Source organism: Typopeltis vanoorti, chromosome 15, assembly GCF_054136105.1.
Source record: "Typopeltis vanoorti isolate ZY-2024b chromosome 15, IOZ_Tvanoo_1.0, whole genome shotgun sequence".
NCBI classification, from domain to species: Eukaryota; Metazoa; Arthropoda; class Arachnida; order Uropygi; family Thelyphonidae; genus Typopeltis; species Typopeltis vanoorti.
In genome coordinates, this window is record NC_143563.1 from 9,524,111 (window position 1) to 9,668,289 (window position 144,179).

At 36.2% G+C, this 144,179-nt stretch overlaps 5 protein-coding genes across 7 annotated transcripts in view; 3 read left to right on the top strand and 2 right to left on the bottom strand.

The window, feature by feature from the left end:
- Positions 1-4,085: 4,085 nt before the first annotated feature.
- Positions 4,086-48,792, bottom strand: LOC150098355 (clotting factor G beta subunit-like). The gene is made up of 9 exons (XM_090405017.1): positions 48,671-48,792; positions 17,475-17,539; positions 17,109-17,360; positions 15,267-15,368; positions 13,750-13,838; positions 12,843-12,955; positions 8,349-8,614; positions 7,871-8,034; positions 4,086-4,411 (listed from the first exon to the last, which is right to left on the bottom strand). Exons 2-9 carry the CDS (start codon positions 17,521-17,523, stop codon positions 4,235-4,237), a joined length of 1,212 nt encoding a protein of 403 aa, XP_090261143.1. The 5' UTR covers positions 17,524-17,539; positions 48,671-48,792; the 3' UTR covers positions 4,086-4,234.
- On the top strand, positions 25,511-62,508 carry LOC150098356 (trypsin-1-like). Of its 2 annotated transcripts, none has more exons than XM_090405019.1 (9): positions 25,511-25,624; positions 50,200-50,287; positions 52,666-52,920; positions 54,700-54,777; positions 58,750-58,826; positions 60,806-60,918; positions 61,026-61,282; positions 61,815-61,978; positions 62,211-62,508. In XM_090405019.1, the coding sequence occupies exons 2-9, from the start codon at positions 50,224-50,226 to the stop codon at positions 62,364-62,366; spliced, it is 1,164 nt and encodes a 387-aa protein (XP_090261145.1). In that variant the 5' UTR covers positions 25,511-25,624; positions 50,200-50,223; the 3' UTR covers positions 62,367-62,508. The 2 variants fall into 2 exon arrangements, with proteins under 2 accessions (XP_090261145.1, XP_090261144.1); XM_090405018.1 differs by lacking the exon at positions 25,511-25,624 and adding an exon at positions 49,074-49,267.
- An 8,711-nt stretch (positions 62,509-71,219) lies between these two features.
- LOC150098357 (clotting factor B-like) lies at positions 71,220-85,357 on the top strand. Of its 2 annotated transcripts, none has more exons than XM_090405655.1 (8): positions 71,220-71,317; positions 72,167-72,254; positions 76,600-76,677; positions 81,074-81,150; positions 83,654-83,766; positions 83,874-84,130; positions 84,677-84,840; positions 85,037-85,357. In XM_090405655.1, exons 2-8 carry the CDS (start codon positions 72,191-72,193, stop codon positions 85,190-85,192), a joined length of 909 nt encoding a protein of 302 aa, XP_090261781.1. In that variant the 5' UTR covers positions 71,220-71,317; positions 72,167-72,190; the 3' UTR covers positions 85,193-85,357. The 2 variants fall into 2 exon arrangements, with proteins under 2 accessions (XP_090261781.1, XP_090261782.1); XM_090405656.1 differs by lacking the exon at positions 71,220-71,317 and adding an exon at positions 71,407-71,541.
- Positions 85,358-95,965: 10,608 nt separating this feature from the next.
- Positions 95,966-121,631, top strand: LOC150098358 (clotting factor G beta subunit-like). Its single transcript, XM_090405661.1, has 9 exons — positions 95,966-96,050; positions 107,083-107,170; positions 109,975-110,229; positions 111,990-112,067; positions 117,488-117,564; positions 120,048-120,160; positions 120,270-120,526; positions 121,080-121,243; positions 121,470-121,631. The coding sequence occupies exons 2-9, from the start codon at positions 107,107-107,109 to the stop codon at positions 121,623-121,625; spliced, it is 1,164 nt and encodes a 387-aa protein (XP_090261787.1). The 5' UTR covers positions 95,966-96,050; positions 107,083-107,106; the 3' UTR covers positions 121,626-121,631.
- A 5,046-nt stretch (positions 121,632-126,677) lies between these two features.
- LOC150098359 (venom protease-like) overlaps positions 126,678-144,179 on the bottom strand; it is a 20,229-nt gene continuing 2,727 nt past the window's right edge. The window contains exons 2-7 of the mRNA XM_090405560.1: positions 133,565-133,798; positions 133,361-133,437; positions 131,465-131,574; positions 127,311-127,573; positions 127,057-127,220; positions 126,678-126,965 (exon numbers count right to left, since the gene is read on the bottom strand). Coding sequence (XP_090261686.1) covers positions 126,789-126,965; positions 127,057-127,220; positions 127,311-127,573; positions 131,465-131,574; positions 133,361-133,437; positions 133,565-133,798 — 1,025 coding nt within the window. The 3' untranslated portion in view covers positions 126,678-126,788. The remainder of the gene's footprint in view (positions 126,966-127,056; positions 127,221-127,310; positions 127,574-131,464; positions 131,575-133,360; positions 133,438-133,564; positions 133,799-144,179) is intronic.

Here is a 144,179-nt window from a genome sequence, read left to right on the forward strand (position 1 = left end):
CGTCCATTGTTGAACGAAATATCTAAGTTTTTGTGGCTGTCAACGAGAGCATTTTATAAGCCACGAACACATGTAAATCATGAAAATTATCGGAGTTGGCTGTTTGGAATTGGTGTCAAGGCTACAAGGACGTTAGTTATGTCTTTCTTTCTTACACCCATTTTACTGTCTTTGTTTTTTCTTCTCCCGTACTCCGTCCAATTTTCTTTTCTCTTCTTTGATTCTCCGAAATCTTTCTTCCCGCGTTCTTTTGCTAATACTTTCATCATCAGGCAATATTAGTAATGACTTCGTGATTCACTTCTACTCTTACTTAGAAGAAGCCTCATTCAAGGTAATGTGGCTTCTTCTAAGAAGCTTAAGTTTTAGGAGCATTTAAAGAATTTTAATTAGAATTGATCCCAACAAATTACAACGACGCTCTGCTAGTTTTTGCAGGCCCAGTAGGTCGAGTGATTAGCGTACCCACTCTCCAACCTGCAGGTTCGAATCCCGGCGTGGGCATGGATGTTTGTGATTGAGGTAGGAGATGAATATCTAAAGTGACCTCCAGTCGGCTTAACGAAGGCCCGAAGTAGCTTGAAAGGTCCATGTTTAGTATCTAAAGCAGTTTCCAGATCAGGTATAAAATTAATAAAAAATACAATGAATTATAAAATTTAATTTTAAAAAATGGGAAAAAAGTTTTGGCCCACCCACTGTACTAGAAGTTTACAAACTTTCCTGGGTGAGAGTTCATTAAAAACGAAATTAATTTTTTTTACGCTGGGATCGATGAATCCACGTCTACTTCTACGATGAATCCACATGGGCATCCACTATCTATTTTTTTCGCTCCCCAAAGCAAACCAGATTAAATGTCAACTCTGAAGAGTATTATGTTGTCACGTGCTCTTAGAAATAAAAAAAAAAAACATTTCCTCTTCCTGTATTAATTCCTGTCAGCACTCTACCGCAGTTATCTTGACACAGTTCCACGTCTTATTAGGAAGAACCACAGTGACCTTCAGTTGAAAACATCTGCTTCAGAATGTTCTCCTTCCTAGAAACGAGGAACTTGCATAAAGACTAATTTAGCTAACAATACATACAGAAATCCTGAACACAAAGCAGAGCGAATATACTCGCTTCATAATCTTAGTTGCCTTCTTTGCTAATAATTATAATTTTCCAGTTGATGATGATAACAACAAAACATTATCGTATAGAAAATGTGAACAAAATAAAAAAAAAAGAAAGAAATTTGAAAAAAAAAAACATCGGAATAAATTTTAGATATCAACACGGCTCCTTCTAGTTTCTTCTTCTTCTTGAGTATTCTGCAATTGAGCAGGTTCTTTTCTTAGTAGCAAAAACTTTCCTTCCAATCTCTTCTGTTCTGAGCCTTCTCTTTCAAGGTCGTGTACGTGTCTCCATTCAGCATGTCACCTAGCATTTTTCATTACTCATCCTCTGGGTCTTTTTCCGTCTATTTTTCCTTCGATGGCAACTCTGATGATTCCATTTCTTCACAGAATATGTCCGATCCAGTTTCCCTTTCTTCTTTTTATCCTCCTTAACAGACTTCTTTCTTCTTCTACTCTTTTTAAGACTTCTTCGTTAGTTATTTTATCTGCCCATTTGATTTTTTCCATCCTTCTCAGAGCTTTCCAAAATCTTATTTGGTATTTCTCCTTTGTTATAAATTAAATTTATTATTTTGGTTATTTCTTCAGTTCCTTTCTTCTGAAGTTGTTTCAGGAATTCTGGAGGTATTTCATCTATCCCTACTGCCTTTCCGCATTTTAGTTCTTTAATGGCCATTTCTACTTCTGTCTTCAAAATCTCTGGGTCTAGATCATCTTCATTTACCTTCTTTATATCTTCTAATGTCAACTCATTTAGTCGATTTTCCTTGTCATATAGATCTTCAATGTATTCCTTCCATCGCATTAGGATTTTATCTTCTTCAGTTATGATTCCTTATAGTTTAATAATCGAAATATTCAGCTTGAAATAGAGAAATTTTCATTCTGAAATATTTGTATTCCTGTAAAAACCCAACGATTTCAGATATCAAGTTTTCTTGTTACGTCTGCTGGTTCTTCAGGGTAGGCAGTAAAAGTCTACTTCTAAAACTATACAAAGCAACACGAAAATATCCAGAAATAAACATACGCTACTGGAATTCAGAATTAGAAGTTTGTATTTTGTACGTAAAGTGAATTATACTCGATTAATTTTAAGTAAATAAGCTGATTATACTTGAAAAATCTTTGTATCCTAAATATAGTAACTCAATTTATTCCTAAAATTACATGATGGAAACATTTTTATTTCGAATACACCCTTTATATTTTTTAATATCGTTTAGTATCTAATAGCTACTAGAAATTGGTTATTTGTTCTTTGTTCACCCTATGTGGTGACCGGGATAAGAATAGCTCCACTGCAGCCCATGCATGTCGTACGAGGTGACTAAAATGGATACCCAGGGAGGGTAATGGATGGCAATACTGTAGCCAATGAAGTTTTAATCGAGACTCGGCTGTTGCTGTTACCCTCCTGCCATGATCAGAGCTCATAGCTCAATAACACCCTATCCACACAGATTTTTTTCAATCAGATGAAGGGATAGAGTCAAGGACTCAGTCCATCTCCCAAAAAATATTTATTTTTTTTAGTTATTTGTTCGTTAAGTAAAATGTAAGCGAAATTTAAAAATTACAAGCACTTGTTATTAAAGATTTTTTTTTTGTATTTTCTATTTGAAATTTGAAATGAGAATTTCTTATTCACAAAAAACTAAAATAATGAAATAAAAAAATATTTATTCTAATTGCAATCATTTCACGATCATGAATCGCAAAAGAGTATACGGACTGAACACCGTAAAAATTCTATTGCTTATTTTGAATTCAATAACAGATGCGATGTCTGTTCCTCCTTAATAAATTACATCTAATTGCAATGAAATGTTGTAACTTATAACAAATTAGCCAACATTATTATTTATTGTTGTTTTGATAAAGATTAAAATAACCTTCCATGCGATAATATTATTAAAGTGATGTGGCAACTGTAAACCAATGCGCTGAAACATTAACAGGAAGTAAAATGTTGTTTGGGGTGCATTTGAAGACACGGTTGCTTCACCTCTTTATACATGCACTTCCCGCATGTCAGGTGGACCTTGAAAATCTCCGTACATCGGAACAGAACTTTACAGAACGAGTTTTCTGTTGGCCAATACATTATACGGTGTTAATGCCAAAGGAATGAGGGGAAGAGGTTGCATGCACGGTTAGAACAGAATGGGGTATGGTGTTTATATAAGAAGCTCAAAAACATGTTCTGGCATCTGTTGCCACTTCCTATTTCACGCTTTCTGATGTGGTTATTATGCATACGCATAAATACACTACGTGAGCAATATATTAGGCAAATGAAGAGCTCATTCTTAATATGAATTCATAAATCAAAATACAATGCTATCTGAGAGCTAAGTTAGAAATTAAAACACTTGACTAAAGACCAGAGACTACAGATATGAGAGTCCTGAGAAAGATTAGGGGCGTGAACAGATGGCATCAATGGAAATATCATATTAAAAGTGAGGATATTAGGAAAGAACTGGACATTGTTAGCATTCAAGCAGAGTTAATCTCAAGTGGTCACTTAAACAGAATGGGCGATGAAAGATTAGCAAAATAATTGTTCTTTGTCAGATTGGCAGGAAAAAGACCCAGAGGAAGACCAAGATATAGGTGGATTGATACGGTAAAAAGTGCCTTAGAAGACAGAAATATAAGATCTGTTACTTGACAAGTAACAGACTGATTTGGAGGAAAATTGTAGATAGGAAGTTAGTAATGATGTAAGTATTTCATGTAGTATTATCATAATATCCTGTACACCCCTTGAAGGTACATGTCAGGAATTTGACGATGATCATGATGATGAAATACAATACTTTATGTACACATTGATGTGATATTTTGTACAAGTGAAGATAATGTTTCATTGAATCAACGTCTACCAGTCCATATAGGTGTGATGCTTTACTTCAGGCAAAGGGTATACTTCCACAGTACCACCGTATTAAATTTTATTTATTTTTTCTAGCCAAATTCACTTCCCTTTACAAAACAGGAACACACTTTGACCAGAGCATATATCCTTCTTGGCTGTAGGTGATGGATTCTGAATGTGTTCGACAATATCGACTATTTACGAACGCAGAAGATTTCTTTCTCTAGGTGAGGCTGTCATTAGGATCAAGGTTGTCGTCTATCCAGGGAAGAAATCGAGCCACATTAGTGTAGACGCCTGGGAATCCTGGTTCTCCACAATTGTAGCCAAAAGACACCATTCCAATGAGAATCCAAGAAAAGTCTTCTCCCTGAATCATCAGAGGTCCTCCTGAATCAAACTGGAAAGAAAAAAAATCTTTAGCTATAGTCAGTAAATTTGTGCTTACAACTACGACTTCGGCTGGTCGTCCCCCCCCCCTCCTTTAAAAAAAAAAAAAAAACTATTCTGATCCAGCCGATAGACAAACTATTAACGACAGAGTATGTTTCATCATTCACTTTATACAAATAACTATTCAAAAACTATAGTGCCTCTTTATGTAAATATAATGCTCGTTAACTTGGACGATGTCCAAGCCGTGACATATCCGGGGTGGGGGAGCTAGTTCAAAGATTTTTTTTTTTTTTCTATATGAGTATGCATTGGGAAATCATGAACGTCCTCCGTGCAGTCTGGGAGGATCAGATTGTATTATAATATTCTGGCACCTGAAGGGGGGGGGGAAATCATGCCATTTTTATTTATTTACTCTATAAACACGCGTCTTATCTTTACTGAGAAAAGGGAATGGCTTCCTGGAAATGTTCCAAGAAACATTCACTTGATGAATCATATCCCATAAGGCAGCTGTAAATGCTGGATAGTTAACGAGAAAAAAAAATGTACAAGACAAGAATAAAAATTGAAGCAAATATGTGAAAAATACAGAATTTAAAAAAAAAACAATCAGGAAGATTTCTGAGAATATAGTGATATTATGGAATTATAAGTTTTATTATATTTATTATATAACTGTATAATTATTGTATGAAAATCGCCTGTAATGTATATTAAGTTGCTGAAATAATACAATAAATATTTAAATAACTTAATTTAGAAATTTATTGTATTACTTACTCTTACACACCTTTTATAAATTTACATAGTACAATTTCTTTTGAAGTTAGTGACCAAAGCGAGTGGGTTGATTCATTCAATCCAATACTCTTGGAGGGTAATGGCTGGCAATGCTGTAGCCAATGAAGTTCTAACTGAGGCTCGGCTACTGATGTTACCCTCCTGCCATGATCAGAGCTTTAATAGCTCAATAACACCTTATCCCTACACTGTCCGATACAGATAACGGGGAAGATGAAAAGCATTTTTGCTTCGCCCCTTTAAGCCAGTCCTTATAAGGACTAAGGCGAGTGTGCGGATGAATCAATCGACCGTGAGATGCGGTGACGGTGATTGATTCATTCAATTGAATACCCTTGGAGGGTAATGGATGGCAATGCTTTAGCTAATGAAGTTCTAACTGAGGTTCGGCTATTGCTGTTACCCTCCTGCCATGATCAGAGTTTTAATAGCTCAATAACACCTTATCCCCACACTGTCCTCTACAGATAACGGGGAAGATGAAAAGCATTTTTGCTTCGCCCCTTTAAGCCAGTCTTTATTATTATTTTTTTTTCCCCAAAGCGATGGAAGCTTGCGGATGTCTTCCTAATAACCAAAAGCCGGAAAAAATACACAATTTTCTCAGAAATATAGACCGATCAGCCTTCTATCATGTGTGGTCAAGGTAGCCGAACGCACTATACCCACACGGATTCAAGAGGCAACAGATATCAACCACGTCATACAAGATGAGCAATTCGGCTTTAGGAAATATCATTCCACAAAGCTTCAAATTTATAGTCGTTGAATACGTCACACAAGGCTTCGAATGGCACCAACAGTTTGGCGCAGTCTTCCTGGACATAACACGAGCATTTGATAGAATATGGCATTGTCTAATTTTTGAAATACACCATGTAGGAATTCCATTACCACTAGTTCTACTTATCAAATCATATCTGAATAACAGAAAATGTAAAATAAAACTCAATGGAATCTGATCCACAGAAAGGAGAGTCACGGCTGGAGTCCGTCAAGGCTCTCTTCTGTCTCCCCTACTCTTCTCCATATACATATCAGATCTTCCCAAGTTGTTCCCATCCATCACCGCTCTCTATGCCGATGACACAATTATCATAGCCACATCCCTCTGTCCACATCTAGCCTCAAACAAGCTGCAGAGAGCAGTCCACGAGTTAGAGAATTGGAACAAAAAATGACGTATCGCAATCAACCCACGAAAAAGCTCTGCAGTACTTTTTCCCAGACGTCAAGCAGAACCGAACACAAGCCTACAAATTTTTAGAAAAGTCATCCCTTGGCACAACTCTACCAAGTATTTAGGAGTTCATCTGGATAAACGCCTACATTTCAAGACACACATAAATAGTGTCTCCACTAAAGCAAATCAGATTATTGCACAGCTATATCCACTTTTGAATAGGAACAGCTTCCTAAATATAAACAACAAAATTCTTTTCTACAAATCAGTGATAAGATCTTAGATAACTTACACCTCAGCAACTTGGGGGTTACACGTCTACAGAACATCCAGAAGTACAAACGGTCATCCACAACAAATGTCTAAGAATGGCATTTAATGCCCCTTGGCTCATCAGAAACCTCCAGTTACACCAAGAAGCCTGTCATGTAGATGTTGATATCCTTGCAGATATCAACACCTACATGACAGGCATTGCAGACAAATTCTTCACAATCACAGAAAATCACCCAAATCAACTAATTCGATAGGCAGTGGACTACAAACCCTCAGATCGTTTCTAATATAAAAAATAGAAATAGAAACCGTCGCAAAAGAAAGCTAATACAGCTTACAATGCTCACAATGAGCGAGTAAATTATCCACAATAATCCCCTCATACACAAGCTAAAATCAGATGAAGGGATGAAGAGTCAAGGACTCGGTCCATCTCCCAAAGTTCCAAGTTAGTGACTTTAGCATAGCTTCACTTTTTGGTATTTTGTATATACTACATAACTTTATGTAGTAAATACTGTACATATATATTTTATATATATAATTATAGTATGAAAATCACCTATAATATATATTTAGTTGTTAAAAAAGAATACATTAAATATTAAATAACTTAATTTAGAAATTAATTATATTACTTACTCCTACACCTTTTATAAATTTACATAGTAAATAAACATACTACAATTTCTTTTAAAGTTCAAGAAAATATATGCACAGTATATTTACTACATAAATTTATTTACAGTATTTACTACATAAATTTACAGTATTTACTACATAAATTACAGTATTTACTACATAAATTTATGTAGTAAATACTGTACACACACACACAATATATATATATATATATATATATATATATATATATATATATATATATATATATATATATATATATATATATATATATATATATATATATATATATATATATATATATATATTCGCATGTAGAAGTATCACACTTCTTAACTTAAATGTTTAGATATTATTTTAATGTATAAATTCTGTAAACTTAATTTCTCTATTCAGAAATATGCCATTCGCTTCCACAGCAAGTTTTCAACTGAATACATAGAAAAAAAGCAGTAGAATGCAACATGATTCTCGCAGTCATTTCTCAATCTTTTAAACGTCAACTGTGATTTCCTGCGATGGTATTTCCGTTCGATTATCAGTGACACATCTTCTTACCTGACACGCGTCTTTCCGTCCGTCTTCCTCTCCTGCGCACAGCATCATGTCACTGAGACCCCTTGAGATCGCCCTGTCTCCTAATCGAAAGTACGATTGGTTGCATTCTTGTAAAGACACAATTGGAAAAGACACTTCCTCTAAGATATTGCTTTTAACGCCACCTATTGGTGAATAAATGTACAATAATTTAATGCTGGAGACTTTCGAATAAAATAATAAATGGAAGGTATAAAAAGAAAGAAGAGTTCACCGAGTTAAAGAAACATGCAAAGAAGTTAAAGTCCTCCCTGTATTTTAGATTTACATTATTTTGTTAAACTACATTAATAAAATGAATAATACTAAACTAAATGCTTTATTTAAGGTTGACTTTTCAATTGTTTATAACTAAAAGCCGATTAGGACACTTAACGTTTTTTTAACAAAGCATGAATGGTCGTATATTTAAAAAATATATCACAACAGTGCCACCTACCGAAGGATGTTGTTCCCCATCCAAGAACTCTAGCGGTCTGACCTGTCATTTCATCAAAGTACATATCTGGGGAAGGCAGGCAGATGAAGTCCACAGTTGGGGTGATTGTTATCTCCTCTGCCAGACGTACAAGGGCGATGTCATAATAATACGTGTTATGGTTATACCTGTTATGCACCAAGATGCTCTCTACAGAATGCAGAGTTCCATTCTCATCTCCGGTAATGGTGTTAGCTCCTAACAACACGGAGTACTCCACAGCGTTCCTATAGATGAAGGGAAAAAATTATATATACGTGGGTGGTCTGAAAAGCTCTCTGCCTAACAGTGAATAAAAAACAAATTTATAATTTCAAAATTATTTTTATTTTTTAACATAATCTCCCTTAAGACTAATACATTTATTCCAGCGAAGCTCCACCCTCATTAACCCGTCCCTGTAGTGGTTTGCAGTAAGATCTGCAAACCCCTCTACAGCTGCAATCACCACTTGATTAGAAGAAAAACCCTGACTAGCGAGGAAGATTTTTAGTTTTGGGAAGAGGTAGAAGTAAGAGGGAGCCAAATCTAAGGGAATAGGGTGTGGATGTTCCAACAATTCATAGTGCAGATTCCTTATGTGACAGGTGCATTGTCCTGATGAAGGAGGATTTTTTCTTTTGCAAAGTGGATTTTTCCTCACGAATTTTTTCGTCTAGTCTGGTTAAAAGATCGGAATAATATTCCCCAGTTATTGTTTTACCCTTTTTCAAGATAATTAATTAATGCCTTTAGCATCCCAAAACACCGATGCCATGACCTTGTCTTCTTTGGCGCTGAACAACCTGCTTCTGTCCACTGTTTTGACTGCTGTTTGAATTCTGGTGTGTAATGGCAAATCCAAGTCGCATCCACAGTAATAAATCAACGCACAAAATCAGTTTTATTCTTGTTAAAACACTCCGATAACTATTCAGAGATTTTCATGCTAGTGCGTTTTGGATCTGAGCGGCACCCATCATAAGCCAAGCTTTTTGATTTGCAATTCTTCATGCAAAATATATCCAACACATTCTTTTGAAATGCCTACAGTCTCAGCAATTCCACGCACTTTGACTCTCCGGTCATCCGTTTCGATATCGTGCACTTGATCAATGATTTCTGGTGTTGTTACACTTTTTGGACGTCCTTCACGTGGATCATCTTCAAGGCTGGTAAGACCACGTTTAAATTCGGCAGCCCATTAATTATTTGTCGAAAACGAAGAGCGCCCATAAACTTTTATGAACTTCGAATGGCTTTCTTTTGGCGTTAAACCTTCTTTTACAAAGAATTTTATTATTGCACGATACTCAATTTTATCCATTTCAAGGGATACGGACAACACTTTTGCTTCAGACATCTGTATAAAACAAACTACTTGATAGATGACTTGGAATTTCACACGGATGCTTAGGAATGATGTAGCAACTTAAAAAAAAAAATTCCTGCCGATAGTGTTGCGATCTATGGTCGAGGCCGAGAGCCTTTCAGACCACCACGTATACAGTGAAGACAGTAATGATGCGAAAGGCTTTATATCTATACCGTATATCCAGTGGCGCACCCAGAGGGGAGGGGGGCAAGGGGCCCTGGCACACCCCAAAGAAAAGGAAAAAAAAACACTAGAAAAATTTCCAAAAATCTTTTCCTAATTAAAATTCATTTTTTTTTATTTATGTTGTGTGCTACTTATGAATTAGCGATCACTGCAGATGCTCAGTTATAGGTCGTATGCGATGTGTAGTGTGTATTCGCAAAACGTCTACTCAACTCGGCTCCCCCCCTCAAAGGTTAAATCCTGAGCACTCGACCTCCCTCCAAGATTAAATCCTAAGTGCGCCACTGCGTATATCAGCTCCGTTTCACCAAAGTTAGCTAAAATTCTAAAGAAATTTAAAATTAACACTTTTTTTTTATTCCACTTTTTAAACTGTGCCTTATTCGATACACCGAAACCGAAACATGACAGCCTGGAGTATCCAGGAGTTTTATCGTCTTTGGTGTAACTGCGGTGTGCCCTGGTTGGGTGACACGGAAAAATCCATTGAGTCGTGTATGGAAGAACCTGTGAGAGACATCACGTATGGTCGAACTACAGCGAGCTATCTAATCACGTTCTTAATTCTTCTCGCCCAAACGATGAAGATTGTGTCATTCATCCAGTGATCTGGAACAAATCAGAAAACATAATTAGATGCTAATGAAGTGGGGAGATGAATTGTGGAATCACCAGAAATTGTCCTCAGTCCTGTTCATCTTAATACTAACCTTAGCTGTATCCTCTCTAATTGTTACCCTTCAGCTATTCAAGTTTGGCGTTCACGAGCTCATGCACGTGTTAACAATAACTATGCCCAACAATACTGTGGAATTCAGAACGCCTTCCAATGTCAGCAATACGTTTGCAAGTTAATTTATAGCTGCCTCTTGTAATGTATATTTTTGTATTCCTCTTTTCATGTTAGGCACCCTGATGACGTTTTCTATGAAGACGAAACTAGATGTGCGTTCAAATAATAAATAGTATTTTTTCTATTTTGGTATCTCTCAGGTTCTAGTCATTAAAGTTTTAATCATATCACATGGTGAATATATCGCATGAAGTGTGTGTGTGTGTGTGAGAGAGAGAGAGAGAGAGTGTCACCGATTATATTAGATTAAATTGAGTACATTATCCCAAGTGTGTGTGTGTGTGTGTGTGTGTACACACATGGGGATTTTTCTGGTGTCTTGCTGACGAAAAACAGAAGGCTTATATAGAGAAAAATAACTGGTGACAGCATCTAGTTCTTCATATTTTCTTGTCTTCCACAGTGGCACTCTCGTCATATTAAACAAAGACATGATAGATATGCTGGCATCATTATTCTCCTACAATTGCTGGATAGATGACCAAGGCTTTTGCAAGAAACATAAGGAATGATTGTCATTTGAGCAGGAAGCAGGTTATTGTACTTCGTCATTCCAAGGTCTGATTACATGTAGTCTTTGTTGCAGCTGTTGCATCCCTCACTGTAGGCTGACTGGGAAGAAGACAGAAATTTCGTTTCCAGACACTAATGATGTACCAGTTTTCTTTCTTCGACAACCTTGGCAAATAGTTGGAACTCCAGCGTTTGGAAAATGGTCGGGAATTTGCAGTGGAATTGAGTATGAAGATTTTTTATTTCAGTAAGAAATTCATCAAAGCACATGTTTGGAACAACAAGTGGAAACTTTAATCCAACGATGAAAAGGAGGCTGAAAAATCACGGAGGTTATGAAACATGGCAACACCGATGAAAAAATACAGGAGGCTGATTACTTCTGTGTTTCATTTGCTCTTCTACGTTACATAGAAAAGGGAAATGTGCATACAAATAAATGGGAGAACGAAATTTTAAGGCAGAACCGAGAATTAGAAATGGAAATTCAACATTTGGCATGAATGACTCAGAATATTAGGTCTAACAAATGTACAGGTTTTGTTAGAAATAAGAGTTTGAATTTGGAAGAATGTAACTGGGGATATATATCGTTTATGGTGAAGGTAAGACCAAAGTCTGTCTTAACTATCTACCTGCGAGTTTTATTTGCATTTAACTCGATAGTACCATACAATAGTACGCATGCCAGCCACCGAATCAAAAACTTTATGCTGATGTACTTAAACGTCACTTATCAGCGTATATGGAAAATACTTGGTCACGTGCGTCACCACGTTTTCTAGGCAACTATTTAAGAATGCTGTTGTTAGTAATCGTAAAATAGTATCGGTCGCAATGAGAAAAACAAACGTTGTTCCAGAGTTGGATAAAGGGCTTATTGTGAGTGCCTGCATAGCTAGAGCCACGATTTTGAAAACAGTAGAGCTGACTCGGTTCTCAAAAGGTGGGATATCCCGGATGTTTAATCAGTCGAAACATAAACCATATTGTTTCTCTAAGAGGCATTATTGTGGTCCTAAAGCTGTCTGTGAGGAACGAGATGTCAGTGGTCTGAGAGGGCTTGTACGGACAAACAAAATTTTCGCGTGTATCAACTGACCGAGCATTTAATCAATGCTGTAACCGGCCCATATCTCATCGAACTTTGTGCAGGGAATTGAAGAGGATTGGTATTGGCACTTGTAATGCTATACAGCCACACAAAGCCCGGATCTGAACCCTATTGAAATATATTGGACACGTTATAAAAACAAATTCTGAGCCAGTTAAGGGACTGTCTGGTGAACGCCTGGTTTGTTGTAGACGCAGATGTAAACCAATACGGTTTACATTCGGGCTAAAGGAGTTCCAACTCAGTGTATTAAATAAGTTTCTAATTCACTGGCCGGTATTGTAATATGAGAAGACCAACTGGTATTTTTTCAACCTTTTCTGATGATGAATTTTAGTGAATTTGAAATCTCTTTTAGCAATGATCTGAGTTTTCATAATAAAGTCTTATGATTTAAAGATATAGCTGCAAAGCAATCTCACAGGAATCACTTACGGCAATGCAACACCTCGAAAACAGTGAGCCACCGTTAAGATGTATTTCTTTCCAATAAGGGATCCTCCACACACATGTTTGGGTCCTTTCCTTGTATTCCTCATGATGCCAACCTGTAAGAAAGAAAGAAAAAATCTCTAAGTTTGACTTCTAAAAGTCCGATGATATCAAGACTGCTATATAAAATGAAGCGTGAAGTATATTCTTGTTTTTTCATGTACTCACAGTCCCAATTCAAGAACGTAAGCCAAATATAACATTTTCCATTGTGTATATTTTTCAAGGTCATACACACAAAAAATTCTATAATCGCGTGTGATATTTACAACCGCAATCAAACTGGTTTGAACAATGATCGGTGAATCGAGGTTATATTTAACCTGATAGTGACTGATTTCGTTTATTCCATCCGTAAGATGTCAATCATTTCATATTCTTTCTTTTGGCAGTTGTATTAAACTCCTTCGCTGGAACGTGTAAGAGAAACATGCTCGCAGAGACATGGGAACTTGAGTTTTTTTTCCTTTATGAAACTGACAAGCAAGCCAGAGAACACACTCAGTATACAAATTGAATATACTTATCTAATGACTTTTAACGGCCCAAAAGAAAAGCAGCATGCGCCTAGTAAAAATGTTCCTCTCATATTGAGACACAAATGAAAAAAATTCCTACTTAGGCATCAAAAAATATTTTGTAGAAGCATAAAATACTTCTTAAATTAAGAAGTATTAAGAATTAATTTAAGATTTCATTAAATTAGACACGCATAATAAGATTGAAGTGATTGATTGCTCTTTTATCGATCTGTTTCAGAGGTCAAAATGGCGGAGCTTGCATGTGCCTTATTTTAGTAGATGAGAATGTTCTGATGAAAAGAAATTAACAACAAATGTTGTTTACTTACCATCCAAGGCCAGGAATAAGGAATGGATCTCACAGCACCCTTTAGACCGTACCATGGAAAGGACGTAATAAAATCAAAACTGGAATTGTCTGTAAAGAAACAAGAATTTCAACTAAGCACACTCTCTCACAGAAAGATTTACACGATGAGAAAACAAACAAAGCACTTACAACCGAAATAATAAGGATGGGAAAGAGTACTTATATACATGACGACTGTTCTATACATACCAATATGGAGAATTCCATATTTCTGGGATATTATACAATTTCAGATTTATTAAGATGATTTTGTTGCCTCTTGGATGCCACAAGTGATCAGTTGTATCACTTAGTAGAAACAGTAATTCTACCAAGTTATTTAAATCATTGTGAAGCACTTAATTTTTTGTAGTGATATGTGTATGTGTTCTTTTACACTGAAAGTGATTCAGCCTCTCTCTACTACAGATTTGGCACGATTTCTTAACCCTAAAATTAAATGAATTGGACCGAAAAGATGAACTTAATAGACGTATACTAACCTCGTATCTTTAGTTACTTAGGCCTTCATTCAACTATCCCTTATGAGATAATTCTTGGATATAGCTGCTTAGCGATGTATCATACTGCCAATCAAAACGTAAATAAAAACAAGTGCACTGCGGTTGAAAAACTTGATCCCTAAATACAACGCACCCGATACAACCCTGTACCGTGCGCATTGTATTTAGTTGTGGATTGAGTGATATCTTTTCTGAAAACAGTATATCCCACCATAATACATAGATATTGGATCAGGGGAAAATAAATTATCAGAGGATTAATTATTCCTTGCAAATAGGACAAGTTAGAAATATCAGATTTACTAATTAAAAACATCGTACGATAATAATCAACCTACTAAATAAACTAATCATTTGCCCATTCTGAAAGATAAGATCCGTATCTTCTCCTACTCAAGAAGTTACGGAATTCTTTCTGCTTCACGACAAAGCGGAAAATAAGTAAAAAATTATTTCGCAAGTTTGAAGTAGAACAAAAAACGCATACCTTGTAAGAACTCTTAATAAAATTTTTAAAACAATGATAAAACTATGAGGGCAGCGCCATTGTGCCAGGTAGCTATGTGTGTCCTCTTTTGAGGGACGAAAAAGAGGACACACATAGAATTTATAGAAGAGGGAAACCTTACCATCTCCGTATGGGACCTGGTAACCTTTAGTTGAAAAGCTCCCATAAAATTTCTCGTTTCTTGAAGGGGGATTCGAACCCGAAAATTTCGGATCGAAGGTTTATTATATTGCTTAATTACCCTAAACAGCGACGATGGAATGTATTTGCAGAAGGTTTGGAGAAATTACTGAAGGAGCACGATAAGATGTTATCTAAAAATGCTAATTGATTGACTTCATTTTGTACGGGATATTTTTTTTTAAATTTCTGTTTGAAAGTGCCCCCTAATATTTTTAAACTTAGATAACATCCCATATAAAAAGCACACACACATTATAAATGTTAACAGAATCTTTGACTTACCGGGGTTCCCATTGTCACTAGGAAGGTAGAATGGCGTTGAAGATCTCTTTGCACGTTGGTTAGAATTTGTATCCCCAATAGTGATACCACGATTTCCACATCCTAATTAAAAACAGTGAAACAGTTTTAACAAAACAAGGGGCGAAAACGGAATTCTAATGAATAATATTAATTTGCAAGTATCTGTTCAAAAAAATTAGAAATACTATTTGAATCATCTTGGGATTACTTTATTATTCGGTTATGTTATAAGAAATTATTACAAGAAATTATAATAGAAGTTCGTTTTAAATAAGGTATTACTATCTCTAGTTCACGTTGAAATTTTTTAAGATTCATTCTATAACCCAATATGATTAGCCTACGCAGATTTTCATATTTTAAGTTTAATAAAGAATATTCACATTTGAGATTAATTTAGGTGTACTTTGCAAAGTGTGCAAGCTCCTACACAAAGATGGATATAACACCTTTGCTCCAGGATACTCGTATTTCAATGACATTTTGTTTGAAGATTCTAAACTAAACACTGCTAAATGCTCTCAACTTTCATCCAAATCGAAATATTGGATTTTATCATTACGATTAGCCGAGAAAAGGATATGACTTGATAATGCACTGGCTCGCTGTCTCTCGTAAGTAATGTCCCTCATGTGTTCTTCCATACGCAATTCAACAGATTTGTCTGTCTGCCCAAAATAATGATGAAAGCCAAAGTCACAAAGTCTGCTGGGAAAAATCTACTAACATCTTCCGTTGCAATGATGAACTAGAGAGAAAAATCGTGGAATCTAGGGAAATCATCTTCAATCCTGTTCGTCTAAATAATAACTTGAGCTACAACCACCCAGATAGTCATTCAGCTGTAATCATGCACTGGCGTTCACGTGATGCTGCAAGCACGCACGCTCCCAACAATGCAACAAACGAAAGAACAGCGTTAAATACAACTACAACGTTTTATGCTAATTATGTATAGAGACTCTCTATGTTGTTCATAGTCTTTTAACCTTCAGTGTTTAGTGTTTTTTATTTTTTCTTTCTTTTATAATGTCACCTGATGAAGGCTGTGTTTTGGGGATTTCTAGCCTGGCTCCCACTGATGAGACCTCAATAAAGGTCGAAACCGGTCTTGGTAGTGGCCCCTTGCCTTTAATACAAAACATCATACATCTCCTCCAGGAGATGTGCTTTGCATTAAGGGTAAATATTAAGATTAGTGATCAGAGCTTATTCTACTTTTACCATGAGTTGCCTTGGTCTTGCACTACATGCAGGGTCAGCTAGACTTGCAACACTTGCAGGCGCAAACTTGACTTGTTTGTCTGTTTGATTACTTGGGAAAATGGAGTAGAACCAGGTTTAAAATAGCTTGGTATTTTTAACATTTATTATACCCAAGGTAAAATACCTTCTACACACACACACACACACACACACACACACACACACACACACACACACACACACACACACACACACACACACACACACACATATATATATATATATATATTTTTTTTTTTTTGAGTCAGCTTCTTACGACTGTCATGATTCGATTTTTTTTAGGTACTTGATGAACGAGAATCTAGGATATCGTAATTTAATGTCTTGATTATTAATGAGAATTTCCACTTTTCAATGGGACAGCTGATATCTTTTTTTTTTTTTTTTTTTATATTTCTTAGTTTTCGTTCTCTCCTCCTTTCAACTTGTAAATATGTTTATATCCAAAATAAGATAGAAGATATGAAATACGGGATATCTCTAGTTTAGGATTAAATATGGTACTTGATAATCACAGATTTGTGTTATGGGAAGGCTATGTGAATGGTAACTTACTATCGGCCCTCAAATCTGGGACTGCAGTCAGCGCCTTTGGTCGTTCTCGTACTTTACTCGGGCAACACAAGTAAGGGACCAATCCATCCCAGTCACAGGGTTTGTCGTTTGCGTATTGAATCCAGTTGGGACAGTTAAAAACATTCACGCACACTCCATCTTCTTCGGTCGAAGCCGTTCTACACCGTCCTGACCTTTGAACCACATCATCGACGAACTGGATGCCTCGTCTAGTTACAGTGTGCGATGTACCTGCGTGCAAGAATACATGGAGGTTAATAGTTGCAATATTTGAGGGGTGTTCTGTTCTTTTCTGTTCAGAATGGGGAGTGTTATTTTCTAAAGGTTAGAAACTTCACATCTTACCATAACAGAACGAAGAAAATAGAATAATCCACAGTCTAAGCGTTGACATAATACTTCCCTGTTACCTGTAAAATAAATTACAGTAAATAAGTGGGATAACCGAGAATCCATTTTGTTTATCTCTCTTTAAAACAATTTGTTTCATTGGTGGGGAAAAGAATCAGAAATTTCAGTTGCCCATTTGTTTAATCTGAGGAGTCACAATCAGTTTGTTCTAATAATGCCAAGAGTTTTCCGAAAGTAGTTAGTAAGTTTGTTTTATCTGCTACACCTTTATTCAAGGGTTTTATTTACCCTTGAATAAAGTCGGTTGCATACACAAGAACTTTTGAAAGGCAACTACCGCTGGAGGCTTCTTTATGAGGTGTCCAGTTCCGATGTAACGTATTCACAAGAAGGTCAAAAAGAACCGGATATTATAATGACGTAGATTGACGTCATAGTTGTTTCTTTTGTAAAGGAAATAGACTTGTTTACAAACGTTGTGCGTGTTCATTATTTTGGAATGCAATTAGTCTAATGTTTTGGATTCTCAATAATACAATCGCTCTTGTTTTATGTGAAAAGGATATTTCTAATTGCTTGCAATTTGTGTTGTAACTATGACGACCGACGTTTGCGCCATTTGCGGTCAAGTTACTCATTACTGTTCATTAACAGTTGCGTTTGATTATTAACTCGTCATATACATGATATATATATATATATATATATATATATATATATATATTTATTTATTTATTTATTTATTTATTTTATTTTATTTTTTTTTTTCCCCGGATGTTTCAGACAGAGAGAGGGCACTTTTTACCATGTCATTGTAATTTTGTCGATGCATACGCGTACGTCTGCTGTTGGCTCAAAGAATGCATTTAAAATTCTTGTTATGAAATATATATATATCCAGATTTCGGTCTTAAATTAATAATACAAAAAGAATATAATACAGTGTACAAACACTTCAACTTCTTCGGTGATTTGAACAAGCCAATAGAACCCTATTTATTTTTTTTTTTGCACTTAATGATAATGGATAGGATATTACAAATATCGGACCAATATTTACAAAATGGAAACACTCGACACACAGAAGACAACGGTGATAGTATAGAAATATTTGTGTAATGCAGAAATATATTGAAAAATGAACAGAAATAGAAATTAAAGCTAGCAATTACTTGCATTGAAATATGAAGCACAGTAGAGAAGATATTAATAGTTGATTTATTAGAGCCTCAAAGAACTAAAAGACTATGAAGTAAATCTATTAAAATAATTCATTACAGTTCTTACATGAATGAATGCATCCAATAAATTCATTGGTGTAGATAAGGAGAACAAGGGCGAAGCTTTAAGAAAGCAAACTTTGGTTCATTGCACAAGGTGAACACAGTTTTCGCAGCAATTACGCAAGCTAACGACATGATTTATGTTCGTGTGTGTGTGCGCGCGCTCCAACAGTTTGCATTTCCCATACTAGCAGAGTGGCTTCTGGTGAAACAAGATTAACTGAGTTTGAGGTTCAAGTTGTCCGCATAGTTATCACACAACACAGGGTAATGATAAGTTGTGTGTGGTGGGTGTAAAAGGAGCAGTTTACAAGATTAAAATTAAACCACAAATCACCGGTTCGTCCGTCTTCCAATAGTTGGTGAAAACCAAGACCAGATCCTTGTTACATTATTGCTAACTGACAAGTGGTCTTTGATTGTTTTTGCAATTTCATTTTTCATCTTTTAACACTCCAAAGTTCGCCGATTTTCAAAAAAAAAATTTTCTATTACACTTATATATATATATATATATATATATATATATATATATATATATATATATATATATATATATATATATATATATATATATATATAAAGTGTAATAGAAAGTTGTTAGCCTCTTTGATCTAGTGATAGCATAGTTTTTGTGAAACTATTTAAATGGTAGGTGATTTTTTTGCATTTGATCAATCTTCATATTGTAAAAGTTTCACTGTTTGGTTTAAATGGAAGAGTTTTCTAATTGTATGTGAATAGCCTAGTCATAGTACCAACATACTGTTTACAAGAGAAATTCTATTTATGTGGCCAAAATAACTGCATTTTCTGCACTAACTTCATGTAGAGGCACTTTTTAAATAATTTGGATTCAGTGGCGGCTCGTGGCTTGAAATCGTGGGGGTGTTGCAACTTTCGAAATATACATACACACTGTAAGTACAGCGTATACGTGTTTGGATAAAATATCAAAATTATGGTAAAAATTTTAAAAAATAAAATAAACATGAAAAAATATTGTTCGTTATCGATAAAATTATACAGGTTGGTATAATTCAATTTTACTTAAAAATAAAATATATTCTTGTATTGTTTTAAGAAAAAATATTGTTTATTATCGATAAAATTATGCAGTTTAGTATAATTCAAAATTACTTAAAAATAAAATCCATTATCATAACTCCAGGAATGTTCTAAAATAAAAACTATAAAAAATATTTAAATATATTTTTAAATATTTATGTTATGTCCAAATATTTAAAGAGACGGAGTAAACACGATAAGCTCTACTACTCGCGCAAACTGCATATAAACAACAGTGGAATTGCGTGACAGACAGTGCCGTATTACGCTAATAGCTCGCATCTCGCTATGACGTGCATATGCTTGCACGCGTAGCAATATGACACTGTGGTAAACGCAGTGCTGCTAGCATCATTCGCCCTCCAAAATGTTTGGAGTTATCGCCGAAGCTACTGAAGATCATTTAGTCGTATGTCCTGCTGATCAGTTTAGGCTTGTATTTTGAGGGATGAAAAACTCGAGTTTACAATAAGATTACTGGCCACCCAAACAGTATTTGAACTCAGATGTTTCTAACCAGAGGGCAGGGTTTATCGAACACTAGGTGATCCCTAGTGCTTCTTGAGTCAACTATTATAATGAGTCACTGAATAATCTTGTAAGAGTAATCATTAAGGCCAAATTGCAACCTGCTGTAATTTAAATTGTACATTGAAAATGGTCCAGCTGCCACTATTTCTGTTTCATTTCACTATGGGACACGATCTGCTAGACCTAAAGCATTAATTCTGATAAAAAATGCGCAAAATGTTATTTTTTTATTTTATTATTTCTCAAAAACTGCAACCACAATATATAGCATACTCGACTGATTTCGACCATATTCCCGAGATGGTTGAAAGTTTCTCTCCAAAACACCACTACATAAATCTTTCATCCTATTCCAACAGTTTATTTTTTGGTTCTTTTAAGATAAACTTTTTTTTTGTTTGTTTTTGCAAATAATTACAGATATTGTTATTGATTGCGCTTATGTTATCATTCGAATTTCCGAGAAGAAAATAAATTTGCAGTAATAGAAACAGTGACAGTTTGAAATTGCAGCCAGTCCTCATTATCTTCTCAATTACGACTCACATTTTTATTTTTATTTTTTACATAAGATTTATAAATTCAAAACATGTCGCCTACAAAGAAGGCAACTGGTTAGTTATACATATAAGAAGCTTATAATTCGCATCCGCAAATAAATAATAATAATAATAATAATAATAATAATAATAAAAATCGGGAAGTTAGTAAGTGGGATCGCACCCCATCAGTAATTCCATCCTGTTGAGTAACAGTTTGTATGAAGCAGATGGTACCGTACGCCTCAAAACAAAAAAAGTGTTCACTTATCATTTTCTCGTTCTTATATGCATGTGTCCACATTCCCAGGTAAGAAAGAGAGCGAGAGAAACTACCTATCGGAAAACATTGAACACACACACACACACACACACACACACACACACACACACACACACACACACACCAGAGCAGAAATACCATACATATACATTTTACCGAATGTTGTCTTCAAAAAATGAATAAAAATAAACCACTGATTACTTAATTAATTCATATAAAATAAGTAAATAAATAGAATGAAATATATATACAATGTAACGTATTTTAATTTCTCTGATATATCGGAAAATTTTCTAAATTTTCCCCAATTTTTCCGATAAACAAAAGTTATATTAATGAGGTTCTTTGTTTACAAACATGCAGATTATTAAGAAAAATTTAATTTCTTTATGATGGCATGGACTTTTTCAAACTGTTTTCCGTGTATATCTTTGAAAAATCAAATAAAATGTATCCGAAAAAAAGGAACACCTGCTTCATTTTGAAAAAAAAAAAAAAGTAGGAAAAATGGTCGGATTTCAACTCTAGTTACATAAACAGTATTTGTTAGTCATATAATGAGAATCGTCGCAGAGTAAAAATAAAAAATAAAAATTAAATTAAAAAAAAATAATTCAACTTTACAGCACGCTTCTTGTCTGTATTACTAAATTAAGGTTAAAATATACTCCATTGTAATCTTGTCAAAAGTCGATAAATCGAAGCATTATGTATAATAAAATATTTCAAATTATCGTCTGAGGTAGTTTCAACAATGAGATAGCAATTTTAACATACCAACAAAATTATAAAATAATATAAAATAAAAAGACGGAAATTAAAAATCTTTTCTCCATGCCAAACAAATTCAGTTAACTGTCAAAGGAAATATACAAATACGTAAAACCAGAGAACTGCTTATCTCAATCAGACTATTTTACAGTTAAATGCCACTCCAGAGGATTGCACTGAAATCATCTAAATTGGCATTTTACAGAAAAAAAAAAAAATTAATATTAGACCAGCCGTGTGCATTCCGAAGATTTCAATACTCTAATTTTTATTTTTAAATATTCATTTTTATTTCATTTAAAATATTACATTTTTAATATATTAATGTTAATATTATTTAAATATTTTGCTTCCATTTTTTCAGTTTTCGCAAAAAATATTTGCAGCGCTAACGTTCTTGTTAAAAAACGTCGGGTTGCAAATATTTTTTAAACCAATGTTACAGTTAAGTTACATGTGTTAATAATGCCGTTTCCATCGCAACCATATTGCCTTACCAGTATGCTGTTATGGTTGCTATGGAAATATTATTATTGAATCACTTCCTCTTGTTATTATTATTGTATTGTTATTATATAGAGATTACGTTTATATGCTGTGTTCCCCAAGTACCGTTTTTTTTTTTCCTGATCTAAAATCCTACGTAATTTACGGACATAATAACGCTATTCCCAAAGCATTGGGAATAGCGCAACATTTCCATACTTCTAACCAAAAGACAATAGTTTCGTATTTTTCTGAAAATTTCCAGTTTCTACCAATAACAGAGTTAAGAAATATGCATGAATAAAAGATAATACAGTTTTTAAATATCTTACCTATGTTCAGCAATTTAATGGTGAACAGCATTAGATTTGGAACCCTGAATAGTTATTCAGAGATGGTCCAGATGGCAGCACTGGTTTGGCACCTCATCATCATCGCTCAAAATTCCTCAGGTAGTTAAAGTAGTTTGTTGATAATAAAATCTTAGTATCTTTTAAGTTACCAGTAAACAGCGGATAAGAATATGCGATTTCAACTAATAGATGTACACCAAAAGGTTAGTCAAAGTTGGATTATTGACTTATTATCTTGGGACATGCGCAGTTACGAGACAGGTCTTCAGTTACCAAAAAAAAAAAATAAAAAATCCTGTGATCTACTCCATTAAATGGTCACAGGGGTCACCAAGAACAGTTAATAATAGCGATTGACGTCATTCGATTCTTACCAAAGAGAAGAAAACTGGTTTAACCTTGAAGATTGCAGGTTTTGTGATTATGGCTTGACACGAAGTGGTCACATTATCATACAACAGGACGAGTCTTCACCGAATTCTAACAGGTTTATGTATTTTGTCCAATAGATGGAAACCGAACTACAGTGTAATCCCTCTAATGTGAGTACATTAATTTTTGGATCTTGTAATAAACGCGCTTGTAATAATGATGTCTGCTAAAAATGTCTAAACTTGACCATTCTTTGTTCCTTACAAATCCAACTTTAACTTATCTAATTTCTGCCTTGTTTTAACCAGAATACTCTTTTATTTAGATTTTATTTCATTTTAACACAGAAACCCCTAAGAAAAGAAATCACATCAGTGAAATTAAAACAAATATTTATTGTAGTAATATATAATAATAATAATAATAATAATAATCCGATAAAAAAATTGGAAATAACAATTTATTTCCTCATCACACTAGAGGTCGCCACTTTCGTACTCTACGATGAAATAAATTGCTTTTATGAATAAAAGACACTGACGTTTTCTTTGTTGTTTACTGATACCTCTGATAGATAATTTAGCGAATATAAATTGCTATTTACAATGTCTCATAAAATTCGGAACCGAATTAAACATTGAATAGAAAGTGTCACAGATGATTTGGGAATTTATTTCATTAATTAAATTACGATTAAATAGTTTATTCTTGTCACATAATAATTTCCAAATAGGCCGCTAACAACTAAAATGTTGTCATAATCGTAGATTGTTGCAAAAGAAAATTCACAGCGCGTTTATTGATTCAGTGTATTTCACATGCTGCGGACAAATCTTAAAATACTTAAAATGAGAGTGTAATAGGACACGATCTACAAAGTTATAAATTATTAATTACAATTACCAAATAGAAATTAAAATTAAGAAGCTAAATAAAATACTTAATAGAAGGAACAAAATTGACTCTTTTCGTATATTTTTCTTGCTTTTATTCAAACGTTTGTGATAAGGGAAAAATAAACAAATAAATAAGGTTTTGAACATGACGTTGTTATAGCAACTGGAATCACACGTGAATTAAACATTGTGCATTGAACTGCGCATGCTCTTATTTCTGAATCTATATGGTAAATAGTTTTTAATGCCTTTCTTGAAAATAAGTGAAATAATAAAAATTAAAAAAAAAAAAAAATATATATATATATATATATATATATATATATATATATAAAACTCGAACTGATATGTCATGACTATCTTAGAATCAAATGTTGCTGAAGAGTAGCATATAAAAGAAATCTCTGCAAATTAATGAAGATAAAGCCGAAGTGATAGCAGAACCAAAACCTGTTCAGACCTATAAAAGTAGCTCCAAGGTCAAATGAAGTGCACGTGTCAAAAATTGCATTTACAGGACACTGCGTCCACATGAACACACATTTATGAAAGATTTAATAATATCAATACCTAATTCACACCTTTCTGAGTCTATTAAGAGAGATTTGAAGATTATTTAATTTTTAGCGTTAGCATATCAGACTTGCAGATTTTCATGCCAGTATTATTTTCTTTTTTTCGCCTGTGCTCTAAAGATAAACTAGAATTTTTTATTAAAACATCTTGAATCTATTTTATGCGAAAAAAAAATAATTTCATATACTTATGATTTCTTGAACTACAATAAAAAGTAAAGAGTAATATAAAAACACCATTTTAAAATTTCAAGTTATTAGATATATCTCTTACATGCAAGAGTTAAAAAAGTAGTGGGGGATCAATCGACCGTGAGATGCGGTGATTGATTCATTCATTCAATCCAATATCCTTGGAGGGTAATGGATGGCAATGCTGTAGCCAATGAAGTTCTAACTGAGGCTCGGCTATTGCTGTTATTCTCCTGCCATGATCAGAGCTTTAATTGCTCAATAACACCTTATCCATACACTGTCCTCTACAGATAACGGGGAAGATGAAAAGCATTCTTGCTTCGCCCCTTTAAGCCAGTCCTTATAAGGACTATAAGGACTAAAAAAGTAGTATTTTATTAGTATTTCGAGTGCATTTTATTTCATCCTGTTGAATTAAATAAATTTAATTAATGATTTTCTGTAGCATTATTTGGCTGGCTGGCTTCCATTGTACGTTATTGGGCTGTGCTGACGGAGAAGTGATACATTGTATAGAGTGGTGTTAATTTTCTAAGTGAATTCTTGGATAGATTTGGGGAATACCTTATTAGTAATTCAAAATGTTTGAATAGTGTTGGGGAATACCAAATAGATTTGTTAGTAATTTGGGGAATGCCTTGTTAGTAATTGAGAATTTTATGTCTTTTCTATTTATAGATGAAAGAATTCGAAGGGTATCTAACTCATACGTTGAAGTTGTGTCGTCTTTAATTTAGACATACCGACCAGAATGGAGGCAGCAAATCAGGAACAAGAGTCAGCATATCAGAAGTGTGTTTCATCCATCTTAATTTTATTCAGCTATTTTTCTTTTAAGTTATATATTTACTCTTATTTCTTCTCTTTCTGAAGTTTTTTCCCCCTCATGATCCCAAATTACCTACAAAAATATAAAAGCATGCACGTCAATCTCACGTGTTTGATACAACCTTGAACTGGGGACCTCACCTTGAGGGACTTGTTACTAATGGAATAGTAGTTGAACGTGAGTTAGACATTAAGAGGGGCACGCGCCATAACGAATTGCTTTTTACAGATTGAGAGGACCGATTTAGGCATTGGTGGAATGCGTCAAGCACTTTTCTTTATCCCTCGGGGAAAAATCCACCAACTGAGTCAGAACAAGGAAAATGTTTAACATATTTCCAAGAAACAAACACTAGATGGCAGGATAATCGATGCGGTGTCAGAATGGTAGTGGCATACGATGTTTTTATTTTATAGCACTCTAGATTTAAATCAGAAATATCAACGGCAGTTTTCGAAATTATTGAATTAATTTTATAACTGAAAATGGGCCATGCGACCTTAAAATTCTAATTAGCAGCTATTGGTAAGTACTTTCACCCTACTTTTGCCTGCCTTTGAAATTTACAGTTATTCATGTATTTTGTGAAGGTATCGTAGACAAGTTTTGTTATATTAATATTTTGTTTGATTAATTACTTATATAGATATAAGATCCAACAACGAAGTGACTAGATATTATCATATATGAAGCACGCAAACAGGAAGATTTTTTGAACTCTTAAAAATGACAAATTATTAATCAGGATAATGGGTTGTTGCAGCAAATAAAAAAAAAAACTAGATGGAATTTTTAAGAAATTCCTTATATGCTTACATTATATTGATAAAATAAAAAAAAAACGCTATATTGTGGTGAGATCTGTGAACCTGCACACTTAAATAAAAGGTTCTTTATCTTAAGGATGAAATATCATAAATTCTAAGATATCAGCAAAATTAATTCTCCCATCCCAATGAACCCAATAAAAGTTCAAAAGAGATTACGGATGTGCACAACATTGACTTTTCTGATAATTTTTGGATTTGTATTTTATGATTTCTACTGCAGCACTAATAGACGAATTCCATCGGACATTTATAGAATAATGCGGAGTAGAGCATTCACCGTTCGACGCCAGTGTCCTCGCTCTGTCGCTGACCTCTAGGATGTTCGTCTGCAATTTTGTTTTTAAACCATCCGTGGTGCTGCAGTGTCAATGCTAACATGGTCTAATGCAGTGATTCTTAACTGGATGGTCGCGGTCTTGTAGGGCAGTGCTTCCCAAACTGTGGGCCGCGGCCCCCTTGGGGGCCGTAGGTTTTGTTGAGGGGACCGTGAAATAATGAAAACAAATTGAAAATGTTTTAAGACTAAGTAGATTTTTTTATCTTAAAAGAAACGTATTTAACTTTTATTATTTATTATTTCTTTTTTGTTATTTTTTATATTTTAATGGAAAAATTCACGCATTGGTTTTGGTTCACAAACTTTGCTTCCTTCGTATTTCGGCGCTTAATGAATATTAGTAAATATTGCTTATTGATATGTTTCATTTCAAAGCAGTGGTTAATTGTATTTACTTCGAATGCTCTCCAGGGAAGCTCCAAATCTTCCTGTCCCTTTCATCACAAGTTCGTAATCAGGGACTGTTGATATTGACTTTATATACATATCAAAACTCGTTTTATATTATCACTGTCATCCGAGCTAGTTTTCTGTCACCAATAAAAGTTTCGCATATACTTCACACATCAAAAGAAGCTTAAACAAATTCATGTGGGAAGATAGTAACTCCCTTGAAGTGGTAAACAAAACCCCTCTCTAACAGCCACTATACTGCAGAGGCAATAAAAATAAGTACTTTTATTATGCCAGTGAATAAGGTATGAGGAGTCTGTGTAATATATTTCTCAACAAATAGTGCAATTAGACACAAGGATAAAAACACACTAATTAATGAATCACATGTCCCCTCATACAGAAACTATGCTGTGTATATAGACTGAAACAAAACCATATGTTGCATGGGCAAACACAGTATCTAACTAAAAACTATTGTTATTAATTAGATGTGTGTGAGTTCGATTTCCCAAGGCAGCAATAAAATTCAACCGAACGTGTTAAAATTCCTAAAAGTGTTAAAACTAAGTAATATATATATATATATATATATATATATATATATATATATATATAATGAATGTTATGACAGTTTCACATATGGAATTCGGTTGAAGAGAGTTAGCATTTCAACTCAATTGTCAGCTATGCTTTTATCTTTCGGTTGCGCGATCTTTTGCTAAAACCGCACCAATCATATGCACGTTTTAATAACCTGCCTTTGCTGTCTGTTTCGCGTTAGGCTTAATTACCGTAAAGGGAGAAAAGTCACAGAAAAAAAAAGAGAAAAATGTTCCTGGTCCGGGGATTCCCTTATTCAGGTAATATTCACTAATTTCATGTTATCAGTCTGCGGTGTGCCAATATCGGTAAGTGGTGATATTATTTGATCTATTCTACTTTAAAAAATTTAACCCTGAGATGGATAAGTGGCTGATAAAAAATAAAAAAAAAATCCCGCGAACAATCAGAAGAACCAGAAACAGACTCAAAAAAAGGACAGTATTTCATATTTTACCAGAACAGCCTGCATCGTCTTCAGAACCAAACGGTAAGAGGTAAAAAATGTAATATATGCATTTGATTTTTGCAATATTCGCTGTGTATGTTTTGTATTGAATATAAATACAATAAATATTATAATATCTCTCTATTACGATTTTTTTTCGAGGGGGAGGGCGTGAAATATTTTAATTTTGCAAAGGGGGCCCTGACATCCAGAAGTTTGGGAAGTACTGCTGTAGGGGTTAAAATTTTGAAATCTCTTCAATTAATTATTTTTTGCTGTTTATTTTATTTTGTTTCATTGCATCGTTTTGTATCAGTAATCTCGATTTTGCACTTTAAGGCAGTAGTTTCTTTTGTTGTAGTCAAAAGTATTTTCCACTACAATCAACACTGCCACTCGCGACATCTGCCTACTAGGCGTGTGATGGAAGTGATTCTCTGCAGTTTGAACAATACTAGCAGGAATGCATAGAACTTAAAGCTGTGAAGTGTTACTTAACTGCAATTCCTTTTCGAAACTTTCAGTGCTATAATTTCTTAAATTTTTTATTTCTTAAATTTTACCTCTTTATAAAATGAGCAAACAAAGAACATTATTTGATATAATTAACGGCTATTGTAGCCCGTTTTTGTTTAGGAGTGTCCCTTATATTTAATACATTGGCTAACATAACTCAAAAAGGGGGTATATATATATTTTAGGGCATTATGGGCGAGTATAGAAAGCAATTATGGCAGAATAAAAAATGTGGAAAAATTTGTACATACCTTGTTTTTGGTTTAAAGATGCCTTCTAAATCCAAGCTCTTGCTGAAAGGTTGTATGTAAACGGGGGGGGGGAAAGAACATGGGGATGTGCTTGAGACACGGGAAATAAGTTTGGAAACCCGGGTTACTATTAATAATATATATATAAATAAATATATATATATTATTTTGTTGTGGGGAGAGGGAGGGAGAGGGGGGAAAACGAAGGGGAAGGGTATCCTTATGTGAAAACTGGGGCAAGGGTTTATAATAGGACATAAGGATACCTTTCCCCTTCGTTTTTCCCCCCTCTCCCTCCCTCTCCCCACAACAAAATAATATATATATATTTATTTATATATATATTATTAATAGTAACCCGGGTTTCCAAACTTATTTCCCGTGTCTCAAGCACATCCCCATGTTCTTTCCCTCCCCCCCCCCCCCGTTTACATACAACCTTTCAGCAAGAGCTTGGATTTAGAAGGCATCTTTAAACCAAAAACAAGGTATGTACAAAGTTTTCCACATTTTTTATTCTGCCATAATTGCTTTCTATACTCGCCCATAATGCCGTAAAATATATATATATACCCCCTTTTTGAGTTATGTTAGCCAATGTATTAAATATAAGGGACACTCCTAAACAAAAACAGGCTACAATAGCCGTTAATTATATCAATAATGTTTAAGAGGAGTAGCATGGGAATTTCCCAGAAATTATACTTAACATTATTTGATTTCCTAAATATAAATACACCTGGTAGTTCAAAAAGAACACGTGAAAGAAAAGTTTTTTTTTTTTTTTTTTTTTGCTTTTTTTTAAGCAGTAAGTAAAACCACTATATTTTCTTAAAAAAAGTTTAATTATTATTATATTACTACAAACCATGGGGCCACAAAATATTTTAGGATACTTATGGGGCCGTCACTACTAAAAGGTTAAGACCCACTGGTATAATGTTTTGGCTCAAGAACATGTTTCTGTCAAGGCCATCACCAGATTAGATCGCGTCCTGAGGCAAACAATTAAATATTCCCCACCCCCGATGAATTATAAGACAAAAATATAAGAAAATATCTCCAATTGCTATTTTGTTTTTATTACAAGAGAAACATGAATGCAAGACGATTACATAATAATATTAATTACGATGGAATAAGGAGGAGAATAAATCAGAATGGGACAGTTAGTGTAAGGCATCAAGATAGGGATGGGGCTAGGGGGGTCTGCAATTCATGTATACTAATGCTAGGAGTATTAGGAACAAGAAGGAAAAATATTTGGCTTTGGTTGGCACTTGCAGACCACAGATTACTGGCATTAGTGAAACATGGCTGACTGAAGATGATATAGCTAGTGGGATTGAATGTGAGGGGTATGGTGTGTTCAGGAATGACAAGGAGAATGAAATGGGGGAGGAGTATTATTGATGATAGCTGATGAGCTGCAGCCAAGGAGAATAGAAGTTGAATTGCAGGATAGAGAAAAGAGCACATTTCAGGCCATTTGGCGTGAGATTGAGTCTAGCAGAACAAAATATTCAATTGGGTGCTGCTATAGACCAGGTGATGGAAAAGATGGTGGTGACAGTATGCACAAGCAAATAGAAGAAATGAGTGGAAGGAGGGTGATTATTATGGGAGATTTCAATTATGGTAGCATTGATTGGAGGGAGGAGAGGATACATGTGAGGAAGGAATTGGATTTTATGCGGTTATTAAGGGACAGCATGTAATGGAAAATACTAGGGGTCAGAGAGTGCTTGACCTAGTAATTGCATCTGAGGATTTGACTGTAACGAATATGACCACATTGCCACTAATTGGAGAGAGTGATCATAGGGTCTTGACTTGGGAGATGGCTAAAGGTGTGGAATTTACAACTAAGACAGGGTACATGTGGAATTATCGGGCTGGTAAGTATGACAAGCTTAGGAGTTTGATTGGTTCAGTGCCATGGCATGTACAACTGCAAAGGCTGGATGTCGATAGAGCATGGGAAGTGGTCAAGGAGCATTTACAAGAGGTTATGGCTGATTGTATACCTAGGGTTCGGATAGTAAAACAAGTAGGGTTTAAATGGATGAAAAACACCATTAAGCTTGAGCTGCAAAAAAAGAAACAACTGTGGAGGGAATTTAAGGAGAAAAGTGACCCGCAGGCACATGAACGTTATAAGGCGCAGGCAAGAAGGGTGACGAGTGTGGTAAGAAAAGCAAAAGCGGATTATGAAAGAAAATTAGCCAGGCAGGCTAAAGAGAATCCCAAACAGTTTTTTCGATATGTTGCAAGTAAAAGAAAAAATGTATATGGCAGATTGATTTTAAAGAATGCCGATGGTAGGGAGGTAACCGAATCAGTTGATATAGTAGAATTACTGAGTGCGCACTTTGCAAGAGTATATCATCCAGGTAATGACATTGCAGAAATGGAAGAACCACCAGCTTATACTGGAATTGTGGTGAATGAAGTGGAGGTGAATAGTCTATTACAAAACCTCAATGTCAATTCATCTGCGGTACTGGATGGTATACCAGCTCGTGTCGTACGAGAAGGGGCTAAAGAATTGTCAGCGCCTTTGACCATTTTGTTTAATTTCAGTCTCGGGTCTGGGTTAGTCGCAAGTGGGGTGGAAAGAGGGGAAAATAGTTCCACTGCATAAAGGAGGTTCTAAGACTGCTGTTGAAAATTACAGGCCGATCAGCATATCAGAAATTGTTGTGAAGGTCTTGGAGAAAATAGTGAAGAGGAAAATACAAGATTGGATAGATGAAAATGGGATACTGTATGGGGGACAGCATGGTTTTGAAGGGTAGATCATGCCTCAGTAACTTGCTCACGTTCTATAACACAGTGACGGCTGAACTGGATAAGGGTAACGAGTTTACAGTGCTTCTACTGGACCTTGTAAAGCCTTTGATAGGATACCACATGGAATTCTAATCAATAAACTGTAGCATATGAGAATGGATATGGGGTTGGTGAGATGGATAGGAGGGTGGTTGATGGAGAGATATCAGAGAGTGGTTTATTCAGGAGTAGAGTCCAAAAGACAGCATGTGAGTGGTGTGTTCTTGGACCACTACTGTTTAATTTGTTCATTAACGATATAGGAAAGGATCTGAGAGGAACTGTGCATCTGTTTGTGAATGATACAAAGTTAGGTAGAGCAATAGTGAATGCTCAGGATGTCAAAATTTTGGAGGATGGTTTGGATAGTATGGAGGACTGGGCTATGGAGAATGGATGTCAATTTAATGTGGAAAAATGTAAGGTTTTGTAATTTGGGGTGAAGAGATAAGCAACAGTATATCACATTGGTGGAACTGTACTCCAGGAGATTGACGATGCCAGGGATTTGGGAGTATTGGTGGATTTGGGAGTATTGGTTGCTGAAAAACACTTTAACAAGCAGAGACAAACAGTTATTCTTCCTCTGTATCGAGCCTTGATAAGACCACATCTAGACTACTGTGCCCAGATATGGGCGCCAGGGTTTCTTCTCGATGAGGAGGTGGTGGAGAGGATCCAGAGACGAGTGACCAAGATAATAGCAGGACTATGGAATGAACCTTATGAGAACAGGTTGAAGATTTGTGGGCTGCAGAAATTGGTTGATAGGCGGAAAAGGGGTGATATGATTGAGACATTCAAATTACTGAAAGGTTTCTATAAGATTAATTTGGAAGATATTTTTGAGAATAGGACTGATAGTGGGAGGACTAGGGGCAATCCATGGAAGCTTGGTAAGAGTATGGTTAGCAAGCGTGTTAGAGGTAGGTTTTTTACTTGGAGAGTGGTAAATGAGTGGAATAAGCTGTCAGAGTCTGTTGTGGGTGCCATGACTGCAAATGAGTTCAAGGTGAAGTATGATAGATACTGTTAGTGTTGAATAGTTGTTCTTGACATGATGTTGGACCTCCCTCGATGAGTCTAAGGACTCCTTGGAGCTGCCCATAATAATAATAATCATGATAATGATAATTAAAAGTTTGTTCTACGTGGATATCGCACAATAAACCTGTTTATAAGCTCTTCTAAATTTAAACAGTAAGTTTGGTCCGTCTCTATCGATATAGTTGATAGACGAACCAATCTTTCTTGGATCATTGCTGTTCGTAAATAGTTTTTAATCAGTTTAAGCTTGGAAAAACGTCTTTCCGCACTTGCTACGCTAACAATTCTTGTTAGCATAGCGACGGCGCCTTCCGCAGTATGGCTGAACGAGCGCCCTTATTAAGTGTCCCCACTGCAATCTCCAGCTAATAAAAATATTAACAGCAGAAATGAGTAGTTGAAAAAAAAAAAGAAAAGAAAAGAACAGAAGATGATCTAAAATCCATGCAATATGTTATCACGTGTAATATGTTGGTTGCTCCTCATAATGGCTTCTCATCCCTAAGATCCGATGTGAGGAGCTGAAGGATCTTCCTCAGCCATAGACAAGTTAGCCGGTCTTGGGCGTGGACAGCAGGGTTTTACCCCCAGTTTATCTGGGGTGTTTCATCCAGCAAGCAGGCAAACCGGCCCCTTGAACACACGGATCTAGAGCCATAAATACTTAAACACCCATCAGGGGGCTCAACTCGCCCCAATAGGGACCGGGGAGAAAAGGGAGGGAACTCCATACGAATAAATAAATAAATCCCTAAGATAAGGTTAAGACGGATCACATTTTACTCAACCAACAATTTGCTTTTCTATTTCCATATAACGTTTCACATCATTCCATTTAAAAAATAATCAAGCCACATGCATACAGTATTATAAATTCACTCACATTTTAGTCTTCAATAACAAATTTGCCATATTTAATTCCAGAGTATTTAATTCGGGAAAAGGTTTTAACCACAAGTAATGGATACCGGGATTCGCTTTACAAGGGAAGTTTTTTTGTTATTCAATTATCCTACAAAGTGAGTTTTTTTTAAAACTTCGTGGACAGCACCACAGTATTATTGCTTAGATTTATTTATTTATTTATTATATCACAAAAAAAAAAGATTGGTGACATACATCACATTTCTTATTGTACTGTAGGTCAAGTAGGAAAACGAAATCCCAGAACGTTTGCTATAGATATCATTACAGCTATTTTTTGTTTAATATAATATAAGAATAAGCCTGTATTGGAAGTGTTTTCCACTTATGATAATGGACGAATTTTCTGTAATATTTCTCAATAATTACATAAATTAATTATTTTTTTTTTTCATTTTAATCCACCGATTTGGATATATTTTAAGAATTCGGGCTATTTTATATATAATATATAAATTTTATCAGTTAGGGCCATGAAATGGTCGCTCTTATCTGCAATAATCATTCCCCTGAAAGTCTAGATTCAATGATAGCCTTGAGCTTAGCTATCAGTGATGCCTGTAGGGAAAAGATCAGTTGTTGACCTATCTTCAAAAGGTTAGGGCTGAAGGAGCTCACCCATTCCCTTTGGGAATTAAAGGCGTCAGAGGATTTATTTATTTATTTATTTTGAATAATATTTAAAAATATATCTCTCGGATGTGTCGCCCTAGCACAGTCGTTAATTAAAAGAAGAAACTATGGTTGCTACGATTGCTTCTGAAGTAGACTCAGTCATTGCTCCGACAACGTATAAGAGTAATTGAGGTGAGAAGCATTCGATGACAGGTTGCAAATCACGGGATGAAATGTTTGGTCAACTTATCTTCTAAGGCTCTTTTCATTCATCTCAATTACTCTCAAATACACCTGTTGTTCACACCTGGCCTAATTGATATGTTCATGTTCTTCCGAATTCTCCATTTATAACAGTATTGCATTGTCATTAATGACACATTTAGTGTTGTAAAATTGTAATTTATTATTTCACTTTATGATATGTAAAATAAAAAAAAATCCATTTTGGATTTTATGAGAGCCGGGTATATTAACATTCGCGACAGGGGTCCGCGACATCAAAAAGGTTGGGAAACACTGTCTGAGTGCATAGATGGCGAACCTATGGTACGCATGCCACAGGTGGCACGTCAACGATTTACAGGTGACATCCTTTTGTACGCTTATAAATTATTCAACCTTTTTTTTTTTTTTTTTAAACTGTTACAATACTTACAAGTGAAATTTTGTTTTACACGAAAGAAACTAACCAACAAACACAAAGCCTACTGTAGGAACAAGGCCCAGCAGCTGAAAACTAAAGCTGATGTAAAGAACCTCTAGCCATTGGCTGAGGGGGCATAATCACATGACTCTGCTGATGGAAGACAACTGTGTTTAGTCGCCAAAACTTTTCATTATTTCAAAGCTTATTAATTAACTCAAGTTTATTATCTTTAATATTTTTAGCATGCGAAAAGTCACCAGCTGCAACTTTGTCAAAACACGTGTCTTCTGAACATATATTAAGAGTAACCTGGCGGTCGTATCGGTCATATCTGTCGGGCCTTCTTCCTACAGTGGGCTCTGAACGAATACAATTTTTCTTTGCCTCAGTCGACTCATTGTAGATCCGGAGTTCTTAACCGCCGAGCCCTGGCATCAATTATACCGAGCCGCTAGAGGTTCTTCTGAAATTTATCATTTTTTATGAATAAATATTTTATAGTGGAAATATTCTGAAGAGAATATAATATTCGTGAGTGTAACAAAAAGCTCAGACTCAGAACACCCAAATAATATCTATGTAGGAAATGTCAGTGACGAAGCAGCGTATTTTTAAACATGGAAGTATTTATGAGTAATCAGGGATTTTCAAACATCGAAATCTTTCGACATTCGAAAGTTCGTTGGCTGTCCTGTGGTGAAGTTCACGAGAGGTTAGATGAACTCCGAAAAGAAGCTGAGGTATTTCTAATTAATAAGAAAAGTGACCTGTCCCATTATTTCCAGGATACGAAATCGGTAGCCAGGCTGGCATATCTCAGCGATATATTTTCTTACATAAACGAGTTGAATTAAAACTTCAAGGTCCAGATACGACAAAATTTAATGCTTGGAACAAGGTCGAATCATTCAAAAAGAAACTCAAACTCTGGTTTAAGATGATTGCAGAAAGAAATAATGAAATGTTTCAGTCGTACTCGGATTATATGATGGAAGTAGATGGTTTCTATGCACACAATTCAGTATCAGATGTTGTTGTGGCCCATTTGAAGATGTTATTGTTGTTTGAAAAGTTTTATCCCGAACATGAGGATCCCCAGAAGCAAAATATGTGAACCCCTTTGTTGAACACAAAGAGACAGCCCTTTTACATGAAGAAATCCTTCAACTTTTGAATTATCATCGGACGAAGGACTGGAAAAGTACTTTTAATTCTATGAGTAATTCGAAATTCTGGATAAGAATGAAAAATGAATATCCAAATTTATATGAAATATCAATGAGATTTCTTTTTTGCTTTTCCACCACATATATTTGTGAAACTGCATTTTCTGTCATGACTGTGCTTATAACGAAACAAAGGAACAGCCTGCAACTTTCTGACTATCTCCGTTTGGCTATCACTTCAATTCCTCCCAGAATTAATAAACTAACGGAGAGAACACAGCACTAGAAGTCTCACTCGGTTAGCCAAAACCTTCAAAAACTCAGTTGTAGTAAAAGAAACTAAGTTTAACTTTTACAATAAATTTTAATTGCTGCATTAAAGTGATGAGTTTTTAAATTCGAAATATTAATTATTGTTGGAACTAATGTTTAAAATTGAGAGATTCCTACATTTTTATTTATTAAATTACATACTTTGCATATATAAATATTGGGCATGTGTATGTGATAATACCATATTTATTCGAATATAATTCTCACTTTTTTTCCCTATAATTAAAGCTAAAAATTTGTATAGCGAGATATATGCAGAGATTTTCAGAAACCCAAACAGCGAAATCTTTCTTCCCATTATTCCAAGCGAAAAATTAACATTAATTTACAAGACTTGAGATACATAAAGAACAATCCTTCACGAATGACTAATGAGAAGTGAAAACATACCGCGAAACAGGCAGCAATGGTAGGCCAGTATAGAGAGAGCATCTACGAAGACGTGCGTTAGATTGGAGCGGTTTTAACAAAAGATCGCGCGATTCAAAAATAAAAGCAAGCCGACAATTTTTTAATCGAAATGCTAATTCTCTTCAACCGAATCCCATAACATCTGCAACTATCATAACAACACTCAACATGTATTTCATATTTCTTAGTTTTAACACATTCACGACAGGGTGTCGTTTTTCCTTCCAACGAAACTTCTCATTACTAGCGAACTCAACTCACACAAAGCTTCAACCCTTACTTGATTTTTATTGCTGCTTGTTTGCATTTCAGCTGGCAGGGGAACTCACACACTCATTATATTGCATGTTTCAATTTGTGGTAGAATTTACATCTAGAATTTCAAATGCAATCAAACAAACACTTATTTCATATAATTGAAAGAAAAATTGGACAATAGTTTTTAGTTGGATACTGTGATTTGGGTGCACCATATGGTTTTGCTGGAGTTTATACAGCATAGTTTCTGTGAGAGGGGAAATGATGTGATTCATTATTAGAGCTGTTTTTATTGCAGCTCTCTCTAATTGCGCTATTTGTTGAGAAATCTATTACACAGACTGCAAAAGGTTCAGGGATACAATAAAACTACTTGTTTTTCTTGCATCTGCAGTACAATGGCTGTTGGGGAGAGCGTGTTGTTACTGCAGGGAGCGGGTTACTATCGCCTCGACGTGAACATGTTTAAACATTTTTCGTGTGCGAGGCAGATGCAAACATTTTAATGTCTTTTTTCGTAAAGTAAAATCACGGGTGCGAGTTATACACGAGGGCAAGTTATATTCGAGTAAATACGGTAAGCATTTCGACAAGTTGACATCCTTCTGCTGTTTCCTCTGCACAGCTGACGACTATGATGAGTTAAAATGCACAAATATTTTTCTCACTACCGTTTTTTTTTTTCAAACCAATATAATTATACAATGATCAATTTTACACTGAATAATATTATAAATGTATATATAAATAAATATTATAAATAAAATAAAATATTATATATATTATAAATAAATTAATTAATGAGATCCTGTGTAGCTCAGTGGAAGTGGCGTTTGCATACCACCGCACTTGGCCGCATGAAGGAAGACTTCGAGTTTCGAGTCTAGTCGGCGACTAGAGGAAATTTTTCTAAGCTTTTTTCGACCTATTCGACCGAGTAAGTCGATCTCTGGCATGGGTAAGCGGGTTTTTCCTCCCGGAAACTCGGGTTTTTCGTCCTGTAAACTCAAGAAAATCGACCGTAGAACCCACATTATTTCAGACATTAAATATATTGTGTTAGGGTTAGGGACCACGAGATGGCGGCACATTTGAGCCGTCTCTCTTCACTGTGTACCGCTTAATTAGTGATAGCCTTGGGCCATCTGTCTCTGATTGGGTACCAGTGGAGATTGAACTGCCCACTCAGTCTCCAAAAGTTAGATAGGGCTAAATGGCCTCGCCTACTCCCGTATACGGGAGTAGGCGAGGCCATTTAGCCTCGCGAGTAGGCGAGGCCATTTTTTTTTTTGATAAATAAATTAATTTTCTATTAATTTTTCCTCTATTAAAAACTGCCCGGCACTCAGCAACTCGATTTGCGAATTTTTGGCACAAGCACATGAAAAGGTTCGCCACCACTGTGACTTAGCGCATCATCCCTGGTCATACGTATCAAAGCTGTGCTAAGTGTACCACTTTCCGTATTTATGTCGGTGCCCCTACAATATAAAGAGAGCAGTTCATTGTGTGTGTGTGTAGAGGGGGGGGGGGAAGTCTTTTATTTCAATGTCTGTAAGATGCATGTTTCAGCAAATGCAAGATCCCACCTAACATTATTTCACTAGATTTGGATGAAAGAAGTAAAAAAATTGTAATTAACCTTGATTTTTTCATTTTTAAAAAAATTCCTGTTTAGAGTGGTCTTCATTTTTTTGGAAAGGAGTCTTCACTGGCTACACTCACCTCTACAAAAAAAGCTAAGATATGCTGCGAATTGGAAATTGATGTAATGATTTTTGCCCCAAGCGCAGGTTTCTAGGAATGTTTGACAGATTTAAAACAGGTAAGAAATCTGAACGCATTTGGAAAAGATTTTGGGAGGAAGACTGATTATCTGTTGGAAGTTTGCGATTTGCAATCAAAAGAGTTTATTTCGGGCATTTTCTTCATATATGACAAAGCTGGGCTCTTCTTCTTAATTAATCTGTCTTTCAAAACTTTATAAACTGCTTCTTTGAATTACTTCCTTCATCTCTTATTTCAGTCCAGAATTGGAATATTGTATGCCGCTTAAATTTTAGGACTACTTTATTTTCTTTATGACCATTGAGAAAAAACTGATTTCAGATCGAACCTCGAATTTGGCAATAAACAAGTTTAAATGGAAAAGCTAGACTTTTCCATGGGGAGTTTAGTAAATGCCAATCGGCTCCATCCTAACATAGAGAAGGAAATAATAATAATAATAATAATAATAATAATAATAATAATAATAATAATAATAATAATAACCACCTCTTGCCCTCTGAACTTCGTGGCTGTGGCGAATGCATCCAGGGTGGAGATTTTGTGTCTCCATAATTGCGTGAAGAAGGCTTCCTGTAATATGAATCGCTGAGTAGTCACAGAGGCAAGCAAAATATATTCATAGCTATTTAACTGGACTCTATTGACAATGTTCGTTGTTTGTCAGAATCTTTCGAGATCTTTTGTTTGACAATTCGGAAGAGGATCAGAACGTGGACCAATCGACATCAATGGTGAAGACATGTAGGAATACATGTAAGTATTCTTTGTGGTCTGTCAGCAAACTTCACAATGGGACAACCGTCACAATGTTCATCATTTGGATGATGCTTGGATATTTGGATAATTTTTGGGAAAGATCATGAATGTAATTTTCTTTCGCGTTTAAATTTTCGTAGTTGAATATCTGTCAATTACGGAATACACAGCAAAACACATTCCTCCAACGAGAGAGAGAGAGAGAGAGAGGGGAGGAGAAATAACGAGTTATTCGTTTAACGTCTATTAGAAAAAAAAAGTACCATCCTGCAATCCTACATATTAATGAGGCCGAGTGCCTATTGCCTTGCAATTTTCTTACCACTTTATTGAAGGACAAACTTCCTGCTGTTCACACTGCAAGAGCTCATGCAAGGTATTTGCTGGAGGCATTTGTTCCAAGTAAGGTAGCGTTTCCAATGCTGTCTTTGGTAAGGGGTCAAAACAAACGAGTCATTCTAATGAGGAACTGTGACGTCAGTTATTTCCTCCAAGAGTGAAATAAAGTACTTCGTCCGGCTCGAGATAATGAGCATAACATGCGAGCCGTGACTTGTTCATTCTTATCAAGAAAAGCCATTAGGATTTAATAAAGGGTAAACCAACAAAAAACGAATAAAAAACTCTCTTACTCTCTTGTCTCTAGGCTGATCAACAACTTACATCTCTTTGTAAATCATTCTCAACTTACCAGACTTTTCTTACAGTGATTTAGAGATGAATAGCGAGCCTCTTTCATTTCGCAAACATTTCCTTGTACCTTTACAATTATCACGCACCCTAGTAGATTGTATTTGTATTATATTAAAATATTTGAGACCAAATTTTCAAAACTAGTGTCTCCATGACAACAAGCCGCAGGAAGAAGTGAATGTAATCTTCCGCTTGGCATTTGACGTTAAAATAAATATGTGATACTGAAAAAAAAAAAAAAAAACAGTCAATACTGTAAAAGAATGACAGATGCCCAGTCGATATGCTTCAAAGTGTGTGAAAGTGAAACTATTTCAGCAGTGGGTGTGTTGATGAGTGTCTGTGATCACATCGTAGACGGTTTGACTTTATACGAAAGACATGTTTTAAAACCCATTTCTCTATATCTTCTCTAAGGCTGAATGAGTATTATTAACAAAAATATAATTGGCCAGTGTGCTGTAGGTTAGCCATTCCTGTGCGGAGGAATCGACTAAAGAATTTATAACTAACATAGCCCTTCCTACTCCTCACCTTTGTTATACAGTTTGATAAAAGAAAAGTCCCATAGTGTGAGCAGCACATCATCATCAATAACTTTAACAGACTTAGGCGTCCGCGATCTTCCAAGTATCCTTAGATTTCGAAACCATAACTCGAGGATAAGATGGTTAGCCCTATTCTAAGTATCCTTGATGAAGTGATTTCTACTGGCAGGTTTGTGGGACGAAAACCCTTCCACCGCATGAGACCGATTAACTCATCTCCGTTTGAAAATATCTCATAAGGGTTCTTTGCGTTGTAGGAGGCATTCGAACCCAGGTCTTCGTCTATACCGACTGAGCTACGGAGGCTGTAGTGTAACAACACACGTGCAGATATTTCTCCATAACTTCCGTTTTTTTTAATGAAGATATTTCCACTAGTTTGAAGAAATATGTAGATGTAAAAAATGCCACGAGTTACTTCTTGAGATTAAGATAATCCATTATTCTCGTCAGTTTATTCATCACAATAAAAAAATGCAATTGTCACGTTTCGAACTAGCAAGCGAAAGGTTTCTGAGCTATTGGACATACGATAAAGAACATTTATAAAGAGAAAAAGAATCTTCGACTGATGGACTGTGTGTATACTGGCTGTCACCAAATTGTTTCAATTACTGCTGCTATTATTTACGGAAACGTGCAGTGCATTACAAAGTTTGGTCTTAAACCTGCCAAGGTCTAAACCGCAGTTTTCTTAATGACCATAGGCCACCAAGAACGAACGAAAATAACAAATCCATCTTAATGCTTTCACGAGAAGATAGGGAAACTTGGTTTTAGCCTTGAGAATTCCGGTTCAGGCGTTTATGACGGCGCGGGGTGGAGGCTACGACCATAGAATGCTCGTACAGACAGCGGAAAATTTTAAACGTGACAATAAATCTGTGTTAAGAATTCTAGGGGGGGGGGGTTAAATGCAAACTGAAAAATAAGGGGAATTAATCAGAACTTAGTGAGAAGAAGCGAAAAGAAATTTAAATAATTATAGAAAAAAACTTTCGTCCGAGCTAGAGCAAAACAGAAACGATGAAAACAAATTCTGAAATAAAAAAATAAAGAAAAGCGAACGACAGCTGTCGTTTAAACTTGATTAATACGAGTTCGTCGGCATCGGAGTTGTCTTAGCTTGCACTACTTAAAAGACAGGGAGGAAAACCACCAATTCAACGTAATTTTCTTCGCAGCCCACTCAAGCATAATCCTCATCCGCAGTACCTGACAGTGAAGCTGAATAGAAATCTGACCTACAAAAATCATATTCGTAAAGTAAGAAGCAAAATAAAAACGATAAGCAACATCATCTCAAGATGATGTTGAGTGCGTATCAGTCTGGGAAAGAAGCGCTCACATAAACATTATTGACTCCCAACTGAACATAACCATGCGCACGATTTGCGGGACCCTGACATCCACCCGTTCTCTGCCATGGCTGCCATGTGCTTTCCACCCTAGCTCCACCAAATATACGAGGAAGCAGGCTTCACTAAAAGAAATGGAGAAAATCATAAATAACTCCCCACTGCCTCTTCACTCAGCCCTTATAAAACCCCTTCCCAGAACACGGTTGAAGTCAAGGCACCCATTTTGGGACATAACCGGAGCCATTTCTGGTGCAGAGCCTTCGACTCAAGATGTGGAACCAACAGTGAACATTCCAACAAATGGCGCACTTGTGAACGACCCCTGCAGTCTCCCGCCCGGCTTCATCATTCCATGAAGACTATGGACAAGTATCAACAGAATCAGGGTAGGTGCGGTGTCTCCTACATAAATGGAATATGGCAAATAGCCTTTACTGCGACTGGACTCATATCCTATAGATTACCACACACACATCATCATCATCCGCTTCACCGTTTTCACGGTGACCAGCAGGATATACATGAAGTGTCAAACGAACCTCTAGTGGCTTTCAACATTGGACATTGAACTATAGTTGAACTCCATAAGAATACCTACTTAAAAGACAGGAGCGCTGCCCAAACGTCCGTATAGTAGCCTTTTATTAGTCCATTTTTAGTGCTGTAAGTTGAAAATTTTAATATTTTAAAATCCAAAATATTTTGTTTTGTGATATTTCCAATTCTTTATTTGAAAAACTGTGAAAATAAACATAATTTACATGCACGGATATATTCTTCAAAGCAACTTCAATAAACTGCTAGTGTGTGGGGCAACCTATTTTGAAAGTGAGAGTGTAAAAGGTCTTGAGGCTGAAGATACATTGCTAAGTAGTTGCTGTGGCAAAGGGGAAAAAAGATGCACATTTGACTGAGGAATTTACGAGTATATCTCTCGAACAAGGTTAAGATCAGACCTCATTTGCATTATTATGCAAAGATTTGGTAGCGGAAATTTGTAGGTGGTGAAGATAATTGTTAATAAATAATATAGTTGCTATATGTACGGTATATATAGGGTCTGCTTGTCTAGTGAATAGAAATTAATTTCATAGTCCGCGGTGAAACCACCATCCTCTTTATTGGAGATGTCATTTTAAAAAGTTCCATGTTTGTTGTCGTATTTATGAATTATTTAATCCTTAGCTTACCACCGTGTTACTTCTGATATGCTAAAGTTTAATTAATTGTCTTTCTTGGGCTGGATTTACATTTAAAAACATTCGACTAAAGGTTTAACTATTAAATCTGTAAAGGAAGTTGGAATATATTGCCTTTGAATGATAACATAAAGTAAAGCTGGTCTCCACGTATCAGAACAAAAAGTGGATATGAAAATCTCACATTGTATATATCTGTGTGTTTAATTCTGAACCGAATGATGGTGTGGGTAGCAATGCCACATTAATAGGGATTTATTACAGAGTGCAGTATTTCCCATTGCCTTCATATTCCAGTGGATCTGTGCTCAAAGGGCCGGTTTGCCAGTTTTGAGGGTAAAAGAAATCTTGTTTCTGAGAGAAAAACTCCGGATGTGACTGACCAACGAACCTATTTGTAAGAAAGGCTCTGTTAAAAGTTCTTCGTGTCCTAGAAGGATTTGAACCCAGGTCTTTCCAACCAACGGCCTTCTTCGAAACTTTCTGAGCTACGAAGACTCATGTTACATAAGTATAAATATTTTTGAAGAAATAAAATAAAAAATTTAACTCACTTTATTTCTTAAGGCCGAGAAAATTTAACCTTAACTAACTCTGAAGATATTGTAGATATCAAACCTTCATTGATAGTTAGCACAAACTACCAATGAACCAACGCTTTCGAGAACGTATGGAAGACACCTGGTGCCGTCTCGTGGAGATAAACTCTAACACTTGTATTTTTCTCTGTAATAGTACGAGGAAAAAACACTCTACTTGCCATTGCCAAAAATTACCTAGCTCGAGAAACAGCCGCAGAATAGCCCACGAAAAAGTTTCTCTTGTCGACGAATACAATAGAAATTAAAACAGCGTTTATTTGGACACGTAGTGCTGTGGAAGCAAATACCATTTCCACAACACTCTGCCGGTATTACTTTTCTATTTTTTTTTTTTTTTTTTTTTTGTATAAAATATTTTGCTCTTAGGGTAACCATAGTAACTATAGAATGCTTTTTAATTTAAGTGAACATCAATTAGAATTGATGCCTTCTTAGGGCATTAGAAGTCAAAATTTTTCGTTAGGTGTGTGTGTGGAGGGGGGAGGGTTGCAATTCAGAGTGTGATGTTAAGGTAATGAGGAGAGCGATTGATTTAAACAGAAAACATTCTTCGTAATAATGTTTGCCGTGAGGAGGACTTTCAATGCTGATCTTGAGTTACATGATGGATCAAATTCAACTCGTAAATTCACAGAAAGTCAATTCATTGCAATTCATTCACTGAATTGCTATCATTTTTCACTACTAACAGCATCAGTAAATCAATATTGTCAGTTTGCAGCAGTAGCGTTCTTCCTAATTGGCATATCTTCCGTTTCTTGGGTCTATAACCTAACAACCATTTCCATCCTGTCTTCTGAGGCATTGTTGACTGCACTGATCATCTTTAGCTTGGAAGAAGATTATACCATTCTCTTCAGTAGAGTGGATAACATAATGTACTTCTCAAATCATGACTTGATAGTGGAAAATCGTGGAATAGAAATAAATTTATCTTGAAAATATACTCAACCAGAAGTGACTGTGGTTTTTGTTGCTTAGCTAACTCAATTGTATTCCACAGTGGATGAATCAATAACCTTCGTTATAAATGATACAACGTGAAGCGTCAGTGAAGATAAAATAAAAAAAGACGCAGTTTAGGAATAATCACACATAAATTAATAAATCGGATAAATATAATTAAATTAATTAAAAATATATATATATATATAATATTCATCAAAGCTTGATTTGCTTCCTCAGTCTTAAGAAAAGGCTGGTTATATTCCGCTAATTCGAGCCCTACCCAAGGGCGGCCTATGAGTTGTGGAAATACTTTCTGAAAATGAAAGCTGTGCCGAACAAAGCGGCCTTTTGCAGCTGCCCAATTTTTAATCCATCTAACTCGAGTGCTTCTAGATGTTTTTTCAATGTTTTAGGGATGGCGCCTAAAGCACCTATGATTATGGGAACAACTTTCGTTTTCTTTTGCCATATTCGTTCAACTTCGATTTCAAATTGAATCTTTTGTCAGTCTGGATTTTGAAATCCCAGAGTATTTTAGCTTTTTCATTCTCAACCACTTCTGGTAACTTTATGCTTCCAATAGTCTTTAGATACTTCAAACCCATACTTTTTACATAAATGCCAGTGGATTATCTTAGCTACGTTATCATGCCTTTTACGGTACTCAATTTGTGCGAATTTTCTGCATCCACTTATAATGTGGTCTACCGTTTCTTCCCTTTCTTTGCACAATCTACATTTACTGTCTTCTTGAATTTTTTGTATTTTTGCCTTCATAACGTTGGTTTTAATGGCCTGTTCTTGTGCTGCAAAAATTACCGATTCTGTTTCTTTCTTTAGTGCTCCATTTCTCAACCATTGCCAGGTCAAGTTGCTGTCAGCGCTGTCCTCTATGTTGTGAAGGTATTTTCCATGCAATGCCTTATTTTTCCATCTTTCGGTTCTCACTTTTACTTGGTTGGTTTTGTATTCCAGTTTTGTCTCCATGGGTTTAAATAAACCCTCTTTTCTTACCTCAATTAGAAATTTTTCAGTTGTTTGCTGCAGATAGTTATTTAAATTTCGTTTTTCTTCTTCAATAACTTGCTTCACTTGTAATAATCCTCTACCTCCTTTTTTGCGTGATAGATAGAGCCTATCAATGTCACTGCGAGGATTGAGGGCATGGTGCATTGTCATTAATTTTCGAGTTTTTCGATCTAAATCTTCCAACTCTTGCTGGGTCCATTCAACAATGCCTGCTGAATATCTCAGAACAGATGTCGCCCAGGTATTAATTGTTTTATCAAATTTCCAGCATTAAGCATTGATTTAAGGAGTTTTCTTAATCGTCTTATGTATTCAGCTCTAGTTCTTTCTTTGATCTTATTGTGCAGAAATTTTGATGCTTCCAAAATTCCCAAATATTTGTAGCTGTCTTCGAATTTTATTGATTTGATTATTTCACCATCGAGCAGCTTGATTTCGTTCATATCTTCAAACTTTCCTCTTGTTATTCCAGCAATTCCACATTTGTCTAAGCCAAAATCCATTGATATATTTTGACTGAATATGTGCACAGTGTTTAGCAACGATCCGAGTTCATTCTCTGATTTTGCATACAACTTCAGATCGTCCATGTATAAAAGGTGAGATATCTTTGCACTCTTTTGCGCAGTTTGATAATCACGAGCAGTTTTATTTAAAACTCTAGTTAAGGGGATCAATGACAATATAAACAATAGAGGAGATAATGAGTCTCCTTGAAAGATTCCCCTTTTTATGTTTGCCTCTGCAATTTCTTCTCTATTTATAACCAACGTTGTTTTCCAGTTTTTCATGCTGGATTGCAAATATTTTTTCACGTTTTCGCTAATACCAAATAGTTCTGTGCATTTTAAAATCCAACTCTGAGGCACCGAATCAAACGCTTTTTTATAATCTATCCAAGCCATATGAAGGTTGGGTTTTCTACGTTTGCAATTTTTAAGAATCATTTTATCAATCAGCAATTGGTCTTTTGTGCCTCTTGAATTTTTGCTGTTACCTTTTTGTTCAATTGGGAGAAGAGAATTTGCTTTAAGATAGTTGTATATTTTATCAGCTAGTACGCCTGTGAGTAGCTTAAAAGTTGTTGGCAGCAGGTTATTGGTGGGAAGTTTTCTGGTTTGGAACTTTTTCTTTATCCTTTATGATCAAAAACGTTTTCTCTGCTGTGAGCCACTCTTCTTTGCATTTTCCTTCTAAAACATCATAAAACTGGTTAGCAAGTGTTTCATATAAGCCTGTTAGATATTTCAACCAGTAGCCATGTAATTCATCCTTCCCAGGTGTTGACCAATTTTTTATTTTTTTAGCTTGCTTTTGAACCATTTCAGTTGTTATTTTCAGTTGGTCCATTTTTTGTTCTTGTAATTTGTTCAATCCATTTTGCCTTGTTATTGTGCCTCAGGGTCGTCCCATAGGTTTTTCCAAAACTTTAGTGTATTTTCTTTGTCTCTGGTATTTGCATTTATATTTTCTTTAAAGTTATCATTCCTGCAGCAATCAATTTTCTTGTAAAACTGGTGCTGATTTGTGCGATACATATATATATATATATAACGAAGGATTGAGTACGTTTATTTTAATGTGTAATATTTCTTGGTTTAATTGCTGATGACGCAAAAAGTGTAGTTACAACAGAAATCTTAATTGGGAAAGATCTTGTGGAAAGAAAATTAAATTTAAAAAATCCAGTAAAATAACAATATCAGACTGTGATGATAATGGAAGCGAGGAAACTATTCGCTCTTGCAGGTGACCATGCTGTATTTGTATTGAGAGATATTTCAAGTTTTTGTCTAACTCGGATGCTCGGAAGCGTGTCCGGACAATTCATCGCGGAGACAATGTATCGCGAGGAAAATTCATTACGCATGTATCTTGAAAATCAAAATCACTGCACTTTTCCTGTATAGTAAAGATATCTTGCACGCTGCCATCGTTTGCAGATATAGATCATAGGTGAAAATTTGAGTAATTATATTTAAAAAAAAGATAATTTAATTATGTAAATCTTGTCATCGCTATGTAAATCAGCATAAACTAAATTGCCATCTGCGGGTACAATATCAGCTGTGGATTCCAAACTCGCAATGAGCACGGATGTTTGTAATTGATTTTTGGTAAGTCGTCTTGTGATGTGAGACCACAGCACACTGCTTATTGGAGGCCTGAAGTAGATTGAGTGGTTTTCATGTTTCATCACGGAGTTTGAGCGCAGGATTTCCGAAACAGGTAAAAATGAATAAAAATTACAACGAAACTGAAATTAGGAAACTCATCGATCAATAAATATATTACTTTCATTGCATAATAATAAAATTATTATGAAAATCTAATTAAAATCTAAACAGTACATAAATACATAAAAAACTATATTTTGTGAAATTTATCTGGCACTGCATTTACTTTTAATAAATTGGATTTTAATATTATATCCGCTATATAAAGTTGAAGGAAACTTTATTTGCTTACTTTACTCAAATTTGATTCCATTTCCGTTTAGAATGTTCTAAACCTTTATTTCGATTATACTCTTTCTGTCATTTATCTGTCCATGCATTTAGCTGTTTCTTTCTTTCTTTTTTATAATCAACATCTACCATTACGTTTCTCCTTCGAGCTATCTATTAAGTAGACGCTTTAAAACCGGATGGATCAAACATTGACATCGAAACAATTAGGATTGCATCCAGGACACGTAACCACCACCTAGTCACTAAAACAGGAAGTGCTGCCTCTTATTGCGAGCAAAATGATAAAAAACCTACTACGTTCGGTTGTTACCGTGGAGATAAAATAAATATCAGCGGGAACATCTGTAAGAGAGTATTGGTGGAAAATCTTGTTTCATTTCCGCTAGTCATCTTACTTTGTCCGTTCACTGTCGCGATGACAATTGAACTGAAAGTGATGTAAGAAGGCAGCTGTACGCATGCTCTGTCTCTCTTACTATAGGAAGGAATAATTGGTAAACTTCATCCTATAAGCTATTGTCAAGGGGTCCAGAGAACTCTGGTCTGAAAAGACTGTAGCCGAAATTTCCTTTCTGAGAAGTCGCCGAACAAGAAAGTAAGATGTCTGCTTTTTATGTAAATGGCTTAAAACGTGTTTGACTTAATAAATGAATTACTGAATGCATGCTTAGGTATGAATCACAGAAGCAGGGTAGGGAACGATTGTAATTGGGAGTAATTGTTATTATAAATAATAAATATTATTATTATTATTATTATTACGATATTGTTAAGGGTCTTCATAGAACTATGATGCAATGCGGTCTTCGGTTGGAAAAGAAGATAAGTTAGTTGATCTCGTGCGGGTGCGGTTTTATTTTTCTTAATCTAGCACACAATTAGCCAAAGAACACACACACACACACACACACACACACACACACACACACACACACACACACACACACACACACACACACACACACACACACACAATAGACAGACGAATACTCTATTAAGTCCACGATAGATGGCGTAATTTGTTGATGACAGATTAAGTAGCGTAAATGATGTTCTTTTAGTGTGATGTGCTCTTCGCGATGAGTCCATGGATTCCATTGGAAGTGTAATAATTATTATTATTACGGCATGACACTGTCAATAACTATTTTAACAGGAAAGAGACTGTCATAAAAGTAACTCGAAACCAGCACAATAGGTGCAGTAGTAAATGGCAGACTTCCAACTGAGCACGATGACTTTCATAGAAATATGAAACAAAACTGTTTATCCTCTGTGCAACATGGTTACATTCTTGTTAAATAATAGGCACTTCCATTTCCCATTTCCTCAGTAAATTACTGAGGAAATGGGAAATCTCGTTATGTAACGATACCACATTCGATACAATGCGTCATAAATAACTGACATCATCTTTACATACCCACCCACCCACACACACACACAGTAATAGGGTATATGCTAAAGACAGCTAGTTTAGCAGACAGAATAGTGAATTTATGCGTGGTTTCCTCTTTATGTTTGCAGGAAAGACAGTTATAATACAGAAGAATGAAGTTCTTAGAATTTGTGTTTATCGGTATTGTGGCGAGTGTGGTACAATCCTCCGTTTCAGGTAAGCCTTGTGGTTTTGATTCGATTGTGAAGAATTATGTTTCTTGTTAATATAAAATCGGTGAACTACACAAATCAAGCTGTATTTCTCACTAAACTAAATATTATGCTATAAATAATACCATTTTTTCCCAATTCGTTTGACTTCTTATATATATATATATATATATTTTTTTTTTTTTAATTGTCGTTTTGCTTAGAAAGAAAAATCAGATCTGTCGTCATCATCATCAATTCCTTGATATCTACCCTGAAGGGACATACAGGCTACTCTCAGAGAACGATTTGATTAGGTTCACGTTATTTTTAATCTCCTGTGAATAATTTCCCTCCAAATTAGTCAATTACACGCCAGCATGCCAAAACTATTGCATCTAAAACTATTGCATCATGAAACATAATTGGTTTTTTCCCTGCCATCTTGGCATCAAATATCTGTTTTACAAACCTTTCTTCATCCATTCTATTTAAGTGGCCATATCACCTTAGATTACTCTGGTTACACATTCTTGAATGCTTACAAAATTCCTCTCCTTGTTCACACCCATCGTCTCTCTCAGAACCTTCGTATCTCTGTGGTCTCTTCTTGGATCAAGTGCTTTATTTCTAACCCAGCTTTCAGATGCATAATTTAAAGCTGGTTCGAATACCTTCTTGTATTCAGTAACTTAGTGATTTTGGTGATTTCTCTCTTAATCCATATAAGTTTATTCAACTGGCCCATCACAATACCAGTTTTGTTTACTATTTCCAAATTTAATGTGCCATCTTCAATAAAAAGAGTGCCTAAATATTTGCAATATTTTACCTACTCTACTGGCTTTCCATTTGGAATGCAAGTGAACTTTCAACGTGTTTGTTAACCCATTTCGTTTTTTACTATGTTTTATTTTTTTTATTGCTGATTTTCATGATAAATTTCTTACAGCTGTTATTCAATTAATTTAGAGAATCCGAGAGACTTGTAACGAATATGTTTAGGAGTACAGCAGCATGTGCATAGAGCAGAGTGCTAATTTGATATCTCCTATTCTAATATGGTCCACTGTTATTCACTCTGTAATTCATGATATTGGGAAGGATTTGACAAGCGACATACAGCTATTTGCTGATGATGCAAGGATAGGCAGGGTAATCAGGAATGCTTCTGATATGCAGTACTTGCAGAATGATTTGAATAGGCTGGAATTGTGGGCATGGGAAAATGGGTGTCAGTTCACTGTCAATAAATCTAGAGTCGTCCACTTCGGCATGATTACTTATTCAATGTCGGATTATATTGGTGGGATTAGGCTAGAAGAAAGTGATGAGGCTAGGGATCTTGGAGCGTTAATAGATAGGAAATTGAAGTTTAGGGGCTATGTGGCAAAGTTTTCAAATACAACTCAAAAGATAATTGCAATGCTGAAACGAACGTTCACATGTAAAGATAAGGATGTTATTTTGCCTCTTTACAAGGCCTTGATAAGACCTCACTTGGATTATAGTGCGCATGTCTGGTCTCCTGGTTTCGGTTGTGATCCAGATATATATTGGAGAGCGTAAAAAGGCGAGTGTTAGAGATGATATCAGGATTGTGAAGACAGGTTGAGAATTTGTAGACTGCAGACACTGGCAAACAGGAGAAAGAGGGATGATATGATTGAGACTTACAAACTTCTGAAAGGGTCATACAAGGTTTCAATTTATAGAATTTTTCAATTTATGAAGGGTGGGAAAAGAACGCGAGGACATCCTTGAAAGCTGAAAATGAAGGCCGCCAAGGAGGGTGTGAGGGCAAGATTTTTCTCGCAGGGGGTGGTGCGTGATTGTCATGGATTGCCTTTGGGTGTTGTGAAAGCAAGCAGTGCGAATGAATTCAAGAATAAGTATGATAGTTGGTGTGTGTGGTATGTGGCCTCCCTCGATGAGGCTCTGACTACCTGGAGGTCTCTCTTAATAATAATAATAATAATAATATATTTAATACCACATTCTTACACAATGCGATTCATATAGATGATGAATAAGAGTAAAGATAATATGCATCCTTCTCATAACCCTGATTTTACATCAAATAATCATCCCGTACCTCCTTCAATTTTAACTGCTTACTGAAATCTTAAATAGAGACGATGTATTACCTTGTATAAAGTTCGATTTACCCCATAAAACTTTGGTGTTTTAAAATGTTTTTCTCTGGCCACCGAGTCATGCAGGTCTGTGGTATCGTGTATAATTTTATTTATTTATTTATTATCCTTGTTTATTGTGCACGATGAAGCACATTACCTGTCTTCTAGCAATAATGCATTTCTTTACAACCACATTAGTTGTTTTTCTTAGGTATTGCAACAGCACAAATTCTAATTGTTTTATCTTTTTTTTTTTTTTTTTAAGAAAATTTGGGAAGTTCGAGAATCGCTTTGAAGCACCGTTCAAAGAGGGCCGAAGCGTGCAGGACATGGGCAGGAGAACGAGGTCTTTGTGTGAGGAACGACGAATGCCCAAATGCCAGCGATAATGACAGAAGAAGGCCTTGTAACTGGGAAGGAAGAGTCGCCTTCTTGTGCTGTAGACCAACCAGATCACAGCCGAGCACTAATTCACAGCCGAGCACAAATTCACAGCCGAACACTGGTTCTCGATCACGAAGTAAGTAAAAATCGCAATCGGTTATCTAAACGGCTACGCAAGTATAAATAAAAGTAATATTAAAATTTCTTCATGTTATTCAGGAGGCAAGTATCTTGTATTTTACTTCACATATTTTTAGGATTTATTTTCCGAAACTCGCGTTTTTGAATCAGAAAAGTCTCTGTGAGCGTGTTTTATATTCGAATAATGATAACTACGATTAAGTGGTTAATGAGATTTCAGTAGTTGTCTGCCTTTTACTGTTTCCACGACACCTTGAAAAATCAACGGTAGTCATGAGCTCAACTATCGATTAAGACTAAGCCCTGATTTTAATTGATTTACAAAGTTAGCACGTAAAGAGTTCGTTTGAACCTTTGAAGAACAAAAGGGTACTCAGGTATCGAGTAATTTATTTATTTTGAAATAATGAATGAATGAAATGTATAATGCTTGATCTGCGAAGTGTTTCTATTTGATATAAAAAGACTATATCATCACTGCAAAAAAAAAGTAAAAGAAAAAATAAAATGAAAGCGAAAAAAGATACATAAAACAGATACACTATAGGATGAAAGGCTCATTTTATATCGCGTTATCAATCGCAACAAGATATTCGTGAAAATATCTACATCCAAATAAAATAATCATGCAAAGCAAATCAATAATGAATAATAATCTTTTTACCGTTAGTAATAGTTATAATAATTCGGTTTTTTCAGTTTTGTTAACAATTTATTATTATTTTTTAAAATATGAAAAATATGAACGTCTCTATGAACAGAAAAGAAAAAAAAAAGTCTATATAGAAATATAATTGTTTGTCGTTCTAGTTTTATATGAAATTATTTTAAGAAAGCTTTTGTCAGAAGGAAATGGATTTAGGATTCAGCAGTTATTGAATAATTATGAGCTATACTGCTATATATTGTCTATTAAGCTGTTGTCATTTATCTCAAAATGACACCGCAGCTAACTAGAGAAATAAATTATTATTACAAATGTCATTTGAACAGTGAATACCATACGATGTTCACCGGAGTAAGAGGGAAACATGCGATGAAAGGCGAAGATGAAAGTCCAGGAGCAGGTGATCGGTGTGCAACGAAAAATGATTCCAACTCGCTGTTTTAGTGGATCATCCTTTCATCGGAAACAAAAGAAATCAAGCAAAAATATTCAATCACAGTCGATGGCCAGTGTGATAAAGGTCATGCTATTGTTTTCCTATGAATATTAAGGCATTCTCCTGATTGAATTTCTTGTTATTAAGACACCATCAACTTACCATAGTACCAGACACTTACGAATAGCTTATAAGATGACTTCACCAAACCGCATCTGAGGACATGCGAATTGGTGTAGTCATCAGTAACAGTTATCGTTTTCATACCTGAAAAGAAAGCAAATCAAGAGGAGAATTGTAATAATCTGTCTTTCTATGAATGAGTTATTGTAGTATTAATTTCACACAATGGATCTGTCTCCATGTGGTGCCACCTGGATAGATAAATATGCAAATTATTGCTGTAATTCAAACTCTTCCATTATTTCAATGTCCCTTACGCATCTTATGAAAAGAGAGAGAGAGAGAGAGAGAGGAAGAGAAGAGAGAGAATGTACTCACCACATGTTTCATGTAAGTAGTAGGGATATCATGCGGCTATTATTATAACGAGTGGCAACTAGGAATTCGCGGATTATTTTTTTAGAATTCATGAAATTATGACATTAAGGATTACACATATGTTTTAGCATAACTATTCTCATAAATGAATTGCATTTTTGTCTTTTCAGCATGCGGACTTCGACAGCAGCAACTGGCTGAGATCTACGGAGAACGTCCACAAGCATCAACGCCAGCTCGTTCATCTAGTGAGTATAAATTCGTTTTAGTTGGTTGCTTTAGTATATTCATACATCTAAATAAGGCATCGATAGACAACCATAAATGTGAATAGTTTAGTAGTGTCATATGGAGATGGAAGGGTTTTTTCTTCCCTGCTAATTTTTTCAACAAGCAAAACATGAATCTTAAAGAAGAATTTACGCAGTTGACAAGATCACAAAATTTAAAGATTTTCCGATGACCTTCGTGTTCCTCTTTCTTTAGGGTTTAAATTTCGTTCTGTTTAGAAAATATTTCCTAATTTCTGTTTTTGTTGTCTGAGTCCCACCACATTGTATTTAAATGTCACTAAAATTCATGTTTAATATTAAATTCTTTACTTCTTGTTCCGACATTATTCTGTATAGTAAGGGCAGAGTGAAATTGTTTTGTGAAACTTTTGTTTCAGTTTACTATATTTATGTACGTGTTTCTTTAATCTCACTTCGAAGGAGGGAGTACACCTTACATGTAGTTCTACACCGGGGCAAGTCGTAGCATAGGTGGAGTGAACTACAGTGCCTGGAACTTTCCCCACCGCGGCGTTTCCCTTCAAATGGAAACTCCCTTTTGTGGTATATTATTTCGCTTCCGCATTGAGCTAACGCATTTATCTTCTTCTTCAGCCATTTTCTGTCCACTGCTGGAAGAAAGCCTCCCCCCAAATTCTCCCATTTTTTTTTTTATCCTGAGATTTTCTATTCTGAGTTTCTGCTATCTCTTTCATCTGATCCTCCCATTGTCTCTTTGGTTTCCTGGTAGTCCTTTTAATCTCTGGGATGCCATTCAGATAAGAACTTTGACCATTTTTGAGCATTACTTCTTGATATGACCTTCCCATTGCAATTTGGATCTTTTATGGATGTTATAATATCTATCACTCTGGTCTGAGTTCTAACCCAAGTATTGCAATTTCTGTCTTCAATATTATTACCAAGTCATGATCTTTCCATTTTTCTCTGGGTAATCCTCAACTTGCTGGTCATTTTTAGTCACTTTTCACTTCCATACGTAATGACTGGAAGTACACAACTGTCGAATATTTTCCTTTTTGAGTGCTTCACGATGTTTTCGAAACGCTGTCCAACCAAGTTGAATTCTACCTATAACTTCTTTGCAGTCGTTTCCTACTATGATAATTTGTGCGCTGAGTAAACATAGTAGGGTACGTCAATAGTATATCAATTTCCTGGTGTTCAATTTGTATTGGCTTTTTGATAATGTATTGAGTGCTCAATATTTTGTTTTGTCTTTTGATTAAACCTTTCTTCTTGCTTTGTGCATTCAATTCATTAACACATCTACTAAGTTTTAAATATATACAGCATACTAGTTTGAATGTTCTCGATTGAATTTGAATTGTGAAGTCAATATTGTCTTAATGATCTTATACAGGGTCTCTGGAGGAGAGTGTTTTTCATTTTCATTATGTCGAGCTGTTTTCATTAAAGGAATGTCGATGCATAATATATAGCCTCTTGCAGTCAAGTCAACCCCACCTTTCAGCGGTACAGCCTGTTTCCGCAAACGGGGAAACAATAAAAACATATCATACCTAGTTGGAGGAAATGGTAATTTAATCACTAGGTGGTAGATATCCTTCATCACCCGGTGAAAGAGCACTACCTTGCTTATTACAGACCTAAAGTAGCTGCAATCAGGTTTTATCGCTAGAGCAAGGATTCCAGTTTCTGTCCTTCCACTCTTTCCACATGTATTGAGAGTGATGCCCTGAAGCACATACAAATACAGCAGTAAAACGGCTCCACAGGCTGGTCGCTAGTTAGTACACGGAAACGAACCAGGTAGTAATAAACCTGGAGGCTTCCTGATCAATTAGCGGAAAATCCTGCAGCCGTGTATTTTGCCAGTTAGTGACCGGAAGGCGACCAAATACTGTGGCTGTAGAGGGAACTGTCGAGGCCATGTAATTTCAGAAGACTGACTCCCCTCTGTCTGGGTGTCTGTTGCAAGTCTGTCACCTCTCACTAGATGCTCCACTTCCTCTCTGTCTCTTCCTCACCAAATACACTGAACCACAACCGAAATAAATGCGTTTTTACTGTAGATCTAAAAAATGATCCTACATAAAATAGTTCAAAAACTCACAAAAAATAATAAAATAAATAAATGAAAAATATAATCAAAGAACAAACCAGTTAGTTCTCAAGTATTAGAATCCTCAAGATCTACGATAACCAAAGAACCCCTCACCCTTACCTTGAGTAATGCAGAGATATCCAAACACGATCAGATTTCTCTTCTTGCACTGACCTGCACCTCCGATCTTTCTTGGCAAAGCCATATTTCAAATATATAGCTTCTACAGTGGTCAAAAAAACTTGTAGTACTTTTCACACAAGAAACTACTTTACACCTTCACAGCTGCTAACACTATACAAAGCCCAAATCCGCACAGCCATGGAATATTGCTCCAATATTTAGGATGGCGCTCAAAATCCTCTGTAAGATTCTATCAAGAAGAGGGCAATCCAGGTAATTAATGTTCCCTCCTGTCTCATAAACTTTCAGTGTCTGCCTTGCGCCTCTTCTACAGATTCATGGACAGTGCTCTTCTGAATTGGCCACCATTATTCCTCTATTCTCCTCCTCCAAAATCATTACAACAAGAGCCACTGCTAATCTTTTACATCCATCTTAAAACTCACTTTCTCCTGTTTCATTCTATCTATTTGTGTCCGTTGGAAGAATCTTCCTCACTCTTACCTCCCCAAAAATTACAACACTCATCTGGGTAAGCAAAATGTGAACAGGCTGCCCCTTTCTTCTATTCCTCTAGCCTACACACAACATCAATATGCTATAGGTCTTGTGGCCTTCCGTGTGTGGACCAGACATTAAAAAAATCCAAATGTCTCCAATTTACACTAACTGTATAGTAGACTCTGATAGTGTCTACTGTATTTAGTGATACAATAAAGCCACTTGATTTTCTTTCCTTTTCAGAAGGTGACATACTGTATATGTTTTTCTTCTTTTCCCCTGGGAAATGAGCAGGCTCAACAGGGCGTGCAATTTTAGGCAACTGAGGCAAAGGTGGAATCATGCTCCAAACACTTCGTGTCCTTCCAAAATTCCGTTTAGTATCCTAATTTTAAGTTGAGAATAACGGATATCCTCTTCAGAATTTCATATCAGATATTCCAATTTGATATGTAATACTTCCCCATCGGGGCGCATAATATTAGAATACTTTTTATAAGGTGGCACAGTGTTTGGAGCGTGCTCCACATTTAACACGAGTTGCTTTGGTATTGTAGTTCCTCGCTATGCTAGGGTTTTCGATTAAAGTGGTGTGTGTGTGTGTGTGTTTAAGGGCGTGCACAGGGACACAATGTCAAATGTTCCTTTTATTGTGGATCACGGACACTGGCCTAAACTATTCTAGGAATAATAAAAATAGCAGAGATGTCCCAATAGGTTCATGCCCTGTGAAGCTACAGGAATGGTTAGAGAATAGTTTAGAACACGATGGCGACTACCAAGTCTGCAGGATTTTAATAACATCTGTAGGTTAGGTGGATCGACAAATCCGACGTTTGAATCCTCCTCCTCCCTGAACACTCACAGATCTAAAGGGAAACGTTTTTGATGTGGTGGTACAGCACATCTTCTGCAACCTTTACTTTAAAGGTCTTAAGAATCCATGCAGTGTAGTACTGGCAGTCCTGACAGCAAGAGGGCTCATAGGTGACTACGAACTATTGGGTTGGTTTTCTTAATATTTTGAGTAGATACTTCTAGGTGAGGAAGAACTCTGTTTCATTGCCATGTTAAATCTCGAAAAAAAAGTGTTAATATCCTCATGGACATTTTGAACCTAGTAAATTGTTTGTTTCTCATCCGTTTGCCTTCCACATCCTATTATAAAGGATAGTGAATTTATTGTTTTCTTCTAGGTTGAATTTTATTATAAATACATTTTTTATTTTTTGCAGATACTGGTACACAGTCCTCTGGTGTACCATTCGTTGTTGGCGGGACTGATGCGGATCCTAACAGCTGGCCATGGATGGTAAGTATTGAGCTTTTATCCCTATAAAACTCTCGTAATCATATTCGGCACTTGGAGAATTCCTAACTGGTTTCGTGGCCTATTGCTTATTGATGGCATCATTCAATTGATGCCATTATAAGCTTCGTCTAGGGACAATGAAAATATTAATTAGAATTCTTTATTCGAATAAGTTATTCAAGTCTGAATCAGAACTCTGTTTCCAGTTATTTACTTTTTTTTATTAACACTGTCAGTGCAAAATAGTATCCATTTAAAAAATGTAAACGCTTGCAAATATTAATTAAATCTTTGATGTAATAATTAAAACACACGATTTGACATGATAAATAAGTGCTGCCATCTAGCGATCCTAAACTCTGACACGTGTATTATGTGAAATAGTGCGAGTTCTAATGTTAATTTTTGCGGACTGCTGGGATTAAAAAGTAAAGTTTCTCAGAGGGAAAAACTCGACCTGCTTTTAGTCTATTAAATGGCAAACGAAATCTCGTTGCACAAAACTTCCCTCCGTGATACGACATCATAATTAGAATACAGCAGCGCCATTTACGTTTCTTATCATTGATCAGAATTAATCAATAAAAAATTGAATTATTTGATTGTGGTTTTATCTATAAACGATAAAATGATGTTTATTTATCATGATGATGTTAATATGGAACTTATAAGTGAGGAGAGTTAGTGATTAAATACACGCACTTAACAGATAACGTACTTAACACTCGCCTTAGAGTGTTAATTGTTTCGCCATTAATTCCAATTCACTTACTGTATCCAAATCAATCAGTTACAGGAAAATCTCGCTTAACGCGATTAATTAATCCATCATTTAATGCGCGCTAAGCGAAATCGCGTTAAGCGAATGCAATAAACAATACGAATAATTATAATTCATCCATCAGTTATCTTAAATTTGCGAAAAAAATACAGTATGAGCTACATTAGAATATAAAGTCATCGAAGTTAATAAAAATCAATTGCTTAAATTTTTATTTAATGTCTAAACATTTGATTGAGCTACTTTTTTTACAAAAAATTAAGTAAAGATGTTTGAATCGTGCTCGACTTTTTCACCTTGTCATGCAATTTGCGAGACCTGGCGATCGCTTTATGAAGATTTCAGCGGACTTTGAAGCTTCGTTCCATATCAGGATCAGCATCAAACAAAATTGTTTGATTGTTGGTATACGCTTACAAAACAGACCATTTTCGTTGACGTTGAATATTTAGCGATCGTCATAATCACCCTCCTGAATTATCCACTGCAATTCTTCAATAAACTTGGTCGCAGAATCTTCATCACCATTAGCAGATTCCTCAGTTATTCTTATGTTATGCAGTCCAGTTCAATTTTCAAAACGGTCAAACAATCCTAAACTGGCAGTAAAGCTTTGACATTCTCCTTGAAATTTGGTCTCTTTCAATGAGGTCAAAATATTAAGAGTTTTGCCTGAATATTCCGTGTACTAAGAGGTATTGTTTTTTGGTTATAATCCTCGATCCAGAGTGATAGAAGAAGCTCCATCTCGATCCTTAAATGACTTCTATTTCGGATAATCTGCTTTCTTAAAGAAGCAGCAGCAACTTTTCCTTGTTCTTTGTATTCTGGCGCTAGGAATACCATCACTCTGTTCCTACAACCACTTTCATATCGTTTAATGACTTCCAGCTTTTCCGCTTGCTGCAGATTGGCGAAAAAACATTTCGTGTAACATAAATTTGCAGAATGTAAAAAAAAAAATAATAAATCGCGTTAACTGATTAATCACACGCATAAAGAGGGAAATAGTATCATCAATGGCGATAACTGATTATCGCACATATCGAATTCGCGAAAAGCGAGGTTTCCCTATAAACGCAAAGCAATATACTTATTTTAATAGAGTTATGTGATCTTCGTGCTGAGATATGCTGATATGCGTAAGTTAAATCTTATAAGGCCATTTTTGTTTCTTTTTTTCTCTATGTGTTAACAGACTGCGATATTTACGAAGGGATCAAGAAGGAACAGATTTCTATGCGGAGGCTCTTTGATTAACAGGAGATTTGTACTAACTGCTGCCCATTGTTTTGCCAATCGACTTCCTCCGTAAGTACAACCCTGAATCGAGTGGTTTTCCAAAACGGATTTTTTTTTAATTATTTGATCTATTTTGCGCTTTACGTTATTAATTTCGAAACGTTTTCTTGTTACAGTGATGCTTCGCGTTTTGTTGTTTATTTGGGATCGAATGAAGCCAATGACGGAACTCCGTACGATGTGCTTAGTGTGGTCATCCATGAAAATTACAGGAGCACCCAAGTGTACGACGACATCGCACTGATGGAGCTATCTAGTGAAGCCTCCCTCGGTAACAAAGTGTTTCCCGTCTGTCTCCCACCAGCATCCATGACTGGTTCCGCATATGTGGGCAGGAAAGTCAATGTCACAGGATGGGGTGACACTACCTATGGTAAGTTTCCCAGTAAAACCCAGTACCGTCGACAAGGTGTAGCATAGAGGCAGCCTTCCTTACGGCGCGGCTTAATAAGGGCACTCGTTCAGCCATATTGCGGTAGGCGCCGTGTGGAAAGACGTTTTTCCAAGCTTAAACGTATAAAAAATTATTTGCGAACAGCAATGACCCAAGAAAGATTGATTGGTCTAGCAACTATATCGATAAAGGCAGACATAGCTTATAATTTAAATTTAGAAGAGCTTATAAACAGTTTTATTGTGCGCTATCTCTGTAGAGCAAACATTTAATTAATAATATTATGTAATCGTTTTGCATTAATGTTTCTCTTGTAATAAAAACAAAATAGCAATTGGAGATTTTCTTATATTTTTGTCTTATAATCCATCAGAGACGATATTTAATTGTTTGCCTCAGGGCGCGATCTAATCTGGAGACGGCCCTGGTAAAACCATAGCTGTTTACTCTTTGTGAGATCGACCTTTCTTGTTATCATCTCATTTGGTTTTTGTTTTGCTTTCTCTGACAGGTGGCAGAAGCAGTAGGATACTGCAACAAGCAGAAATCACCACCGTGTCAGATTCCGATTGTCGTCAGAGTTATTCGAGAATCCCAAGCTCCCAGTATCCGAACGGAATCACCAGTGACGCCTTGTGTGCCGGAGAAATTGCTGGGGGAATAGATGCATGTCAGGTAAGAGACCTGAAAGATACTTGAATTATAACATGAATTATGATGTTAGGGAGACAGCGAACAACCTGCAAGTGGAATTAACTGTTAGCAAACATTGTATAACGATATTCTAATTGTATGGTACTTTACATTTTAGCATATCTTTTAACACTTTTCGATATTAAAATTAATGAAACAATACATCTTTTAAAAATTAAGACAACTGTGATAATTAATTTCATATTCATTACAGGGTGATTCTGGAGGCCCTCTGGTGATGAGAGATAACAATAACTGGTATTTGGTAGGTATCGTTTCATTTGGCTACCAATGTGCTCAGCCAGGTTATCCAGGAGTGTACACTCGAGTGACATCGTATCTAGATTGGATTGACAGCTATATGGACTAATGTGAAACCTTTACTACTAATCATGTAGTCGCATTCGTTACTGTTGTATTGGTGTAGTTTCATGTTATGTGCGCTCGATATTGTTTCCATCAAATATCACTTGCTGTGCCGATGAACCTAATAAATCTCATCATGAAATTTTTCGATTTGATATCATTATTTCCTGATTTTTAATCTTTCAAAGAAGGAGCGGAGATGTAAAATTTGTTATTAATCTAAAAAAGATTCACCAATAACATTTTAATGTCTGATATTTGAGATTTTTAAAAAAATGTTTGCTGCGATACTGAGTTTCTTTCATGTAGTTGTTTGGTATATCGGAATTCATAGACTCTTGATAAGTTTAAAATAAAAAAATAAACAAAAAAAATGCAAATTGGATATAATATTCTGTCAGCCTTTTGTCTAAAATCTTGAAACTGGATATTCTGTAAATGCATCATAAAGTGAATAGCATGAATTTAAAGATAAATTTGAAATAGTTAGTTAGGATATACTTCTGCCATTAGGAAAGATTACGTGAAATTTTTTTTAAAAAAAGTATTCTAATAACATATTATTACATGATAAGCAACACGAGGATGGCAGCTTCTTTATTCACTTTTATGAACAATGTGAAAAAATAAACTCAATGTTTCTTTCTGTTTCAAAAAAAAAAAAATAATAATAATAACACTGTACGCTAATAATATTATGGCGCCATCTATGAGCCTTTAAAATGAATGACCACTGATATTTATATTAAAAATGCTTCTTTGTTATTTTCTTTTTTTTTTTGCTACTTTTTTTAACATTCTCAAAGGTTTTAAATGTCTTCAAAAATTTAAAGGTCTATAGATGTCGCCAAAATATTACTAGTATTACTAATATTGTCGTTTCAGACATTTAACGATAAATATTTTATGATGGCTAGGATAGTTAATGAAAGCAATTAATAATTACAGGATATTAATAAAGACATGCGTATTAGGCATTGTATATGAGGGGGGGGGGGGCTTAAAAGTTCTGATAAACACCTTGAACAAAAATAGACCAATTTGATCAACAAGGGAAAGACTTTTTTCTCAGAGGATTACAAGTGATGCGACAGCGTTGTAACAAGTGTATAACACTTCCTGGGGAATATGCAATGATGTGTGTAACTTATATGGTTCTACCACAGTTTCTTCATGGAGATTATCGCAGTTTCTCGAGAAAAGGCAAAAGATTATCGAGAAAAAACAAAACTTTGAAACATTTAAAATCTGAATACAAGAACGAGGCATGCGACTTGTGTATAATATCACGTGTCTGGGTCGCTGCTGTACAGCAGAAGGAAACAGTATGAGAGTTCAGAGACGTGGGTTTAGATGTACAATTATTTATTTTTAAATTATAAACAATTATCAGCAATCACTTACCAAAACTTAGAGATAGCCATGCTGTCTATTGAATTAAGATTAAGATGTGAATGACTTCACACGATTCTAAATATAGACGACCCAATTTGAACCGTACTATTTTTGCGAAAGATGGTAATGTGAAGATGCGTGGATATATATTGCGTGTAAAGGCAGACTAGTAGTATGGGAGCCACTTTGAACAAGATCAAGATAAGATAAGGAATCGTGACGTGATTGGTTGTTCATATGATGAAGTCATTGTGTGCGTGACGTCATGGGTTTAGAATGTTTGGAAATTTTCTGGGGAACATGTGTGTGTGTGACCTCACGTTGTTTGTTTTGTTCGCGTATGGATTTGTGGGTGAAGTTTAGAGATAAGGATTCGTGTTCGTGATTGGTGGATCACTATGAACAAAATAGGAGCAGGGTGTATGGGGGTAGCGACGTCCATGTCCTGTTATCAGATGAAGATAAGTGACGTCAATTGTTAGTTGTAAATAAGTGACGTTATTGTTTTGAATTGAAAAGGATGATATATTAGTGGATAAGGATTCATGCCATTATTGGTGGGACACTTTTAACCAAACAAGGGTAGGGTGAATGGGGCAGCGAGGTCAGTGTCGTGGATGTGTGTGTGTTATGAGATGCAGATAAGTAAATGGTTGGCATATGGCCTTATGGGTGATGATAGAGATAAGATAGAATATGGAATGTTTGAAATTTCGCTGGGTGTCCCCACCTGTCAGGGACATCACGTGGTGTATTTGGTTCGCGTAGGATTTGTGGGTGATATCTAGAGATAAGGAACAGTGACGTTATGTGTTTGGAAATTTCTGGGGAACATATATCTCAATGACATCACATGGTGTTTTTTGGAATTGTGTTTTTTGCCTATGGAATTGTGGGTGATATTGAGAGATAACATATCTTCGAATTTCCCAGAGTGATACACATCCGTCATTGTCTTCAAGTTTTGTCTTTGATCGTCTATAGGCGGTGGCATGACTTTTCCAATAAGTGTGATATGTCTTTCCTGTTAAAGACTATGGGATTTCTTAGAGTAGAGTCGAGATGGCGGCAGCATTTAGACCTTTTCTGAATAATTAATTATATGCTAGTGTCCTCTCAACCACACTTTTTTTTCGCATATTCATAAATCATTCGAATATTTTGATTTGTCTATAATTTAAGATCTTAAAGATCAATCAATCAATAAATAAATTGTGTGTGATTTCAAAAAAGTGATCTTATTTAAACGATATAACACATCAACGACTATTTGTTCATTAAGTTTACACATTTTATTTCACAGATATTATTTACAGTGCTATCTTTCTGAATGTTACAGAAATAGGAATTTTCGTACATCACCATTGCCTGTGATGTTTTTCTTGTAACATTTCTCTGATGAGAGATGTGCAATTGCTGATATTGACACTGCTTCCCATAGTAGTATATAAATTTCGCAGTCATTAACAAAATTAGCTGTAGTATAAAAACAAACAGTTGACGTTTTCGCGATGGTTCTTGATTTTCATCTGCAAAGAAAAAAATCTTATGTTATTGATGGAAATGTTAACAGATAACTATAATCCTAATATAGTAGTTAGTTTTGGAAGTATCAAAGCATTACAGAAACATACAAAGTTGACACATGAAACCGTAAAACGTTGGTTAGCAATAGCATACATATGTGAGACATAAACCCATTAGAAGAAAGTTTAAATGCAATCAAATCAAAGTCCCGACACTTTTACACACTTTTCAATGTGATCCGCAGACATGTCATCCCATGCAAAAGAGAATGGGGGCGTGTTTCTTTCTTCTGTGCATTGATTGTTTTTCCCGATTTGCATGGATTCAAACACTAAAGAAGAAATCAGCAGACGCTGTTGTTAATGTTTTCGAATCTATTTTTAAGAAGAAGGGATATGTCACATAAATATAGATCATGGAAAAGAGTTTTGCAACAAGGAAGTTCGTGCATTGTTTAAGAACCATAATATTCCTTTCTACACGACCAGAAGCGAAATGAAATATATCAGAACATTGAAAACAAAGATCTACAAATGGATGACATATACTAAATGTCAAAAGATATATGAAAGTTTTGTGGACACTTGTACATACTTATAACCTCACACCACACTGCACTATTGGTATGGCCTTCATTCATGCGAATAGTCGTCAGACGTGGCACGACGCCCTGCACAGCATCGAAGATGATTTCAGCTGTAATTACTGTTACATGATGGTGAATAGCTTCTTTCAACATGGCCAATGATGTCGGCTGACCTCTGTACACCTGTGACTTCAAGTAGCTCCATAACCAAAAGTCAGAAGGTGTAAGGTCTGGAGACCTTGGTGGCCATTCGTGTGGGAAAGAGTGACTGAGGACACGGTCATCGCCAAACGTCGATCGCAGCAGGTGCTGGACAGCACCTGTGATGTGTGGAGACACTCCATCCTGAATGAATGTTACACTGTTGAACGCTTGCCTCCCTTGCAAGGAGAGAATGATGCTGTCTCTTAAAAGTGCTGCATAATGCTTGCCTGTGACAGAAACAGTTCGAAATGTACCACTGTGGACTTCCTCAAAGAAAAAGTTGCCTATAATGAATGACGTAGTGAACCTGCAATGGAAGCATTTACACTTCCATTAAGGAAATGTGAACCTAATAAGTTCACAGGATATTTGACAGCCAGTCCGCATTGTTGAAAACCCCAATTTGCAAATTCATGACGTCACTTGAAATCGGTTGGTTTCAGTTCCTGTATGTGTTGGATTTTGTAAGGACAACTCTTGAGGATGATCCTGAGTGATCGCCACACAGTCCCATGTGAAATGCCAGTTCGTCTTGAAATTTCATGTGCACTGCATTCCACATATGTAGAAGCTGCTGATTGTGTGTCGGTCTCGTGTTCGACCTAGTGCAGAACTGCAATCGTTTTTTTTTGGGTCTCCCGCTTCTTGCACATGCTTTGGAACTGCCAGTGTCCTCAAACCTTTTCATCATAGTTATCAGTGAGGAACAAGACATTGGTCCCTTTCTGCTTCTAATACCCCGCATCGAATGATAGGTGCGCAAAGCCGCACTTGCACGTTTGGAGTTATGATAATACAACTTAACTAAAAGTGCTTTATCTCATAACGATAACATGCCTCACCTTGGCAGAACGTTTAACTTTGGTAATGAACATTAAATGCTGAAGTTTAACTTCAGTATTCACTACATCTGAAATTTATGCACCTCACGGTTTAAATAGCGACAGGCAGCAGCTCCTGGACTGTTACAGCGCCACCTGTCGGTGACAAATGTAACTATTCTGGCAATAACATTTTTCTATATTTAAAAAAATCCCATGTCTTTCTGTGAAAACCACATCGTGCTACTGTCTATACTTTTCGAATTATTGAATTTTTACTTTTTCTGTTACTTTTGGATCACTCAGTATGTTGTCTGTCTGCAAAAATCACCAAATTCATTCCTAACAGTTCAGGTTTTCGAGTATGTGAGTGAAATGTTTTCAGATAACTCAAACAATGTGAATAGGTAGCATTAGATCAATTTCTAAAATAATTAATTACATGGATATCAGTTTTCACCACTTTTTTCCCCTGTTCCTGGCATTGATTTCACAGTAGTGATTTTTTTTACAATAATTAAACAGAATTGCATTAAGGTACAAAGTTATGGATTTATATAACAAATTCTAATCAGAATAACTGAGTAAAAACTTCACTGTGGAAAAACACAACAACAACAAAAGCACACATCTTTGTTCATTTAAGTTTACAAATGCATATTTTATTTTGCTGAAATACTATTTACAAGTATATTCACTGAGAAAAATACGAAACATGTAATTACCTAAAATATTTCACAATATTTAGTTTACACTCTTATCATGGTCCAAAGATTTTAATAAAAATTGTTCATTCCTCACTGTTTCTTGGTTACGTTACAAAATAGTTGGCCACACAAAAGAGTATTAAGAATGGATACCTTAGTAAGCACAGATCCATACATTTGCCATTACGTTAGCCTGGAAATGTCACCATGCCTTTGCTAAACTTTGTATATTCTTTTTTCACCAGATATAAAGAAGCATTTTTGTAAAATGTTTGTTAATGTCCCAAAATAAAGAATCTTTATCGAATTGGATAAACTCTTGAAAGTCGAATTTTACCATTGATGAATTTAAATGATTAGCGATAATTTTCTCTATGATACGAATTGCTGGTAATTCAGTTTCCAAAAATAGTAAATGATTATCAATATTGTGCATTTTTGGTGAAAATCTCTCAGCTTCTTCACAGCTAATAGAGAAAACTTTTCATCCACCAGCTCCTGTATCATTGAGCATTAGTTCTCCATCTTGGCATTTCAGCATATAACAGTCACCAAGGTCCATTTCGAAGTCAACTCTTCTTTGTAAGTAGCTGAGGATATCAGACCACTTCCTGCCCATAACTTTTCCCAAGTGGTCCTGGATAAACACATCGCAATCTATGTGTCTCTTCTAAAATAATAACAGGTTTCCTTCCTTTTAGAGTATGTGAAGAGTTCTGTCTTGTGATATTTTCCTGAAGAAAGAAAAATTTCAAAGACATGTGTGGTTCACTCATTATTTTACTTTACTTTACTGGACACAAAACACCACAACAAAATATGATAGCTGCACTGAAAACGAATTGCCATAACTTAAAAGGCACACAATTCAATTGTTTTTCCTTGTAGTACTGTATACCTGACCATTCCTTCAAAAATGAAACTTTTGTGCAGATGACTCACGGGTATGTTTTCGCATGCTAGTGGATATGATGTTGATGTGAGTTTATCTTACTTTGTGACATCATGGGGCAAACCTTATCTCTGTGGCTCGAATGGTATTCTAAATTATTTATGTTAATTATGTTAAGTATTTTTATCCTGGAACAGTGTTTTTGAGATGTTAGAGCATGTGACTAGTTCTCTCACTCATATATCCGAAATTGTTGGGATGGAAAAAAATATACCATTAGGTGGTGATGATGAAATGGTAGTTGAGAGGTTGACAGTGGTCTTCCCTACAATGCTTCCCCCCCTAATCCTCCACCTCTCCTCCAGAAGATGTCTGCTCGCTCAAGGGAGATGAGCGAGCTCGCTATTTGCGGATATCTTTTAGTGATGTCACCTCAAACTGATAACCAGGAAGGTAAGCGAGCTAGCCATTTGTGGATGTCGAAAATTGTTGCGATGGAAAAAAAAATAGCCTTATGTGGTGGAGATGAAAAGGTAGTCGAGAGGTTGATAGTGGTCTTCCCTGCAATACTTCCCACCCTACATCTCCGCACACCCAATCTCCTCCAGAAGATGTCAGTTTGTAGCTGTAGGTTTCTTCCTAATTGGCATATCTTTCGTTTGTTAGGTCTATAATCTATCAACCATTTCCACCCTATCTTCTGAGGCATTGTTGACTGCACTGATCATCTTTAGCTTGGAAGTAGATTGTACATTCTCTCCAGTAGAGTGGATAACATAATGTACTTCTCAAATCATGACTTGATAGTGGAAAATCGTGAAATAGAAATGAATTTATCTTGAGCATACACTCAACCAGAAGTGACTGTGGCTTTTGTTGCTTAGCTAACCCAGTTGTATTCCACAGTGGATGAATCAATAAGCTTCGTTATAAATGATACAACATGAAGCGAGTGAAAAAAAAAGATGCAGTTTAGGAATAATCACACATAAATTAATAATTCGGATAAATTAAAAAATAAAATAAAATTATATAACGAAGGATGGGTACGTTTATTTTAATGTGTAATATTTCTCGGTCTAAATGTTGATGACGCAAAAAGGGTAGTTACAATAGAAATCTTAATTGGGAAAGCTCTTCTGGAAAAAAAATTAAATTTAAAATACTCCATTAAAATAACAATATCAGACTGTGAGGATAATGGGAGCAAGGAAACTGTTCACTCTTGCAAGTGACCATGCTGTGTTTGTACTGAGAAACATTTCAAGTTTTCGTCTAACTCGGATGCTCGGCTGCGTGTCCGGACAATTCATCGCGGATGTATTTTGAAAATCACTACACTTTTCCTGTATAGTAAAGATATCTTGCACGCTGCCATCGTTCGCAGAGCTAGTTTAAGATCATAGGTGAAAATCTAAGTAATTATATTAAAGAAATATAATAAAATTGAGTAAATCATGTCATCATCATGGTAAGCAGCACAAGCTAAATTGCCACCTGCGGGTGCAATACTAGTCTTTACCTTTTCCTCAAATACTAGTATTTTATAATACTAGGAAATTTTCATTTTTTTATTTAGTCTTCTTTACTTAGAAAAAAGGAAAAAATATATACATAGATGCCCCAAAAGTTCACTTTTGGGGCATCTATGAAGCGTACTTTTCTTGTGAAACGTTCAAAAATAAACCGTAATCAGAAATATGATGTCGTTAGCAACCGACTAGATTGCTTACCTTCTCCCATCAATGAGTTGTGGATTCCAAACTCGCAATGGACACGAATGTTTGTAACTGATTTTTGGTAAGTCTTCTTGTGATGCGAGACCACAGCACACTGCTTATTGGAGGCCTGAAGTCGATTGAGTGGTTTCCATGTTTCATCGTGGAATTTGAGCGCAGGATTTCCAAACCAGAGTGGAAATGAATAAAAATTGCCATGAAACTGAAATTAGGAAAGTCGTCGGTCAATAAATATATTACTTTCATTCTATAATAATAAAGCTATTAAGAAAATTTAATGAAAATCTTAACAAATAATACATAAAACACTATATATATTTTTTAAAATTTATTTGGCACTGCATTTTCTTTTTATGTATTGGATTTTTCTATTATATCCAATATATAAAATCCAATATATTTGTATATTGGATTGTTTGCGATGAATTTTCACCACGATGAATTTTGTGCGTGAACCCTCGGCAGTGTAGTTGAAGAAAAATTTATTCTCTTAATTTAGTAAACTTTGATTCTATTTCCGTTTAGAATGTTCAATACCTTATTTCGATTATACTCTTTCTCTCCTTTATCTGTCCACGCATTTAGCTGTTTCTTTCTTTCTTTTTTATAATCAACCACAACGTTTCTCCTTCCAGCTATCTGCTAAGTAGACGCTTTAAAACCGGATGGATCAAACATTGACATCGAAACAATTAGGATTAAATCAAGGACACGTAACCACCACCTAGTCACCAAAACAGGAAGCTTTGCCTCTTATTGAGAACAAAATGATAAAAAACTACTACATTCGGTTGTTACTGTGGAGATAAAATAAATATCAGCAGGAACATCTGTAAGCGAGTATTGGTGGAAAGTCTTGTCCCATTTCCGCTAGACATCTTACTTTCTCCGTTCACTGCCACGATGACAATGGAACTGAAAGTGATGTAAGAAGGAAGCTGTACGCATGCTCTGTCTCTCTTACTGTAAGAAGGAATAATTGGTAAACTTCATCTTATTGAGCTATTGTCAAGGGGTCCGGAGAACTCTGGCCTGAAAAGACAGTAGCCGAAATTTCCTTTCTGAGAAGTCGCCGAACAAGAAAGTAAGATGTCTGTTTCTTATGTAAATGACTTAAAACGTGTTTGACTTAATAAATGAATTACTGAATGCATGCTTAGGTATGAATCACAGAAGCAGGGTAGGGAAAGACTGTAATTTGATGTACTTGTTATTATAAATAATAAATATTATCCTTATTCTTATTACGATATTCTTAAGGGTCTTCATAGAACTATGATGCAATGCGGTCTTCGGTTGGAAAAGGAGGTAAGTTAGTTGATCTCGTGCGGGTGGGGTTTTACTTCTCTTCATCTAGCACACAGAACAATTAGCCAAAGAACACACCCACACACAATAGACAGACGAATACTCTATTAAGTGCACAATAGATGGCGTGATGTGTAGATGACAGATTAAGTAGCGTAAATGGTGTTCTTTTAGTGTGATGTCCTCTCCGCGTTGAGTCCACGGATTCCATTGGAAGTGTAGTAATTATTATTATTACGGCATGACACTGTCAATAATGTTTTTAACAGGAAAGAGACTGTCATAAAAGTAACTCGAAAGCAGCACAATAGGTGCAGTAGTAAATGGCACACTTCCAACTAAGCACGATTACTTTCATACAAAGTATGAAACAAACTTGTTTATTCTCCGTGCAACATGGTTAGGTTCTTGTTAAACAAAAGACACTTCCATTCCTTCCAGTAAATTACTGAGGAAATGGGAAATCTCGTTACGCAACGATACGACATTCGCTGCAAGGTGTCATAAATAACTGACACCATCTTTATAAACCCACACACACACAGTAAGAGGGTATAAGCCAAAGACAGCTAGTTTAGCAGACAGAGCAGTGAATTTATGCGTGGTTTCCTCTTTATGTTTGCAGGAAAGACAGTTATAATACAGAAGAATGAAGTTCTTAGAATTTGTGTTTATCGGTATTGTGGCGAGTGTGGTACAATCCTCCGTTTCAGGTAAGCCTTGTGGTTTTGATTCCATTGTGAAGAATTATGATTCGTGTTAATATAAAATCGGTCAACTGCATAAATCAAGTTGTATTTATTACTAATTATCTATTTAACTAATTATCTCATTAATTTATTTGTGCATCCCTTTAACAACTCACACGATAAAGTATTAAAGCTATTATCACTACAATATTGGTATTTATTGGTCTACCTACTCACTGATGACACCTCAATAAAGGTTGAAATCGGTCTGGGTAGTGACCTATCTCCGTTAATGTAAAACAACATACATCTCCTAGAGGATCAGTTTTACATTAGTGTTAATGCTAAGAATAATGATCCTAACTTTAACCACCTTTACTACGAGTTTCCCGGTATTGCACTACCCAGGTGTTTGCTTACGCTTGTACTCGCCGAACGTTTATAGCTTGCAATATTCGGCATGAAATTCTTTGATTTCTATCTTAGAGTTTCTTATTCAGCTTTGAAATAATGTGGGAGTAAACATCCCCTTAATTTAAATAATTTTTACATCGCCGAAGAGAAGCTTTTTTGGCTCATTATTTCATTAATGTATTTCTCGCTTTTGACTGAATCTTCCACCTATATCTTCGTCTTCCTTGGGTTTTTTTCTGCTATCTTAGCATCAAATATCTGTTTTGTTAATCTTTCTTCACCTCTCTATTTAAGCAATTTACTCTGCTTACACATTCTTGAATGCTGACAATATTCCTCTCATCGTTCACTTCCATCGTCTCTCTCTGAGACCCTTCATATCTCTGTGGTCTCTTCTTGGATCAAGTGCTTTATTTCTAACCCAACTTTCAGATCCATAACTTAAAGCTGGTTCGAACACCTTCTTGTAAACAACAACTTAGTGTTTGGGATAATTTCTCTTTTAATCCATATAAGGTTATTCAGCTGGCTCATCACAATACCAATTTTGTTTATTCTGTTTATTATTTCCAAATTTAATATGCCATCTTCAATAAAAAGCTTGCCTAAATATTTGCAATATTTTATCTACTCTACAGGCTTTTCATTCAGAATGCATTCATTCAGAACTAAACTTTCAACGTTTTTGCCAAACCATTTCGTATTTTTTTATAGCTGATTTCCATGACAAATTTGTTACAGTTGTTATTCAATTCATTTAGAGAATCCTAGAGACTTGTAATGGATATGTTTAGGAGTACAGCAGCATGTGCATAGAGCAGAGTGCTAATTTGATATCTCCTATTCTAATATGGTCCACTGTTAATCAACCTGTACATTAACGATATTGGGAAGGATTTGACAAGCGACATACAGCTATTTGCTGAAGATGCAAAGATAGGTAGGGTAATCAGGAATGCTGCTGATATGCACTACTTGCAGAATGATTTGAATAGGCTAGCATTGTGGGCATGGGAAAATGGGACACTACAGTAGCAAACGCTAGCAAACAGGAGAAAGAGAGGGGTGATATGACTGAGACTTAAAAACTTCTGAAAGTTTCATACTGGATTTCAATTGATGGTACCAGTTCAATGTGAGTAAATCTCAAGTCATTCATTTCGGCATGATTAGATATCCAATGCTATTGGTAGGATAAGGGTTGAAGAAACTGATGAGGCTAGGGATCTTGTATAGATAGGAAGTTGATATTTAGGGACCATATGACAAAGATTTCAAATATAACTAAAAAGATAATTGCAATGCTGAAATGAACGTTCACACGTAAAGATAACGATGTTATTTTGCCTCTTTACAAGGCCTTGATAAGAAAGGACCTCACATTGAAGTCAGTTTATGTGAGGGTTAGAAATGATATTAGGATTAAGGAATACTGGTTATGAAGACAGATTGAGCATTTGTAGACTGCACACTAGCAAACACTAGAAAGAGGGGTGATGTGATTGAGACTTACAAACTTCTTAAAGATTCATACAGGATTTCAAGTAATTGATAGAAGTTTTCAATTTGTGGAGGGTGGGGAAAGAACGAGAGGACATCCTTGGAAGCTTAGAATGAAGAACACTAAGAAGGGTGTGAGGGCTAGATTTTTCTCTCAGAGGGTGGTGCGTGATTGGAAGGGATTGCCATTGGATGTTGTGTGTGCAAACAGTTTGAATGAATTCAAGAATAAGATAGCTGGTGTGTGTAGTATGTGGCCTCCCTCGATGAGTCTCTGATTCCCTCGAGGTCTCTCTTAATAATAATAATAATAATAATAATAATAATAATAATAATAATAATAATAATAATAATAATAATAATAATAATAACATGTTTAATTCCACTTTCTTATACAATGTGAAGCATATAGATGATGAATAAGAGTACAGATAATATGCATCCTTCTCATAACCCTGATTTTACATCAAATCATCATCCCGTACCTCCTTCAATTCTAACTGCTTACTGACATCTTAAATAGAGACTGTGTATTACCTTGTATAAAGTTCGATTTACCACATAAAACTTTGGTGCTTTAAAAAGTTTTTGTCTGGTCACCTAGTCTGTGGTATTTATCTTTTTCTGTTTTAAGACAACCTGGGAAGTTCGAGAATCGCTTTGAAGCCCCGTTCAAAGAGGGCCGAAGCGTGAGGGACATGGGCAGGAGAACGAGGTCTTTGTGTGCGGAACCACGAATGCCCAAATGCCAGCGATAATGACAGGAGATGGCCTTGTAACTGGGAAGGAAGAGTCGCCTTCTTGTGCTGTAGACAACCAGATCACAGCCGAACACTAATTCACAGCCGAGCACTGGTTCGAGACAACGAGGAAAGTAAAAACCGCAAATCGGTTACCTAAACGGCTATGCAAGTATAAATTCGAACTCTGTGCGTTTTCCCGGCTTCCACTGCAGGGTTTCGCGTGTAACATAGTTACGACTTTTGTTAGTACAACCTCCAGGCGACCTGTCGCCGAGCCTGCCGCTGAGGTGGCAATGTATTTTTGACTGTATCAGCATATTTTCACGGGGCCGGTTTGCCTGCTTACGCAAGTATAAATAAAAGTAATATTAAAATTTATGCATGTTATTCAAGAGACAAATATCTTGTATTTTGCTTAAAAAAATCATTCATTTTTAGGATTTTTTTTTTTCTGATACTCGCGTTTTTGATTCAGAAAAGTCTCTGTGAGCGTGTATTGTATTCGAATATTGATAACTACGATTAAGTGGTTCATGAGATGGCAGTAGTTGACTGCCGTTTACTGTTTCCACGACACCTTTAAAAATCAACGGTAGTTATGAGCTCAACTATCGATTAAGATAAAGTCCGGCTTTTAATTGATTTCAAAAGTTAGGACTGAAAGAATTCGTCTGCTACCTTTGACGAATAAAAGGGCATTCAAGCGTGTAATTTATTTATTTCGAAATAATGAATGAATTAATGTATAAGGCTTGATCTGCGAAGTGTTTCTACTTAATATTAAAAGACTATATCATCAGTGGGAAAAAAATGAAAAGAAAAGCGAAAAAAGATACATAAAACAAATACAGTATAGAACGAAAGCCTCACTTTGTATCGTGTTATCAATCGGCACAGGATATTCTTCGAAATATCTACATTCAAATAAAATAATCATGCAAAGCAAATCAATACCGAATAATAATAACCTGTTTAACGTTATTAATAGTTATAATAATTCTGTATTTTCAGTTTTGTTAACAATTTATTATTATGTCTTAAAATATGAAAAATATTAAGGTTTCCATAAACGGATAAGAAGAAAAAAGTCTATATTTTAAACATGATTAGCATTCTGGTTTTACATGAAATTATTTGAAGAAAGCTTTTATTAGAAGGAAACGGATTTAGGATTCAGAAGTTATTGAATTATGAGCTCTACTGAATAGTGCTATTTATTGCCTATTAAGCTCTGGTTATTTACCTCAAAATGACACCGCAGCTAACTAGAGAAAGAAATGATTATTACAAATGTGATCTGAAGAGTGCGATGTTCACCAGAGTAAGAGGGAAACATGCGAATGGAAGGCTTGGAGCAGGTGATCGGTGCATACACGGTGTGGAACGAAAAATGATTCCAACTCGCTGTTTTAGTGGATCATCCTTTCAACGGGGAACAAAACAAATCAAGCAAAAATATTCAATCACAGTCGATGGCCAGTGTGATAAAGGTCATGATGTTGTTTTCCTTTGAATATTAAGGCGACACCATCAACTTACCATAGTACCAGACACTTAAGAGTAGCTTATAAGATGACTTCCCCAAACCGCATCTGAGAACATGCGATTTGGAGTAGACATCACTAGCAATTATCGTTTTCAAGCCTGAAAAGAAAGCAAATGCAAATAGCATAACCATTCTCATAAATGACTAATTTTTTTTGTCTTTCCAGCATGCGGACTTCGACAGCAGCAACTGGCTGAGATCTACGGAGAACGTCCACAAGCACCAACGTCACCTCGTTCGTCTAGTGAGTATAAATTCGTTTTAGTTGGTTACTTTGACATATTCATGCATCTAAATAAGGCATCGATAGACAACCATAAAGGTGAATAGTTTAGTAGTGTCATATGGAGATGGAAGGGTTTTTCTCCGCTGATGGTTTTTTCAACAAGCAAAACATGAATCGGCCAGAAGAACATACGCAGTTAACAAGATGACAAAAAGACGATTTAAAGGTTTTCTTATGTCCCTCGTTTTCCTTTTTCTTTAGGATTTAAATTTAGTTCTGTTCCAAAAATATTTCCTAATTTCTGTTATCTGAGTCCCTCCCCCCGCGCCATGTTGTATTTAAATGCCATCACTAAAATTCATGTTTGATATTAACTTTGTTACGTTCTTGTTCTGACTTTATTCTGTATAGTAAAGGGCAGAGTAAAATTGTTTTGTGAAACTTTTGTTTCAGTTGAATATATTTACGCACGTATTTCTTTAATCTCACTTCGAAGGAGGGAGTACACCTTGCATGTAGTTCTACACCGGGGAAAGTCGTAGCAGAGGTGGAGTGAACTACAGTGCCTGGGACTTGCTCCACCGCGCGCGTTTCCCTTCAAAACGAAACTCTCTTTTGTGGTACATTATGTCCCTTCCGCATTGAGCTAAACGTATTTATCTTCTTCTTCAGCCATTTTCTCTCCACTGCTGGACGAAAGACTCCCCCAGTGTCCTCCATTTTGTCTTATCCTGTGCTTTTCTATGCTTCTGAGTTCCTACGATCTCGTTAATCAGATCCTCCCATCGTCTCTTTGGTTTCCTGGTAGCTCTATTTCAATCTCTGGGATACATTCTGATAAGAGAGTTGACCATTTTTGAGTATCCCTTCTTGCAATGATGACCTTCCCATTGCAATTTGGATCTTTTAATCGGTGTTATAATATCTATCACCCTGGTCTGACCCAAGTATTGCGATTTCTGTCTACAATATTACTACCAAGTAATGATCTTTCCATTTTTCTCTAAGTAATCCTCAACTTGCTGGTCATTTTTTTAGTCACTTTTCACTTCCATACGTCATGACTGGCAGTACACAACTGTCTAATATTTTTCCTTTTGAGTGCTTCGCGATGTTTTCCAAACGCTGTCCAACCAAGTTGAATTCTACGTATAACTCTTTTATAGTCGCTTCCAACTATGATCATTTGTGCGCTGAGTAGGGTAGGGTTGGGCATATCAATACTATATCAATTTCCTGGCGTTCAATTTGTATTGGCTTTTTGGTAATGTATTTAGTGCGCAGCATTTTTGCTTTGTCTTATGACTAAAACTTTCTTCTTACCTTCTGCATTCAATTCATTGATCAATTCAATTTAGATGTATTCAATTCATTGACATATCTTTACTAAGTTTTAAATATATACGACATGCATATTTTAATGTTCTTGATTAAATTTCAATTATAAATTCGATATTGTCGTCATGATAATGTAGAGGGTCTCTGGGAGGAGAGTGTTTTTCGTTATGCCGGGTTGTTTTCATTATGGGGCTGTCGATACCTAATATATAGCCTCTCGCAGTCAAGTCATCCCCACCTTCCAGTGGTAGAGCCTTTCCACAAACGGGGCTCTGGCGGGAACTGTTGACGCAAAAGCATATCTTCTCTAGTTGGAGGAAATACTAACTTAATCTCTTGGTGGTAGGCATCTTCCATCACCCGGTGAAAGAGCACCTCCTTGCTTATTACAGACCTAAAGCAGCTGCAGCCATGTTTGATCGCTAGAGCAAGGATTCCAGTTTCTGTCATCCCACTCTTTGCACATGTAATGAGAGTGATACCATCAAGCACATACAAATACAGCAGTAAAACAGTTCCACAGGCTGGTCGCTGGTTAGTACACGGGTTCGAACAAGGTACTAATGAACCTGGAGGCTTCCCGATCAACTAGCGAAAAATCCTGCAGCCACGTATTTTGTGTTCGTGACTGGAGGGCGACCAAATACTGTGGCTGTAGAGGGAACTGTCGAGGCCATGTGCTCAGAAGACTGTCTCCCCTCTGTGTGGGTGTCTGTTGCAAGTCTGTCACCTCTCACTACATGCTCGAGTTTCTCTTTATCTCTTCCTCAACAAATACAATGAACCACAACCGAGAGAAATGCGTTTTTATTGTAGATCTGTAAAATTGTTCCACATAAAATAGTTCAAAAACACACACACACACACACAAAAATAATAAATAAATAAATGAAATAAATAAATAAAAAATCCATTCAAAGAACAAACCAGTTCTCAAGTATTTGAAGCCCCAAGATCTACTATAACAAGGGACCCGAATTCAGATCTCCTAGCTATATCTCAGTGGGACAAGGACAGCCTTGTAAACTTCACTGCCACCAAAACTCAGTTCTGTCTGATCTCTCGCAAGAAAGAGCTCGCATCCCTCCTCCTTCCCTTCAGTAATACTGAGATATCCAAACACGATTAGATTTCTCTTCTTGCACTGACCAGCACCTCCGATCTTTCCTAGCACAACCATATTTCATCTATATAGTTTCCGCAGCAGTCATAAAACTTGGAGTATTTTCTCGCACAAGACACTACTTCACACCTTCACAGCTGCAAACTCTATACAAAGCCCAAATCCTCACAGCCATGGAATATTGCTCCAATATTTGGGATGGCGCTCAAAATCCTCTGTAAGATTCCATCGAGAAGAGGGAAATGCGGGTAATTAATGTTTCCCCTATCTCATGTACTTTCAGTTTCTGCCTTGTGCCTCTTCTACAGATTCATAGACAGTGCTTTGCTGAATTGGCCACGATTATTCCTCCATTCTCCTTCTCCAAAATCATTACAGTAAGAGCCACTGCTAATCTTTTACATCCATCTTAAAACTCACTTTCTCCTGTTTTATTCCATCTATTTGTGTCCGTTGGAAGAATCGTCCCCACACTTACTTCCCCAAAAATTACAACACTCAACTGGGTAAGCAAAATGTGAACAGGCTGCCCCTTTCTTCTATTCCTCTAGCCCATTGGCGCACCCAGGGAGGGGGCCAAGGGGCTCTGGCCACCCAAAAGTAAAAGGTTATTTCCTTTTTATTTACACTAGAAAATGGTTCGAGTTTTTATTTACACTAGAAAATTTTCCAAAAATATTTTCCATATTAAAAACCTCCCACTCTTTCCACATATAATGAGAGTGATACCCTCGAGCACATACAAATAATTAAAATTCCTCTAGCCCAGTGGCGCACAGCTTAAAACTATTAAAATTAATTTTTCTATTTATGTTGTTTCTTCTATTTCTACAGTACTTATCATGTATTGCCGATCATTGCAGATGCTTAGTCATAGGTCATATGCAATGCGTAGTGTGCATTCGTAAATCGTCTATTCAGTTCGGTCCCACTCCCAAGATTAAACCTTCAGTGCTCCCCCCCTTCCCCCAAGATTAAATCCTGAGTGCGCCACTGTTCTAGCCCACCCACAATATCAATGTGCTATAGGTCTTGTGGCCTTCCGTGTGTGGACCAGATATTAAAAAGAAATCCAAATGTCTCCAATTTACACTAACTGTATAGTAGACTCTACTTGTGTATAGTAGACTCTGATAGTGTCTAGTGTATTTAGTGATACAATAAAGCCACTTGTTTTTCTTTCGTTTCCAGAAGGTGACATATATGTTTTCCTTCTTTTTCCCCGGGAAATGAGCAAAATCATCAGGTCGTTCAATTTTAGGCACTGAGGCAAAAGTGGAATCACGCTCCAAACACTTCGTGTCCTTCCAAAATTCTGTTTAATATTTTGATTTCAAGTTCAGATATTAAGTTGATAAAAACGGATTTACTCTTCTGAACACGGACACTGGCCTAAACCATTCCATGAATAATACAAATGGCAGAGATATCTTCGTGTAGGTTCATGCCCTGTGAAGCTGCCGGAATGGTTCGAGAGTAGATTAGAACACGATGGCCACTTCCAATGCTGCAGGATTTTAATCACATCTGTAGGTTATGTGGATCGAGAAATCTGACGTTTGAATCCTCCTCCTCCCTGAACACTCACAGATCTATGGGGAAACGTTTTTGATGTGGTGGTACAGCACATCTTCTGCAACTTTTAAAGGTCTTAAGAATCCATGTCGTGTGGTACTGGCAATCCTGGCAGCAAGAGGGCTCACAGGTGACTACGAACTATTGGGTTGGTTTTCTTAATATTTAGAGTGGATACTTCTGGGGGAGGAAGAACTCTGTTTCATTGCCATGTTAAATCTCGAAAAAAAGTGTTAATATCCTCATGGACATTTTGAACCTAGTAAATTGTTTGTTTCTCATCCGTTTGCCTTCACACATCCTATTATAAAGGATAGTGAATTTATTGTTTTCTTCTAGGTTGAATTTTATTATAAATACATTTTTTACTTTTTGCAGATACTGGTACCCAGTCCTCTGGTGTGCCATTCGTTGTTGGCGGGACTGATGCGGATCCTAACAGCTGGCCATGGATGGTAAGTATTGAGCTTTTATCCTATAAAACTCTCGTAATCATATTCGGCACTTTGAGAATTCCTAATTGGTTTCGTGGCCTATTGCTTATTGACGGCATCATTCAATCGATGCCATTATAAGCTTCGTCTAGGGACAATGAAAATATTAATTAGAATTCTTTATTCGAATAAGTTATTCAAGCTTGAAGCAGAACACTGTTTCCAGTTATTCATTTTTTTTATTAACACTCTCAGTGCAAATAGCTATTAAATGCATTCTTAGAATCCATTTCAAAGAATGGAAATGCTTGCGAATATTAAATAAAGCTTTGGTATAATAATTATTTATATTAATATAAATACAGTAAATTCACCGACGCCTTTTATTCCAAAAAGGTAGAACGGTAATTCGTTCCAACTTTTAGAAATCGATGCACTCAGTCCTTGATCATCCAACGTCCTTGAACTCACTGGTATTCAATGATTCGATATGGAAAATAAGTGCTGCCATCTAGCGATCCTAAACTGTAACAGGTGCATTTTCTGAAATAGTGCAAATTCTATTGTTAATGTTTACAGACTGCTGGGATTAAAACGTAAAGTTTCTCAGAGGGAGAAACTCGACCTGCTTGTAATCTACTAAACGGCAAACGAAATCTCGTTGCACAATAATTTCCCTCCGTGATACGACATCATAATTAGAATACAGCAGCGCCATTTACTTTTCTTAGTATTGATCAGGCTCAATAAAGAAAAGACTTGAATTATTTGATTGTGGTTTTATCTATAAACGATAAAATGATGTTTATTTATCATTATCATTATATGGAATTGACAAGTAAGGAGATTTAGTGAATGAATACGTGCACTTAACAGACATAATACATTTGCCTTAGAGTGTTAATTGTTTCGCCATTAATTCCAATTCACTTACTGTATCCATATTAATCAAGTACAGGAAAACCTCGCTAACGCGATTAATTAATCCATCAATTAATGCACTCTAAGCGAAATCGCGTTAAGCGAATGCAATAAACAATACGAATAATTATAATTCATCCGTCAGTTAGCGTAAACTGAGAAATTAATTACAGTATAAGCTACATTACGAGATAAAGTCATCAAAGTTAATAAAAATCAATTGCATAAATTTTTATTTAATGTCTAAACATGTGATTGAGCTACTAATTTTTTTTTTTTTTTACAAAAAATTAAGTAAAGATGATTGAATCGTGAATCGTGAATTCACGATTCAATCATTTGAATCGTGCTCGACGTTTTCATCTTGTCGTGCAATTTGCAATTGCCGGCGATCGCTTTATCAAGATTTCGGCGGACTTTGAAGCTTCGTTCCATATCAGGATCAGCATCAAACAAAATTTCTTCAGCATACTCAATGTGATTGAAAACCAGCCTCAAGTTCTTTTGCATTTGGCTTCTTAGTCGTAACATTCTCTTCTTGTTCTTCATATGCACGCTGTTCTTCTAGTTGAAGATCATTCTCGCTTAACTGTTCTGAAAGGGAATCGGGCAAGTTTCTCACATCTTCATTATCCAGTTCATTAAATCAAGTTCTTTTCCAATTGTACTGATTTCTTCAATAATATTACATCTTGGATTTTGGCAAGATAAACTAACATAGGCTTGAGTTTAAAGTCGCCTTCTGCATTGCCTCCTAATAAAAGCGTAAGACGATCTTTAGATATTTTGTATTCTGGTTGAGATGCTTCAGTTTTAGCTAGGAAAATATCTGTTGGCATACGCATACAAAAGAGACCAATTTCGTTGACGATAAATATTTGCTGATCGTCATAATCACCATCCTGGATTATCCACTGCAATTCTTCAGGAACATGGTCGCAGAATCTTCATCAGCATTAGCAGATTCCCGAGTTATTCTTATGTTATGCAGTCCAGTTCGATTTTCAAAACGGTCAAGCCATCCAAAACTCGCAGTAAAGCTTTCATATTCCTCTTGAAATTTGGTCTCTTTCAATGGGGTAAAAATATTGAGAGTTTTGCCTGAATATTCCGTGTACTAAGTCCTCAATCCAGAGTGATAGAAGAAGCTCCATCTCGATCCTTAAATGACTTCTATTTCGGATAATCTGCTTTCTTAAAGAAGCAGCAGCAACTTTTCCTTGTTCTTTGTATTCTGGCGCTAGGAATACAATCATTGTGTTCCTACAACCACTTTCATATCGTTTAATGACTTCCAGCTTTTCCGCTTGCTGTAGATTGGCGACAAAGCATTTCGTGTAACATAAATTTGCAGAATGTAAAAAAAAAAATAATAAATCGCGTTAACTGATTAATCACACGCATAAAGAGGGAAATAGTATCATCAATGGCGATAACTGATTATCGCACATATCGAATTCGCGATAAGCAAGGTTTTCCTATAAACGCAAAGCAATATAATTATTTTAATAGAGTTATGTGATCTTTGTACTGAAATATGCCGATATGCGTAAATTAAACCTTATAACGCCATTTCTTTCTTTTTTTCTCGATGTGTTAACAGTCTGCGATATTTACGAAGAGATCAAGAAGAAACAAATTTCTATGCGGAGGCTCTTTGATTAACAGGAGATTTGTTCTAACTGCTGCCCATTGTTTTGCCAATCGAATTCCTCCGTAAGTACATCCCTGAATCGTGAGGTTTTGCTAAACGGATTTTTTCCCCATTATTTGCTCTATTTGATGCTTTACGTTATTAATTTTGAAACGTTTTCTTGTTACAGTGATGCTTCGCGTTTTGTTGTTTATTTGGGATCGAATGAAGCCAATGACGGAACTCCGTACGATGTGCTTAGTGTGGTCATCCATGAAAATTACAGGAGCACCCAAGTGTACGACGACATCGCACTGATTGAGCTAGCTAGTGAAGCCTCCCTCGGTAACAAAGTGTTTCCTGTCTGTCTCCCGCCAGCCTCCATGAGTGGTTCCGGATATGTGGGCAGAAAGGTCAACGTCACAGGATGGGGTCAGACTAGCTTTGGTAAGTTTCCCAATATCGTCGACAGGGTGTAGCATAAAGGCAGCCTGCCTCACGGTCCGGCTTAATAAGCGCGCTCGTTCAGCCATATTGCGGTAGGCGCCGTCGCTACGCTAACAATTCCTTTTAGCGTAGCAAGTGCTGAAAGAAATTTTTCCAAGCTTAAACTGATTAAAAATTATTCGCGAACAGCAATGACCAAAGAAATTTCAGTTGGTCTAGCAACTATAATGATAAAGGCGGACATAGCTTATAATTTAAATTTAGAAGAGCTTGTAATCAGTTTTATTGTGGGATCTCCCTGTGGAGCAAACATTTAATTAATAATATTATGTAATCATTATTTCTCTTGTAATAAAAACAAAATAGCAAGTGGAGATTTTCTTCTATTTTTGTCTTATAATCCATCAGAGACGATATTTACCTGTTTGCCTCAGGGCGCGATCTAATCTGGAGACGGCCCTGGTAAAACCATAGCTGTTTACTCTTTGTGAGCTCAACCTTTCTTGTTTTCATCTCATTTGGTTTTTGTTTTGCTTTCTCTGTCAGGTGGCAGAAATAGCAGGATACTCCAACAAGCAGAAATCACCACCGTGTCGAATTCCGATTGTCGTCAGAGTTATTCGAGGAGCCCAAGCACCCAATATCCAAACGGAATCACCAGTAACGCCTTGTGTGCCGGAGAAATTGCTGGGGGAATAGATGCATGTCAGGTAAGAGACCTCGTATATACTTGAATTATATCATGGCTTATGATGTTAGGGAGACAGCGAACAACCTGCAAGGTGGAATATATGGTACTTTATATTTTAGCATATCTTTTAATACTTGTCGATATTAAAATTAATGAAACAATACATCTATTAAAAATTGCGACAACTATGATAATTAATTTCATATTCATTATAGGGCGATTCTGGAGGACCTCTGGTGATGAAAGATAACAATAGGTGGTATTTGGTAGGTATCGTTTCATTTGGCTACGAATGTGCTAAGCCAGGTTATCCAGGAGTGTACACTCGAGTGACATCGTATCTAGATTGGATTGACAGCTATATGGACTAATGTGAAACCTTTACTACTAATCATGTATCGTCGCATTCGTTACTGTTGTATTGGTGTAGTTTCATGTTATCTACACTCGATATTGTTTCCACCGAATATCATTTGCTGTGCGGATGAACTCTGCAATATTGAGTTTCGTTCTTGTAGTTGTTTGATATATCTGTATTCATAGTCTTGATAAGTTTAAAATAAAAAAGAAATAAAAAATAAAAACAAATTGGATAACATTCTGTCAGTCTTTTGTCTAAAATCTTGAAATTGGATGTTCTGTAAATGCATCATAAAGTGAGTAGCATGAATTTAAAGATAAATTTGAAATTGGTAGTTCGGGTATACCTCTGCCAATAAGGAAAGATTACATGATTTTTTTTTATAAAAGTATTCTAATAATATTATTATAAAATACGCAACCCTAGCATGGCAGCCTCTTTATTCACATTTATGAATAATGTGAAAAAATAAACTCAGGCGCCTTCTATGAGCCTTTAAAATGAATGACTACTGTTATGTTAAAATGAATAAATTAAGACTACGTCTTGGTGTTATGGAAGATAAGTAGATGTTTTTTATATATTGTCTATGAGAGTAATACAGGAGTGGAAGTTTTATCAGTGTCGACGATCATATGACTACCAAGTTGCTTTTTTTATGTCTTTTGATAATGTCCTACCGAGAACACTTTGATACGATTGAAATCAATGGAGACGATCAGATAACCAAAGAGAAAAGCTGTTGGCGAATGATGAACAGGAGAGAGGTTACAAATTTTTCAACCTTGCTTAAGAAGCTTTCCTTCTAATGACAGTGTGGTACATTGATCATCATGATTACTACATAAGGAGTGATGGCATGCAGACTACTAAGATGCATCCTAAACAAAGATTTTCTTATGTTTCAATTGTTAAAACGGGTTCAGATACTCACGGATTTTTGTCTTGGAAGCAGTGGACAGCAGCCAACACAAATCGCTTGCTGATGAGGGCTCCTCCACATAAATATCTTGAATCTCTTGAAGTATTCCTCATGATGCTTGTCTGAAAGATCAGATCATAAAGGCATAAGTTGCTAAAATGGTAAAAAAAGCAAATAAAAAAGAAAAATATATTGAACTCTATGAACTTTTTTACTTGTGGTTGGATGAATTTTCTCTAAATGGAAACGTATTTGAGGAACAGTACAGTGCTAAGTCACCTTTGTTTTAAAACCAAATGTAAGCTGTGTCAGGTCTTATAAATTGCTATCGCATTTTATTATGTTTTCAAAAATTTAGTTTGCAATGCCTATTGGTTTCATTTTTGACTGCAACCAAACTGAAATAAATTTCAATAGATAGGCTACATACAAGAATTCATAAGATTCCATCTTTCTAGAACAAATTACTTAATATCTATTCGACTCATTTTGGCAATAAAAATTACGGAAGTTAAACTAAAAATAGAATCAGATGGCCATTTTGTGTACATTCAAGTACTTTAAAAAATAAAATCAAATAAAATCTGCACCATTATAATTTGATGTTTGAATACATTCTGATAGACAGTCCTAAATGCCGAACTTTGTTCTTAAAGAGTTTTCATCAAAAGCAGCCGTTTAACTCGTATGAGATGTTCTCCTTCTTCAAAGACGGTAAACGTCTTGTTCATGCAATTCAATTTCTTCATATGGCCAATTCCAAATCTCGTGAATGACCTAGAAGGCGTTGTTCAAGCTATCTAAACTTTCTTCCTGCCGCTGTATGAAAAGTATCGCGATTTCTTTGAATTCACTTATATGCGCTTGCGCTTATGTAAAATAAATATCTGTGTATAAGAAGATTTATATTAATAATAATATTGGATTTATAATTATTATAATATTAAATTTCCGTCCTTTAAACGTTTGGGAGTATCACCAGAACACCTGAGATTGGTGGTTGAGGATCGTGAACGTTGGAATTTCCTCTTGCAGCTGCTGCCCGCACAACCCAATTAGGAAAGGTAGGCATTGATGATGAATGAATGAATGATGTTAGTGTAAGGAGATGGGCAGAACTGTCAACTGACCACCACCTTGTTGTCTGCAGTCTACGGCTTCAGAAACCAGATGCTAACATCAACGCTGGTAGGCCTAAGCAGCTATAACACGTGAAATGGGAGGCACTGCAAAATGATGCTGTGAGGAAGAATTTTGCAGATGACATTTTCTACAGGTTCAAAGAGATTTCCAAGCATACTGCAGATGTTAAAGAGGAGTGGGAGATGTTCAGAACAGCTTTCACTGCCTCTGCACTCTCATACTGTTGCAGAAAGCTGATCAGCCTTGCGATGGGCAGTGAGAAAAGGACACCTTGTTGGAACCGAGATATCCAAAAAGCTACCCGGGCAAAAAAGGAGGCCTACCTAACATGGCTTGGGGGTCAGGTCACCTGAGATGCGTTTCTGTATGCTGAGGCACGAAAAGCTGCTGCTGAGGTAGAAAAGTCAGCAAAGCAGAAGGCTTGGGAATCCTTTGGAGAAAGATTAGACTCATCCTATACAAATGCAAACAAAATATTCTGGCAGACCACCCGCCTTCGATGGAGGAAATCGTGCACAGCAAGGGCAGTTAAGGCCTCTAATGGTGCACTTTTAACACCGAGAAGGATATCCTCCACAGATGGAGGGAATACTTTGAGAGTCTTCTTAACCCAGGTAGCCCAGCAGTTGTGGACATCGAAGAGGTGCAATTCGTGGCGATGACTAGTCTCACAGTAGAAGAGGTCCATTTAGTAATAAAATCGCAAAAATTGGGCCGGGCTTCTGGTAATGATGAAATTCGTTCCGAAATGCTAAAAGCATTAAATCGAGACGATGTTCTCTGGCTGACTTGAATGTGTCAGGCTGCTTGGATATCTGGGCGAGCACCAAAGAAATGGCAGACAGGTATAATAATGCCAGTCTTCAAGAAGGGAGACCAGAGAAATTGCAGCAACTATCGTGGCATCTCTCTCTCTCTCTCTCTCTCTCTCTCTCTCTCAGCTCAGCCTGCATGGGAAAGTATATCCTAGGTGCTTGGAAAGACGGTGTAGGAGCATAGTTGTCAAAGTTCCAGGATGAACAATGTGGCTTTCGTCCTGGTAGAAGCACAACTGACCAAATCTTTACTTTAAGGCAAGTCTTTTAGAAATCTTGAGAATATGCCAAGAATGCCTGCACATGTTTTGTGGACTTGGTGAACTCATATGACCGGGTTCCTCGGGATAAGCTTTGGCAATTAGTAAAGGAGTATGGAGTGGATGGCTAACTATTAGCTGACACCAAGTCCCTGTATGAATGCTGGGAGTTTTGTGTCAGGATAAACAGCACAAAGTCTGAACCTTTCACACTCACCGTTGACCTCCGCCAAGAGTGTGTTCTGTCACCCCTCCTTTTCATAATATTTATGGACTGGATTGATATGCAAACCGAAGCAGTGGGTACTTCAGAATTGGAAGATGTAACATTGGACGTCAGATTTTTGCTGATGACCTAGTTCTGCTTAGCTCTTCCACAGATAACGTCCAGCGGCCCTGGATAGGTTTGCAGCTGTTTGTGCAGAAGCCGGAATGAAGATCAATGTGGCCAAAATTGAAACATTTGTGGTCTCAAGACAACCATCCCAGTGTACTCTACATGTGAGTGGAGTCCCAATGAGGAAGGTGGAGCAGTTTAAATACCTTGGGTCCATATTCACATGTTATGGAAAGTGGGACGTAGAGTTGGATACTGGGATTGACTCAGCAAGCAAAATATTGCGGGAGCTTGGCCATTCGATAGTATTGAAGCGGGAGTTAAGCCAGAAGGCAAATCTGGCTGTCTTCAATACAGTCTATGTACTCCTATTGTCATGAAAGTTGGGTAATGACCGAAAGAATGCGGACACGAATCCAAGCGGCTGCAATGAGGTTCCTTCGAGGGGTTGCGGGGATGACAAAACTCGACACAGTCAGAAGCTCTGCAATTCGGGAAACCCTCAATACTCAACCATTGCTTCTCCGTGTTGAGAGATCAAAGTTAGAAAAGAGAAGAAAGTTAGTTAGAGAAGAAAGGCTTCTCCTGCTGGTGAAGCCTTTCTTCTGTCAAAATGCCAGAAGAAAGGCTTCTCCAGCAGGCCCTCTTTGCCAAGCCAGAGGGTGGGAGGTCACGTGGAAGGCCAAGTACTCGCTGGATAGATTATATTCAAAACCTTGGGTTGACACGTTTGGAAGTCCCACCAGAACACCTCAGTTTGGTGGCAGGGGATCGTGACCACTGGAAGTTCCTGTTGCAGCTGCTGCCCCCCCCCACAACCAATTAGGAAAGGTGGGCCTTGAAAATGAATGGATAAATGAATAATATTAAATTGTAATTGAGATAATAGATATTTTTATTAATATTATCGTGGCGTTTTCTGGCAACTGCTGATTTGTTCGTTATATGTATGATATTTTTACATATATCTAACCCTGAGGATTCGATTCCCACTGCCAGATGGATCTTTTAGATGTCGTTAGGCATTCAATGTGTTGCGTCGATATATTTTAGCGACTCATATTACAAGAATTAAAAATAAAACAAATACTAAAATATTCATTACAATATTTTACTCTTTTTTGTTTATTTGATTTTTTTTAAATTAAAATATTAAAAAGGTGATTTAGCCGACCTGACACAGATTTGCAGGATCTATTTCTCCTGGTAACAATTTACAGTCAACACACACTGCGGCTGTTGGTAATAGGCGGAAGATGCTGTTGGTGATAGTAGTATCGTTATATATAGGTCTAAAATAAAATAGTAGGCGAAACGAAAAGGTGTAGACGAGTGGAGTGATAATAGATGTCCTCCCGCGATGAGTTTTTAGATTCCTTGAGGGCGACACATGATAATAATAATAATAATAATAATAATAATAATAATAATAATAATAATAATAATAATAATAATAATAATAATAATAATAATAATAATGTCGTGGTCTCTGAAGGATGCTGTCATACATGGCCTCGAAATTTCACCAGATGTTCAATTACTGTACACAGTAGATCACATCTTCTCTTATTATAAATTTTATTAAATTATAATTATTGGTAGTAATTTTAAGGATAAATAATTAAGATAGCGTTCGTTGTGTCCATCCATATTTACCATCCATGGCCACGAATAAGGTTCACTTTCCACTCCTTCTAATAAAATAAATTGGAGATTCATAGTTGTCGAACTAACTGTAAGAAAATAGACAAATAGAAACATAATAAGATGGGGGAAAAAATCACCACTGGTAAAATATATATATATTTGTAAAAAAAAAAAAAAAAAACTGAAGTGAGAGACTTCTCTTACCAGTGGGCTCGGTGGGGGTGGCTACAGTTAACTGCTGACCGAGATTCTCATTAACAAGATTATGGGTTCCTTCAAGAAAAGCCTGAGGTTCAAAGATATGTTGTATTTTTTTGTAGATCTACAAGATTTGCAAATCTTGTAGATTGAGTATTGTTTCATTGAAATCTTTTTCGGGCAACCGTCGTGGATCCTCCAGAACAGACGGTACTGCGATGTTGGACACAAATTTTGAAGGACGTTTTCCACACACACTGTGAAGAAAAAGGAAAGGAGACTTGCTGTCAGTTGCATCACAACCATTTTAAATTCCTATTGTCTGAAACAATATTATACTGTATAATGCAGTCTTGATTAGTCCTTGAATTACTTTGCTTTCAACATTGACTGAAAATATGTTAATAGATTTTACTCATCAAATACGATACGCTATTCAGAAATTCGAAGAATTTGAATAGTGCGAGAACCGGATGACCAGGAATTGGTTTACCAGGAATTTCTCCCATTGGTAGTAAGGTGAAGCGAGTTTTAAGTTTTATGCTAAAGGAGAGCATTTGGAGTTGGGTGTGCGGTGAAAATTACGCACACACCTTTGAGCCCTTTCAAGAGACGTACAGATGGCGCAGCGGAACAACTGGGTGGTTTATAATCTTCCAGTGGTTTTAAACCACCCAAAACGCGAGGCAGGGTGTGTACTGAGACAATATCACTCAGAAATAATAGCTGTAATTATAAATAAATTGTTCCGTTATATTCCGTTATAAATAAATAAAATGTTCCGTTTTCTGCCAGCGCTTTCTCAGATTGCATGATTGTTGTCGAAGGGGTGTAAATTTCGTCCTCCCCTTCCAAATGTACTACACTAAGTTAGCTTTGCATTGGGAACACCTACCTATAACGCGGAGGGAATTGCATTGGGAACACCTACCTCTCTGCAATCACGGCTCGCAGACGCCAAGAAACGGACTCTACCAGGTGTCGAACATCCTCCATAACTCGACTTATGTCTACTGCAGCAATTACTTCAGTTCACGCTGATTCCGGGAGAAGGATCAGTAGTTCTCAAACTCCATTCTAGCATATCTCAACATGTTCAATTGGGTTACAGTCAAGAGAATTTGGGGACCACGACAATGTGGCGAATTCATTGTCATGTTCCTCCAATGAATGAGTAGATGTACGAGACCGATGACAAAGTGCGTTGTCCTGTTGAAAGACGGCACTGGGGTTGGGGTAAACCTAGCGTAGATATGAATGGAGATGGTTGGCTAACTGGTCCCTGTAGTGTTCACAATTCAGTGTTTGTGGGATGATAACCAACTGACCTAGGGTGTGCCAGGAAAAAAGCTCCCAGATCATAACCTCATATCGACTGGCTTGTTGAACTCCATCGATGCAACCGAGGGACAGGCTTCATGCTGTTTTTGAATTACGAGAAATACAAACCTGGTCATCAGCATAGTGCAGCGGGAAACGGGACTCATCACTGCAGACGACCTTCTTCCATCTGTTGCAGGTCCATTGCCGACACTCCTTGGCCCATGTGAGGCGTTGTCTCTGATGGCTGGCTGTCATCATGGGAACTCATGTTGGTCTCTGGCTGTGGAACTCAAGGATCAGCAAGGTACGGAGCATAGCGCATGAAGAAACTTTTAGAACTGCTCCTGTGTTGTGCTGTGGGTGAGCTCTGTGACTGTTGCACGTCTCTTCTGCGATATCATTCGTGACACCTGATGCTCACCTCTAGGATCAATCCTGTGCTTATCCTGATTATTAATCAGGTTAAGCACAGGATTAATCCTGTCCTTATCCTGTCCTTGTAATATGCGAAACCAACAAGTGCGACTTTTCGAAATACTGGCACCTCTCCTCTGAGTCCCAACTATCTGCCTGCAGTCAAATTTACTTAAGTCTCCACGTTTCCCCATTACTGGCAAACGTTTACTGATTACGTACAGAGGATAGGAGTGACAAGTAGCTGCACGTGACGTTGATATCTCATGGCGCGAAATATGTCAATCGGGAGGGATGTCCTTAATGCCAAGTTAATTCAGTGTATGCGCCTTTGAGTAATTCAAATACACCAACCAATTAGAGCATTCTCTTCATTATTGTTTCTAATGTATCTGAAATCAAATACGTTGTCCTCCACTGTACGCAATTTGGTCACAATTAATTGATAAAGTATTCAAAGTTATCCTAGGATTAATTACATTGGACCGATCAACATGAGCGCTGATGCGCTATGTACTCTTAAGACTTTCATTCATCAATAAAAAATGCAAATCAAATTGAGGCGAATTTTGTAGCACGGGTTGCATAAGCGACGACAGCACATCCAACCTCAATGGGCACGCGACGCCACTGATATATATAAATATATTCATTTTGCTTTTCATAAATTGAGAGCTTTTTGTATCCCATGGCTGTATATAAACAACTGTTACACATATTTCTGGAAATATGTGTAACAGGAAATACGGTAACGTGTAAAAAATTTGAACAGGATATTAGCATAAACTGTGTTTACTTAGCTGCAATGTTTAGTACTACAATAAATCTGTTCTGTTTGCATGCATGTGCAGCATAATCTGCAGAAGCACCGTGATTTTTCCACTAAAGGTGTCGTTGAGTTGTCTCTGATTACACTAATTTTACTGTATTTAGTGATAAACGAAGCCACTTATTCTCCTTCCTTGTGCATTATAGCATCTGTTGAGGTTGGGAAGTTTTTTTAAACGGTATAGGAACATTTTTATTGTAGTCTTTGGAAATAACAGAAATAGTAAAAATTTATCTATTCCTGAATAAAAATGCTTACTTCTGTGTATTATAAGTTATTAATCTACAATAAAATACAAGCATATGTGAGATATCATCTATTACTGGTAAGACAGAAGAGCCGCTGGAAAAAAAAATTGCTGAAGAAACCCACTGAATGCTTATGCAAACCTTCCGGATTGCAGTATACATGCCTAGGGGACATCTGGAAGGAGATGGTAGAAACTAGGAGTTCAGGTAAGTAATTTTCTGTAGTGGTCAAAATCCAAAATTTCTGTAGTGGTCAAAATCAACATTGCATGATATTCACATACCATGCAATGTTAACGAAATACTTGCATTGAAATATAATGTTATTGAGTTTTCCAGTTTCATTATTACGTGTCATCTTTATTAAGTCATAGGAGGTATCGTACAACTTACCTTGTACACTACTTAATCCACACACACACACACACACACACACACACACACACACACACACACACACACACACACACACACACACACACACACACACACACACACACACACACACACACACACACACACACACACACACACACACACACACACACACACACACACACACACACACACACACACACTATAATCGTCTCCCATCACACCTGTGTTAACTACCGCCCACAAATGCAGCATTTCTCTAAAAATTACGTGTGTTCTCTGGCTGATTTGTCTGTATGAGGGGTTAAATTTGAAATTTAAAAAAAAATTAAAAACTTTACTAACAATTCAATTGAATAGATCCCCTAGTCTTGGCAGGAATCGAATTATTTTTTCCAGTCGAAGGAGAATGTCCAATGGATCTTATAACTGCTCTACCAAAATCCTGAACTACTGTACAACTTTTACAAATTAAAAAACTGGTTATGCGTGAGTTTCGGCATGTTTTGTTTTATCTTCTTTTTTAAACGCACTACTTTTATGTATTTTTAATTTTAATGATTTTAAAATATATAATTAATTGAGAATTAATATAAATACTTAACTAAAATGGAAGTGAGAGTGATTATTGATTTCTTATCTCTGATGCAGCATCACATTTATATAATTTATGTAATCGTTACACTATTTCTATACAGATTTGTGTACAAATAATATATTTTATATATATATATATATATATATATATATATATATATATATATATATATATATATATATATATATATATATATATATATATATATATAAATCAGCTAACGCGTTTTTATTCCCGTATACGGGAGTAGGCGAGGCCATTTAGCCCTATCTAACTTTTGGAGACTGAGTGGGCAGTTCAATCTCCACTGGTACCAATCAGAGATAGATGGCCCAAGGCTATCACTAATTAAGCGGTACTCAGTGAAGAGAGACGACTCAAATGTGCCGCCATCTCGTGGTCCCTAACACTAACACAATATATTTAATGTCTGAAATAATGTGGGTTCTACGGTCGATTTTCTTGAGTTTACGGGACGAAAAACCCGAGTTTCCGGGAGGAAAAACCCGCTTGCCCGTGCCAGAGATCGACTAACTCGGGAACCGGTCGAAAAAAGGCTTAGAAAAATTTCCTCTAGTCGCCGACTAGACTCGAAACCAAGTCTTCCTTCGTGCGGCCAAGCCTTATATATATATATGAAATTTATAAATTCCCATTTCATTTAGAGTAAGGTTACTGCACAATGACTTTGTTTTTGTCTATTTAGATGATATTTAGTTGAGTAAGCACAAAAAGCAAGCGGAATTTGAAACAAAACTGAGAAGTCTCTAAAACGAAGGTCACTCACCTTTTCCTCTTGGATACGATGCCGCTGTGAGACTAGCCGGTATTCCTTGAACCGACCGTGTTTCTCTGGGGCAGCATTAGAAAGTACGGCACAAGGCCGTCCCAATCACATGGCCTGTCATCGATGTGTCGAATCCAGTTTGTACAATTCAAAACGTTCATGCATATCCCTTCTTCTCCGGTCGAAGCTGTTTTGCACCTTCCTAACTTTTGAATTTCTTCAAAGGGATACCGTACGTCTCTTCGGGGTTAAGGCGCGCCACGAGTTGTGTACTGCAAACACAATAACTCATACCTTGATAAACCACATGACTACTTACGTTTTTGCTAATTGGACACAAGAAAAGTTGCCTGTTATGACAGATAACGATGCATTAAGAATATGTTGAAGAAATGTCGGTTTATAGCACAATCTTTGCACATGAAAAGATTTTTCTAACACCTTCTAGGAAAGAGTGCAAGCTTGGTTGTTATTGACTGCATTGGTGAAAGATTGTATCAGGTTGTTGTGCAATGCTGTGTTTGTGTTTCAGGCGGAGAAGCCATTGTGGCAGGTCACGAAATCGGATGTGGTGATTACAGAATATGTAATGCTCAAGAAATCCCCGCTTATCATGTTGACATCTGTCATAGTCGGAAATTGTGAGCTGTTATAATTGGTGGGAAGCGAAAGGGATGAGACATCTGTAGTTTGTTGTTCATTAGCGTGCGAATTTGTTGGAGGCGTGAAGAGGAGAAGGTAGACTTTCCCTGTTTATTTGTTTGAACAGATGGGGTCTATCTTAGTTGCTTAATCGATTAAAGCTAAACCCATCTAGACAGTTCTAAAACATAAGTGCTATTAATAAGAAATATCTAAAATGTGTAATCTCGTGTGATGAGAATTAGAAAACCATCACTACCCAGAATGCACTAAGGCACTTTATACTCACTCAAGAGAAATTAAGGTGGTATGGTTGCATGCTATGTACAGGTAAATACAGTATTTATTTATTATATCCAATAAGGTATTTTATTTATTAAATCCAATGTTATAAAAATTGCAATTTTTAGTTAGTGCAACATCTGATGCTGCGTACAGGTTAGAAAATTTGATATATGTGGCTGGAGCGTTGTTTCGAATATAAACTTCGTTTCTGAGAGACGAAGACATTTTTGGCGGACCGCCAAGAAATTTCTGCCGACCGGTACCGGTCCGCTGACCACAGGTTGAAGAACAAGGACTTAGAGTGTGCATTAAATCACTTTAGAACGGAAGTACTTACTGGGTGGTGACGGTTGCGCAAAATAGGAAAGATATTCGATAGTTTAAGATGAAGTAAATAACTGCTATGTGTAGTGCTCTTTGGTTAAGTTTATACGCAGGGCCGGCGGAAGCGTGCATGCGATGCACGCGAGCGCCGCCGCTGGGGCTCCGTTCATAAGTTCATTTTTAAGAAACAAAATTTTTATCATGAAAACAAAAGATTCTTAGAATGATCAATATTAAAATAAATAAGGCCGGATACACCGAATAAAAATTTATTCGGTGTATTTAGGTATACGCCCTGGCCTAGAGCGGCAAATTTTGAGGGGCGGCGGATATTTCAGGGCTCTCATTTTTGTAATTATATTTATACTACGAAATTACGATATAAATATGTTATGCATGTAAATCAACATGTTTATTAAATATGGGGGGGGGAGGCACTTTCTGCTGGTCTAGGGACCGGAAATACCTAAATACGCCACTTGCTAGTGGATATGTATGATAAATAAGCCTTTGGCTCTCTATTTCAGTTAATACAAAAACGAAAGCTATAATAGCCGTAATTATAATAATAGGCTTTAAGAGGAGTAACATGGGAATTTTCCCAGAGACTGTACTTAATACATGATGGTTTATTTATTTTCAGTTACAATCTAGAAATTATTGAACAAAGAATAAAAAAAACACAACTAAACCATACTATATTGACATTGGAGGTCGCGGTATCTCTCAGATACAATTTACTGTCGAATATCACAAACCTTTACATAACACGTGTTAAACAAACTGACAGCAAAAAAAAGTGCGGAATATCACTCGCAACATATGAATGCACAGCTACTCATGACCTCCAAGCTATGCAATAGACAGGTTAAAGAATATTCACGGTAACAATTAGCATGTATCTGTCAGATCAGATGCGACCTCCCGAGTGTTAGGATTTCTTGAAATACAATAAAAACACCATTTTAAAATTTCAAGTTATTAAATATATCTATTACATACAGTTTTCTGTTATTTCGAATGCATTTTATTTTGTTTTGCTAAATTCAATCTAACTAATCCTAGCTACTCACTAATGAGACCCCAATGAGGGTTGAAACCGGTGGGGGACTGGCTCTGAAAGGCTCTGCTGGGTGATAGGTTTTTGCCTGTTCCTGAGTGGGGCCCCCGCTGAGATTATGGCTCTGCTTGGTGGTGGGGTAAGCCTGCCAGTGGGAAAAGCCAATGCTGAGAAGTTCTCGGTGGCGAGGTGAGCCTGTCATTGAGTGGAACAACGCGGAGTTGGGCGATCTTTGGGGATCGTCTTATTTTTAGACCCCGTTTCACTTTTACAAAGATCATTTCTGTATCATGACGTGGCTGGCTTTCATTTTACGTTATTGGGCTGTGCTAACGGAGAAGCGATGCGTTGTATAAAGTGGTGTTAATTGGAGCTTGGGTAGATTTGGGGAATACCTCATTAGTAATTCAGAATGTTTGAATCGAGTTGGGGAATACCAAATAGATTTGTTAGTAATTCAGAATTTTCATGTCTTTCCTATTTATAAATGAAAGAATTCGAAGGGTATCTAACTCGTACGTTGAAGTTGTGTCGTCTTTAATTTAGACATACCGACCAGAATGGAGGCAGCAAATCAGGAACAAGAGTCAGCAGATCAGAAGTGCGTTTCATCCATCTTAATTTTATTCAGCTGTTTTTCATCCATCTTAATTTTATTCAGCTATTTTTCTTTTAAGTTATATATTTACTCTTATTTCTTCTCTTTCTGAAGTTTTTTCCCCCTCATGATCCCGAATTACCTACAAAAATATAAAAGCATGCACGTCAATCTCACGTGTTTGATACAACCTTGAACTGGGGACCTCACCTTGAGGGACTTGTTACTAATGGAATAGTAGTTGAACGTGAGTTAGACATTAAGAAGGGCACGCGCCATAACGAATTGCTTTTTACAGATTGAGAGGACCGATTTAGGCATTGGTGGAAAGCGTCAAGCACTTTTCTTTATCCCTCGGGGAAAAATCCACCAACTGCGTCAGAACAAGGAAAATGTTTAACATATTTCCAAGAAACGAACACTAGATGGCAGGATGATCGATGCGGTGTCAGAATTGTAGTGGCAATCAGAAATATCACCTGCAGTTTAGGAAATTATTGAATCACTTTTATAACTGAAAACGGGTCATGTGACCTCAAAATTCTAATTAGCAGCTATTGGTAAGTACTTTCACTCTACTTTTGACTGCCTCTGAAATTTACAGTTATTCGTGTATTCTGTGGATGAAGGTATCGCAGCAAAATAAAAACCTAAATTAATAATCTTCAAATCTCTCTCTCAATAGACTCGGAAATTTGTGAAGTAAATATTCAGTTGATTTAGGTATTGATATTATTAAATCTTTCATATGGACGCAGTGTTTCGGTAAAAGCAATGTTTGACACGTGCACTTCATTTGACCTCGGAGCTATTTTTGTAGTACTGAACAGGTTTTGGTGTTGCTAACACTTATTTATTAATTTGCAGGGATTTCTTTTATATGCTAATCTTCAACAACATTTCATTCTAAGATAGTTATGACATATCAGTTTAAGTTTTATATATATATATTATTTTCAAGAAAGGGATTAAAAACTATTTACAATATAGATTCCAAAATAAGAGCATGTGCAGTTTAATGCACAAAATTTATTCCACGTGTGATGCCAGTTGCTATAACAACGTCATTTACAAAACCTTATTTGCTTGTTTATTTTTCCTTTAGTGCAAATGTTTGAATAAAAGCAATAAAAATATACGAAAAGGGTCAATTGTGTTTTTTCTATTAAGTACGTTATTTTACTTTTTAATTTTTATTTTCTATTTGGCAATTGTAATTAATAATTTATGAATTTGTAGATCGTGTCCTATTACACTTTCATTTCAAGTATTTTAAGATTTGTCCGCAGCGTGTGGACAAATTTTACATTTGTCCACATGGAACAATCTACGATAATGACAACATTTTAGTTGTCATCAGCCAATTTAGCAGCTTATTTGGAAATTATTATGTGACAAGAATAAACTATTTAACGTTATTTAATTAATGAAATAAATTCCCAAATCATCTATGACACTTTGTCTTCAAAATTTAATTCGGTTCTGAATTTTATGAGACAGATTGTAAATAGCAATTTATATTCGCTAAATTATCTACCAGAGCTATCAGTAAACAACAAAGAAACGTCAGTGTCTTTTATACATTCATTCATTCGTTGCATCAATCTTGGGACTGGTGGCTCAGCAGCAATTTCCTCCATTCCTCTCTGTCATTGGCTTTCTTCTTAGTCTCCTGGTAACTCCTCAGACCCATGCTTTCTTTGATTTGGTCAAAAAACTTCTCCTTGCTCTGCTTCTTCTTACCCCCTCTATTTTGCCTTCATTTCTTCTTTTCACAAGTCCACCATGACGAAGTATATGTCCATACCACCTATCCCTTCTAATTTTGATCGATTTTATTACAGTTATTGTTTCATTTATCTCTCTCAGGACTTGTTCGTTTGATTTTTTTTTCTGTCCATTTTATTTTGTTCATGCGGCACCAGCACCACATTTCAAAAGCCTCCACCTTCTTACATCTTCTCTGCCTAGAATCTAGATTTCACATCTATACAGTGCAATGCTCCATATGAATGTCTTTAATTTTTTTTTTCAATTATAGGTTGAGGTTTCCTGTAAAAATGCTTTTCATCTTAAAGAATTGTTTTATACATAAAATCAATTTATTGCATCGTACAATACGAAAGTGGCGACCTCTAGTGTGATGAGAAAAAAAATTGTTATTTGCATTTTTTTTTCCCAGATTATACTACTACAATAAATATTTGTTTTAATTTCACTGATCTGATTTCCTTTCTTAGGGATTTCTAAGTTAAAATGAAATGAAATCTAAATAAAATAGAATTCTGATTAAAACAAGGCAGAAATAGGATAAGTTAAAGGTGGATTTGTAAGGAACAAAACGAATGGTCAAGTTTAGACATTTTTTGCAGACATCATTATTACAAGGCGTTATTACAAGATCCAAATATTAATGTACTGACTTGAACTCTGTATTAGACGGATTACACTGTACTTGGGTTACCATCTATTGGACAAAATACATAAACCTGTTAGAATTCGGTGAAGACTCGTCCTGTTGTATGATAATGGGACCACTTCGTGTCAAGACCATAATCACAAAACCTGCAATCTTCCAGGTTAAACCAGTTTTCTCCTCTTTGGTAAGAATGGAATGACGTCAGTTGTATTATTAACTGTTCTTAATGACCTTCCGTGACCAGTGAATGGAGTAGATCACTGTTTTTTTATTTATTTATTTATTTAATTGAACACCTATCTCGTAACTGAGCATGCGCCAAGATAATAAGTCAGTAATCCAACGTTGACTAACCTTGTGCTGTACATCTATTATTGAAATCGTATATTCTTATCCGCTCTTTACTGGTAACTTTAAAAGCTACTAAAATATTATTATCACAATGACGGATGTGTGTCACCCTGGGAAATTCCAAGGCATCTTATCTCGAAACATCCCCCACAATTCCATAGGCAAACCAAAACACCACGTGATGTCACAGAGACATATGTTCCCCAGAAATTTCCAAACACATAACGTCACGATTCCTTACCTTTAAACATCACCCACAATTCCCTACACGAACAAAACACACCACGTGATGGCCCTGACAGATTTAGAGCCCCGACACTGCGTCAGATCCTGCGATCTGACGCAGTGTCGATATTATCACGTTCGACCAATCGCAGCCAGACTCCCCGATATTCGTTTGCGCTTCTCATTGCACGTAACTAGTGAATCTGCCATTGCTCTTTAGGCAGTATATCGTATGCTGGCCCTCGTCATTTCTGTGAAATACTAAACTTTTATTATTGGTGTTTGTTCGTGGTGAGCGTGAAATATTTTTAATAAAGCAATTTTTTAATATGTAAATTTATTTATTAATAAATTGGTTACTGATTAGGAAAAAAAGATTTTTTTAAAAATTTATGTTGTATATGCAGAACCCTGACTTTCTCACTGTTTCTCAAACATTTTTATTTTTTAAGGGTATAATTTGTTTCTGAAACAAATTGTACCCTTACAATTATCAGGCGTCCCTATTATATTGCATTTATATTATATTAAAATATTTGCGACCAAATTTTCAGGCTGAAGACACATTGTTAAGTAGTTGCTGTGGACACGGGGAAAAACGCAACATATTTTATTGTGGAATTTACGAGAATATCTCTAGAACAAGGTTAAAATCAGACCTTATCTGGATTACTATGCAAAGATATGGTAGCGTAAATTTGTAGGCAGTCAAGATAATCGTTAATAAATAATAATATAGTTGCTATATGTACTATATACAGGGTGGCCATAAAATAACGTTCCCTCTATGGAGGCATCTGTAGCTAAAACAAATAAACGGAATGAGACCAAATTTTATATTGAGACGTTTGAAGGCATGAGGAGATGAATTCCGCAAAAAAAAGATTCAGTACCAAAAGTTGCCGAAAGGGGAAATTTTGGCGGTGGCTGAGCCGAAAGCAGTCAAATATTTGCAGTAAATGCAGATAAAAAGGATTATGCAAATTTTCTGTCCGAACATGACAGCAGCGCTACCAATGCCACTTAAAAAGGGATTATGAACGTTTAGGAAGTTATTCGAATGACTGACCAATTGAGCTCAATATGCGTCCTACCTTCCCTCAGCGTGCTTTACTTGTTAAGTTGTTTTACCTTAAACAGTGCAATGCCGTAACGGCCCTTCGGGAATTTAGAAGGCTTCATAACCTGCGCACAGGTCTTATGTCAGCTGTAGCACTGAGAGTTATGATTAAGAAGTTTGAAGAAACTGGATCGTAACACGCCACATATCCAGCTGGAATGAGTAACGCGGCTGTCGCTTACACCGTCTAAAGGTTATTATTCCATTTTATCTGCCTTTAATGTCATTATCCGCTTATTTTCGGCTCCGCCAGCCCCAAAATTTCCCCTATCGACGACTTTTGGTACTAAATCGTTTTTTCGCGGAAATCATCTCCCCGTGCCTCGAAAAGTCTCAATATAAAATTTGGTCTCATTCCGTTTATTGTTTTTAGCTCCAAATAGGGATAGTTCTTTTGTGGCAACCCTGTATATGGGGCTTGGTTGTCTATTGAATAGAAATTAATTTCATAGTCCGCTGTGAAACTACCATCCTCTTTATTGGAGATGGGAAGTCACTTTAAAAAGTTCCATGTTTGTTGTCTCGAATATTTTCGAATTATTTAAACCTTAGCTTATCCATAGTACTACCTCTGATATGCTACGGATTAATTGTCTTTCTTGGGCTGGATTTACATTTAAAACATTCGTCTGAAGGTTTTTAAATGTTGAAGGAATTCCATCTACTCCTTTACAGATTTACTATTAAATCTGTAACGGAGTAGATGGAAGATTGAAATATATTGCCTTTGGATGATAATATAGAGTAAAGCTGGTGGATGATAACATAATCATCAGAGCAACTTAGATGCGTCTGCACACATCAGAAGAAAAAGTGGATATGAAATTCTCACGTGACAAGAATGTGTATGTGCGTGTGTTTTGTTCTGAACCGATTGATGGTGGGGTAGCAATGCCGCATTAGTAGGGAGTTATTACAGAGTGCAGTATTTCCCATTGTCTTCATATTCCAGTGGATCGGTGTTCACAGGGCTGCTTTCCCAGTTTTGAGAGGGGTGGAAAGAAATCCATTGTTTTCAGGAGAAAAACTCCTGATCTGACTGGCCAACTCACCTATTTGTAAAAACAAGTCCCGGATGAAGGCTTTTCGTGTCCTAGACGGGATTTAAACCGAAGCCTTTCCAACCAATGGGCTTCTTTGAAATTTTCTGAGCTACCAAAATTCATGTTATGTGAGAAAGTATAAATATTTTGGAAGAAATAAAAAATCTAACTCATTTTACTTCCTAAGACGGAGGAAATTTAACCTTAACTAACTCTCTGAAGACAGACATCAAACCTTCATTGATAGTGAGCTCAAACTACTAATGAACCAAGGCTTTCGATGGAAGACACCTGGTGCCGTCTCGTATAAACCCTAACACTTGTATTTTTCCCTGTAATAGTACGAGGAAAAAACACTCTACTTGCCATTGCCAAAAATTACCCAGCTCGAGAAACGGCCGCAAGAATGGCCTACGAAAAAGTTCCTCTTTTCGACGAATACAATAGAACTTAAAACAGCCTTTATTTGGACACGTAGTGCTGTGGAAGCAAATACCATTTCCACAATACTCTGCCGGTATTACTTTTCTATTTTTTTTTTTTTTCGTATAAATTATTTTGCTTTTAGGGTAACCATAGTAACTATAGAATGCTCTTTAATTTAAGTGAATATCTGATATTGTCTGTTCTTCAAAAGTGCTTTGGCAATTGGTGTCTTCTCAGTGCATTAGAAGTCCACCTTTTTGTTAGGTGTGTGTGTGTGTGTGTGTGTGTGTGTGTGTGTGTGTGTGTGTGTGTGTGTGTGTGTGTGTGTGTGTGTGTGTGTGTGTGTGTGTGTGTGTGTGTGTGTGTGTGTGTGTGTGTGTGTGTGTGTGTGTTGGTGGTGTCAATTCAGAATGTGATGTTAAGGCAATGAGGAGAAAGATTGATTTAAACAGAAAACATTCTTCGTAATAATGTTTGACGCGAGGAGGGCCTTCAATGCTGATCTTGAGTTACATGTTGGATCAAATTTAACTTGTAAATTCAAAGAAAGTCAATCTATTGCAATTCAGTTCATTCATTTTTCACTGCTAACCGCATCAGTCAATCAATATTTTCAGTTTGCAGCAGTAGCTTTCTAACTAATTGGCATATCTTTCGTTTGTTAGGTGTATAATCCAACCACCATTTCCATCCTGTCTTCTGAGGTATTCTTGAGTGTACTGATCATCTTTAGCTTGGAAGTAGATTATACCATTCTCTCCAGTAGAGTGGATAACATAATGTACTTCTCAAATCATGACTTGATAGTGGAAAATCGTGGAATAGAAATGAATTTACCTTGAAAATATACTCAACCAAGAGGGACTGTGGTTTTTGTTGCTTAGCTAACTCAGTTGTATTCCACCGTGGATGAATCAATAACCTTCGTTATAAATGATACAACGTGAAGCGAGTGAAGATAAAATAAAAAATAGACGCAGTTTAGGAATAATCACACATAAATCAATAATTCGGATAAATGTAAATGAATTAATAAAAAAAAATGATATATCGAAGGATTGGTTACGTTTATTTTAATGTGTAATATTTCTAGGTTTGAATGTTGATGACGCAAAAAAGTGTGGTTACAACAGAAATCTTAATTGGAAAAGCTCTTGCGGAAAGAAAATTAAATTTAAAAAATCCAGTAAAATAACAATATCAGAGTATGAGGATAATGGAAGCGAGGAAACTATTCACTCTTGCAGGTGACCATGCTGTGTTTGTATTGAGAGAGATTTCAAGTTTTCGTCTAACTCGGATGCTGGGCAGCGTGTCGGGACAATTCATAGCGAGGAAAATTCATCGCGGATGTATTTTGAAAATCACTGCACTTTTCCTGTATAGTGAAGATATCTTGCACGCTGCCATTGTTTGCAGAGCTAGTTTAAGATCATAGGTGAAAATCTGAGTAATCATATTTAAAAAAATGCTGCTTCACATCATTATGTAAAGCAGCATAAGATAAATTGCCATCTTAAATTGTAATCAGAAATATCACGTCGTTAGCAACCGACTACATAGCATACCCCTCCCATCAATGAGTTGTGGATTCCAAACTCGCAATGAGCAGGGATGTTTGTAATTGATTTTAGTTAAGTCGTCGTCTGATAGGAGACCACAGTACTGCTTATCGGAGGCGTGAAGTGGATTGAGTGGTTTCCATGTTTCATCACGGAGTTTGAGCGCAGGATTTCCAAACCAAGTTAAAATGAATAACAATGACAACGAAACTGAAGTTAGGAAACTCACCGATAAATAAATATATTACTTTCATTGTATAATAATAAAAATATTATGAAAATCTATTAAAAATCTAAACAGTACATAAATACATAAAAAACTATATTTTGTGAAATTTATTTTGCACTGCATTTACTTTTTATAAACTGGATTTTTCTGTTATATCCAACATATAAAATCCAATATATTTATGTATTGGATTGTTTGCGATGAATTTTCACCGCGATGAATTTTGTTCGTGAAACTTCGGCAGTGTAGTTAAAGAAAACTTAATTTTCTAAACCTTGATTCCATTTCTGTTTAGAATATTCTATACCTTTCTTCGATTATACTCCTTCTCTAATTTATCTGTCCATGCATTTATCTGTTTCTTTCTTTCTTTTTTATCATCAACATCAACCATCACGTTTCTCCTTCCAGCTATCGGCTAAGTAGACGTTTTAAAACCGGATGGATCAAACTTTGACATCGAAACAATTAGGATTGCATCCAGGACACGTAACCACCACCTTAGTCACTAAAACAGGAAGTGCCGCCTCTTATTACGAGCAAAATGATAAAAAATTACTACATTCGGTTGTTACTGTGGAGATAAAATAAATATCAGCGGGAACATCTGTAAGGAAGTATTGGTGGAAAGTCTTGTTTCATTTCCGCTAGTCATCTTACTTTCTCCGTTCACTGCCACGATGACAATGGAACTGAAAGTGATGTGAGAAGGAAGTTGTACGCATGCTCTGTCTCTCTTACTATACGAAGGAATAATTGGTAAATTTCATCCTATAAGCTATTGTCAAGGGGTCCGGAGAACTCTGGTCTGAAAAGACAGTAGCCGAAATTTTCTTTCTGAGAAGTCGCCGAACAAGAAAGTAAGATGTCTGTTTCTTATGTAAATGACTTAAAACGTGTTTGACTTAATAAATGAATTACTGAATGCATGCTTAGGTATGAATCACAGAAGCAGGGTAGGGGACGATTGTAATTGGGTGTACTTGTTATTATAAATAATAAATATTATTATTATTATTATTACGATATTCATGAGGGTCTTCATAGAACTATGATGCAATGCGGTCTTCGGTTGGAAAAGGAGGTAAGTTAGTTGATCTCGTGCGGATGCAGTTTTATTTTTCTTCATCTAGCACGCAGAACATTTAGCCAAAGAACACACACACAATTGACAGACGAATACTCTATTAAGTGCACAATAGATGGCGTAATGTGTTGATGACAGATTAAGTAGCGTAAATGATGTTCTTTTAGTGTGATGTGCTCTTTGCGATGAGTCCACGGATTCCATTGGAAGTGTAATAATAATTATTATTACGGCATGACACTGTCAATAACTCTTTTTAACAAGAAAGAGAGTGATATAGAAGTAACTCGAAACCAGCACAATAGGCGAAGCAGTAAATGGCAGACTTCTAACTAGGCACAATGACTTTCATACAAATATGAAACAAAATTGTTTATCCTCTGTGCAACATGGTTAGGTTCTTGTTAAACAAAGGGCACTTCCATTCCTTCCAGTAAAAATATTACTGAGGAAATGGGAAATCTCGTTATGCAACGATACCACATTCGGTACAATGCGTCATAAATAACTGACATCACATCATCTTTACACACACACACACACACACACACACACACAAGGTATATGCAAAAGATAGCTTGTTTAGCAGACAGAGCAGTGAATTTATGCGTGGTTTCCTCTTTATGTTTGCAGGAAGGACAGTTATAATACAGAAGAATGAAGTTCTTAGAATTTGTGTTTATCGGTTTTGTGGCGAGTGTGGTACAATCCCTCGATTCCGGTAAGTCTTGTGGTTTCTTTTCGAGTGTGAAAAATTATCTTTCTTGTTAATATAAAATCGGTGAACAGCACAAATCAAGTTGTATTTCTCACTTCTGACTGAATCAATCCACCTTATATCTTCGTCTTCCTCTGGTTTTCTTCCTGCCATCTTGGCATCAAATATCTGTTTTGCTAACCTTTCCTCACCCATTCTATTTAAGTAACCATATCACCTTAGTTTACTCTGCTTACACATTCTTAAATGCCGACAATATTCCTCTCCTCGTTCACTCCCATCGTCTCTCTCTGAGACCCTTCATATCTCTGTGGTCTCTTCTTGGATCAAGTGCTTTATTTCTAACCCAACTTTCAGATCGATAACTTCAAGCTGGTTCGAACACCATCTTGTATACAACAACTTAGTGTTTTTGGTAATTTCTCTCTTAATCCATATAAGGTTATTCAACTGGCCCGTCACAATACCAGTTTTATTTATTCTGTTTATTATTTCCAAATTTAATGTGCCATCTTCAATAAAAAGAGTGCCTAAATATTTGCAATATTTTACCTACTCTACTATCTTTCCATTTGAAATGCAAGTGAACTTTCTACGTGTTTGTTACACCATTTCGTTTTTTACTATTTTTTATTTTTTTTATTGCTGATTTTCATGATATATTTCTTACAGCTGTTATTCAATTAATTTAGAGAATCCGAGAGACTTGTAACGAATATGTTTAGGAGTACAGCAGCATGTGCATAGAGCAGAGTGCTAATTTGATATCTCCTATTCTAATATGGTCCACTGTTATTCACTCTGTAATTCATGATATTGGGAAGGATGAAAAAGCCTTTGACAAAATTAGTAGACAAAAATTGTTTAAAATATTAACCGATTTAAACATACCAAACCAACTTTTACAATCTATTCAAGAAATATATACAGGAAATAAAATAGCAGTTAAATTAGAACACATCTCAGAATGGAAAGATATATCAAGAGGAGTACGACAAGGATGTACCCTTTCACCTCTGCTTTTCAATATATATAAATGAAATATTAACAAACTGGAAACAGCATAACCCATTTGGAATACAAATGACCCCGCAAATGAAGATAGATACACTACTATTTGCAGATGATCAAATAGTATTAGCTACATCAGAAGATGACTTACAAAGATCATTAAAATCATTAAATGATATCTCAAACCTATATAATATGACAATATCCAAAGAAAAAACAAAAATAATGGCATTCAAAGGAGAAAACCCAATAAGAAGTAAATTAGTGATGGATAATAAAATACTAGGCAAGTAAACACTTTCAGATACTTGGGATGTGATCTATCATACGAAGAAGAAAAAGACATAGACACTAAAATATCAAACTTTGTCAAAGGAAATGTCATAATAAATAATATATTTAAGCCATCCCTGGTAGAAAAACACACTAGAATCAGATTATATAATGTCTTGTCAAAACCAACTCTACTGTACGGAAGCGAAACAAGGACCAAGAAAAGGAAAGATGAAAAACGAATTCAAACAGCAGAAATGAAGTTCCTCGGAAAAACAGCTGGATATACCAAGTGGGACCACAAAACAAATGAAGAAATCTTACAATCCCTGAAAATAAAACCAATTAATTACTACCTAAAACAGTATAAACAAAAATGAATAGAACATTTAAATCGAATGGACAACAGCAGACTACTAAAAATATTATACAGATACAAAATAAGTGGGAAAAGAAGAATCGGAAGACCAAGAAAGAGATGGCATGAGACCGGAACAGGCCACAAGGCCTAAATTCCATGTTAAGAAGAAGAAGGTAAGGATTTGACAAGGGACATACAGCTATTGCCGACGATGCAAAGATAAGTAAGGTAATCAGGAATGCTTCTGATATGCAGTATTTGCAGAATGATTTGAATAGGCTAGAATTGTGGGCATGTGAAAATGTGTGTCAGTTCAACGTCAGTAAATATAAATCATTCATTTCGGCATGATTAGATATCCAATGTCGTATTATATTCGTGGGATTAGGCTAGAAGAAAGTGATGAGGCTAGGGATCTTGGAGTATTAGTAGATAGGAAGTTGAAGTTTAGGGGCCATGTGGCAAAGATTGCAAATACAATCAAAAGATAATTGCAATGCTGAAACGTTCACATATAAAGATAAGGATGTTATTTTGCCTCTGTGCAAGATCTTGATAAGACCTCACTTGGGCCATTGTGCGAAGGTTTGGTCACGTTGTTTCGGTTGTGATTCTGATATATTGGAGAAAGAGAGAGATTGAAATGGATTGCATTTGGGTGGTTGTGAGTGCAAACAGTTTCAATGAATTCAAGAATAAGATAGCTGGTGTGGCTAGTATGTGGCCTCCCTCGATGAATCTCTGAATCCCTGGAGATCTCTCTTAATAATAATAATAATAATAATAATAATAATAATAATAATAATAATAATAATAATAATAATAATAATAATAATCAAATTACAGCAATCATGATCCTGTACCTCCTTCAATTCTAACTACTTACTGACATCTTAAATAGAGACGATGTATTACCTTGTATAAATTTCGATTTACCACAGAAAATCTTGGTGTTTTAAAATGTTTTTCTCTGGCCACCTAGTCATGCAGGACTGTGGTATGGTGTATAATAATTATTATTATTCTTGTTTATACGATGAAGCAAATTAACCGGCTTCTAGCAATCATGCATTTCTTTACAACTACATTACTTACATTAGTTGTTTTTCTTAGGCATTGCAACAGCACAAATTATAATTGTTTTATCTTTTTCTTTTTGAAGACAACTTGGGACGTTCGAGAATCGCTTTGAAGCTCCGTTCAAAGAGGGCCGAGGCGTGCAAGACATGGGTAGGAGAACGAGGACTTTGTGTGCGGAGCGAAGAATGCCCAAATGCCAGCGATAATGACAGAAGACAGCCTTGTAACTGGGAAGGAAGAGTGGCTTTCTTGTGTTGTGGACCGACCAGATCACAGTCGAGCACAAACTTACAGGCGAGCGCTAATTTACAGCCGAGCACAGGTTCTCGACCACGAGGTAAGTAAAAACCGAGTTTTTACTTACCTCGTGTTACCTAATTCGGTTACCTAAACGGCTATGTAAGTATAAATAAAAGTAATATTAAAATTTCTGCGTGTTATTCAGCGGGAAAATATCTTCTATTTTTCTTCACATATTTTTAGAACTTATTTTCTGAAACTCGCGTTTTTGATACAGAAAAGACTCTGTGGGCGTGTATTATATTCGAATAATGATAACTACGATTAAGAGGTTCATGAGATGGCAGTAGTTGTCTTCCGTTTTTTGTTTCCCAGACACCTTTAAAAATCAACGTTAGTCATGAGCTCAACAATAGATTAAGAGGAAGCACTTCTTTTAATTGATTTCAAAAGTTAGGACTGAAAGAATTCGTCTGCTACCTTTGACGAATAAAAGGGCATTCAAGCGAGTAATTTATTTATTTTGAAATGAATGAATTAAATGCATCAGGCTTGATCTGTAAAGTGTTTCTACTTCATATTAAAAGACTATGTCATCATTGCAAAAGAAAAAAAATGAAAACGAAAACAAAAGCGAAAAAAGATACATAAAACAAATACACTATTGAACGAACGCCTCAATCGCCACAAGATATTCTTCAAAATATCTACATCCAAATAAAATAATCATGCAAAGAAAATCAATACTGAATAATAATAACATGTTTAACGTTATTAATAGTTATAATAATTCTGTATTTTCAGTTTTGTTAACAATTTATTATTATGTCTTAAAATATGAAAAATATTAAAGTCTCTATAAACGGATAAGAAAAAAAGTCTATATTTTAAACATGATTAGTATTCTGGTTTTACATGAAATTATTTGAAGAAAGCTTTTATTAGAAGGAAATGGATTTAGGATTCAGCAGTTATTGGATTATGAACTATACTGAATAGTGCTATTTATTGTCTATTAAGCTCTTGTTATTTGCCTCAAAATGACACCGCAGCTAACTAGAGAAAGAAATGATTATTACAAATGTCATTTGAACAGTGCGATGTTCATCGAAGTAAAAGGGAAACATGCGATGAAAGGCTTGGAGCAAGTGATCGGTGCATACACGGTGTGTAACGAAAAATGATTCCAACACATTGTTTTAGTGGATCATCCTTGATCCACTAAAATCAATTTTAGTGGAACAAAAATATTCACTCATAGTCGATGCCCAGTGTGATATAAGTCATGCTGTTGTTTTTCTTTGAATATTAAGGGCTTCTCCTGATTGAATTTCTTGTTATTAAGACACCGTCAACTTACCATAGTACCAGACACTTACGAGTAGCTTATAAGATGACTTCACCAAACCGCATCTGAGGACATGCGAATTGGTGTAGTCATCAGTAGCAATTATCGTTTTCAGACCTGAAAAGAAAGCAAATCAGGAGGAGAATTGTAATAATCTGTCTTTCAATGAATGAGTTATTGTAGTATTAATTTCACACAATGGATCTTTCTCAATGTGGTGCCACCTGGATAGATAAATATGCAAATTATTCCTGTATTCAGACCCTTCCATTATTTCAATGGCCCTTACGTATCTTATGATGAGAGAGAGAGAGAGAGAGAGAGATAATGCACTCACATGTTTCATGTAAGTAGTAGGGATGACATGCGGCTATTATTTTAAAAAATGCCAACTAAGGATTCAGAGATTATTTTTTTAGATTCCATTAACTTATGACATTGATTAAAGATTACAGATATGTTCTAGCATAACCATTCTCCTAAATGAATTACTTTCTTTGTCTTTCCAGCATGCGGACTTCGACAGCAGCAACTGGCTGAGATCTATGGAGAACGTCCAACAGCACCAACACCACCTCGTTCATCTAGTGAGTATAAATTTGTTTCAGTTGGATTGCTTTGACATATTCATACATCTAAATAAGACATCCATAAAGATGAATAGTTTAGTAGTATCATATGGAGATGGAAGGGGTTTTTCTCCCCCTGCTGGTTTTTTCAACAAGCAAAACATGAATCGGCCAGAAAAAAAAACGCAGTTGACAAGATGACAAAAAGACGTTTAAGTATTTTCTCATATCCTTCCTTTTATTCTTTCTTTAGGGTTTACATTTCGTTCTGTTCTGAAAATATTTCCTAATTTCTGTTTTTGTTGTCTGAATCCCACCATGTTGTATTTAAATGTCACTAAAATTCATGTGTGATATTAACTTTGTTACGTTCTTGTTCTGACTTTATTCTGTATAGTAAGGGCACAGTAAAATTGTTTTGTGAAACCTTTGTTTCAGTTTAATATATCTACATACGTGTTTCTTTAAACTCTCTTCGAAGGAGGGAACACACCTTACATGTGGTGCTACACCAGGCAGGGCAACTGGTAGCAAAGGTGGAGTGAACCACAGTGTCTGGGACTTGCTCCACCGCTGGCGTTTCCCTTCAAGAGGAAACTCGTTTTTGTGGTACATTATGTCCCTTCCGCATTGAGCTAACGCATTTTCTTCTTCTTCAGCTTTTTCTGTCCACAGCTGGACGAAAGCCTTTCCAAAATTCTCCATTTTGTTTTTTTCTGAGCTTTTCTATGCTTCTGAGTTCCTGGCATCTCTTTAATCTGATTATCCCATCGTCTCTTTGGTTTCCTGGTAGCTCTTTCAATCTCTGGGATACCATTCAGATAAGAAAGTTGACAATTTTTGAATGTTCCTTTTTGCAATATGATCTTCCCATTGCAATTTGGATCTTTTATGGATGATATAATATCTCTCACCTTGGTCTGAGCTCTGGCCCAAGTATTGCGATTTCTGTCTACAATATTATTACCAAGTAATGATATTTCCATTTTTCTTTGGGTATCTGTCAACTTGCTGATCATTTTTGTACTCACTTTTCACTTCCATACGTCATGACTGGAAGTACACAACTCTAATATTTTCCCTTAGGAAATATTTTCAGAACAGAACATGTCTCTTTACATAGAGAAATCGGAAGAGCCACCAAGCAGGACAAGGAAAAGTTCTATACTAATAAATGTGAAGAAATAGAGTTCCAGATGAGAAGGCATAATTATAAAAGGATGTTTTATTTAGTTCGTGACTTAAAGCAAAAGTTTAAGCCTGAATTGAATGTCATCAAAGACAGGAGTGGATCGTTACTAACAGAAGAATTGGAAATCAAAAACAGATGGAAAGAATACTGTGAAGAACTGTACAGCAGAGTGGATAAAGAAAATGTGCAGTTCTCCCACCAAGAAAATTTTGATTTGGAACTTCCTCCACTTAGACATGAAGTTGAAAGAGCCGTTAAGCAGCTCAACAGCAATAAGGCCCCAGGTGCAGATGAAATTCCAGCAGAGTTAATTAAGGCCACGGGGGGATGGAGGGATAAGGGTGTTTCATAGATTGATTACAAGGATATGGGAGACAGGATCATGGCCTAGAGACTGGAAGAAGTCAGTTTCATACTACTACACAAGAAAGGTGATATGAAGGCATGCAAGAATTATAGAACTATTAGATGCCCGAGGAACAAGCAGCTTTTAGGAAAGGTAGGGGCACCAAAGATCAGATCCTTTGCCTCAGACAGATCATAGAAAAATATAAAGAATTCAGACTCCCTCTGGTAATGTGTTTCTTAGACTACTCTAAAGCTTTTGACTGTGTGAGCATGTGAAACTGTGGGAAGTAATGAAAACAATGGGTTTTCCTCAACAGACTATCAGGTTGATAGCCAACTTGTATAAGGAGCAAGAAGCCACAGTAAGAACAGGTGTTGGATTGACTGACTGGCTTCAAGTTGGAAAAGGAGATAGACAAGGATGTTTACTTTCTCCTCACTTGTTTAGTATATATGTAGAGAATATCATGCGTGAAGCAGTGGATGAGCTCTGGACAGGAATTAGGATAGGAGGTAGATTGATCAGTACTCTGAGGGACGCTGATGATAGAGTACTCCTTTGTAATGACATGGGAGAACTAGGACTAATTCTTGACAAAGTTAACAAGATCGGTAATAACAGAGGACTTCACCTCAATTCTAGAAAGACAATGATCGTGGTTCTCAAAGGAAAAACAAACAGAGAAGCTCTTGAGAAACAAGTGTATCTTAATGGAGAAAGTCAGCTAGTTTGAGTACCTAGTATCCATTATTAATGTGAAGAATTGCTGTTCAGAAGATGTCAGAAAAAGGTTACGAATGCCTAAGACAACAGTCAGAGACCTGTCTAAAATCTGGAAGGGTGGAACTATCTCCATGGGAAGAAAGTTGAGGATTTTAGATGCAGTTGTTTTCCCGACAGCGACTTATGGATGCGAGACTTGGAACCTAAATAAGTCACATAAGAAACGGATATCTGCTTTTTAGATGTGGTATTAGAGAAACTGTTGAGGATATCATATACTGAAAGGCGTACAAATGAATGGGTGTTAGAAAAGATTAGTAGAACTTTAAGGCTCCTTAAGGATATTGACAGAAGAAAGCTAAAATATTTTGGACACATAGAAAGGATGGAAGGAGCACTTCTCAGAACAGTAATAGAAGGTAAAGTTCTTGGAAAAAGAGACAGGGGTGGACCATCAATGAGATGGATGGATGCATGTGTGGAGTGACTGATCTTCAGAGAGTTGAGGCTGCCAGAAAAGCAAACAACAGGACTACATGGCGAGGCCTGGTGTGGAATATCACCGTGCATCGGAGTGACCATACGGCATCTGTAGATGCCCAGTGAACATAGAGAGAGAGTGCTTCACGATGTTTTCCAAACGATGTCCAAGCAATCTGAATTATACGTATAACTTCTTTATAGTCGCGTCCTATTGTGATCTTTTGTGTGCTGAGTAAACATAGTAAGGTACGTCAATACAGGGGTATTTCGCTAATCCGAACTAATAAAAACCGTGCTCGTTCGGATTAGCAAAAAAGTGCGGATTAGCGAATTTTCCCCCAAGAGACAACAACTACTATTTAAGACAAAACTAATCAGATTCTAATGGTATATCAATTTAATTCTGTAAATAAATATAATAACTGATAGAACAAAAGCTGCTGTACTGTAATGTAAAACTTAAGTTTCACAAAATAACACAAAAAAGTTCTATTTCCCTGTAAAAAGGTCACTGATTTTCTTTTGCTTCATGGAAGCTAATCTTCTGAGAGCTGCATTAGCAATAAATGTTTGTGGAATGGCGTATTATTCTGCTTAGCCCATTCTATACACATATTAACACTGTCAACTGCCTCTTCGTGTTTTCCTTTGTTTTCTTCTAGTTCTTTACGTCAGCATCGTATTCTAATTCATTCTATAGTGTCATATTTATAATTTCAGCGTCTGATTGGATTTCGAATTCCCTTTCGATTTTACCCGTAATCCATTCCGTAAAATCTGTTTGTGTAATTTCAACATCTGGATTTATATTTTTAACTAAATTATGCACGTTTTTAATTTCCTCATTTTGTGTATCAGCATAGTTAACTTGGTAAATTCTAGAAGACCACAGTTTTTTCCATGACGTTCGAATTTCTTCAGGTTCGACAGCTTCCCAAGCAGCAGCAACTGAGAATGCTACATCCTTAATTATTGATAGTACAAAGTATAATAATACGTCATAAATAAGACTTTGTTTTCTTTCAAATCGCAGTTCGGATTACTGGAGGGTTCGGATTAGCGAGATACCACTGTACTATATCAATTTCTTGGTGTTCAATTTGTATCAGCTTTTTGTTAATGTATTTAGTGCACGTTATTTCTGATTTGTCTTATGGTTAAACCTTTCTTCTTACTTTGTGCATTGAATTCATTGATCATTTCAATTTAGATGTATTCAGTTCATTGGCATATCTTTACTAAGTTTTAAACATATACGGCATGCTAGTTTTAATGTTCTTGATTGAATTTCAATTGTAAAGTGAATATTGTCTTAATGATAATGTAGAGGTCTCTGGGAGGAGATTGTTTTTCATTATTCCGGGTTGTTTTCATTAAAGGGTTCTCGATGCTTAATATATAGCCTCTCGCAGTCAAGTCATCCCCACCTTCCAGCGGTATAGCCTGTTTCCGCAAATGGGGCTCTGGTGGGCATTGCAAACGCAAAAGCATATCTTTCCTAGTTGGAGGAAATACTAACTTAATCTCTTGGTGGTAGACATCTTTTATCACCCGGTGAAAGAGCACCACCTTGCTTATTACAAACCTAAAGCAGCTGCAGCCATGTTTGATCGACATAGCAAGGGCTCTAGTTTCTGTCCTTCCATTCTTTGCACATGTAATGAGAGTGATATCCACACACACACACATACAAATACTAAAATAGTTCCACAGGCTGGTTGCTGGTTAGTACGGGACCGAACCAGGTAGTAATGAACCTGGAGACTTCCTGATTAACTGGCGAAAAATCCTGCGGCCATGTAGCCACGTATTTTGCGTTCGTGACTGGAGGGCGACCAAATACTGTGGCTGTAGAGCGAACTGTCGAGCCCATGCATGTTCAGAAGACTGTCTCCCCTCTGTGTGGGTGTCTGTTGCAAGTCTGTCACCTCTCACTGCATGCTCGAGTTCCTCTTTATCTCTTCCTCACCAAATGCAATGAACCACAACCGAAAGAAATGCGTTTTTACTCTAGATAAGAAAAATGATTCCCCATAAAATAGTACAAAAACTCACAAAAAAAAAATAAATAAAATAAATAAATAATATAGTCAAAGAACAAACCAGTTCTCCAGTACTACAAACCTCAAGATCTACTTTGACAGGGATCCGAATTCAGATCTCCTGTTTCGAGAATAGTTTAGAGCACGACGGTGACTTGCAAGGCTCCGGGATTATAATCACATCTGTAGGGTATGTGGATTGAGAAATCCGACGTTTGAATCCTCCTCCTCCCTGAACACTCTCAGATCTATGGGGAAACATTTTTGATGTTGTGGTACAGCATATCTTTTGCAACTTTTCCAACTTTTAAAGGTCATAAGAATCCATGGCATGCGGTACTGGCACTCTTGGCAGCAAGAGGGCTCATAGGTGACTACGAACTATTGGTTTGGTTTTTTTAATATTCTGAATGGATACTTCTAGGGTAGGGGGGGAAGAACACTGTTTCATTGCTACGTGAAATCTCGAAGAAAATAGTGTTAATATCCTAATGGATATTTTGAACTTAGTAATGCTTTTTCTTATCATTTTCATATCAATTGTGAATTAATATATATATATATATATAGTGTGTATATATATATATATATATATATATATATATATATATATATATATATATATATATATTTCTTTTACTTTTTGCAGATGCTGGTACACAGTCCTCTGGTGTACCATTTGATATTGGTAAGACTGATGCGGATCCCAACAGCTGGCCATGGATGGTAAGTATTGAGCTTTTATCCCCATAAAACTCATAATCTTTTTCGGTATTGGAGAATTTCTAATTGCTTTCGTGGCCCATTGCTTATTGCTGGCATCATTCAATTGATGCCATTATAAACTTCGTCTAGAGACAAGGAAAATATTAATTAGAAATCTTTATTCCAATAATTATTCAAGTCCGAATCAGAACTATGTTTCAAATTACTTACTTTTTGATTAACACTGTTCAGTGCAAATAGAATCCATTTCAAAGGATGGAAACATTTGGAATATTAAATAAAGCTTTGGTGTAATAATTATTTATATTAAAATAAATAAATTCACCGACGCCTTTTATTCCAAAAAGGTATAGAGGAAATTTGTCCCAACTTTTAGAAATTGATGCACTCAGTCTTTAGCGTTCACCATCGAACGTCCTTGAATTCACGCTATTACATGATTTAATATGATAAATCAGTGCTGTCATCTAGCGACCCTAAACTGTAACACGCGTATTATCTGAAATACTGCAAGTTCTATTGTTAATTTTTCCGGACTGCTGGGATTAAAAAGTAAAGTTTCTCAGAGGGAGAAACTCGACCTGCTTGTAATCTATTCAATGGCAAACGAAATCTCGTTGCGCAATAATTTCCTTCCGTGATACGACATCATAATTAGAATACAGCAGCGCCATTTACGTTTCTTATCATTGATCAGAATTAATCAATAAAAAATTGAATTATTTGATTGTGGTTTTATCTATAAACGATAAAATGATGTTTATTTATCAATGATGTTAATATGGAAGTCACAAGTGAGGAGAGTTTAGTCTGATATGGAGTAGCAGAACCTCCTCCTAAAAACTCGGTTTTAAATTCTCAATAAACAGACAAACCAGCCATTGAATACACACTTAACAGACATAATACACTCGCTTTAGAGTGTTAATTGCTTCACCATTAATTCCAATTCAGTTATTGTATCCAAATAAATCAGTTACAAGAAAATCTCGCTTAACGCGATTAATTAATCCATTAATTAATGCGCGCTAAGCGAAATAGCGTTAAGCGCATGCAACAAACAATACGAATAATTATAAATCATTCGTCAGTTAGCGTAAATTTGGAAAATAAATTACAGCATAAGCTATATTAGAAGATAAAGTCATCAAAGTTAATAAAAATCAATTTCTTAAATTTTTATCTTTTCATCTTGTCGTGCAATTTGCGATAGCTGGCGATCGCTTTATCAAGATTTCGGCGGACTTTGAAGCTTCGTTCCATATCAGGATTAGCATCAAACAAAATTTCTTCAGCATACTCAATGTGATTGAAAACCAACCTCAAGTTCTTTTGCATTTGACTTCTTAGTCATAACATTCTCATCTTGTTCGCACTCCTTATCTTCTTCATATGCACGCTCTACTTCTAGTTGAAGGAGATCCTTCTCCCTTAACTGTTCTGAATGGGAATCGAGCAAGTTTCTCACATCTTCATTATCCAGTTGTTAAATCAAGTTCTTTTCCAATTGTGATGATTTCTTCAATAATGTTAGATCTTGGATTTTGGCACGATAAACTAACATAGGCTTGAGTTTAAAGTCACCCTGTGCATTGCCTCCTAATCAGAGCGTAAAACGATCTTTAGATATTTTGTATTCTGGTTGAGATGCTTCAGTTTTAGCTAGGAAAGTTTTGTTGGCATATGCTTCCAAAGAGACAGTTTCGTCGAAGTTTAATATTTGACGATCATCATAATCACCATCCTGGATTATCTACTGCAATTCTTCAGGAACATGGTCGCAGAATCTTCATCAGCATTAGCAGATTCCCGAGTTATTCTTATGCTATGTAGTCCAGTTCGATTTTCAAAATGGTCAAGCCAACCAAAATTCGAAGTAAAACTTTCACATTCCTCTTGAAATTTGGTCTCTTTCAATGAGGCAAAAATATTGGAGCTTTTGGCTGAATATTTCCTCTACTAAGAGGCGTTTTTGTTTGTTTATAATCCTTAAACCACAGTGATAGAAGACGCTTCATCTCGATCATTAAATGACTTCTATTTCTGATAATCTTCTTTCTTAAAGAAGCAGTAACAACTTTTCCTTGTTCTTTGTATTCTTTGCTCTTGTTTAATATAGTCCAATCTGTAGACTCGCTGTATCTCAGGTCTCGCACAATCTTTGTGTTCCTAGCACCACTTTCATATCCTTTAATGACTTCCAGCTTTTCCTCTCGCTGCAGATTGGCAACAAAAAATTTCGCATAACGTAAAAAAATCGCATTAACTGATTAATCACTCGCTTAAAGCGGGAAATAGTATCATCAGTCGCGCTAACTAATTATCGCACATATCGAATTCGCGATAAGCGAGGTTTTCCTATAAACGCAAAGGAATATACTTATTTTAATAGAGTTATGTGATCTTTGTACAGAGATATTCTGATATGCGTAAATTAAATCTTACAAGGCCATTTGTTTCTTTTTTTCTCTTTGTGTTAACAGACTGCGATATTTACGAAGAGATCAAAAAGAAACAGATTTCTATGCGGAGGCTCTTTGATTAACAGGAGATTTGTACTAACTGCTGCCCATTGTTTTGCCAATCGACTTCCTCCGTAAGTACATCCCTGAATCGAGAGGTTTTGCTAAACGGATTTTTTTTTTTAATTATTTGATCTATTTTGCGCTTCACGTTATTAATTTTGAAACGTTTTCTTGTTACAGTGATGATTCGCGTTTTGTTGTTTATTTGGGATCGAATGAAGCCAATGACGGAACTCCGTACGATGTGCTTAGTGTGGTCATCCATGAAAATTACAGTAGCACTCAGGTTTACGACGACATCGCACTGATCGAGCTATCAAGTGAAGCCTCACTTGGTTACAAAGTGTTTCCCGTCTGTCTCCCGCCATCATCCATGAGTGGTTCCGAATATTTGGGCAGAAAGGTCAACGTCACAGGATGGGGTCAAACTAGCTTTGGTAAGTTTCCCAAGACCGTCGACAGGGTGTAGCATAAAGGCAGCCTTTCTCACGGCGCGGCTTAAGAAGGGCGCTCGTTCAGCCATATTGCAGTAGGTGCCATCGCTATGCTAACAATTACTTTTAGCGTAGCAAGTGCGGAAAAAGGTTTTTCCAAGCTTAAACTGATTAAAAATTATTCGCGAACTGCAATGACCAAAGATATTTCATTTGGTCTAGCAACTATATCGATAAAGGCAGACATATCTGATTTAAATTTAGAAGAGCTGATAAACAGTTTTATTGTGCGATATCCCCGTGGAGCAAACATTTAATTAATAATATTATATAATTGTTTGGCATTAATGTTTCTCTTGTAATAAAAACAAAATAGCAAGTGGAGATTTTCTTCTATTTTTGTCTTATAATCCATCAGAGACGATATTTAACTGTTTGCCTCAGGGCGCGATCTAATCTGGCGACGGCCCTGGTAAAACCAGGGCTGTTTACTCTTTGTGAGTTCAACCTTTCTTGTTATCATCTCATTTGGCTTTTGTTTTTCTTTCTCTGACAGGTGGCAGAAGCAGCAGGATTCTGCAACAAGCAGAAATCACCACAGTGTCACATTCCGATTGTAGTCAGAGTTATTCGAGGATCCCAAGCTCCCGGTATCCGAACGGAATCACAAGTAACCAGTTGTGTGCCGGAGAAATTGCTGGGGGAAAGTCTGCATGTCAGGTAAGAGACCTCGTATATACTTGAATTATAACATGGCTTATGATGTTAGGGAGACAGCGAACAACCTGCCAGTGGAATTAACTGTTAGTAAACATTGTATAACGATATTCTAATTATATGGTACTTTAAATTTTAACATATCTTTAAATACGTTTAATACTTAATGAAAAAATATATCTTTTAAAAATTGAGACAACTGTGATAATTAATTTCATATTCATTACAGGGCGATTCTGGAGGCCCTGTTGTGATGAGAGATAACAATAACTGGTATTTGGTGGGTATCATTTCATTTGGCTACCAATGTGGTCAGCCAGGTTATCCAGGAGTGTATACTCGAGTTACATCGTATCTAGATTGGATTGACAGCCACATGGAATAATGTGAAACCTTTACTAGTAATCATGTATAGCAGTATTCGTTACTGTTGTATTGGTGTAGTTTCATGTTATGTGCTCTCGATATTGTTTCCACCGAATATCATTTGCTGTGCGGATGAACTCTGCAATATTGAGTTTCGTTCTTGTAGTTGTTTGATATATCTGAATTTAAAGTCTTGATAAGTTAAAAATAAAAATAAACAAAAAAAAGCAAATTGGATATAATATTCTGTTAGTCCTTTGTTGGAATCTTGAAATTGGATTTGAAATTGGATGTTCTGCAAATGCACCATAAAGTGAATAGCATTAAGTTAAAGATAAATTTGAAATTGGTAGTTCGGATATACTTCTGCCATTAGGAAAGATTACCTGAATTTTTTTTATAAAAGTATTCTAATAACATTATTATAAAATACCCAACACTAACATGGCATCTTCTTTATTCACTTTTATGAACAATGTGAAAAAATAAACTCAGGCGCCATCTATGAGCCTTTAAAATGAATGACTACTGTTATATTAAAAATGATTCTTTGTTATTTCCTTTTTTTGCTATTTTTTAACATTCACAAAGGTTTTAAATCTCTTCAAAAATTTAAAGGTCTGTAGATGTCGCCAAAATATTACTAGTATTACTAATATTGTCGTCTCAAACATTTAACGTTAAATAGTTTATGATTGCTAGGATAGTTAATGAAAGCAATTAATAATTACAGGATGTTAATAAAGTCACGCGTATTAATCATTGTATATGAGGGGGGACTGAAAGGTTCTGATAAACACCTTGAACAAAAATAGACCAATTTGATCAACAAGGGAAAGAGTTTTTTCTCAGAGGATTGCAAATGATGCGGCAGCGTTATAACAAGTGTATAACACTTCGTGGGGAATATGCAATGATGTGTGTAAGTTACATGGTTCTACCACAGTTCCTTCATGATGTTTATCGCAATTTCTCGGCACGCCCTCCTTTACGAGGCTTCACGTATGTAAGAGAAACCTAAATATAAATGACATATTTCTCTCAATATGCAATCAGCTTTATTCAGGGCAAAGGCAGAACTGGTTGTAACATTTGAATTCTGAATACAAGAACGAGGCATGCGGCTTGTGTATAATATATTACGTGTCTGGGTCGCTGCTGTACAGTAGAAGGAAACAGTATGAGAGTTCAGAGACGTGGATTTAGATGCATACTTATTTATTTTTAAATTATAAACAATTATCAGCAATCACTTACCAAAACTTAGAATTAGATATGTTGTCTATTGAATTCAGATTAAGATGTGGCGTGCGGCTTTACACGATTCTAAATATAGACGACCAAATTTGAACCTACTGTTCTAATGAACTCTTTGTCTAGTGCCGATGACAAGAGAAGCAAGGTTTAAACTTTCATAATCCAAAAGTCTTAGATAATGTTGATATTCTTCGATTCTAGCAGCAGAAAGGCCAGTCTGTCCAAAATGACAAAAATGACACGAACAAGATATTTGATAAACACTGGCAAAGCGAGAGGTGATAACGTATCTTTGATAGGCGGCAAGAAAGATGACAACTTCCGGGATGGTTTTAAGGTGATGTGCAAATTATAGCAATCCCTCGATTAGTGCGCCTGATGCGTTCTTTCAAACAAGCGCACTAATCGAAAACTCACTAATCGAATACATTTTCCTATGGGAAAAAATATAATTCGTTCCTCAAATTTCTTTTTTGAATCTTAATTTTTTTATATAAGAATTAGGGTAATTCTCGGGGCCTAGTTAAAGGAAAATTATGAAGCTGAAAGACAATAAAACATATTCAGGATATAAATTTAATTATTCTACTTCTTAACAAAGAATTGAGCTAACGTAGTTTGGCGGGCATTCTGCTTCTTTTTTTCATACAACCGACGGTATGGCCCTATTGCCTCTTCCATTCTTCTGCAAATTTTACTGCTTTTCTCTTCATCAGGGTTAGCCTCTAAGCGTTTCTGCTTAAAAAGTTTGATTTTCCCAAAAATATTTTCAAATTGTTTCGGTGAAATCTCTTTTGGCTGACTATGAGGTGGATAAATTTTCTTCATATTCTTCGGGATTTTTCCCCTGTACATCTAAATTTAGCAGATCGGAATCACTCAATTCTTCAGAATGAGATTTAATTAACTGTTGGACGTTATCATTGAAGGGGAGAAAGAAATGAAGGACGTACGAATTGGTCGCCAACACGAGAATTCACGTGCTTTATAGATAAAATTTCCCAGCTATTATACAAGCAAAACAGTTACCACTTTAAAATCTACAATGATCATAAAAGAGAAGTTAATTTTCCGACGTGTAATAATAAGCAGCTCATCTTACAATACGAATTGATTAGCCTGTTATTGGAATGGATTCTTCTTCTTTTGAAATGCGCACAAGTGTCGAAGGGTCTCGAATCTGTGGGCGTACTATAGCAGACGACATAAATTTTGGAAGTAAAAATTTCGAACATAGTATACATAGTGTACATGGAAGTAGTGTAGTATGCCATTAAAAATAACTTTATAAAATATTTTAAATAGGTAACTAAATTATTTCATTCTGGTGAGTGATTTTTTAAAATAGTTAGCCATGAAAATGTATAAAGAAAAAAATTTAATTAAGGGGATATTAAATCCCACATTGTTTTAAAATCGAATAAGAAACTCAAAGATTGGTACTTGGACCACTTGCATTAGCTCACGCTAGTAGTCGCTGATACTTTTATAGTTTTTTTTTTATACTATATTCGGCATGAAACTCTCTGATTCCAATCTTTGAGTTTCTTGTTCGGTTTTAAAACGATGTGGGATTTAATATCCCCTGAATTTAAATAATGTTTATATCGCCGAAATGAAGCCTATTGGCTCTTTATATTTAAGTAAAAAAAAATAATAATAATAATAATAATCTGTAACATTTATTTTTAAGATGTGTGTAGGCGCACTAATCGAATTTGCGTATCGAAAAAAAATGACGTACTAATCGAAAAGGCACTAATCGGGGGCGCATAAATCGAGGGATTACTGTATATCTGATGTTTTCAGTATGGTCTCGCTGTATCTATTAAAAATAGAGTAAGTTTTATTTTATTTAATTCTTCTACTAATTTGTTCTTCTTCTCAAAAGAATGAATTGTGCGTGCTTGGTGTAGCTTTTGATAATACCTATTTTTTTGCGAAGGATGTGAAGATGCGTGGATATACTGTATATCGCCAGTAAAGGACGGCTTCTTCTGAATCGAAAATTCAATGTTACCAACAGAGTGAAGATGTGTAAGAGTATCCAAAGAGGGAAGACTGTTGTTAGGTTCACGTTCAAAAGGAACTTGATGCGAATACATAAGTTCATTTTATCCAGAAATCCTTCGATTTCTGGATAAAATGAAGGAGTGTGTTTCAGAGTGAGACCAGATTGTAAAGATGTCATCCACGTTTTGTTGATGACAAAATGCGAGCTCGAGGAGAAATGTGTTATAAATCTAATCCTCTAAATTCTCCGTGATATAGGATTACCATGCGATGGATAGTCCTGTATTGCATGAAGTTCACCATCGAAATCTGATGTTAAAAGGATTAGCATTCCCTATGTTAAAGGAACATCATCGGAAGGAAGATACTTCGCAGATATAATTTGTATACACCTCCGAAAAAGCCCGGAAGTTGTCATCTTTCTTACTTCCTGTCAATGATATATTATCATCTTGCCCGCTGTTTATCAAATACCCTGTTCTTGTCATGTTTGATACTTTGGGCAGACTGGCCAATCCGCTACTATTAGAATCGAACAAAATCAAGATTATATACGATTTTCGGAATCTGAAGGTTCAGAGTACTTCTCGTTGATCGAATTGATCATAGAATTACAACACTTTCAACTAGCGCTTCACATCTTTGGGATTTTATTTCATTTTATCCGAAACGCTTCGTTTCGTAGGTATGCGTGGGGGAAATATCTCATTAGAAATATCTATCTCAATTTAGTGAGTTGCAAAAATATACATTTGCAACTCACTAAATCAAAAAATAAAAAAATAAATAAATAAATAAAATAAAATAAATAATAATAATAATAGTTTTCAAGAGGTGTCTTTAGTCCACTTCACTAATCTTCAAAGAACTACAGTGAGAAAGAATAAAGTATGCCTTTGCCAATCATGTGTGTGGTTGAAGCGTTGCAATGATTTCACTTTTAGTAGAAGATTAAGTACACGAAGAGGTAAACTGTCGTTGGGACATACTCGAGGCAATAAAAAAAAAGCTTTTTTGTAAGTGCAGTGTAAGATGGAAGTTCCAGTAGTTTTTCAATTCTGCAATAGGACCAAGTAATTTATCTTATTGACTATTATTATTAAGGATGTGTCTTCCCATAATCACCGGCGTGAATTTATTTTCGAAAATTATGTGTTATTATCTCTCACATTGAATATCGCTACTACTTACCTATCCAGTCTAACGAGTCAGACCTTCGCTAACGTGCGAGCGAAGGTCTCACACGTTACTTTTGCTGATAAAATGAAAGAAATTTTGTTCTAATTTTCATTATAGCAATAATAATAATACAGACAACCATTCATATTACACAAAAACAAAAATGACTAAAGCTTGATAATCTTAGTATTAATTTTTTTTTTTTTTTTGGCTAGACTAGATGGGCGAAGCAACAATGCTTTTCATATTCCCCGTTATCTGTAGAAGAAAGTGTATGGATGGGGTGTTATTGAGCTATAAGCTCTGGTCATGGTGGGGTAACAGCAGTAGTCGAGCCCCAATTGAAACATCACTGGCTACAGCATTGCCATTCATTACTCTCTGGATCTATCTAACCCTATTATTTTTTTTTTTAGTTTCTGTTCTCTTTTATTTGACGAAACGTAATTTTATTAATGGTGTATACATTTCGTTAACTTCGTTTCTTTTTAAATAGTTTATTATAAAAATCAATCAATAACAATATAGTTTTCATCTTATTTTAAGAGAAAAATCCTTTCCACGCCTAAATAACTGAATGCCTACAAATAACATTCAAAATTTTATTACAAAAACTGGTTGATATCGTTTTGACAATGGTGGTGATCCAAAGGTAGCGTTGAGTCGGTAATAGATACGCCTCCTTTCGCGGCATGAAAATTTCTGAACGAAGTACAGTTTCAAGGATCTTATCCTATGTCCAGGTGTCGTTGGGACCGAAATTACTCTGTAGCCAAGGAAGATAGCGAACTACATTGGAGTACACACCTGGAAAATTGGGAACCCCGCAGCTATAACCAAAGGATACGATTCCGATGAGAATCCAAGAATGGTCTTGACCTTCGATCATCAATGGTCCTCCGGAGTCGAACTAGAAGGAAAAGCAAAAGAAATTATTTCATAGAATAAAACAGAAACTGTAATTCTCACGTGTTTATAAAGAGACAGACTAGCCTCCTTACGTGACATGCATCCTTTCCTCCGTCTGCTTCTCCTGCACACAGCATCTTGTCGCTCAAACCACGCGGGAAAGCCCCGTTCGATATTGTTGAATAAGACCGATTGCACTCCGCCAATGAAACCAATGGCAAAGACAGTTCCTCTAGAGTAGGGCTCATAACGCCACCTGTGAACAAGAAATGAAATCAATAAAAACCAAAGTAAAAGTTTAGAAATGTAAGTGAATGTCATGTAAGCATCAAATGTCTTCACTTACCATTCCTGTCTGTTCCCCAACCAAGCACCGTCCCGTTTCGACCAACGAAGTCATCCAAAGACATGTCAGGGGATGGCAGACAGATGACGTTCGCTGTTGAAGTGAGCCACACGTCTTCTGCTAAACGGATGAGGGCGATATCATCATAATGCATCCTTTGATTATACCCATCATGCACCACGATACTGTCCACAGAGTTTAGCGTTCCCTTCACATCGTCACCGGCGATTGAGTTCGCTCCCAACAAGACCAAGTACCGCTCTCTGTGGAAGAATAAAAGTGCATTGAACGTCTTTGTTCAACTGGCTGTGTGAGTGGATTTCTCATTTGTTTTAAAATTAGATACACCATTGTGTTATATCGGAAGTGAGGGAAGGGTGTAATATCCAGTGAAACAGATGATGGCCATTTCTGTTAATAATATTGATTAAGACTGAAAATCTTACGTAACACACAGTATTGAATTTCTTTGGGGGTTATAAACATCTAACATTGTGAATTTGTTTTGAATATTCTTATAAAATGCTATCATTTTATTACAATATGCGCGTTTTATTTTTCAGTGCAATTTATTTATTATATTAAATATTTATATTAATATAAATGTCCACTTGGTCCACTGTTATTCAATCTGAACATTAATGATATCGGGATTTGTCAAGCGACATACAGCTATTTGCTGAAGATGCAAAGATAGGGATGGTAATCCGGAATGCTGCTGATATGCAGTGCATGCAGAGTGATTTGAATAGACTGGAATTGAGGGAATGGGAAAATAAGTGTCAGTGCAATGTCAGTAAATGTAAAGTCATTCACTTAGGCGTAATTAGATATCCAGTGTTTTATTATATTGGTAGGATTAGGCTAGAAGAAACTGTCGAAGCTAGTGATCTTGGAGTGTTAATAGAAAGGAAATTGAACTTCGGGGGCTACGTGGTATAAATTGCAAATAGAACTCAAAAGATAATTGCAATGCTGAAAAGAACGTTCACATGTAAAGATAAGGATGTCATTTTGCCTCTTTACAAGGCCTTGATAAAACCTCACTTGGATTATTGTGCGCAGGTCTGCTCTCCTGGTTACCGTTGTGATTCTGATATAGTGGAGAGAGTACAAAGGAGAGTGTTGAAAATGATATCAGGATTGTGGAATACTAATAATGAACACAGATCGAGAATTTGTAGAGTGCAGACACTATCAAACAGATAGAAAGAGGGGGTGATATGATTGAGACTTAGAAACTTCTGATAGGGTCATAGGATTTCAGTTGATGGAATTTTTCATTTTATAGAGTAGTGGAGAAAGGACCAGAAGGTATCATTGGAATCTGAGAATGAAGGACGCTAAGAAGGGGTTAAGGACTAGATTTTTCTCTCAGAGGGTGGTGGGTGATTGGAATGGATTGCTACTAGGTGTTGTGTGTGTAATATATATATAATAATATATATATATATATATATATATTATGAGAATTCATTTTAACTCGGTTGGAATATTATGGAAAAACTTTAATGACTGAAATCGAGAGATAAAAAGATGACAAGATATATTTAAAAAGATACTACTAGTTTACTAGTTTCGTTGAATAGATCAACATCCTCAGGTATCGCAGTCAAAGAAGTATATAGAGAATTACAGAGACTTAAAATTGTAATAACAGAACAAGTATAAAAAGACAGTAGCGTGTTTGAAAAAACAAATGCGAGTATGAGTTCCAAACAAACGTATACTACGCGCTGTCGCGAGTGCGCCAATACTGAACAGAGGCAACGTGTGCGTCAGAGAGATTGAAGCTTAGGCTGTTGTTGATATGAGAGGAATCTAGAGAAATTTCCCTGGATTCGACAATCTTTCTTTCGAGTTCATCGTAGCACACATGGATGTTAGAAGTTTGAGTCCAGTTTACAATGTGTTGGCGGCCTTCTTCTGAGTTAGCTGAAAAGAGAACGTGGCTAGAGAGAGAGCGCTGGCTCTGGTCCTGTTATAGGAGATATTTTGTTTCTAAAATCAAGGACATCAAACTTAAAAAAACAGATTTAATGGTCAGTTTTGATATTGTTTCTCTCTTTACAAATGTTCCTGCTCAAGAAGTCCTCGATCTTCTCAAGAACAAATTATCAAAAAAACTCTTTGCTCCTCTCTCCCATTGTATAAAGTCAGGATACTTCAAATATGATAATAAGATCTACTTACAAAACTCAGGTCTAGCTATGGGCAGTCCACTCTCTCCGATTCTCGCGGATATATTTCTCAACGATTTTAAAGAAAAAGCTATTATCTCCTTTCACTTTAAACTAAAAGTCTGGTACCGCTATATTGATGATATTTTCCTCATCTGGGAAGACGGTATCAATAACCTCTATTTATTTTCAGACCACCTAAACAAGTACCATGAAAAAATCTCTTTCACCTTCGAACTGGAATCAGATGACTGCCTTCCCTTTTTAGACCTCAAACTTACCAGATGTGCTGAGAGCATTAAAATCTAAATTTTTAGAAAGCCTACTCATACTGATAGCTACATTCATGCTTCCTCCCATCACTATCCCCCACAAAAATGTGGTATTATTTCCACCTTAGCTCACCGAGCCAAATCATTACTTACAGAAGAAACAGAAATTGAAAATGAACTCCTTTTTCTTAAAAAAACTTTTATTGATAATGGTTTCTCTCCAAAGAACATTGACAAATTTCTTTCCCACAGGCACTCAACTACTTCTAAAGATCCCTCTTCCCCAAGCGCCTTCATCTTCTTGCCTTACATCAGCTCTCTTTCACCAAAACTGTCCAACATTCTCAAGAAATATAACTTCAAAACTTGCATCACTACGCTTCCAAAACTTCGTTCATTACTCAGCAAACATAAACAGAAACATCTTTCTACTCAGTGTCCAGGAGTGAAGATTTTGTGTGATTGTGGAAAGCCATACTATGGCCAGACTGCTAAATCCATCCTTCTGCGTTTGGATGAACACCGTAGAGATATCTCCTATAACAGGACTAGAGCTAGCGCTCTCTCTAGCCACGTTCTGTTTTCAGCTAACTCAGACGAAGGCCCCCAACACATTGTAAACTGGACTCAAACTTCTAACATCCATGTGTGCTACGATGAACTCGAAAGAAAGATTGTCAAATCCAGGGAAATTTCTCTAGATTCCTCTCATATCAACAACAGCCTGAGTTAAAATCTCTCTGACGCACACGTTGCTTCTGTTCAGTACTGGCGCACTCGCGACAGCGCGTAGTATTCGTTTGTTTGGAACTCATATTCGCATTCGTTTTTCAAACACGCTACTGTCTTTTTATACTTGTTCTGTTATTACAATTTTAAGTCTCTGTAATTTTTTATATACTTCTTTGATTGTGATGTTGATGTTGATCTATTCAACGAAGTAAACTAGTAATATCTTTTTAAATATATCTTGTCATCTTTGTATCTCTCGGTTTCAGTCATTAAAGTTTTTCCATATATATAGGCATATCAAAGAAAACTAAATATACATTATAAATACAAAAAAAAATAAAATAATGACAGAAAGAAAAAATATAAATTTCCAGGGACATAAGCTAGAGAGAAGGCTGTATATTATAACATATTCTTATTCATGTTTTAAAAATAGTGATAATTGTTGAGGAGAAAACCTACTAATCTGATGCAAGATTTCATAACAACCGTAGAAAAAACTGGCTATGCCCAGTTGCTGATGCTCCAGTTTCTCTCTGTTGGCAGTGGAGATAACTTCTTGGTGTTATGGAAGATAAGTATATGTTTTTTATATATTGTTTTATGAGAGTAATACAGGAGTGGATGTTTTATCAGTGTCGACAATCATATGATTATCAACTTGATTTTTTTTCGTGCATCTGGTGATGGGCATCAAAGTCTCTTTTGATATTGTCCTACCGAGAACACTTTGATACGATTGAAATCAATGGAGACGATCATATAACCAAAGAGAAAAGCTGTTGGCGAATGATGAAGAGGAGCCTACAAATCTTTCAACCATGCTTAAAGAAGCTTTCCTACTAATGAGAGAACGGTACATTGATCATCATCATGATCACTACATAGGGAACGACAGCATACAGGCTACTGAGATGCATCGTACACATTTTCTTATGTTTCAGTTGTCAAAACAGGTTCAGATACTCACGGATTTTTGTCTTGGAAGCAATGGGCAGCAGTCAACACATATCGCTTGCTGATGAGGGCTCCTCCACATAAATGTCTTGGGCCTCTTGAAGTATTCCTCATGATGCTTACCTGAAAGGTCAGATCATAAAGGCATAAGTGGCTAAAATGATTACAAAAAATGCAAATAAAAACGAAAAATATATTGAACTTTATGAACTCTTTGTTTCTTGCGGTTGGATGAATTTCCTCTTAATAGAAAAGTATTTGAGGGAACAAAGCGAAGAAGTCACCTTTGTTTTAAAACAAAATGTAAGCTGTGTCAGGTCTTATAAATGACTATCGCATTTTAATTATGTTTTCAAAAATTTAGTTTGCAATGCGTATTGGATTCATTTTTGTCTGCAACCAAATTGAAATAAATTTCAATAGATATGCTACATACAAAGAATTCATAAGATTCCACCTTTCTAGAACAAAATTACTTAATATCTATTCGACTCATTTTGGCAATAAAAATTACCGAAGTCAAGCTGAAAATAGAACAGATGCTCATGTTGTATATATTCAAGTACTTAAAAAAATAAATAAAATCTGTACCATTATAATTTGATGTTTGAATACATTCTGATTGCCAGTCCTAAATGCCGAACTTTGTTCTTAATGAATTTTCAACAAAAGCTTTTTAACTGGTATAAGCTATTCTTCTTCTTCTTCAAAGATGGTAAAAATCTTGTTCAGGCAATTCAATTTCATACCCGCTGTAGAAAAAGTATCGCGATTTTTTTGAATTCACTTATATGCTCTGATGTAAAATAAATATCTGTGTATAAGTAGATTTTATTAATAATAATATTACTATATATATAATTATTATAATATTAAATTGTAATTAAGATAATAGATATTTTTATTACTATTACTGTAAAGTTTTCTGGCAACTGCTAATTTGGTCGTTATATGTGTAATGTTTTTACATATATCTAAACCTGAGGATTCAATTCCCGCTACCAGATTGACCTTTTGGATGTCGTTAGGCATTCAATGTGTTGCGTCGATATATTTTAGCGACTCATATTACAACAATTAACAAGCTGAAAGATATTCATTGAAATATTTTAGTAATTTTTGTTTATTTGATTTTTTTGAAAATAAAATATTAAGAAGGTGAGTTAACCGACCTCATACAGATTTGCAGGATCTATTTCTCCTGGTAACAATTTACAGTCAAAACAAACTGCCGCTGTTGGTGATAGGTGGTAGATGGTGATATAGTACGCCCACACTTTGTAGAGCTTCGCTTAGCTTTCTTCCAAGAATAGTCGATTCATGCTGGAGTGGAGAAAGAAATGAAGGATGTACGAATTGGTCGCCAACACGCGAAATCACGTGCTTTCTTGTCTGTCACTGTACTAGTTTAGAAACTACAATGTTTGTAAAAGAAAAGCTAAATTTTCCGACCTGTAATAATAAACAAACTTATCCCAGAAAACGGATTGATTACCTATTATCGTAATGGATTCTCCTTTTTGTAACATGCGCAGCAGTGTCGAAGGGTCTCGAATCTGTGGGCGTACTATAGTAGCATCGTTGTGTGTAGGTAGAAAAATAAATAGTAGGCGAAACGAAGAGGTGTGTAGCCGACTGGATTGATGGTTGTCTTCCCTCAATGGGTCCATAAGATCCCTTGAAGGCATCCAATAATAATAATAATAATAATAATAATAATAATAATAATAATAATGTCGTGTTCTCAGAATGATACCGTCATGCATGGCCTCGAAATGTCACCAATATTCAATTATTGTACGCAGTAGATCTTATCTTCTTTCATTATAAATTTTATTAAATTATAATTATTGGTAGAAATTTTGAGTAGATAAATAACTAAAAAAGCGGTCGTTGTGTCCATATTTACCATCCATGGCCACGAATAAGGTTCACTTTCCACTCCTCCTAATAAGATAAATTGGAGATTCATAGTTGTCGAACTAACTGTAAGAAATTAGAACTATTTACTTCCACAGCAGGTAGACAAAGAGAAACATAATAAGATGAAAAAAATCACCACTGAAAAAAAAAATGAAAAAAATATATAACTGAAGTGAGAGACTTCTCTTACCAGTGGGCTCGGTGGGGGTGGCTGAGGATAACTGCTGACCGAGATTCTCATTAACAGGTTCCTTCAAGAAAAGCCTCAGATTCAAAGATATGTTGTATTTTTTTGCCAAATCTTGAAGATTGCTTATTGTTTCATTGACACCTTTTTCGGCCAATCGTCGTGGATCCAAAGACACCTCCTGAATAGGCGGTACTGGAATGCTGGACAAAAATTTTGAAGGCCGTTTTCCACACACTGGGAAGGAAAGAGAAAAACAACTTGCTGTCAGTTGTGCATCACAACCATTATAAGTTCTTATAGTGTAATACAAGATAATATAATGTAGTCTTGATCCGTCCTTGAATTACTTAGCTTTCAACATGGACTGAAAATATGTAAATAGGTTTTGTCCATCAAATACGATATGCTACTCAGAAATACGAGAAATTTGAATAGCATGAGAACTGGACGTAGTATGGCTTTTTGCCTTATAGGGGGAAAGTAGAACCCATTGTAATAAATATGCCAAAACTTGGCATACTGAAAGGCTAAGCTCTTGGATTACGTGCGTTTGGGCGATGTTCTGTTTCAGTGATTCGTCTGTTTTTGTCTCCAACTCAAATGACGGATGTTAAGAAAGTAAACAATCTGCATCGAATTTTCCTTCAAACAAACCAAAACAACAACAACAACAACAACAAAAAAGAACTGCTGAATAAACCCATTGGAAGTGTTCGGTTCAAGTTCGCAGCAATGTCAAGACAATTTTTTTTTTTTTTTTTTTTTGGACATCCGAGGCATGATGGTTTACCAGGAATTTCTCAAATTGGTCGTAAGGTGAACAGTGTTTTAAGTTTTATGCTAAAGGAGAGTATTTGGCGCCCGGGTGTGCGGTGAAACACACACACACATACACACACACACACACCTTTGAGCCCTCTGAACAGACGTACAGATGTGTAGCTAGACAACTTCTAAGCGTTCCACTGGTTTTAAACTACCCATAACGCGAGGCAGGGTGTGTACTGAGACAATATCACTCAGAAATAGTGGCTGTAATCATAAATAATTTAGAACTTTTTTACGCATATTTACAATAGAAAACATGCTGACAAGCTACTAAATCTTTTGCAGATCGTATGATTGTAGTCGAAGGAGGTACGTCTCGTCCTTCCCTTTCAAATGTACTATTATACACTGAGTTACCTTTGCATTAGGAAACACCTACCTAATAATAACCGTAAGTCAACCTCTCTCTGCAATCACGTCTCACAGACGCCTAGAAATAGATTCTGTACCAGGTGTCGAACATCCTCCATGCATAACTCGATAACTCGACTTATGTCCGCTGCAGCAATTACTTCAGTTCACGCTCATTCCGTGAGAAGGATCAATACCACACCCCATTCTAGCATATCTCAATATGCTCAATTGGGTTACAGTCAAGGGATCTGGGGACCAAGGCAATGTGGCAAATTCATTGCCATGTTCCTCCAACGAATCAGTAGATGTACGAGACCGATGACAAAGTGCGTTTTCCTGTTGAAAGATGGCACTGGGGTTGGAGTAAACCTACTGCAGATATGGATGGAGATCATCGGATAACTGTTCCCTGTAGTGTTCACTATTCAGTGTTTGTGGGATGATAACCAACGGACCTAGCGTGTGCCAGGAAAAAGCTCCCCAGACCATAACCTCACATCGACCGGCTTGTTGAATCCCCAAACGTGCAACCGAAGGATACGGCTTCATGCCGTTTACGCGAAATACGAACCCGGTCATCAGCATATTGCAGCGGGATAAGGGACTCATCACTCCAAACGACCTTCTTTTATCTGTTGAGCGTTCATTGCCTGACATTCCTTGGCCTATGTGAGGCGTTGTCTGCGATGCCTGGCTATCATCATGGGGTACCCTTGTTGGTCTCTGGCTGTGGAACTCAAGGCTCAGCAGGGTACGGCGCATAGCGCATTATGAAACTGGTAGAACTGCCACTGTTGACTGTTACACGTCTCTGCTGCGATACCAGTCGTGACACCTGATGCTTACCTCTAGGATCAACTACGCGTAGTTGACCAATGTGAGGTATTCTGCTGGATGTCTGTTCATAGGTAATCCTGTCCTGGTGCCCCCTTTTTATAGTAGTATATGCGAAACCAACAAATGCGAATTTTTTCCAAATACAGGCACCTCCCCTCCGAGTCCCAACTATCTGTCCGCAGTCAAATTTACTTAATTTTCCACGTTTCCCCGTTACTGGCTTTACGTACAGACGATAGGAGTGACAAGTAGCTGCACGTGACGTTGATATCACATGGCGCAGAATATGTAAATCGCGAGGGATGTCCTTAATGCCAAGCTAATTCAGTGTATGCGCCTTTGAGTAATTCCAATACACTAACTAAACAGAGCATTCTCGTTCATTATTGTTTTCTAATATATAATATATATATAAGAAAAAACACATTGTCCTTCACTGTACGCAATTTGGTCACAATTAATTGATAAATTCAAGTATTCAAAGTTATCCTTCATATAACTGCATCGGACCAATTAAGATGAGCTTTGATGTACTATACACTCTTAAGACGTTCATTCATCAATTAAGGATGCAATTATACCGTCAAATTGAGGTGAATTTTGTAGCACGGATTGCACGCGCGCCACTTATGTATATATATTTTATATATATATCAGTGGCCTGGTATATATTTTTTATATATACCAGAGATTCTTATTAATAATAAAAACACCTTGCAGCAACTTCTATAGGTAAAGTTGATAGTATTACTAAAACCTTGGTATTGGAGTAATGGATGGCAATGCTGTAGCCAATGAAGTTCTCACTGAGGCTCGGCTATTGCTGTTACCCTCCTGCCATAATCAGACCTTTAATAGCTGAATAACACCTTATCCCTACACTGTCCTCTACAGATAACGGAAAAGATGGAAAGCATTCTTGCTTCGCCCCTTTAAGCCAGTCCTTATAAGGACTATAAGGACCTTGGTATTTAGGGTCTAGCTATTCACTGAGGAGACCTCAAAAAAGGTTGAAACCGGTGGGGCTACATAAGGCTCTGCTTGGGGATAGGTTTTTGCCTGTCTCTGAATGGGGCTGCTGTTGAGATTATGGCTCTACTTGGTGGTGGTGTGAGTCTGTCACTGGGTAGAGCCAATACTGAGAAATTCTTCTCGGTGTCGGGGTAAGCCTGTCATTGAGTGGACCAACGCAGAGTTGGGCGATCTTTCTGGATCATCTTATTTTTAGAGCCCGTTTCACTTTTACATCCAAAAAAGGTTGAAACCCGATCTGGGTAGTGACCCCACCCATAATGTATTGCAGTATACATCTTTTAGTGAGATGTGCTTTACATTATGGGAAAATACTAAGAATAGTGATCAGAGCTTTACCCACCTTTTGCAATGATTTGCCCTGGTGTTGTACCATCTTTAGACTTGAACTACGTTTCAGGCGCAAACTTAATTGTTTGCATACTTGGGATTAGGAGTTAAATAACCAAGCTTATAAAATTACTTGGTAACCCTAATATACAGTATCCCCAAGTTAAAAAATTAATTACATATATATATATATTCCTCAAGGGCTCACTCTAGTGAGTACGGGCATGACGAACCCGAGGCACCTGAAGCTGGACCACGCCTTACTTCATGTAATATATACCTGTTATATTATCTGTAGACTGGTCCCTCCTCTTCTTTCCCTCTGTATTTCTTTTAACCTTGCTCCTCCCCCCCCCCCAATGCTATTAGAGTATTCGAAGACTAGGGATGATTCTGTCCTATTTACCTGTTTTTATCTCATGCACCTGCCCACCCCCAGTTAAAAATGGTGAAGACAAATCAGAAGACTATGCCGCATCGGTCATAGCGCGGGTTACCAAGGACCGCATTGGATGTTAGGCTTCCTGGACAGCCAGTGACAAATGGGCTACAGCAGTAAGATCCACAGAACTCGAAAGTATTTACTATGAAAAAATGGAACATGGATGAAAATCGACAAGTCATGCAGTGCTTCTACAATTCAAACCCATCAGTTAGGGGATTTCAGAAACGAATGTTCCAACTTTGGCTTGAACGGCGCCCAAATTCTGAAATTTCATTCGAAAGGCTGATGCAGCAACGCAGCTTCATTATCAGATGCAAGGTATTTAGTGAACTTGAGCTGGAAGCACTGAAACCTCAAGCTGTAAAAGGAGACCGTACTGACCCTGAAGTGACCAAGAATATGAATGAAGCAGAACCATATTCCAACGTGTAGGATGCTGAAAATTTTTAAAATATACATAGTTGAAAGGAAGCTATCAGATAAGGAACAAGAACTCACACGAAAAATTATAGAGCAAATGAACAGCAACCAGGAACGAGTTAGAGTTCCAGTAATGAGACAAGTACTTCAACAAAAACTGAAGGAACTCCTACAAGAGGCCAATAAAGCTGCAAGGGATATTCCTACTGGAACTATTGGGCAAACGAATCAACTTATGTACTCAATAGCCTACGTCGTAACATCTGGATTAGGATATAAGATTAGTGAACCCAAAAGCAGTAAGGCTCAGGAACCAAAATGGAAGCATCGACTGGAGAATAAAATTCTTAAACTCAGAGCAGACGTGAGCAATTTGAAAAATCTTAAGGAAAATAAGCTGAAAAAAAACAAAAATCTGAAATAACCTCATAAAGAGATATAATCCTGGAACACGACCTATTGATGAAGTATTTGAGGAAGTGAAGCAAAAAATAGTTGCAGTTGCATCTAAAATAAGAAGATACAGTGCACGCATTGAACAGTACAAGCAAAATTCGATGTTTCGCGCAAATCAGCACCAGTTTTACAAGGAAATTGATTTCTGCAGGAATGATAACCTTAAAGGAAATATAAATATAAATACCAGAATCAAAGAAAATACACTAAAGTTTTGGAAAAATCTATGGGACAACCCTAAGAGGAACAATAACAAGGCAAAATGGATTGAACAAAGTACGAACAAATCTCCATAACGAAAAATGGACCAACTGAAAATAACAACTGAAATGGTTCAAAATCAAGCTAAAAAATAAAAAATTGGTCAACACCCGGGAAGGATGAATTACATGGCTACTGGTTAAAATATCTAACAGGCTTACTTGAAAGACTTGCTAACCAATTTTATGATGTTTAGAAGGAAAAAGCAACGAAGAGTGGCTCACTCACAGCAGGGAAAACGTTTTTGATCATAAAGGATAAAGAAAAAGGTCCAAACCCAGAAAGCTTCCGACCTATAACCTGCCTGCCAACAACTTTTAAGTTACAAACAGGCATTCTAGCTGATAAAATATACAGCTATCTTAAAGCAAATTCTCTTCTCCCAATTGAACAAAAAGGTAACAGAAAAATTTCAAGAGGCACAAAAGACCAATTACTGATTGATAAAATGATTCTTAAAAATTGCAAACGTAGAAAAACCAACCTTCATATGGCTTCGATAGATTATAAAAAAGCGTATGATTCGGAGCCCCGTAGTTGGATTTTAAAATGCATAGAACTATTCGGTATTAGCGAAAACGCTTGCAAATTTTCCTGCTGGGTTGAAATATTTTTGCAATCCAGCAGGAAAAACTGGAAAACAACGTTGGTTATAAATAGAGAAGAAATTGGAGAGGTAAACATAACAAGGGGCATCTTTCAAGAAGACTCATTATCTCCTCTATTGTTTATATTGCTATTGATCCCCTTAACTAGAATTTTAAATAAAACTGCTCATGGTTATCAAACTGCGCAAAAGAGTGCAAAGATATCTCCCCTATTATACATGGACGATCTGAAGTTGTATGCAAAATCAGAGAATGAACTCGGATCGTTGCTAAACACTGTGCACATATTCAGTCATGATATATCAATGGATTGTGGCTTAGACAAATGTGCAATTGCTGGAATAACAAGAGGAAAGTTTGAAGATATGAACGAAATCGAGCTGCTCAATGGTGAAGTAATCAAAGCAATAAAATTTGAAGACAGCTACAAATATTTGGGAATTTTAGAAGCATCACAAATTCTGCACAATAAGATCAAAGAAAGAACTAGAGGAGAATACATAAGACGATTAAGAAAACTCCTTAAATCAATGCTTAATACTGGAAATTTGATGAAAGCAATTAATACCTCAAGGGCTCACTTTAATGAGTACGGGAGTGGCGAACCTGAGGTACCTGATGCTGGACCATACCTCATTTCATGTCATCTGTTATATTATCAATAGGATGGTCCCTACTGTTATTTCTTTCTATCCTTTTCTTCTTTCTTGTTCCTTCCTCCCAATGCTATTAGAGTAATCGAGGGCTAGGGGTGATTCTTTCAATGTTTCTGCTTTTTTAATCTCTTCATGCATAGAAGGGAACGGGAAACCACTATGCTTCTACTTTTTCCCTAGTTTGGATGAACAGTAAAGATTAACATGACGAGCGATGCACAGCTCAGGATGGGTCCCCTGTGTCCGGAACTACGCAATTGGCTACCAGGGAGGTCACTTCTTCCCGTGAGGGGAAGAGAAGACGTGGAAGACCAACTAGTGAGTGGTTTAATGACATCGTGGAATGGACTGGTTTAAGAATGATGGAAGCGACAGACAGAGAGAAATGGAGAAGAGCTGCTCATCTGCTGCAACCCTCTTGCTAGAGGATGCTCCCGGACGACGACGAATTAATACCTGGGCCATACCTGTTCTGAGATATTCAGCAGGCATTGTTGAATGGACCCAGCTAGAGATGCAAGATTTAGATCGAAAAACTCGAAACTTAATGGCAATGCACCATGCCCTCAATCCTCGCAGTGACATTGATAGGCTCTATCTATCACGCAAAAAAGGAGGTAGAGGATTATTACAAGTGAAGCAAGTTATTGAAGAAGAAAAACGAAATTTAAATGATTATCTGCAGCAAACAACGGAAAAATTTCTAATTGAGTTAAGGAAAGAGGGTTTATTTAAACACATGGAGACAAAATTGGAATACAAAACCAACCAATTAAAAGTGAAAACCGAAAGATGGAAAAATAAGGCATTGCATGGAAAATACCTTCACAGCATAGAGGACAGCGCTGACAGCAACTTGACCTGGCAATGATTGAGAAATGGAGCACTAAAGAACAGGCCATTAAAACCAACGTTATGAAGCCAAAAATACAAAACATTCAAGAAGACAGTAAATGTAGATTGTGCAAAGAAAAGGAAGAAACGGTAGACCACATTATAACTGGATGCAGCAAAATTGCACAAACTGAGTACCGTAAAAGGCTCCATAACGTAGCTAAGATAATCCACTGGCATTTATGTAAAAAGTATGGGTTTGAAGTATCTAAAGACTATTGGAAGCATAAAGTCCACCAGAAAGTGGTTGAGAATGAAAAAGCTAAAATGCTCTGGGATTTCAAAATCCAGACTGACAAAAGCTTGGAATCTAATACACAGTGGTAGAAAAAATATCACAGTTGTAGAAAAAAGTGAAAACAAGGGTGTTACGTTTATCGAATTATCAGTACCAGGAGATAGTCCGATTGACAACAAAAAAAAAAATGAAAAAAATTACAAAATATCGCGATTTGCAAATCGAAGTTGAACGAATCTGGCCAAAGAAAACGAAAGTTGTTCCCATAATAATAGAGGCTTTAGGCGCCATCCCTAAAACATTGAAAGAACATCTAGAAGCACTCGAGTTAGATGGATTAAAAATTGGGCAGCTGCAAAAGGCCGCTTTGTTCGGCACAGCTTTCATTTTCAGAAAGTATTTCCACAACTCATAGGCCTTTGGGTAGGGCTCGAATTAGTGGAATATAACCATCCTTTTCTTAAGACTGAGGAAGAAAATCAAGCTTTGATGAATATTATATATATGCTTTTCATTTTGCTTTTCATTAATTGAATTTATGAATTCAATTTATGTATTCAATGACTGTTTTATAAACAGCTGTTGCACATATTTCTGGAAATATGGTTAAGATCAAAAAGTTGAACGGAATACTAGCATAAACTGTGTTTACTTAGCTGCTATGTTTAGTACTATAATCAGGGGCGCGCCAGTAGAGTCCGGCGCATGTGTACAAAACGTTAGTTGGCGCCCCTATACCCCCCCTATAAAAATCACTTTATAAAAACGTATCAGTGAGTAAAAATGAAATATGAAATATATTAATTATTGATATATTATTGATTTTATATCAATAAATCAGAAATGACAAAAAAATGTATAAAAAACAATAAACATACAAGAAGGGTACAAAAATAACAAAAATAATTTGAAATAAATAAAGTAAATAAATAATAAATAAATAATGAAATAAATAAATAGGAACATATTAAACATTATTGGGTAAAGAAATAGTTAGATATTTAAACAGAAAGAAAAATCACTTAGTGAATTGAACTTTTCTAGTTTTCATCAATGAAAATTCTCGAATAATCTCATGTATATCAAGTTGATCCAAAATATCTGACTCTATTGATATAATGGCAAGATTTGAAAGTCTGTCTTGTATCATTCCGAGCGCAAGTAGTTTTTAATAATTTTAAGTTTAGAAAAGGACGTTTCCGCATATGCTACAGATACAGGTACAAGTTTGGATAAACTGGGATTAAGTCGTTTGAATAAATATACTGAATTATCTGATATATATCGTCTTTAAAATTAGAAATACATGGTTGACAGTGTAAAATTTCTTTGCATAAGTCGTCTGCGTCAATGTCTGAATGATTCTCGTGTGATAATTTTTGTCGTAACTTTTTACAACAAGATAATTATAGCGTTGGTGAGATGGATAGGAGGGTGGTTGATGGAGCGATATCAGAGAGTGGTTTATTCAGGAGTAGAGTCCAAAAGACGGCCTGGGACTAGTGGTGTGCCTCAGGGTTCTGTTCTTGGACCACTACTGTTTAATTTGTTCATTAACGATATAGGAAAGGATCTGAGAGGAACAGTTCATTTGTTTGCTGATGATGCAAAGTTGGGTAGAACAATAGTAAATGCAGAGGATGCCAAAATTTTGCAGGTGTGATTTGGATAGTTTAAAGAGCTGGGCTAAGGAGAATGGATGTCAATTGTGGCAAAATGTAAGATTATGCATCATTTTGGGGTGAAACGATTAGCAGCAGTATACCACATTGGTGGAAATGTACTCCAGGAGATTGACGAGTCCAGGGATTTCGGAGTGTTGGTGGATTGGGAGTTGAAGTTTAGAGGGAACATCGCAAAAGTGGCTAAATCAGCTCATCAAATCACTTGGTTGCTGAAAAACAAGACAAACAAACAGGTTATTGTTCCTCTGTATCGAGCCTTGATAAGACCCCACCTAGACTACAGTGCCTAAATTTGGGCACCAGGGTTTCTTCTTGATGGGGAGGAGGTGGAGAGGATCCAGAGACGAGTGGCCAAGATGATAGCAGGTCTATGGAATGAACATCATGAGAACAGGTTGAAGATTTGTGAGCTGCAGAAATTGGTTAATAGGCGAAAAATGGGTGATATGATTGAGACATTCAAATTACTGAAGGGTTTCTATAAGATTAATTCAGAAATATTTTTGATAATAGGACTGATGGTGGGTGTACTAGGGGCTATCCATGGAAGCTGGGCAAGAGTGTGGTTAGCGAGGGTGTTAGAACTAGGTTTTTTAATTGGAGAGTGGTGATTGAATGGAATAAGCTGCCAGAGTCTGTTGAGTGTGCCATGACCGTAAATGAGTTCAAGATAAAGTATGATAGATACTGTGTGAATGGTGAATAGTTGTTCTTGACATGATGTTAGAGCCTCCCTCGATAAGTCTAAGGACTCCTTGGAGTTGCCCGTACTACTACTACTACTACTACTACTACTAATAATAAATATTCTTTATTTTGTGAAGTAGTTAACAAATATAAAAATTGAAATTAATTCATAAGTTATTTTAATAAAGTAGATCTTTCCCGGAAATATTCTAATGTTTGATCTATTATGCAGAGAAAAAAATTTACTTGAAATAAAATTTCGGGATCTACTATATCTTCATGTTCGCAATCAAATTGTGTTGTCTTTTTGCATCGCCTTAGTGGTCTACTTCTAAAAAATACAGATTCTGCGTCAAATTTTGCTGCAATTAATTTTGAGACTTCTACAATTTCTTTGAATAAAAATTTCCTGAATAAAACTGACTAGTCTGTGTATTATAAAACGTTGTTGATCTACAAAAAATACCAGCATATGTGAGATATCTTCTATTATTGATAAGTCGGAAGAACCGCTTAAAAAATTGCAAAAGAAACCCACTGAATACTTTAGCATCGGGTGCTCGAAATGAGCACGTCAAGTTCACTGCAATGTCAACCTCAATGAGGATTTTTTTCCTTTTGATCATGCGAGGCATTGTTTACATGGAATTTCTTCCCTTGGTCGTACTGCATACGACAAGTTTTGCACTAAAGGAGAACATTTGGCGTAAAGGTCAAGACAAGTGGAAGAACAGCGAGTGGGTTTCTGACCATGACAATGCACCCACTCATCACTAGTTGTTCGACTGTTCCTGTCTTTTGAAAACTCGTTAGTCATTCTCCACTCCCTGTTTGTCTCACCCACCATCCCACCACTTTTTGCTGTTCCTCAAGATGAAATTCTG

What these genes read in the sequence shown, in the direction of transcription:
- LOC150098357 (XM_090405655.1), top strand. Translation starts at nt 72,191, where the DNA reads ATGAAGTTCTTAGAATTTGTGTTTATCGGTATTGTGGCGAGTGTGGTA. An exon ending in GGTACAATCCTCCGTTTCAG is followed by an intron (nt 72,255 to 76,599) that starts GTAAGCCTTGTG and finishes TTGTCTTTCCAG; the next exon opens with CATGCGGACTTCGACAGCAG. An exon ending in AACGTCACCTCGTTCGTCTA is followed by an intron (nt 76,678 to 81,073) that starts GTGAGTATAAAT and finishes TACTTTTTGCAG; the next exon opens with ATACTGGTACCCAGTCCTCT.
- LOC150098358 (XM_090405661.1), top strand. Translation starts at nt 107,107, where the DNA reads ATGAAGTTCTTAGAATTTGTGTTTATCGGTTTTGTGGCGAGTGTGGTA. An exon ending in AACACCACCTCGTTCATCTA is followed by an intron (nt 112,068 to 117,487) that starts GTGAGTATAAAT and finishes TACTTTTTGCAG; the next exon opens with ATGCTGGTACACAGTCCTCT. An exon ending in TTTGCCAATCGACTTCCTCC is followed by an intron (nt 120,161 to 120,269) that starts GTAAGTACATCC and finishes TTCTTGTTACAG; the next exon opens with TGATGATTCGCGTTTTGTTG.
- LOC150098356 (XM_090405019.1), top strand. Translation starts at nt 50,224, where the DNA reads ATGAAGTTCTTAGAATTTGTGTTTATCGGTATTGTGGCGAGTGTGGTA. An exon ending in CACTGGTTCTCGATCACGAA is followed by an intron (nt 52,921 to 54,699) that starts GTAAGTAAAAAT and finishes TTGTCTTTTCAG; the next exon opens with CATGCGGACTTCGACAGCAG. An exon ending in CTAACAGCTGGCCATGGATG is followed by an intron (nt 58,827 to 60,805) that starts GTAAGTATTGAG and finishes ATGTGTTAACAG; the next exon opens with ACTGCGATATTTACGAAGGG.
- LOC150098355 (XM_090405017.1), bottom strand. Translation starts at nt 17,523, where the DNA reads ATGTCAACGCTTAGACTGTGGATTATTCTATTTTCTTCGTTCTGTTAT. An exon ending in ATTTTCTTCGTTCTGTTATG is followed by an intron (nt 17,361 to 17,474) that starts GTAAGATGTGAA and finishes TCTTGCACGCAG; the next exon opens with GTACATCGCACACTGTAACT. An exon ending in GACGGAAAGACGCGTGTCAG is followed by an intron (nt 4,412 to 7,870) that starts GTAAGAAGATGT and finishes TTTTCTTTCCAG; the next exon opens with TTTGATTCAGGAGGACCTCT.